We start from the raw sequence: 121,896 nt of genomic DNA on the forward strand, positions 1-121,896 counted from the left end.
TTCCACATGAAACATCTGAGTGAGGATGTTTGGGGGCCTCTAAAGTGCAAAATGTCCTCTTCTGTTATCAACACAGAACACTAGCATTTGCAGAACCTGTTTGGTGTGGTCACCCTAGCCCCTGTTGAAATCCGGGCTAAGCCCAGGAGTGTTGGAGAAGGGAGTCCAGATCCCTTGCTCCCTTCCCCGCCCAGCCAGCACTTCTCCGACGGAACGTGACTGCAAGTCACCTGGGCATCTTGGTAAAATGTAGGCTCTCATTATGTAGGTCTGGGGTGGGCCCTAAAAGCTGCAGACTAACAGCTGATGCTGTTAATCCTAGACCACACTTTGAGTAGCAAGGGGTTATGCAAATGCTTCCCCTGTACCAAGTCAGAGACCACCCCAAGCTTCCAACCCACGGTAGAACCAGGAGTGTACTCAGTACCACCAAGCAGTTTTCCCCCAGCCCATCCCACCCTCAAAGGCAGAAGCTCTGCTTCTGTCTCTCAATCCTGTCCTCAGCTGTCCCCAGGAGTCCTGTGAGGTTGTCATTGGCATGCTTGTGACCATGTCTCCTGCCCAACTGCTCCAGGGCCCCAGGGTTTGAAGACATTAAGACTCCTGAGGCCTTCAAGGCCATCCTAAAGGAGTTCCTGGGCCCTGCTACAGTGAAGCTCAGCTGGTGGGCTCTGAGGGGCATCCAGGCAGACAGACCCAAGTGACATGAGGCACATGAGGGTCTGGACCAGGAGAGCCCTGGGCGGGAGGCGCTCCATGAACAGATCCTAGCAGACGCCCTGGAGGTGGAGGACATTTGTTTCCTAGAGCTGCTATGTAAACAAACAAACAAAACACAAAATGAGTGGCTTAAAACAATAGAAATCTACTCTCTCACAATTCCAGAGGCTAGAAGTCCAGAATCAGGGCGTCAGCAGGGCATGCTGTCTCTGGAGGCTAGAGAAAGAATCTTTCCTTGCTTCTTCCAGTTCCTGGCAATCCATGGCAATTATTGGCCAATGGCAGCCTCGCTCCAGTCTCTGTCTCCATCTCCCCATAGCCTCTCCTCTCTGTGTGCCTCTGTGTCTTCACACAGCCTCTTATGGCGACACCAGACACTGCGTCTAGGGCACACCTTAACCCACTATGACCTCGTCTTAGTTTGACTACATCTGCAATGGCCGTATTTCCAAATGTGTCCACATTCACAGGTGCCTGGGGCCAGGACTTCAGCATATCTTTCAGGAGGACACCACAAAGCCACAACAATGGAGGAACCCAAAGCAAGGAGGGGCCAGGTGCCTCCCACACTGCTCAGACAGGCGGCCCACTCACAAGCACATCGCCTGCCGGCCCTCGACATCTGCGGACTAGCTAGAGGACTGCCCTCTGCGCCACCTCTCAGGGCCATCCAGTAGTGAACCCCTTGCCTGTAAATTCTGGCCCATTGGCTATAAACTGTTTGTAAGGTTTTAAATAAACACTTACAGCCCTTCTGAAGTCTGGTGACTCACCACTCACTTGGGGCTTTGGCAAACTCCACAGCCTTAGACCCTGAAAACAAACCAAAGGGCAGAGCCACCCACAGAGGCCCGCGAGGAGGGTTCCCATGGCGACAGCCCAAACCGAGGTCCCTCCCAGCACCCTGCCAGGGCCAAACCAGCCATGGGGATGTGGGGATGCAACTGAGGAAGGCAGGGAGGGGCACGTTCCTCTTCTGGCGGAGATGCTGCCTGGAGGGTGGAAACTCAGCATCCTTCCCTTGCCAGCCTCAGTTTCCCATGTTGTACAAAGAGGTCCAGTTCAGGCCTGTAATGGGATGGTTCAGTGAGAAGATTTTCATCCCCTCAGGTGGGCTGGGCCTGGAAACGAGCCGTTCTGTTTGCCATAATGGAAGTCATGGGACCTCAGTTTCCCTATCAAAAAGACAGATGGCTGATTTATCCCGTGTTGCATCTGGCCAATATCCCTTTACAGCCCAGGTCATAAGGAGGCCAACCTGTGCAAAAAATTCAGACCCCAGATGGGGTTAGCTGGGCTACCAAAGGGTGGGTTTTAAATGCTTCAAAAATAATAGCCAGTATTTTAAAATGGGGAAATTGCATATGAAAAATCTGGATCTCAAGCTTTCCAGGAAAAATCGCATCTAGCAGCATGGGGCCGACATAGCCTTCTGGGCTGGGTTTGGCACCTGCTTCTCGGTGGGCACATGCCAGGCCCCCTTCCCCAGGTTCCTTGGGCCTGAAAACCAGCCCTGCTCAACTTTGCCCCTCTGCTGCTGTTTTTTTAATCACCAAACACTGACGTGGATCTTTATCAAGTGGGAAAGCAAGAGCTCAGTTTAAAAAGCAGAGTTTCTTTTCTTTTCTGTTTTGTTTGTTTGTTTGTTTTTGAGATGGAGTTTCACTCTCGTGGCCCAGGCTGCAGTGCAATGGCGCGATCTCAGCTCATTGCAACCTCCGCCTCCTGGGTTTGAGCGATTATCCTGCCTCAGCCTCCTGAGTAGCTGGGATTACAGGCACCCGCCACCATGCCTGGCTTATTTTTTTGTATTTTTAGTAGAGATGGGGTTTTGCCATGTTGGCCAGGCTGGTCTCAAACTCCTGACCTTAGGTGATCCATCTGCCTCAGCATCCCAAAATGCTGGGATTACAGGTGTGAGCCACCACACCTGGCCAAAAAGCAGAGAGTTTCTAAAAGAGTGGTGAGACGAGAGGAATGGCTTAGATATTTTCTGGACACATAAGACTTCTCATCAGCCACCCAGCCAGCCGAGCATCAGTATGGAGACCTCCTAGGTTACAGTCCACCCACTGCTTTTCCCAGCGTCATGTTTCTGGAAGTTTCCACCAAAGTGCACCGATTGAAGTGGCCATTTGCTAGAGGTTCAAGCACAGGCTCCAGGCTCCTCTAGGAGCGGGAACCCCAGACTGCACTCTCTCACTGTGAGGCCTGGGGCAAGTTGCTTAACCTTCCTAAGCCTCAGCTTCCTCATCTATAAACAGCACCTGTGCATAGGAGAATGAGAAAGTGAAGTGAAGACAACGACTGAAAAATGATTCCCGTGCTGATCGGCAGCTATTTGTGTTGTTACGGTTGTTTTTCTATTGCTGCTGTTGCTAGATGGCTTATGTCTCAGTGGTATTCTCCCACCTGCAGACTCTGAGACCAGAATTCAGTGCAGATATTTTATGTGTGGAGGAGGCAGGATTCCAGGAAATACCAGTAGAGGAGTGGGAAAGTGAGACAAAGAAGGCAAAGCAGCCAGGAAGTCACAGCCACTGTGTTGTTATTACCTCTGTGACAACTGACATCCAATTGTGCTGGGGAGCTCCAGCCAATGAAGCACTCACAAGTCAGAGTTCTCCATGCACCCCAGCCTACAAACAAGGGAGCTGTGGTATTGATACACCCACTCCCAGCGCTCAGTAGGTGAAGGCTGCTGCCAGAAGTTGTTCATCTCCTGGCCTCCCTGGCCAGCATGGAGGTGAGAAGAGTGGGCTTCTGCAACACAGAAAGCCCTCAAACACAGAAAGGATGCTTCCAAGTTTGGAAGCTGGGTGGTGAGCCCTGAAGTGTTCAGGGTGAGGAGATCTGGACAGGGTACCAAGAACACCTGCTAGACTCATGCTTGTCTTTTACGTGGATGCAAAATTTGCATTCGATTCCATCATATCCCCATGCTGGGTGTAATATAAAAACATATTGGTCTCCCCCTCCCCACCAGCAATGGAGGAAAGCTGGTATTATAGAAATGGTTATGCTTGCCCTGCATCTCCTGTACTCCCTGGCATGCTTGCTGGACACAAACACACCTGAGAAAGCCATGACCCAGTGTGGAAAAACGGGATGTACCTTATCTCATTTGAACCCCCTGTCCATCTTGTGCACTCAGCATGCATTATCCCCATTTCACAGGTAAGAAAACTGAGGCCTAGGGTGTTCAGTAATTTGCTCACACTGGTAAGGAGGTGAAACCCAACAGACAATGGCCCTTTAGCAGCAAAGCCCCCGTGGAACCCAGGCTGTTGAGTGGATCCCCTAGAATCCTGTTCAGGGAAATAGCCCTGTGAGATCAGAGGTCTCCTGGGAGGGAGGAGTAGTGAAAGCTGACTTAGGTCTTAGAAAGACCCCTCTGGGGTCTTCCCTGCACAGGGAAGGGATCCAAACAGACTGAGCAGGCACAGGAGAGCAGCAGGACTCAGCTTCATAATCCAGGGAGACAGGCGGCTGTCTGGGTGCGAGTTCTGGCTGGGCTGAGGAGGAGGAGGGCCAGACCAAGGCCTGTGATAGAGATGGAATTGGCCAGGCCTGGGGATCCTTGGGTAAGGAGTAAGGAAATGATGAGGAAGGTGACAGGCATGACTCCCAGTTTCCAGCCTGGGCAACTGGGAAGATGGTGGGGCCCTTTACTCCAGGAAGCAGGAAGAGGAGGCATGGCTGTGGAGGGGCTGCAAGACGATCAGTTCTCAATGAATTGATGTTGGAGGACTCCATGGGGAGATGTTCAGGACAGACATAGGGGTCTGCAAATGAGAAAAATTTCTCCATCCTAGAAACTTGTATCTGAGGATCCACTGGAGTAATCAAGGCCATAGGAGTAGAAGATGTCACCCAGAGAGAAGAAGGGAGGGGAGGAGAGGAATGCCCAGGACAGAGCCTGGGGAGCCTCCTCAACCAGGGCCAGGCAGAGGATGTCTCTGTGTGGGAGCCTATGCTGGGGTCCAGAGGCCCAGGGAGAACCCAAAGGAAGGAGGATGTGGACGCCAAGAGCAGAGTGTTAGGCTCCTGGAGCCTCCCTGGGGCCAGCATACAGTGGTTGCTCTAAAAAGATTTTAGCCAGTCATGTTGGCATTTGTCTGCGGCCCCAGCTACTCGGGAGGCTGAGGTGGGAGGATCGCTTGATCCCAGGAGAGAAAGGTTGCAGTGAGCTGTGATCTCAGCACTGCACTTCAGCTTGGGCAACAGAGCCAGACCCTGTCTCAAAAATAAATAAATAAAATAAAATAAAATAAAAATGAAACTTTCTTGGTTGAAGAAATACATGGATGAATTGCATTTTCTTAGTGTTTTGCAGCTTCCAAGTTCTACCATAACCACAGGCCCGTTTGACTGTTATAAGAGGCAAGCAACATTGATTCCACGCTACAAACTGAAAACCCAAGCCAGCATCAACTGCAGCGGCTGGGTGGAGAGCTGAGTTTGTAGGTGCTTCACTAAGTAATTTCTCTGGCCTTAATCCTGCATAACTGTTGGGCCCTTCCTGGGCTCCCTGCGGCTCTGTCTGGCCCTGGGGGCCAAATAGGGCAACTAATTGGTGCTCTGGGGTTAAGCACTTTCCCAGAGTCCAGCTCTGCACCCCCTCCCACCACCTCTCACACTCCTAAACACCAGGCTAGTTGCATGAACCAAGTGGGATATTTGCGTGTGAGAACTGATTGGTTTTTGACAAATCCAGCTTGGCCTCTTTTTAGCACCTACTCATCCCCCAGGGGCTGGAAACCTGATATTTTAATGATTTGCTCCAGACCCTTTAGGAGGTGGGGAGGTGATTTTTGTGGAGCTGAATTCCCAATGGAGGTAGGCCTGGTAGATGTAATTAGCAGGTGAGGATTCCATGGGCTGGGAAATCAGGTGCTGTCAGCACAGGCATGGCCCTTGCCGTTAACCCACTTCAAACGCCTCTTCCTCTCATTTCCCGGTAATGTAGGGGTAGGCTTCCCAGCCTAGGGATAAGAGAGAGGCTTTAGGAGAGGGCTCTCTTGTCTTGGAACTGGACAAACTTTTCCCTTCTGCTCCTGTTTGGTCCCAATTTGCCTGTTTTCCCTCAACCCTTTTTCTTTCTTTTCTAAAAGATTTTTTCTACATCCTTTTGATCCTTTCTTAGAATCACAGAATCTCAGGAGAAGGAGGCTAAAGTTCTACCTCTTTGTCTTATAAATGCAGAAACCAAGGTCCATGAAGATAAAGAACTTATCCAATGTTACAGTTAGTTAATATGATCATTATCATCACCACCATCATCATTATCACTATCATTATTGTTACCATCATCATCATATCATCATTACCATCACCACCATCACACTCATTATTTTCACCATCACCACCACCACCCTATCATCACCATCACCACCATTGCCATCATTACCATCACAATCACCATTACCACCACCACCACCATAATCACCATCACCATCACCACCAGCATAATCACCATCACAATGACCATTATCACTATCACTCACATCACCACCACCACCCTATCATCACCATCACAATCACCATCACCACTACCACATCATCACCACCGTCATCACCGTCATTACCATCATCACCATCATCACCATCATCACCATCACCACTACCATCACCATCACCATCACCACCGTCATCACCATCACCGTCACAATCACCATCACCACAACCAACCACCATTATGATCACCATTATCATCATCATCACCATCATCACTATCATCAACACCATTATCACCATCACCATCATCATCATCACCATCATCACCATCACCACCATTACCACCCCATCATCATTTCATTATTACCATCATTATTATCATCATTTGTTTGTTTATATCCAACATTATTCCCCCCAAATTTAGAGTGTCTCAGCCACCACAAGATCTTGGGTCTCTAGACTCCTTCCTTAGGCTCCTCCTCCCCATCTCAGCTCCTGCACCCATTGCAGGTCCCCACCCTCACACCACCTCTTCTTCCTTCTCCCCCCTCTCCACACAGGAGCTGGCTCTACCATCTAGGGTCTTCCCTGCAATTCTCCCACCCATTTCCCATTTAGTTCTCTTGCAAAGACACTGCTTTTGAAAATCCCCTCTGTCCTTACTTCTTCCTTTTGCTTAGAGTGGGACTGAAACACAAGGATTCCAGAGGAGAAAAATGTAAAGCACAGAAGATGAGGGGAAAACAGCAGACAGGATGAAAGTGGTGTGTGGAATGAAGTATAAGACTCCCAGGCAAACTGCTCCTTCGTCTCCACTGTCAGGCAGGTGGAGCACAGGAGCTGAGCCACTTGCCCTCTCTGCTCACTTCCCTCAGTCTCCTCATTTAGAGAATGGTCTGGAGAAGGGTGGGAAGGTTGATACTGGAGGATCTGAAAGCCCTGTACAGCTCTGACATTCCACAATTCCAGCAGCATGAGGGGGAGGGTGGAGGCCCCAAGTCAGGCATCCCCTAAGGAGGGCAGAAGAAACACTCATCACAGTCCCCAGGCCCCAAATACATGCTCAGCCTGGGGCTGGGCTGCATCTCCACACCCCTCTGAGAGATTGCAGCTTCAGCTGCCAGCTCCCCTGCCAGGTCATTTCTTTTCTTGGGCACCTCTCACTGGAGCCTTGTTGGGTGGGGCCAGCCCGGCTCACGCATGGGAGGCACCTGTGCCTGACATCAGTAGGGACAGACAGGCTGACAGTGCCACCCTCCAGGCACATACCCTCCTGGGTGAGCTTCTGCCCCACTAAATCCCCAGCCTCTCCTCCTCCCACTCAATTTCCCCACTACATCCTCTCCCCACTCTCCATCCTTCCAGCCTGTGTGCAGCCTGACACTTGGAAACGCAGGATCAACTTCTGCTGCGTTTGGCTAGAAAATGTCCCTCCATCACAGCTGTGTCTTTGAAAGGAGCTTCAAGTTCGAAAACCCTCCTCCACGAGCTTCCCAGCAGCAAGGAAGGCTGACTTCCCTCCCCTCCCCTTTTCTCCCATTCCCTCCCCAGGGTAATGAGCAAAGGGACACAGATGATTTCAAGACGCCCAAGGTTCCCTGTGAGTCTAGGGCGGTGACTCAGCCGAGGTCTGAGTTATGCCCGGCAGAGCAAATCTGACAACCTGGCCAGACCGCCTTCCCCTAATGAAGCCCTTCCTGAGAACAGGCCAAAGCCAGGATGACATCCAGGGGCCTGCTCAGTCATGGAATAACTGACCTGGCTGTGCCTCGGCCAAGCAATCATCTCCCAGTCCGGCCTGGCGGTTCTGGGCAGCTCTGTTTGGTGTTCATGGCTCCCGAGGGCTAAGACATTTGGGAAAAATGAATCCAAGGAAGCCCTAAAATAAATGAGGGCACAGCCAAGAGCAGCGCTCCTTTCCCTCACTTGGGGACTGGGGGACAGCTGGCAGGGGGATAGATAATCACCTGTGAGACCCAGAATGTGAGAGAATGACATATTTGTCTATTTCACCTGCCCTGCCTGCCAGGCTCACTGCTGAGAGCTCAGGCCAGTGCTGCTGTGGCTGTGGCCACCTTGGAGGTGAGAAGTGGCACAGTGGGGACTCCAGCCAGCCCTGTCTGACTGCAAAGCTCTGCATGTCTCCGTTATGCAGAGCTCGGACCATTCACTCCAACCAGCGCACTCATCATAGCAACACAAGAGCTAAGAGTCCCTGGGTAAGTAGCTTGCCCACGTCCTACAGCAAATGGAGGTACCCAGTGCTGTGCGGTCCACATGGAATGTGGGTAGAGCCTGGGGAAGAGATGGCTGAAGGAGGAAGGATGGAGCAGGGTGACAGCTGTGGGGACCAGCTGAAAAGCTGGGCAAAGAGGCAGGCAGAGGGGTGAGGGGCACACAGGAAGGAGAGATGTCATCAAATGATGGGAGACTTGGCATGATCTGAGCCAGGTTTTGTGTGCAAAACTTCTGGCAGCTGCATGGGACAGGGTTGGGAGGAGAGGAGAGCTGAGGATGGGGTGACCTCTTGGGAGCTACGACAAGAGGTCCAGGTCATCAGAGGTGGGGCAGAACCCAGGCCATGGTGGTGGAGGGACATGGGGAGAGCCATGGCTAAGGGAGACAGGGAAGGTGGCCTGAGGTTTCTAGAGATGGAGAAAAGCAGGACTGCCAGCCAAGCAGAAAAAGCGGTAGAAACAATGGGAGCCCCTCACAGGCGCTGGGCTCAGGGAAGAGCTGGATAGGCCTTGGGAAGACCAGGCTTAAAGGCCAGGCTGGAGATGTGGCTTCAGAATCCACGCAACACGTTCCACACTCATTTGTTTATTCATTCCATAAATCATGTGTGGAAAATCTCCTGTTTCAGGCTCTGGACTAGATGCTGAGGGAGGCAGTGTCTTGAGAATGGTCCTTGCACAGCAGGAGTTCAGATTGTCCCAGCTCCATGGGGGACAGAACAGAGTCCTCGCCTTTTTCTTCCTCTCAGAAGGGACCCGGGAGCCCCCTCTCTATCCAGCCCACTCTCCCATCCCCAGCTGTTCCCCTCAGCTCTGGGGGCTGCTCTGCCTTCTCTGATATGAGCCCCATATCTCTTTTGCTTGGACCAAACCCTTCGGAAAGCCCTCACCTCTGCCCTGGGCGCAGGTTTCTCCCATTGCATCACTCTCTGTGTGCCTGGGTACACCACATCTTTGGCTGAACTGGGTCCCCTCTGTGGCAGGAACCACCAACCCCCACACAGGGCCCAGTGCACCGAAGGTGCCCCAAAGTCAAAGATCATCTTCCCTAGCATGCTCAGGCACCTTACACAAGATCCCGACAGACAGTCACGAAACGGCTCCCACTTTTAAGTTTTTACTGACATATAATAGTTGTATATATTTTGAGGGTACCTGTGATATTTTGATACCTGTATACAATGCCAAGTGGTAATTTTTTAAAAAACAAATCAAAGCAACCCAGCTTCCCAAAGTTGAAGACGAAGAGAGTTCTTTGGAACCAGCACCTCCATTTTGCTTTCTTACTCATTCTGCAGCAGACCGTGGCCATCCTGGGCAATAGAGAACCCAGAGACACAGAATCTGCCCCCAAGTAGCTTAGCATGGGGCGCCAGGGATGTAAAGAATAAGGCTGATAACATGACAGGTGCACTGAGGAATGACCAGGTCTTTGACCAATGTGAGGAATCCAGGAAGGCTTCCCAGAGGAGGCACTGTCTTGCGAGCTGGACACGGTTAGCCAGGTGAAAGAGAAGGCATTTCTGCAGACCAGAGGCAGAGAGGTTGAAGCTGTGACAATGTATGGATTAGCTCATTTGGGGACATCTGCCAACCTGTTCGTAACATATAGACTAAGCTAGGCTATTGAGTTGATCAGACCCCAGGTTTCCCACTTGCGTCATTAGTTCAAATCAGCAGTCCTTCTGGGCAACATTCCTAGCCTTAAAACCATCTGGCACTGGCACTGGCACCCAGTCGACTTCCTGAGTCTGAACTCTGCCTGGAGCACACCCTGCCCCCATCAAGGCCCCAAAGTCCTGCCCAGCCTGAGGGACCACCTTGCCTTCCAAGGTGCCCTCCTGATTCTACCCCACCACCTCCTCCAGAAACCACCACTCCCTCCTCTCAAACTTTGGGACACCTTTAGTACCTTCTATGGGGTGCAAACTGTGTTCTGGTTGGTCATTCTGGATATTCAAGTGCTTCCTCACCCCTTTGGGGCAGGCAGTACAGCTCAGTGGATGAGAGTGTGGGCTGTGGTCATAATGTCTGGGGAAGGGGGAGGGAAAAACTGGAAAGCTTCCTGGAGGAGGTGACCAAACTGTGCCTTGAGGGGCGAATAGGAGTTTGCAAGACAAAGGAGGGAGAGAGAAGGAAAATTCAGGTAGAGAAAGTAGCATGAGCAAAGATTGCAGGCATGAAAATACTTGGCATATTTGGGTAATGGTAAGAAGTTGGGTGAGGTAAAAGTGTGGGGTTGAGGTTAAAGAGGACATAGAGTCCCAGGCCTTAGATCAAGGTGGACTGCCCATATAGTGCCAAAGAGGTGGATCTAGTCCTGCCCGGCCCTAGACATACTTTGGCTCCCAAGCCTTCTGGACGGCACATACCTCAGCTGGCTCAGCCACCCCCCAAATGACAACAGCACCTCTGCAGAGTCTTCTAACCTCCCCTCACAGTGGCGGTCTTTCTCGCTGGGCCCAGCTCAGTCCTCCTTCATCTGGGGGCTCCAAGTCTGTGATTCTATCAGCCTTCATTTTTTTTTTCCTTTCATTCACTCACTGATCATTATCCTCCAACCCTTCCGATGCTTCAGACAGGCCGTCCGTTTAATTTTGTAAAACTAAACAGCACGCTTGGTTTTTTCAGGGTGTACTCTGAGCGTGATATGTTCTGCGGAATGTTTTTCAGAGCAGTGAAAAATTTAATTTCTTCCCCCAGCATCAAGATGTGTCAAACATAATTTATGCCTGGACATAATTCATCCCTAAAGATAAATATTGAAACCCAAGAGAGGAGAGACGGCTGCAGAATTTCCAGGGGTAGGGGAGCTGGAGAGGGGGTCTCCCTCCTGACGCCGCCACTGAAGGGGTAAAAAATATATATGTTATAAACTAAACGAAAGTAAAGTAGCTCGCTCAGGTCTGCTCCCAGCACTGCCGTGGAATTTTTTTTTTTTAACAGGCCTCTTTTGTGTCTGTTGAACTGTTGCTCTGTCTTGCATAAAATCTCTAGCAATAGAAGTCCTCAATTAAAGTCACCTGCTGGTCTTTGTCAGCAGAGCTTGACGCTGTCAAATAATGCGGAGCCCCTTAAGCCAATACAAGTCATTAAGGAGGAGGTGAATTAGAGATCCGACATGGGGGACAGGAGCCATCCATAATCAATTGATATCTTCCTCTGCTGGAGGTGGGGCCCCGGGGAGCCCCGCTCCCCATCCTCATCCGCAGGGGCCTCCACCCCTGGATCCAATTAGACCGCGGCTCAGCGGGTCTGGGGTTGCGCTGAAAAGCCATCAGTAGGCGAACCCATTAATAACTCGCCAGTGCCCTGCGTATTGTAATTGTCAGGCTGCAATTTACAGTAATCCTCCGATGCAAAAGCCTAAATCGCTGCAGCTGATTGGAAATTCATACACCCATTTGAAAGAGAAAAACACAAGATGCATGGGTTAAAAGGCCAGAGCGTGCAAGTGTGTGTGCTGAGTGACAGACATTTTAGTACTAGCCTGGGACCATATTTTAAAAGGTCACTGAAAACTCTTGGCTTGGGCCCTCTGACAAACAATGAACGTTCCATATATTTATTTGCCATCTCTTTGTTTTTACAGCAAGCAGAATAAATGAGTTAAATGACGTTGTGCGGGCCTGCATATTGTCAGCACAGGTTATAAGTCATTATTAAACTCCATCAAATCAAACCAAACCCGGTCAAGGCAATGAGACTAAAAGTTATTTGCATTCCTTCTGTCATAAAAAATCATATCCCCTTACTCAAGACTTTCGTTTCTTTATTAAATGCAGCCACAAGAGTATTTCAGGTCTGGCTATATAAGCTCAGGAAAACCTTCCCGGTATAACTCAGTGTAACAGCTTAGACCCGATTCCACTAAAAAGTCCCAGTTGAACGTATCTGGGCACTCAATCAAGACATACATATTACTTTTAAATAAGATTAGCCTTTATATTTTGCTGCTTAAGTTAAAACTTTTCATGTCATTCTCTACTTTTATGTAAACTCCAATATAATTCTGTTTCAGCAAAATACTTCAAACAAATTAAAAACCTCAAGTCGAACGTGTCCTTAACAAAAACTTTCTTAATGGCATCTCAACGTGTTTGCTGACACTAAAACACTTTTAAATAAGATGGATTTTCCCTCCATTTCCCTGCATTTGTAATTATGGCTGTGCTGCGTGCACCTTGGGTTACAACGGCAAAAGCAGTTATCTGTCCTCCAAATATTATTTGACCAATAACTTCCCAGCGACCCACAGCATCTGTTTAAAAAATTGTCTTTGCTTACCTGTGTCTCCAATTGGGTTCTACATTAATTGCGAAATAGAAAGTGATCCGTGGGGAATATTTGGAGGAGGCAGGTACAGGGAAGCACAGGGTAGGTAGGAAGCAGGGGAAAACATGGTTCCACTGAAGGGCACTCGTGTGGCAAGGCATGGGATTGTTGACTCCTTATGCAAGCTCCTTTCTGATATTTACAGTCTACACATCCAACATAAGCTCATTTTAAATCTGCTTCTATCCTACTAGTTTCTTATCCTAAAATATATTCTTATATATACAAAAATCTACTTCTTGATTTGGCTATGACTCTGAGTATTATCAAAGTTTTATCATCTTTCTGATCTTGAGAAATGCTTGGGAACGAAACTAAGGAGTCAATGATGGAGCAGTGCTTCCATTTCTAATCCAAAAAAGATGTCCGTTGAGAATATGGGAATTTAGAAAGGCAACTCTCATGAAGAGTGAACTAGAAGCAGGTTCAGTGCCCACTCATTCTACTCTTTGCTCACAGGAAAGATAATTGAATATTTGTCTGTGGTGCCTTCCTTTTTACATCCACCCAGTGTATACAGTGGTATCTTTGGGCTGAAGCAGAAGTGTAGTCTTAGCAACAATCCTACATCTTATTCTTTTATCCAGGTACTTCCTGCCTGCACCAGGGGCTTCTCAGCTTACTCCCAGATTTCTAATACGTCATCTCATTGCAGCTGATGACATCTCTCCAAGACAGGTAAGAACTACCATGCCCATTGGACAGCCATCAAAAATAAAGCTCAAGGAGTTTGAGATCACATTCATGGCATGGCAGGCAGAATCCAAACTGGCCCAAGATTCCTGCTCCCTAATAAGCATGCATTGCATGTCCACCCTTTGAGGGCAGGCAGGACTTGAGAATATGATGAGATGTTCCTGCTATTGTAAGGTTACCTTATAAGGCAAAGGTGGTAGAATTTTGCAGATGTAATTAAGATCCCTAATCTTTTGCAGATGTAATTAAGATCCCTAATCTTTTGCAGATGTAATTAAGATCCCTAATCAGTTGAGTTTGAGTTAATCAAAATGCAGATTCCCCTAAGTGGGCCTGACCTAATCAGGTGAGTCTTTTAAAAGAGAATCCAGGCCTTCCTTGAAAAGGGAAGTTTAAAGTGAGAGAGCAGCTCTCCTGCTGGTCTTGAAGAAGCAAGATTCCAGGAGTTCTGCATCTACAAGGAAATGATTTCTACTAAGAACCACATGAGCTTGGAAGGATCTCGAGCCCAGAGGAGACCTCAGCCCCAGCAATACCTCGGTTGCAACCTTGTGAGAGCCTGAGCAGAAGAATCCAGCTCAGCTGCGCCCAGACTCATGACCCACAGAGAGTGTGACATAATGAATGTGTTTTGAGTCTTTAAATTTGCGGTAATTTGTTACATAGCAAGAGAAAGCAAATACACCTGTGACCACCAATCAAGCAGACTCGCCTTAACATCCACACTGTGGCCATTCCAACCCCCTTTGTGAACTCCTTTTCTGATATTTACAGTCTACACATGCAATAAAGCTCACTTTAGATTTGCTTCTATCCTACTATTTTCTTATCCTAAAATATATTCTCGTATATACAAAAATCTACTTCTTGATTTGACTATGACTCTCAGTGTTATCAAAGAGCTTTCTTATAACACACACTAAAAGAAACTATGATAGTTTTTCTTTTCCAAGGGCCTTGAACAGCAGCATACTTGACACCAGTATGAAACTTTCTTGTTAAGCCCATAAACGTTAGTACCTTATGAGAAAAGCCGTACCTTTAGAAACACCTGACTAAATATTTCATTAAGTGCAACACACAGCAAATTCCTGCAGTAGATTCACTGGATTTACAACCATCAAACTGTATTAAACTTACAATATCAAGATTTATCACCTATAAAATGGAGTCTCGTTTTAGTAATATCTCACATTCGATCCCAAAGGATCTCAAATACCTTCGACCCTTCACCAGGGCACTTCACCGTAATTCATAACGAGGTAATCAAATACTTCACTGTAAGGCAGCCACTGCCACATTAGAGGATTAACTCACCTATCAAGGAAGGGTAGGCAGGGCTGGGACAGAAGGCAGCCGCTGCTTTACTGAGTGCAGAAATGGTACCAAGATCTAGATCACAGGGAACAAAAACCACACAGAACCACGGGGGTGGAGTTGGGCCATCCTGACAGGCTTCTGGTCCCAGTGGTTTCAAACATTAGTCTTTGGTGGCAGAATGCGTTCTCCCCATACAATGTTACAACAAATCTCAACCAATAGAACAGATACAATTGGAAGAAACAGCTCTGACTGAATTAGGGAGAAGAGAGGAAGACCCAGTCCCCACAGTGCCTCCCTTCTGGCCCCCTTGGCATTCTTCAGCCCATTGTTGGAGACCCTGTTTCTGCTTAGTGGTTCCCCACTTTGACTACATATTAAGATCATCTGGAAAGCATTTTTTAAAAGGCAGATGCCCAGGTTTCACCCCAGAGCCTCTGATTTCGTTGGCATTCACCAGTCTGGTTGAGCCCCATGTGATGTTTGAGAAGCCTGAGATTCCAAGAGAGAAAAAAGATTTGCTAAAGGGAGTACAGGTTTAAAACTACAACCCAGAAACATAGAGCCTGAATCATTGAGCCAGTCCTCAGAATGTTTGCAGGATGTCATTACACATGTTGAGATTGTAACTTTGGGTTGAAATCTGTGAGTAAATTTTGAAGATTTATAGTGATCACATACCTTAAATAATTCCTCAAAAGTATTCAGGTCTTCATGATATAGGCAAATTACATGATCAACATCTTAGGAGCATCTCTGCACCCATCATTTAAAGAATAATTTGGTCTATTGAAGAGACCACAAATTTCCATGGCAGCATGAACCAACAACTACTATGGTGAGACATCATAAGGAGAACTCCTACCCATCCCTCAAAACCCAGCTCAAGTATCACCCCAGCTGTGAATATTCCCTTCACCTTCTGACCTTCTTCTGTGTACCCTGATCAGTCCTTATTAGAAGGGACATTGGATTAAAATTATATGGTTATACACAATGATCCCCATCAAAATTTGAGCCCTGAATATAATGAGGTTCATGATTCATTTTCAGGGATATCTTTAACATCCTTACATGTCTTTACTCATCTGAAGATTGGGAATAATAGTAGTACCTACTCTTATACAAAACAGAGGAAAGTATTTAGAACACTGAGCACTCAATCATTGTTATTTATCATTATTATTTACACTGGCTGTGCGTGTCACTCAATCATATCATCCTATCTTATTGTCTTTAAGGCAAATATTCTCCAAAACTAGCAGGTTTCCTCAAGATCTGTCTTCCCACTCCACTCCCTGACCCCATTCCCGGGATGTAAGCTTCCATGCATGTGACAGACATGTCTATTGCACTAAATCCCATTGACTCTGCAGTGTCTGACCATCGAGGATGCTGAGTTGCCATTTGTGAAAGAACGAAGAAATATGTTCAGCAAAACAGCAAGATCATAACCCCAGCTTATAGGAACATAGTCTTGACCAGACATGATTCAAATCTCCCTTACTTTTTTTTTTCTTGAGACAGTGTCTGTCTCTGTCACCCAGGCTGGAGTGCAGTGGCGCGATCTCGGCTCATGGCAACCTCTGCCTCCTGGGCTCAAGCGATCCCCCCACCTCGGCTTCCTGAGGTAGCTGGGACTACAGGCACTCACCATCACGCTCAGCTAATTTTTGTAGAGACAGGGTTTCACCATGTTGGCCAGGAGGGTCTCAAACTCCTGAGCTCAAGTGATCCTCCCACCTCGGCCTCCCAAAGTGCTGGGATGACAGGTGTGAGCCACCGTGCCTGGCCCAAATCTCCCATACTTCTGCACTCACAAATTGAATTTTTGTGGTTTTGAATATTATACTCTGTTAGTGGATTTTAGGGGCCAACCCCATTTTATAGATAAGGAAGGAGATGGAGGCCACAAGAGGCAAATGACTTGGCTGGGGAGTGGCAGTTCCAGGGCTACCCCAGGTGCAGGGTCCCAGGCACCAGCTGATGCTCCTTTCAGTGTCCTTGGTACAGGAGGGTTAAGTCAGAGTGTCCTGGGACGCAGGAGTTCCAGATGCCTAGAAATGCTCAGACCATGAGTTGCCAGTGCCTCCCTTTTCTCAACAAAATTGGCTTTAGAGAGCTTCAGTTCTGGAAAACCTAGATTTTCTATTTATAAACATAACCTCAAGTTGGAATTCTGGCTTGTTGGGAGGACTGATTCAGCCCTTTATTCCAAAAAGGTAAATAGAAGTTTAAAAAAAAAAACCACCAAACAAAACCCAAAGTGGGCCTTATGGCTCTTAAAAAAACTTAAAGCTCAAACACACTTTCCCATAAAAGCCACTTACGTCCCACTGTCTGCCCACACTTGAGCCTGGGCTCTCAATGGGAAAAATCTAAGAGCGCAATGCTGCCTGTTGCGTGAGAGCTGGCAGGCTATCATCTTGCTTGTCTTCACAGAACAGTGTGCAAACCGGGGCTGTTCCCCTCTAACAGGTCGGCCCACTGGGATCTGGCAGCACAGGGAGGTGCAGAGCTCAAAGCTGTGATCATAGCATGCTTTCTGCCTCCTTACGAACCACCTGGCTCCCCTAGGTCCACTTCATGCCCAATACTTAGTCACTGCCTCATAAATAAACTGAACCAATGAATATCAGTGTGTTTGGTCATAGCACACCTCATTCCCAAGAAGAATGGGATGGCAACAACACAACCACCATAACATCGCTGGTGCCATAACAGGAGAGCATGGGGCAGTTAGGGGAATAGGGCAAGGGGAAAATGAGAGAGTACTACTGACAAAAACACTGGATTATATTCCCATAGGATAACTGTATGTCTGTTTTCACACTGCTATTAAGAACTACCCAAGACTGCGTATAAAGGAAAGAGGTTTAATTGACTCACAGTTCCGCATGGCTGGGGAGGCCTCAGGAAACTTACAATCATGGCAGATGTCAAAGGGGAAGCAAGGACCTTCTTCACATGACGGCAGGAGAGAGAAGTGTGAGCAAGAGCAGGGAAAACTGCCTTATAAAACCATCAGATCTCGTGAGAACTCATTCACCATCATGAGAACAGCATGGAGGAAAACACCTCCATGATCCAATCACCTCCTACCTGGTCCCTCCCTCGACATGTGGGGATTATGGGGATTACAATTCCAGATGAGATATGGGTGGGGACACAGAGCCAAATCATATTGATAATTATGGGTGGACTTGGCTGTGGCCCATCTTCCCCAGTAGGATGTAAATGTCTATAACAAGGGCAGGAACGCCGCATTATTCATTGTTCCAGAAGAATGCCTGCACGTAGAAGGTGGTTAATAAATATTTAAGTGAATAGGTGAACTGAGTTACCTAGTAGTCAAAGCATAAAGAGAAAAGGTCAGCTACGGGATTCGTAGTGTCCACTCAAACCAAATCTTTAGGAAAAGCACAGGCTTTTCTGGACATTTCTCCACCAGACCCTCTTGATTTTACATGTCCCAGTTTACTGTGTCAGACTAACCAGGAGATCCCCCTGCCCCCCTGCCACACTGCCCGGCACCAGGGACTGCCACACACCAACATTCAGAAGGGCCCCAGGTCCCACGCCCCTTGGTTCAAATATTATTAAAAGAAACCAAAAACCAAAAAAAACAGAAAATTTCCCCATCCTCTCTACTCTGCTGGTTGCCCCCTGGCCCCCACCATGTCAGCGGACCACAGATAACGCACAAGCCAGCGCTCGGAGATCCACACTGACTGAGGTTCTTCTGCAGTGGAGCAGTGTTTGGGTGCAGTGGTGACTGGCATGACCCTTGTATTCCAGTGGCTCCCAGACATGTGAAGAGATGGTGTCAACAGGGCGAGATGTGTTGTGAGAAGGGCCAGGGACTGTAGCAGGGACCAGAGGACAGGCTCAGGCTGAGGGTGGGGCTGGGTGTGGGAGGATAGGCAGGACTGGATGAGGAAAGGGTGGTGGGAGGGGGAGGGAAGGGAGTGTCTCAGGCGGAGTCCACAGCATATAGAGAGGTGCAGATGTGGGGTCATTAGGAAGACAATGTCCATTACCCTGAGAGGGTGGGGTGCAACTCCTCTCGGGAGAACTTCGTGAATTACATTGCTCTCTGCAACTGTCAGGGGTCAACACCTGGACACACAAAACTAGTACAGAACACACTTTGGACTTGAAGCCTCAGCATCACTCACTTACTGAGTGGAAGAGACCACTACCATCCTAAAGTCACTTTGTCCCCTGACGGCACGACTGGATAAACCTCCCCGCTTTTTCCATCCTGCTGCCATGATGCCCTACAGCATAACGAGTGGTTTTACCGAGGTAAAGGAGCGCTTCTTTTTCTTCAAAAAAAAGTGACTGCAAAAACAGGACGGAAAAAAGCAAAGAGGTTAAAGCCAACACTTGCTTTGGCAAGTGGGGTTTGGCAGAGCATTATTTAAAGTGACATGCCCATGGCTTATCTTACCAGGACTGGTGCACACAGCCCTGAAATGGCCATTGGGTGAGTCACTAACTGTTCAGGCTAAGGGGACATAGGGAACAGAATACGCGTAGGTCCCACCTTCAGTTCTCCTCCAATGAGGAAGAGTGTGATGAATCTTTTCCTCCTTTGAAACACAGAAATGATACTAGGGTCACATATAAAACAAAGAACGCCTGCAACTGGTGCCTATGTTGGCTAGAGGAGTCACCATCTGGTTTTCTTCTCAACATGAAAGATCTACGTGCACACATATTTTAATTCCACCACCTTTCTTTCAAAAGACCCACATAAACCGGGAAATTCTTGGATGACAGTCCAAATGCTTTTGTTTTGGATGGACGTGGGTTCAAGGCACAACCCTCTTACTGGGATTTCAGGCAAATTACTTCACTTCTCTGTACCTCGTTTTGCCCATCTCTAAAGTGAGGATTGTAGCGACAATTAGCCTTTGTTATGGACAACTGTCAGGGCACTGCACCCAGCATTTTACGTGAACTCTCATTTAATCTGAATGATTCTTGGCTCCTCATAGTAAAAGCAAGATTATGAGACTAAAATAGGTTAAGTAACTTGCCCAAATTCCACAGTGCTGGAAACCAGGCGCCCTGACTCTAGTCCTCAGTCAGAATCTCTACGAGCCACTTTCCTCCAAAAACAACCATTTTAATAATTTCTTTGAGAAGTGAATGGCATAAAACAGATAAAACGTTGAGCACAGACATGGCACTTATTACGTGTTTGACAAATCTTAGCTAGGTGGGCCGCAAGTCCCTATATAAAATCCTTGCCTTAAGACCAATGTGTTTGGCAATTCAGAGTTTTCTGAATTTTAGAAAAGTAATTCAGTGTGTAAGCCATCTATTAGGTGATGGCCCCAGCAGCATCTGCAGCAGGACCAGTAATGAGGCATGTTAATATTGCTGTTGCCAAACCTAGGATTAGCCACGCTAAATGGGATACAGACTATATATAGGCTCAACTCAGTAGAGGTCAGGTGTTGCTGCCAAGTAAGTTCTGGAAACTTGATTTTCAGTGTGTTTTGGACTTCAGAATTATGAGCCTGTATTAGTGCCCAACATACATGGTGTTCCTCCATATGCACAAGGAAATACGTGTGAGGGTACTAGCTACACCTTTGCTCCTAACAAATTAATGTGAGAACGTTACAAATATCTAACACAGAATAAGCTAAACCAGTGAGGGAACCTCCATACAATGAAATAGTATGTGAATGTTACAGAGAAACAGTTGGCTTTACAAGTGTGTGTCCACAGACACATATACACATGTAAAAAGTCATTGAGCTATATGTATTAAGATTAGTGCACTTTATGCATATTACTGTAAGTTTTAACTTCAATTATAAAAAAAAATCCTAAACAGATTTGATATGGAATATTCTCAAATACGTTAGCTAAAAAAGCAATAGGTAGAAGTGTGCTGAGTGTGCTACCATGTAAAAGCAGTAAGGACATAGCCAGTCACTCATTTGTGTAAAACGTCTGAAAAAAATACACAAAGAAACTAAGTAATATTGGTTGCCTTTGGGGAAAAGTACTACATAAAGAGAAATACTTTTCACGGTACAGCTTTTTGTACATTTTTAGGTGTTTTTATTTTAACCATGTGGTTGTAGTTCCTATAGGAAAAATATTCTTAAAAAAAGCTTACTCCTGTAATCCCAGCACTTTGGGAGGCCGAGGTGGGCGGATGGCTTGACTCCAGGAGTTCGAGACCAGCCTGGACGACATAGTAAAACCCCGTCTCTACAAATAAAACAAAAATTAGCTGTGCGTGGTGGTGCACGCCTGTAGTCCCAGCTACTTGGAGGGCTGAGCTAGATCACTTGAGCCAGGACGTTGAGGTTGCAATGAGCCGTGTTCGCACCACTGCACTCCAGCCTGGGTGACAAAGTGAGACCCTGCCTTAAAAAATAATTAAAATAAAAAAAAAATTAAAAGCTTACTACCTATACTATTGAGATTGAGCTATAAAGTTCTCCAAACCCTCTCTCCCTGATCCAGGGAAGGGCAAGGTGACTGACTACAGTGGCACTAGGGTTGTGATAATTTCCAAAGTTAGGGGAGAACGTACAGAAAAACTGGAGCTTTGAGATCTCAGGCCCAAAGATCGGGATGAGTAAGTGTGAACGCCCAATCCAAACTGTGGGGGCCTACAAGCAAGGTCAGGGAGGTATGAATCAGGCAGAGGCACAGAGCTCAGCATAGGTTTTGAGTAAATGTGTAAAGGGATAATGTGCACACATGTGTGTGTATGTTGCTCCTGGCTCCTCTCCACTCAGCACCCTGAAGGTGACTGCCGACCTCCAATGCTAACTTCTGAAAATGGTTGGCTTTAGGGTCAGAGAGGCAAAATAAAAAACAAATCATTTTTGGTCCTGTGGTGATACAATGTTCTTTAAGTTTGGTTTAGCCACATGGGTTAGATAACTGACCATATATTCATTTTGTCAAATTTAGGCTATGTGCTGGGTACTGATCTACAGCAGGAAGCAGGATGAGGTCCTACCCTCATGGAGCATCCCTTCTAGTATCGTGTGGCAGATAGCTAGAGACAAGGTGATAGAGTGCAATGTTAAATCCATGATAGTTATGGGGGGCTACCTTATATTAATACGGGATGTCCTCTGAGCAGTAGTTGAATGGGACCCTGAATGATAGGAGCCAACCATGCTAACACATTTCCATTAAAGATGCGTGTTTTCTGGATGCCAGCTCTGCACCAAACACCTTCCCTGTATCCTTTCACTTAATCCTCATGACCACCCTCTGGGTTCCAGTTATTACTATCATCATTTGTAGAGGAGTGCACAGAAACAAAGCATTTTGTCCAAGGTCACACAGTCAAGTGACAGAGAAGGCTTCACACACACGAAGTCCGACCCCAGAGCCTCCCCTGAACTCTGTACTAGGATGAGCTTAGTGCTCAGTGAAACCAGCAAGACCCTCGTGACTAAAGCACACTGAGACGACTCAGCCATGGAGGGGCCGGATCACACAGGCTTTGTAGGCCATGGGAGGAGTTTAGATCTATTTTGATTTCTATTTGAACTATTCTGGCTACAATGTGGAAAACAGATCAGAGAGGGGAAAAGGGTGGAAGCAGGAAGACCCGTTAGGAGGCTGTGACACAGTCCAGGTAAAAGCAATGGTTGTTCGATCAGGGTGCTGGCAGTGGAAAGGGGATTACACTTTATCTAGGAGGCCAAATCAACAGAATTTGCTGACGGACGACTGATAGGATGCAAGATTATGAGGGAAGGACAGGAACCAAGGATGACCCTTGGTAAGCTTTTCGTTTGGGCAGCTGAGATGGGTGGAGAGACTGTTTGCAGAGCACCATTTCAATAGAAGAGCACTAGAAAAATGTAAGGGTTCAACAAATGGTGCTGGAGAAACTGGATATTCACATGCAAAAGAATGAGGCTGGACCATTACCTTATACTACAGAGAGTCCCCAACATATGATGGCTCAACTTAATGACTTTTTGACTTTCTGATGGTGCAAAACTGATATGCATCCAGTAGAAACCATACTTTGAGGACCCAGCCGGTTCCCCCCACACCGCCCGCATTGGCTCACGCCTGTAATCCCAACACTTTGGGAGGTCGAGGCAGGCGGATCACAAGGTCAAGAGATCAATGCTCATCCTAGCCAACATGGTGAAACCCTATCTCTACCAAAAATACAAAACTTAGCTGGGCGTGGTGGCACACGCCTGTAGTCCCAGCTACTTGGGAGGCTGACGCAGGAGAATCGCTCTAACCCAGGAGGCAGAGGTTGCAGTGAGCCAAGATCGCACCACTGCACTCCAGCCTGACGACAGGGCAAGACTCCATCTCAAAAAAATTAAAAATAAATAAAAGGCTTTGTGTTAGATAATTTTGCCCAAGTGTAGGCTAATGTGTGTTCTGAGCACATTTACATTAGGCTAGGCAAAACTATGACGTTCAGTAGGTTGGGTGGATTGAATAACTTTTTTTTTTTTTTTTTTGAAACAAGGTCTCACTCTGTTGCCCAGGTTAGAGTACAGTGGCATGATCATGGCTCACCCCAGCCTTGACCTCCCCAGGCTCAGGTGATCTTTTACCTCAGCCTCCTGAGTTGCTGGGACTAAAGGCATGTGCCACCACACCCAGCTAATTGTATTTTTATAGAGATGAGCTTTTGACATGCTGCCCAGACTGGCCCAAACTCTGGAGCTCCAGCAACCCGCCCATCTTGGCCTCCCAAGTGCTGAGATTATAGGTCTGAGCCACTTTGCCGGGGCAAATGCATTTTTGACTTAAGATATTTTCAACTTACGATGGGTTTACTGGGACGTAACTCCATCATGACTAGAGAAGCTTCTGTACGAAAGCTAACTCAAAATGGATCAAAGACCCAATGGAAGAGCTAAAACTATAAAACTCTCATCCAGAATATATACAGAACTTCTAAAACTCAACAACAAAAAAACCCAATTCAAGAATGGGTAAAAAGGACTTGAACAGATAATTTTCCAAAGAGACAAATGGTCAATAAGCCATTAAAAGATGCTCAACATCTCTAATCATTAGGGAAATGTAAATCAAAACCACAATAAGATACCACTTTACATCCATTAGGATGGCTCTTATCAAAAACACATAAAACAAGTATTGGTGAGGATGTGAAGAAACTGGAACTTGGTGCATTACTGGTGGGAAAGTAAAATAGTGCAGTCACTATAGAAAACAATATGGTGACTTCCCAAAAAATTAAGCGGAATTACCATACGATCCAGCAATTCTACTTCTGGCTATATACTCTAAGGAACTGAAAGCAGTGACCCAAACAGATATGTCTACACTAATGTTTACAGCAGCATTGTTCACAACAGCCAAAAGGTGGAAGCAACCCAAATGTCCATTGGCAGATGAATAAACAAAATGTGGTCTATGCATATAATGGGATATTATTCACCTTCAAAAGCAAATTCTGACACGTGCCATGGTATGGATGAACCATGAAGACATTATGCTAAGTGAAGTCAGACACAAAAGGGCAAACACTGTCAGATTCCACTTATATGAGCTACTTAGAAAAATTAAATTCAGAGACAGAAAGTAGAATGAGGTTGCCAGGGATTTGGAGGGAAAGGGATATTAGTGTTTGTTTAATGGGTAGAGTTTTAATTTGGGATAAAGAAAATGTTCTGGAAATGGGCCAGGCGTGGTGGCTCACGCCTATAATCCCAGCACTTTGGGAGGCTGAGGCAGGCAGGCAGATGACGAGGTCAGGAGATCAAGACTATCCTGGGTAACATGGTGAAACCTCTTCTCTACTAAAAATACAAAAAATTAGCCGGGTGTGGTAGCGGGCGCCTGTAGTCCCAGCTACTCGGGAGGCTGAGGCAGGTGAATCCCTTGAACCCAGGAGGCGGAGGTTGCAGTGAGCTGAGATTGTGCCACTACATTCCAGCCTGGGTGACAGAGCGAGACTCTGTCTCAAAAAAAAAAAAACAGAAAAAGAAAACGAAAAACTTCTGGAGATGAAGGGTGGTGAGGACTGCAAAACGCTGTGAAGGTACTTTATGCCATTAAACTGTACACTTAAAAATGGTTAAGATAGTAAACTTTGTGTATTTTACCACATACACACCAAAAAACCCTCTAAGGGTTGTTCATAAACTGCCTTGCAGACCAGTTAGAAAGCACTTCTCCCGGCCTGCACATCTCTCTGCTCCTTGCGTCTTTGCAAGGGGCACAGACCTGAGCTGGCTGGGACTCAGCATTTACCATTCCATCTAAAACATACATTGTGCTCATGATCTGCACACACACAAAAATTCAATCCCATCTGAATTCTTTTCATGTACATCGCAATCTGCAAAATGATACATTCAGCCTGGCTGTGTTCTTTCTTGCTAGCCATGACAGCTGCAGACGTGAGCAGTTGCTTGTCTTGGAGGGTAGGGTCAATGGTGGCAGGAAGGACCTGTGGCCCTGAGGCTTGGCCTGAACTATCTAGAGAATTCAGGGCAGTAACACCAACACACACAAGCATGTAGCACTTACCCAAATTCCTCAGGATTAAAATATACTTTTTTCTCCTCTAGTTTAGGGCAGTCAGAGAGAGAGGAAAGGAAGGGACTAATTTAAACTTACAAAGGAAAACTAAACTTTTTTCTCATTCTAAAAAACTTCTTACCATCTTGTTTCTACAACCAAATGATTCGTATTAGTGCTTGGTTTACTGAGTTACAAAAAAAGTTGGGCCAAAAGGCTAAAATGATAGAATTATTTCTTAATCAACAATATTGGAAATGTGTCCTAAAAACCTGGAAGCCGAACGTTCTGTCCACCTGATTTTAGAAAAGCCAAGTTCACCTAAAGAATGTGTCAAACGTATCATCTAAATAATCCAAGACCTAGAATGCATCAATCAATGTGACAGAATTTCCAAAAAGCAGACTGGAATTAAGTCTTCAAAAAAGACAGTTGTTACTATATAATTCTACAGGTGGACATGAAGCAGAACTTGGTAAACAAAATTTTATATTAAAATATGCATTTTCATATGATTCACCATGGAATCGAAACATTATACAGATCATTTCTGCTACCACTATTTAAATGTTATTACCCACTTGAATTGAAAAAAGATGAAAGGACACAAAGTGAACAGACGATAACTTTATTGGAGATTTACTCGGCTACAATTATTACAAAAAAAAAACAACTAAAGGTAATTGTGATCCATAAGGTGCAGATTGCAAATTTCTGCAGCATGATTACTGTATGAATGAATGACATCATGTTCCTTAAAAAACAGCTGCAGCATGTGATGGTAAATATTTTATTGTCAATCAAATTATATGCATTCGTTTTACTTGATTTTAGTAATTTTCCTTCACTATTTACAGCAGAAAAGCCAGAAATTTACTTCCTGTTCATCTTTGCATTTTTGCTATGTAACCTGCTGCTGCAGTGAATTCTTAGTGCATCTATAAAATTTAAATTGTCTGTGGTTGATGTCCAAATAAAAATGGACTAGAAAAAAAAAAGTAATGATTAAAATATATTTACAAGTTAGTTGTGAAAAATCATTTTCACTGCTAGTGGAAAATACAATGGTCTCAATGCAAATTTCCTAGATATTGCTATTGGCGTCTCCAACAACTTTAAAAATCATTTTAATAGTCTTGGTCTTAAACACATCTTTAAAACTTTTCATGTACAATATAAAATAAAGAAATTTATCTGGAAATAATTAAATTCCTGAAAAGTAATCAGTGGTTGGAAAAATATAATTATTCAAATGTAATTAAAACAACCATATAGGTAATAAACATGACATGAGTTTCTCTTCTGCAGATAATGCAAATGGGTTAAAGACTCTTAACATAATTTCAGATGCAGTTAAAAAAAGGTATCAAGGTCTCAGTTTGGTGGCTTCAATCTTGTGTAAAGGGATTAGACACCCTAACAGAGCAAGATCCAATATTTTAAATCAACGGGGCCTTGTGCATGAACTGCGCTTGATCTGGATTCCAGTGATCCTCTGCAGTCCCTACCTGCCTCCAGGGAGCGACTGAAGGAGCCGACTGCTAGGGGAACACCTGGATTCATGAACCAAAGCAGCGTCAAGTTTCATGTTGTCAAGGCAGGGTATCAGAATCTTTCTGAGGGCAAAGTATTATTAACAAATAAAAATATCAGTATTTTAAAAGACAATTACAGGAGTGTTAGAGGTCATTCTAAATTTCATCACTTCACGTAATATAAAAGAAAAAAGAAAAGAAATATAACAAACATTTTAAAAACATAATTAAGAGTTCAGTTAACAAATCTTTTTCATACTTTCACAAACAGTAAAAATGCCACAGACAAAAATGACCTATTTAAGTTGTGCGAGTATATGACACATTGCAGGCATTATAATTATCTTTTTCAAATTCCATAAATCAAAACAGCAGCAAGGCCAAACCACATTTTTTTCCTCTCTGTTAAGCATATTTTCTTGAAATGAGGTAAAGCATGGTACCAAGTGCAATGCTTATCTGTGCTACATGAACAGAACAGAAGGGAAAAAGCTATTATAAAACGCAGCATAGTTAGGACTGCGGAAAGCATATTATAAAAGAAATTTTAAAAAATTTACAAATGAAGGTTCATGTCAACTAACTTGCACACAATCATCATAAGGAATTTCTGCAGTTGCTTTTTCAAGATACGCCTCCCCAGTCCTTTACACACGTGCTTAGGGCACAACCACACCCCACTGGTAGGTTTTCCATATTACATTCGGTCTCACATTGCAATCACAGGAACAGAAGGGTGGCACATAGGGCTCTAAAGTGGGGCAACATAGAGTGATTTTTTTTTTCCTTAATTGACAGATGCAAAACATTTCAACAAGCTAAACAGAGGAAAACTTTACAGCATTAAAAATCAGCAGCACAAAAGCGTTCATAACCATTTCATATGTCTAACTCGTACTTTTTTATTTTTTAACTTAGTAACCAGGGGATCATAGAATGCTTCAAACTGTGAGTCAAATTAAAATCCACTATTTTTCTCCAACAAAAAGTGAAATAGCTGAAGTTTGCTGTTGATAAAACATTTTGAATGGTAGAAGGAAATTTGAACCCCTGAGAATGTATGACCTAATCATGTCTAAGTCTGAACATCTTAGTATTAACAAAAAAATACTCTTCTTAAGGTTACAAATATATTGAGGCATTTTTCTCCCACTGGGAATCATAACTGTGAAAACAATCTGATTTTGGTGCCAGGAATCAAGAGAATCCCGTAACACTGGGATCAATGTATTAGACACAATGCAAAGCCCTAAGCTCCTGGCATCAGGTAGTTTATAAATATTAAGAGATTTGTGATTAAACTTGATCACAAATCACCCTCACAATAAAATTCACATCCAGCCTTGTTAACTGCACACTTTTACAGTTATATAATTCAAGAACTGCTTTGTTTTAACTGGCCATATCTTACATTAAGGTTTTTTAAAAAATCAAATAGACATCTAAGGTTGCAAATCAGAATTAAATATTTTTAAAACAAGTCACCTAATTTGCTCAAAAACTCATTTAATAATTTAGATCTCAATTTAAGTTTAAGATTGGAGACAATAAAAAACACTGGAGAAGCTTAATACCCCCCTCACTCAGGGTTCCTTAGAAAGCAGAGCTGACAGTTTTCTGTCGGTGCACTCGCACAGAGGCATTTCTCTGTGGGTGGATGATGCAGATAAAGCAGGAAGGACAGTATTCAAATGTCACTTACACATAAATGCAGCATTCCATGAAGCATCAAGTTCAGAATCATGTGCTGGGAAATATGAGACACCTCTGCTCAGCTTTCTTAAACTTCAAGCATAATTAACGGGGCAAATTGCAGCAAACCTCTACTGGTATGTTGATGGGAGTGCAAGACCCACAGCTTTTAAAAAGGTAAATTAAGAGGTATTATAGTTACAGTGCAAAAAAAAAAAATTAAAATTTCAAGCATAATACATAAACATAGCACCAAACAGGGGAAAAATGCATGCAAAAGAAAAGAAGAACTGAGGTATTTAAGTGAAGAGTGCCTACAAGTCTAATTAAAGAAACTTAGGCAAATGCCTGAAAAAGTTTTTTTTTTTTCCTTTTCCAAAGATGGAAATAATGAGCTAGTTTATCTAAATTAATGACCTAAATCACAGATGTATCAAAATTACGGCAGTTTATCGCAAACGTTAAACTTTCATGGCATTAACAGCACAGCTTTGGTAGGTGAAATATGCATGCAACATTATGAAAAGTACAGTAAGAAATTTATGTGAGGAGACTAAGGGTAAAGGTGCTCTGTTTTGCTTCTTTAAATAAGTAACCAATCAATTATAAAATCTGCAGCATATTTTAGGTGTGATATGTCTAAGGTTTATTTTGTTAGAGCAACAGCCTAGAAGGCAAAATTATTTGCCATAAACATTTCCATCAGTGGAACTACCTAGCAGGAGGACTTTAGTAAAATGGGGTGTTTAGCCAAAGATCATTTTTATGATAAAAAATATCCATAGACTACATATTCTGGTTTTTAAAATGTCTTCAGTATACATATGACAGAAATTTTAGTATGATCCTGTAATAAGTTACAACTATACTAGTGAGTTGTAAGTATCACGCTGTCTCAATGTCTAATGCATAATAAAATGAAGGGAATGTAAAACAGTTTGTTCCAAAAAGATCAGAGATTAAAGACTATCCATGAAGGTTTCACTTTTAAGGCAAGAACCCTTTTTTATGCAAGACTATGTGGCATCGGAAAACTAAAATGTGATTCACCAACATGCCAGCCAACGTTCATTAAAAATCTGTCCCTCACTATCAGGTGCAACAGCGACCAGGAACATCACCTTACACAGTATAACGTGAAAAGAAAAGACAACATTGGCGCACTTCTCCTCTCGAAAACCTTATCATTCTATTCAGCTTATCAACTATACTGCAGGACTGGCACTACTGCACACACGGAGAGATGGAGAAGAATCTACATCATCCTAGGGACTGCTGGAGGTTTAAGCTCCATGGCCTTCTAACACTAAGCAAAGCTGACATAAATTAAATTTAAAAAAAAAAAAAAAAAAAAAAAAACCTGTCAATTATTTTGAACACTTGCTAAATGTCATCATTAAAGCACTCTTGTGATTTAAACAAAGCAGAAGTGAGGAAAGAAGATAAGATTGTGTTTGCGCAAAAAACTAAAACTACAATTAGTTCCAAAATTTTATACATATGTTAAATGTTTTATTCTGTTATCTATCCTGTTATCAAACAAACTTTAAATTCTGCTTTCAATTCACTCCACTCACTATCAACTTTAAGTCATCCTTTCCGATTTAAATAATTTTCCCCTTAATTTTTTTTGTTTTGTTTTTTGTTTTGAATTTTAAAAAGCGGTTTCAGCTATTGGGAACCTGAGGTTGATTAGCTTTGAGGCTTCGGAGGGCTCTTCTTGCCGCTGCAGATTTGGCGATCCTGTAACTTCGACCAACACCTTTAAACTTCCCCTTTCCTACCACTTCCACGGTGACTCTGACCTTCCCGTCGTAAGTTCTCTCGGCCGGGCTGTAAAATTCCAAACAGCTTCAATTACAAGTCACAAGCATTTACTATCATCGTCAATCGGCATTCAGTGTGCACCCTCAGGCTGGGAGTCCCATGTATAAGCTGACACCACACAAAGGAAACACGCACTACGACTTATTGCAATTGCATACCCCCGACAGACAGGGCTGCCGTCTAGTCTTTATTACAGCATTATTTCATACAAACAGAAGAAAAAAAGAGAAGTCAATCAGATTACAAATAGAAATCTGACAACAGCACACCACAGTGTAAATATTTTTCAGAATCATTAGTTTACAATATCTTTGTGAACTTTTCCCCCTTGACGTTTTTAAGTTTATGTTTTTTCCATGTACATTTTTTGCTTACCTAAATTTGGCAGTTTCTGGTTCCATTTCAAGCAATTCTCGCACAGGCGAACGGGGTACATTTGCAGAAAACTTTTCTGCAATCAAAATGAAAGAATAATATGAATAATATCTCTGAAGTTGTTTTTAATTTTGTGGGGTTTTTTTCTTTCTAAAGGGAGCCAACAATACCTATTAGCGGCCGCATCATGGGATAGTACACCTGCCAGACTGTCTCCAGTGACATCCCACTATCCATGTAAATGGCACCAGCAAGCGACTCAAAAATATCCCCCATGGCCTTTGGAACTTCAATATCCTCTTCTTTCTCTTCATCCTCCTCAGATCTCCTAAGCTATTAGAGACGGAAAAGTGACTTGTAAGCAAAAAGTCCATTTTTACAGGCAGTCCACAGATGTAGTTTCTTTTCTTGGATATATGACTTTTGTTACTTCTTTAATAAGGGAGGAAATACCATTTATGGTATGCCTACTATATTGTAATAGTAAAACAAATGTTATCTTTTAAAAAAAGTTTTTCAAACTTCTCAAGAAAGAAAGAAAAAAAATTCCCACCCCATTTATTATTCTATATACCCAGCAAAGAAAAAAGATTACTTCTAAATTTAAACAACCTTAACAAAGAATTAGAAATAGTCGATAAAAGTATGAAAAAAATTCAAATTCACTCATAATCAAAAAACTATACTTTAAAACAGTTCTACCCCCTAGCTGCTTGGCAAGCATTCAATAGTACTAACTGGTCTGGTGCTGGCACGGGTGTATGCTGCTTTGGGGAGCAGAAATTGCTGTTGTAGGGAGACAGGGAAATTCTATTTAAAAGATTTTTTCCTCCAAGTTCCCTCTTCATTAAGCCACTAGATATGTGTTCACTATAACCGAGTATCTGACATAGCAGGTATGCAAATTAATAAAATAAAATCATACATCAAAAGCCTATGAAAAGTTCACAATTCTTTGATGCAGCAATTGCAACTCTAAGAACTTATTTTAAGGAGGTAACTAGATACATAAGCATATTTATCACATCCATGGTTATTAAACATCCTAACCAAAAACTACTTAACTACTCGGCCATAAAGAAGCGTTTAAATAAATCAGCCACGTGTTGACTAGCGTGGCTCCTGAGCATCATGATACCCATCAGTACACGGAAAGTCAGCCACAATATATCATACGTGAAAAGAACAGGTTACAGTATCCTATACATAATAGAATTCCATTTTACATTTTAGATATGTTTATATCTATACACATCTACAATTCCTCCCAAAATGTTAATATTGGTTATTTCTGAGGTAGCATAATCAGGCAAATTTAACTAATTTTCTTCTTATTTACTTGTACTAACTTTTCTAAAATCAACACAAATCATTTGGGAAAAAAATAAAGTGGGAAAATACTAATTTCTAATAGGTTGTTTAGCCACACAAAGTTATATATAATACATTTATACTGCTGATTACTTAAAAAAACAGACTTATTGTTCATATATTATGGTTTTGAGATAGAAAGGAATTTTAAAACTTACCAAGTTTAATTCTCTCTTTTTACAGCTGAGGAAACGGAGGCCCAGAGAGGTAAAGAGACTTTCTTAAGATCAAATAGTAAGTTAGAAATGCCAGACCATGACATTTCCAATCAGTTCTTGTAACTTCTATACATATGTTTATATAAACAAAGGGAAGGAAAAGAATGAACAAAAACTAACAAAACCAATATGCCCCACTGGCATCCAAAGAGAGCTTAAATCTAATTTTAACTAATTCCTCAAATTTCAAGCTTAGCTATTTCTAAAGAACGAGACTAGATAACACTTGGAAGTCTACGAGCTGGTCCCACCTTCTCGCCTCACAGCCTACCACGCTCCAGCTCAGGCTGTTCATCTTGGACAAGAGCACAGAGGCGCGTTAAAGAAAGAGCAGGGCCTACTGACTCCTCCAGTGCACATCTGGGCAGCTGGCAGGGCGTGAACTTGGCTCTGCGGCTAGACTTCAAACCTACTCTTAATTTTTCTCATAGAAAGAGAAATTCACTACTCCCCAACAAAGGTTTGGTGCAATTAAAAAGGGGAAGGTACAAATTAAAGCAATGACAACTAAAACAGCTACTAGCGTTAAGGCCGTATTTCCTGACTCCTTATAAGAAAATCTACAAAAATAAGAAAATCAAAGGAAATGAAATGGGAAGAGGAGGAAATGAGAGTCTCTCTGGGGGACACAGGTATGCAGATGAATGTAAGAGACTGGAAAGATCTAAGCAATATCCTTTCCTACAAAAATTCGAAATAGCTCACAAACACATTAGAATTAGCTCCGTCACCAGAGAGCCTTTGGCTGAACTTACAATAGAAGCCTCCCAAATTCCAATGGTCAAAAATTTAGAAGTTTGTTTTTTAAATTAGATTTTCCCACTTCAAGTAGAAGCAGAATGTATATTTACGATGCTTCCCTGAGATATTAGCAAATATTTCTGATCCATTTAAAAAAGGAAGAATAAACTACACTGGGCTTTTACTAAAGCTAAAACTGCCTTGGGGTCTGGCAGCAGAGGCCACTTCTTTGGCATGCCTCAATGCTGGAAGCCCTCATGAAGGCGTGGGAAGGGTACATAACTGAAAGGCCTGGTTCCTTCTCTTCACCCGAATGACCACACAGCCCACAGTGGGGGCAGACAAGTTTAAGAGGCCTACCTGCAAACTGCAGTTCACTCGTGCTCCCAGAGAACACAGCACACTGGGTCCCCACACCCCTGACCTCCTGCTGTCCCTTTAGACCACTATGCCATCAGAACTCTGACACTACAGAGACCCCTAGTCAGACCACTTTTTTCAACATCGTTTTGAACAGTACTAACCTCAGAATCCATTCCTTGCATTTCATTCTTCTCAAGCTGAAACTGCACAAAGTCATCAATGACATGGAAGAGCTCAGGAGAGACAGCTTTGAAGTACTTGTGGTAGTCGTACTTTACAGCCAGCGATGCAAAGATGGTGTTGTTGACCAGGGCAGACCGCAGGTCTGTCAGGACCCCCGGGGAGTGCTGCCGCGGGTCTTCATAAAGGTGCTTGGTTATGAGGTAGTCCAAAATCGCATCTCCCAGGAATTCTAAGCGCTGGTAACAATCTGAGGGGATCCAAAGTGGAACCGTAAGCTTGTGCAGAAGCATTTACACTATCCCCACATAGGCAACTGATCCCCAAATCTGAAGAAGATTTGTATTTACAATCATTTTCATACATATATTCTTCAAAAAGGATATTTGACATATCATACTAAAAAGCCTCTGGAAACTAAATTTTAATGGCAAATTAAGTACATTTCTTATATAAACGGGGGTCATAAAATCTTCAAGTGGTCAAAAGACTAATGCTTGTTAAGAAGGAAAAACAAAACCTCCCAGGTGCTATCATGATCACTGAATGTTTTTCTCTGGCACTGTGCTGTCTGGGCAGGTGCTGGGGCCTTCCTCTTCAGTCTCCTTCACACATCATCACTTAAGTGAGACCAGGGCCGCACACACCTCTCCATGTGGCTACACTGTGCTGCCATCGCTAAAGTCTCATTCACACTCTGGAATGTGTGCATAAGTGACACCATTCCTCACTATTCCTGGGCTATTTTTGTTACACAGGATGACAGGAAAAGAAGACCCTCTTCTTAACTTGAGCTATTATAGAAATGAATTTACCACAAACCAAGAGATTGAGAAAGAAGAGTTGTGAAAGGGAGCAAAGGCAGGTAAACTGGTTGTCAAAATGTGAAAATGATCAATGTTAAATCAACACCTCTATTTTCTCACAGTGATTAAAATAATATATCCAGCTGAGAAAACTGAGGCAGGGACCGATGGTGACTTGTCCCAGAATAAGCAAGGAGTTAAGAAGCAGGGACTGTGCTAGGCGAGAACCTAGGTCTCGCAATTTCCAGCAGAATGTAGTCGAAAGCCACGTATCATTTTTCCTCCATAACGAAAATTAGGCTTTAGTTTCATCAGTCTTTCTAGTCCAGAGTCAGATAGTTTTTCACTTTTTGGTTTTTACATTTTGCTGATCACCTTAAGCTACATTGTTTTTATTATATAAACTACATACTTTATACTTTGCTTTGGTATTCTGAATTCAGGCACTTATTTTTCTGATACAGAAATCGAAATGTAAACTTCAGCTGTGTTTCACAGCCTGAAGCTGATTTGGGTGTAAGGGGCTTGTTCTCCCTTCTAATCTAATGGGTTGACAGTCTATTAAAAGAGGGGAAAATACAGAGCACAGTGAGAAGTAGAAGATGACAGCCGAGTCACAGCAAGGGCCATGCAACCTTCTTGTGAAATCATTGCTTTTAATCTTTTAATCTATCCATCTTTAAAAAGACCCTAAAGGAGGGGTCTTTTTGTCCAGGAAGAACAATAAAAGGCTGTGGAAATACATCCAGAATATACAACTAAATCAAAAACCAAAAGCAGTGAATGGGCAAGAGAAAGATATTTGGGGAGGATAAAATGGGGAAAACACATCAAAATACTAAGGTTAAAATTTCTCTAATTAGGCAGATATAAAATGACACTGATGAGGGTATATGATAGCCATACTCCCAACAACCAAAGTTATAAAGCAATACGTGCTCCCCAAATAACAAGAAAAAGAATTCTTTCTATTCCTTTTGTTCCCCGCCCCATCCCTTGAATATTAAGCACGAACACTGTACATGCATAGATCACTTTTACAAGGCCAACACGATGTGATAAACACAAAGTCTCATTTTCCCAGAAATGAAGTTTGGTCGTGGGCTCCTTACCAGTGATAGTATTGTAGTGGTAGGAGGCATGTGTAAAAGCCTGGAGAAGGTAAGCCTTATTCTTGAATCTGTAGTTGATTTTCTTTTCAAAATTTTCAAACCCCGATATAAGGTGATTCAGTGTTTTATCTGCATCTGGATGATCAAACATACATCTTGGTGGAATCTTCAAACAACCATATTCCAAGTCTTTCAATACAGAAGAGCGTGAACTGGCCACAGAAGCAGCAGCACAGCTCACTGAAAGGTTCTTTTGTTGGCTGTTGAAATTCTCCCGAGTAGGGCACAGGGCCTTTTCCCGATCAGTCCTTTTAATTACCGGGAGCACCTTCAGCCCCAATGAACAGAGGAAAAGCTGAGCAGCCCTCTCCCCACAGCTGGTTAAATAGCAGCCCAGCAGGGCTTCCACACAGTCCGCTATGCTTTTGTCAGCAATACACTGCTCAGTGTGCAAGTCGTAAGAAATGGACTGCTTTCCCGTGTCAACACCACAGTTTTCTTCTGATGGATTCCAGAACCCCACCACAAAGTCATCTTCTTCAACAGCTTTGCTAGGATCCAGATAGCACATTGCATCCCAAGAGCTGTAGTCAAAATCCTCAAAATCTGATGAAAATGGCATACTACCTAAGGAGGATTTTTTGGGCATTTTCCATTCATATGCAGAATCAGTGGTTGAAAAAGGAGAAAGAGAGATTTTCTTTACAAAAGCTCCTGACCCCATTAACATATTATCTATAAATCTGATATGTTCCTGATCATACTCCAGGAAATCATCTTCATAGTCAGCCTCTTCCTTCGGAGCCCTCCACATCAGGCTCTCCTCCTCCTCATCCTCCTCCTCGTAATCCTCATCCAGTTTGCCATTCGCCAGCATGCAGTCTTTTGTCTGAAACGAGGGGGAATGGGGAAGGAGGGGAGACATAGCTGCTGTTTTTAAAAGGGTTTGAAACTCAATAAAAGCAAGGGTTATGGATAATTTCAAATGACAACCACAAATACTAAAAGGCAACTTTAAAATCATGGCCATTTGTTTTCAATTAACATAAAATAAGTTATTTAATCATATAAACAAAGTAAAACATGTTCTTTGAATGTTCGTTTTCTAAGTTATAAAATGACCTTTATCCAGTATGAAGCTTTAAGTTAAGGATTTTGAACATGGATATAAAGTTAAAATTAATGTCCACAATGCAAAACTTCAACTAAGTCATCTAACTCTGGTAGGACACACAATGAAAGCACTCATATGCTGATCACACAGATCTTCAATTTTGCTGACAAAATTTGAAAATGTGGTAATTTGATTTTCAAAAAGATTTTCAAATTAATAAAACGAAATTCCAGATGTAGAAAAGCATTACTTTTGCAATTAAGAATATAATATAAAAACAGATAAAATCATTTTTAAAAATGTACAATAGAATTTTATAATAAAGCTTTTGTCCCTATTTCCACTTCAAAGTATACTTGCCACAAAAAAACTACACTGCTTTCCTTAAAAAATAAAAGTGATCACTGCACTAAGCTATGAATTTGAGAAATTATGCTTTTCCCCTCCACTCTGAGCTACAGTAATCAGGGGAACAGATTATAGCATAACTGACAAAAATAGAAGAAAATTTAGACTAACATGAAACACAACAATCCACTTTCTGTCAAAAGATCTTTGCTAATTCCAATTTCTTTGGCAAAAGCTTATTTGTGAGTGACAACCTTAATAATGGGCTAGATTTCAGTAATGATGTAACTTTTTTGCAATCCTAGAAAGATGCCAAATCTCTGTTATGGAAGTTTTTAAAAAACCAAAAAACTTTACTTGTGAAGGGGGAAGATGAAGGGTGTGCATCAATGTTGATTGTAACAACTTTCCAGAGTGTTCTGACAAAAAAAAGTTGCAACCTTCAAGCATTTTTTAAATACTACAAATATTTCATTTTAAACTAGACTCAAGATATAAACACTATATTTGTCTGAAAAGAAACAGCAGTAAGCCAAGCCATATCTCTATTTATCTTTTCATTTTTTTAATTAAGAAAAAAATACCTTTTCAAGAATAAGGAAGAACACCAAAAGCAACTGTAGTGGCAGACCTCAAGGAACATTTCCTGCTAAAAATCTTATACTTTCCAAGGCAACATGAAGATGTTTTTGATTGGTCCTTAAGAAGAAAAGGGCCAAACTGCAATTTTTAAAAAATCAGGCAATATTTTTTTTTATTGAAAAAAACCTTCTGTATCTTTAGAAAGGTGCTAAGCCAAAAGTGGCAGAGCACAAAAATCACAAAGGGCTGACTTTTATCACAAACTGTGTGATCCCGGGCAAAGCCTTTTAGTGCCTCTGGGTTTCAGATTCTTCTACAAAAGAGTGGGGTTCTATCTCATAAAATGTTTTTCAAGAGCACTTCAAGCCTTTTAAGAAAAAACAGCCACATGAAACCCTTTTCTATATCATTCAAGTCAACTTTGATACTGTCTTCTATTAAGAGGCGTTTTAGCATGCAAAGGTTTCCACTTAAGCCCATTTGCTGAAGGGCCAGAGCAAGGCAGGGAGAACGGCAATGCAACCAGCCAAAACCACAGTGTATCTTTTCAATATAATGCAAGGGCCTATATTTCAATAAAAATAACTTACTAAATAAAAATCTGAACAGTATTTCTAATGAATTCCAATAACCAAAGTGCCATCAGAAACATTAAGAAAAATAAATTGAACTTCGTGTTGTATCTTAAAAAAAAAAAAATCAATGACATGCCAATGTCACCTTCATGCTACAAGTTTTTAAAAAGAGCCAAATACATTATGAAACGGTATTAACAAAGGAGGATGACTGTTACTGGAATGTTATTCGTAGAAATACCATACCATTTCTAAAGTTCAAAATCTATACATTTTCCTCTAAGGCTGTACATATTTCTAAATTAATAATAAATAATTGTTCAGACCTAACTTGCATTAAAATATTCCCTTAATGCTTTTCCCAAATAAGTTCTAATTCTGTAATATGACAAATACTACATGAGTTAAAAACATCCTCAATAAATAGGTAAAAATCCGAATAGTGTCACAGAACATGCTACCTGGAAATACTTAAAGGCAGATATATAGGATACATGCATCACAAAGAAGACATGGAGAAAATGGATATTTAAAAATATAACCTTTGAAAGAAAAAAAATGGTATTATCATTGTTGGCCTGAGGTAAAAATGAAGTAACAATGAGCCAATTTATCTTTAATGCAAAATAAATCTCCAGGAAATGAAACTGTCTGAAGCATTGCCTTTAACTTCGGAAGAGGCACTAGAACTCTCCCAGTCAACCACCACTGCACTGATTGCTGCAGTTCGGAGGCCCTCCCAAGTGCCCTCTGGTGGCCTTCAAGACAAGACAAAATGAAGCAGCTGTTGCTGATATTTGGAGTCTTCTTAAGTCACTGGCAAGATTTAAATTATTTCCAGAAAATAACAATCTTTATGGATGATTTTTTTTTTAAGTTCACAGGAGTCCTGACTGGGAAAACCCTGAGCTACAAAAGCAAGATTTTATTGAAGTTAATTATTTCACAGACAGACTGGAGATCACAGGTCACTGAAAAGTCATTTCACTGAACAGAGCTAAGGATCTAGGATAAATTGTAATAACAGCAAAGTGAAATTTTTTTAAAGAAGAGCAAAACTCAAAGTCAAAACATCACATACTCTTATGCCTTTGGAAAAGAAATAATAAAAATAGAAATTTGCCTCCATCAAAATTATAATACTATTTCTGAATTCAGTGAAAAGACAGTGTATTTAAAGGAATTAATTAAATATATCAAATATCTACTCTATTATAAACATACCAAGAAAATGAAACAAAAAATTAATAAAATAAAACTATTTGGCTCATCAAAAAGTAAATCCCTCCAGTTACACACACACACACACACACACACACACACACAAACTTACCATTTCATCTTTTTCCCATTTATCTGTGTTGCTTTTGTCTTGATTTACTACATAACCAGGAGGAAGCCAATTCACAGGGGGATCAAATATTGACACCACCATGCGGCTGGGTAGTCCCTTCTTTTTTCCAAGGCGATACAGATTACAGTTGCTGACCTTTAGCAGAAAATATTAGGATACTTATCCATAAATGATCACCGCTGGAATTCATTCAAGGCATATTAACATTATCCTCAGTTAAATGTAAGGGCTCTACAGTTTTTCTACCCATTCATGTTATAAAAAGAATATTAAATTCCTACATATTCTATGCTTTTTTGGTGTAAATATTTCTGAATATAAGATGCAGAGCAGAAAAAATAATGTATATAACTATGCATAGTCCTTATGAATGACTGAGAAGAAACACTTCAGACAATATCAAAGCCTTGAAAATACAACCTGATGATATAAAATGCAAACTGCTAATTGGAATTACCAAAGTAGAAAAGAACCCATATAAAAAATCAAGATGTCACAATATTTTCAATGAAATGGGGTCTACTCCGGTCTGTTTTTCCTAATGCCTCTATCTCCTTCCTAATTTGCTCACATCATTGCATTTCTGTCAAGTTATTACTTGGAAACTAGGGTCTAGAATTGTCAATCCCATTTTCATTTTCATAAAGCTGGTTTCCTTATTATTAAGTACTTCATTAGCCCTCTTCCCATGTAACTCAACTATTAAGTACTTCATTAGCCCTCTTCCCATGTAACTCAACTATTGTTTAATAGACACCTCCCATATGAGAGGCACTCGACTGGGCAACACTGAGGGAACGACGGCAGCAGGACAGAGGGGCAGTCCTCGCGACACACAGGCTAGCAGGGAAAAGGAGGGTACGTGTGACCACTATGGCCAAAAGTACTCTCCCTCTCTGCCTGAAACGTAGCAGGCTGAAATAAATGCTAGCTTCCCTTTCCAAGCTAAGAGAACAAAGCATCACAAGCGCCAAGAAGAGGATGAAGTGCAACATGGACTCATGGGAGGGAAATCACATTCCAAGTTGACAGAAACGGTGGGCAAGATGAAGAAAGAGCTACGTAAGGTCTCAAATATGGGGCAAAATTCTGGACAAGTAGAGACGGAAGCAAGCCCTCTGCAGAAGGAAGGACAGAGCAAGGGCCCCAAGGCTGGGGGTCTGAGCGTGGAGTCTGTCCAATGAGCTGCAAGGGGCTTCCACCTGCTTAGGATCCAAAATGCATCAGGGCTGAAAGGGCCTGAACAGCAGGCTGAGGGAGTGATCATTATTTCTGCAGAAATAAGGGGCAGAAGGTTTCTGAGCAGACAAATGGATGAGTTTTGTAATAGAAAGTCACCTCTGTCTTGTCTAACAGAGTATCCTATCCTACTGCCTATGCCACACTTGTCGAAGCCTCTGACTACTCTACAAAACCATACCTGAATCCTAGTCTCAATTATCTGAACATTTCCACTTCATATTCCATGACGTCTAAAACCTCAACTCTAACCTTGACTTGCCACATTTCTCCCTACCTCCCTGCTACTGCCACTGCCCCCAAGTTGCCAGTTTACATGGTTGTTATGACTGCGCCTCCAGTCCACCTCAAGATCATCCTGGGAGGCCTTGGACACACTCCTGACTCTCCTGGATGAACAGTTAGGTGACCTGACAAGAGCCCATTCGACTCTCTAAGTGTGAGTCCCCTCATCTGCAAAACACGGATGTGTTGTCTCTTTCCCAGAGGCTTAGAGAAGAGTAAATGAGTGAACACTTGGGAAATGCTTGGTGTGCTGCCTGGTGTGATGGTTCTATCCGGAGCAGCTAGTGTGATGGGGAAGGGGAAGGTCTCCAAAGCCAGGCTGTCTGGATTCGACCCAAGCTCTGCCACTTACTTGCCAAGTGACCTTGGGCAAGCTAACTTCTCCAGCCTATTCTCACCTATAAAATGGGGAAAATAAAAGTTTCTACCTTTCAGAATTGTAAAAATTAAATTAGGTTTATATGCATATATGTGTATATATGTGTGTGTGTACGTGTGTGTAAACGATTATCTTTTAGAGTAGTGCAGAGTAAGCACTTTTAAATTGTTAGCTAAAATTATTTCTTCTGAAATTCTCACTCACCTCAGCCCCTTCCTCTCTACCAGAACTCTAGTTCTATCCCATTCTCTGCTTCTGCTGTTGGTTTGGATATGCTTTTCAACTCATACTACATTCTGCTATCAGATTAATCATTTTAAACTACCACTTTATTAACATTAATAGTTCCTTGCTCTAAATTCCTTCAGCAGTGCCTACAACACTCAAAACACGTGCAAACTCCTTAGCCCAGCATTCAAGGCCTTCCATGATACAGCTTCACCCCACCTGCCTTTTCAAGCCTTTTCTCAGGTATTTCCACACTTCTGACTGCTGCCACAGCTGCTTCCCTGACGCTGACATGTTCCGCCATCTGTTCACTTTGCTTATGCCCTGTCAACTTGCCTCCTCCATTAATGCCATCCTTGATTCAACAGTGATGCTCCTTCCTTCTGAGTGCTGAAAGTGATCAGCAGCTTTCTAAGGTATTTGTCCAGAAGGCTCATGTTGCCTTGTGACACTTCTTTTTTCCATTTTTTCCCCCATGACTTGAATATCTTACCTTCATTCCTTTTCTTAAGTCTTAGTCCATGCTGAGTTTAAGAGCCCGCCCTTCCTCTGAGCTATCGAGCGTTTATTACTCAGAATTCTGGTGTTACCCTCTTCACACTGGAGAGCAGCCAAGCTCTGTGAAGCCTGTTACTCTCTCCGCTCCACTCTCCAAAACTTTGGAGATGAGCTCCTCCACAAGACTTGTGTCTTACTCATGTCTGTACGCCTTGTAAGCCAAGACGTACCCTCTCAAATAAATGTTTAACTCAACAAAGCAGAAGCTCCTTGACTGACTACAATGCACATTTCTTCATATCCCCCTCAGGATCAAGAGGTGTACACACTTGCATAGCTTCCTTTGAACTGAATTTCAATCAAAAAGTAAGGCACGTGGAGATCAGCTAAGCCCCAAAACCTGAGTGTGGGATTGGTGTAAAGCAATACTTATCAACTGCCAGGTAGTTCTGCCACAAGCTTTTGCTGGCCCTGGTAGAACAAGGGAGCCTTGTCCTCGGCCGGTGTGGCAATTTCTGAGCACGATACGTTCTCATCCTCTGAGATTATCCAACACTGCAAACCACTTTCAGGCACACTGAATAATTAACTGCTCAAAATAAAAAAATCATCTCTTACCTTTTTGCTTCTCATATACGAAAGGCGGCCCTCATGAGCATCAGGGTAAGTGCAAAATAGATACGTGGTGATGGCATGCTTTAAAAAGGAGTCGCCAAGCATTTCAAGCCGCTCCAGGTTAAATCCATCACTAGCGTTTGACAGAGTCAAAGCCTGAAGAATAAGTCCAGGATTGGGGCCAAGAGTCCTTGAGGAGTACCCAATAGAAGGGCTCTGCTCAGAATCCATCCTGCCCTTGAGCACTTGAATAGCGTCTGTCGTACCAGGCATTACGGCCATCACAGGACTTCCATCTGAGGTAGATTTGTTAGCATTTCCATCAAGGTATTTATTACTCAGGAGAGTACATTCATCGCTGGGCTGGGGCTGGTTCTCGTAACTGTATAAATTCTGAATGGAATATGAGGTAGCTGGTTGCACGGGTATTTCCTGCTTGTAGTAATTCTGCTGATTTCCTTGGCAAAAGTCTCTGTTAGCTAAATCATAACTGCCATTGGCGAGATTTTGATTGTAAGAAAGACCATTAATTGCTGTAAGATCTGCTGAAACTTCAACGTGGAGCTTACCAGGGGACTCGCTGAGCAACGTTCTGCAGTTCACAGACATTTGGTCATGATTTTCTAGAGAGGAGGTTCTATTAGCACCTTGATGTGCAGCATTTTCAGGGACAATTGTGCTGTGCTTACAGTAATTATCATTTTCAGCTGAAGAGGAGTTAGAAATTGAGATGAAAGATTTGCTGTCAATAGATTTTTTCCACCCGAAGTCTAAGTTAGGGTATCTGCAAAGACATTTTTATAACTTTACATCAGATTCTTCAAAACAGCTAGGCTGAGAGCAACAGCAATTTGAATTTAAAAACAAAAACAAAGATCCCAAAAATGTACTCCTAAACTTTAGAATAGAAGCAAGTTTCCAAATTTTTAATTTACAATGTAAATTATAAAGTGGGACATGGTTTTATCTACTGCTTTAATCCCTGGCGGCCCTAGACTCTAGGTGTGGTAGTTAAGAAGGTCACGAAGCTTGCAGGCATCCTGCAGGACCTGGGGCCTAGCTTCATGGGTTGGAATCCCAGGCACTCTGGTTAACCCGCTGAGTAACTTTGGGCAACTTACATAAACTCTCTGTGCCTCAGCTTCCGCACCTGAGAAAAGGGCTAACAATTCCTGTCTCACAGCACTGTCTTAATGATTAAATGAGCTAACTAACACAGGGTACAGCATTTAAGCTAGTGTTTGGCACTATAGCAACTACCCAATAAATATTGTGGTTATTCCTATTATATTTCAAAATTCCTTCAATCCCTAGAACAGTCTTGATATTGCCAATTGGATAACCTGAATTAATGTGAGTGTTTAAGCCAATAGTTTGTTTAGAATGCAGAGATTTTACTAATGGGAAGAAAATAACGAAGACAAAGAACATGCTAAGGCTATTGCTTTTTAACATATATTTGGATTTTTAAAAGAAAAAACAGACTGAAAATGTTGATGCAGTAACAAAAAACAATTTCATTCTGACTCTAACTGTTATGGCTTACGTAGTAATGGTTATTTCTGACCTCAGATTCTCATCTCCCTCTGAGACTTGACAAGACCATAAGATATCCATTATTTTCTTTTTACTCTTTTAAGAATTATTTTATATACAATTTTAACTTAATTCTGTTCTTTTGCAAACAGGATCTCATGATCTGTATTCTTTCTGGCCGACTGCACAGGCATACCTAAAATCCGCAGGAAGTGATCTGACTCCCACGCCAGCATCGCTGGCAGTCTGGGCTCTTAGCTCCTCTGCAGTCAAAAGGCAGTGAAGGCGATAAAGTATGCTGGGGAGACAAACAGCTTTTCTCCACAGTGATGCTGGAATCGGATGTATAGCACAGAGTTCTGGAACCAGTATCTTCAAGTAAGGGGAAAAATGGACAGATAAATACAAAGCACACACATAAAAGAAAAAAAAAAAAAGACCAATTTCACTAATGCATAAAGAAAATCACAAATGCTAGTAAAACTTAATTTTAAAAAATATTTGTAAAAATAATCCTCTAAGGCCAAATGGGATTTATCACAGGATTTATGAGAATGATTTAGTGATATATTAATAGGCCAAGTATAAAAACAAAACTCTCAATACTTACCAAAAAGAATATTCAAATAACATTCAACACATAATACTAATTAAAACAAAACAAAACAAAATTTGAGGATTAGGTAACTCCTAAAAAATTAACGAACCATGCATTTAACTTGGTAAGATAAAATTCAAACTTATCTTTAATAATCTTTAATACTCAAACAAATACTAAGTTATGCTAGTACAATTAACTCATTACCTGTTTATTCTGCAGACTTTCCCATTTGGCTTTCCTCTTCTCAGCACTGCTTAAAGGAAGAGCTTTCCCCTTCTGATTCAAATGTCGAGGTGTCAAAAGATTAAGTCTGTAAGAATTCCAAAACAATTTTATCAAACACACAAAAATGAGTACATATTCACAGTGATTCTCCAAAAACCACCTGAAGAGCTCATTTCAACTACAGCCTCCTGGGCTACCCCTTGGGCAAGTGTGTGTGCAAAGCATCTCCCGATTTCAGATAGTCCACGGGTGGGCAGGGGGACAGTGAACCTCTCCATGTCTAGTGATGTCTGGTAAGAACCCCTCAAGTGCAATCCAAGTGTCATCTCTGAAGCCCCTTACCTTGAAGATGTGTGGTCCACATCCAGCAGTGGCTGGTTGAGATTGGTTAGGTCAAGGTTGTACTTTGTTTTATAATATTCTGCAAAAGTTTCATACTCAGGGGAAGGAAATTTACTGAGTGGGGTAAGATCAGTGTACACATCAGCTACATAAAATCGATGAGGCTGATCAAAATTGCGATATCTAAAAAAGAAAAACAAAAAAAAAATCAGTTGCTTTTTGATTTAAATCAACTATTCTCAAAACACAACTGTTTGTAGTATGGAAATTATGATTAAGAATTCAAAAGATTAAAAATAAGTAACAATAAAAATTTTTACTCCAAATATATTTCAAGTATATAAGAACTGTATTTTTATCAAGTAAAAACAGACACATTATTGTACCACTTTATTATTATTATTCTTGTTCTAAATATCTACATTTTGATAACACATGAAGCTAAATGGCACCTTTACATATCTATTTCATCAATATAAACAGTATAAAAAATTTACACTATCCAAACAGAGTAAATACTTCGTATATTACTAATGCTAAACATTAAAGACACTTGTCATATAAAACGTATTACTGCATCATCTATGACAGTGATAGTCCTGATAACTAACATTTAAAATATGGTTTTGAGGTACAAAAAGAAAAAATAAAATCAAAGATTGAATTACAACTAGTATTATAATTATTTGAACACTGCCTGTATTTTATTGCCCCAAAACTCCATTCCCTAAATTTTTATAAAATAAGGAAAAAAATCATCCTGGATTTACCATTTTCACAGAGCTTAATATTCCTTATAAAAATTTTAAGAAATGAAATCATTATTTATAATTAAATTCTATAAGACTCTGGAGACTAAAAGGATGGAGATTTTAAGAAGAAATCCTATCAACATTAGATTATCTGACCCTTTACAAAGGAAAATTCCTTATCTATAATGTTTTAGGTATTATTTTTTAAGCAAGTATACTGGAGAGAACAGGTTGACCTTAAGAGTTTCTTTCTTTTCCCCGATCTGTTGCCTAGACTAGAGTGTAGTGGTGTGATCACAGCTTACTGCACAGCCTAGAAATCCTGGGCTGAAGCAATCCTCCCACCTCAGCCCTGAGTAGCTGTGATTACAGCACGCATCACCATGCCTGACTAACTAATATATTTCCTATTAGTAATTACAATGCTAAAGTCACAGCCTACTTACATTCCCATGTGAATAAGTGAATTTTTTTTGTTTGTTTTGTTTTGTTTTGTTTTTTGAGACACAGTCTTACTGTGTCTCCAGGCTGGAGTGCAGTGGAGCGATCTCAGCTCGCTGCAATCTCCGCCTCCCAGCTTGAAGTGATTGCCCTGCCTCAGCCTACCAAGTAACTGGGACTACAGGTGTGCACCACCACGCCTGGCTAATTTTTTGTATTTTTAGTAGAGACGAGGTTTCACCATGCTGGCCAGGATGGTCTCAATCTCCTAACCTCATGATCTGCCCTCCTTGGCCTCCCAAAGTGCTGGGATTGCAGGCGTCAGCCACCGCGCCCGATCTAGTGCATCTTTTAAAACAAAGTATCATCACCATTTTCCTTTCCATTTAAATACCTACCTTGGAATGATAACAGCATCTTGGTAATCTTCTAATTTAAAAACAAAGGGTGTTTCTTTTGTATACTTTGTACTGGGAATGCCTATGCGAGCTTCAGACTTCTCAATATCTTCCATGAATTTAAAGTCAATATCCAAAGTGCTGGAGTCATTAACTTAGAAGAGAAAAACGACTCTTTAGCTTGTTAAAACATGATCCAGATAAGTTTCATACCTAAGCTGTATGTTTGTGTATGTGTCTAATTCAGAGTTATCAAAGTAAGAGATTTTTTTCTTACCAACATTAAGAGGTAGAACACAGTATGCTGAATCAGCGTCTGTAGGTTTAAATTCTAGTGCAGGTTTTTCAAGCCGAAGAATATGTGAGAATATATACTGGTGAAGTCTTGTAATCAACTCAAGCATTTGTAGAGACAACATGAAACCAGACTTCTTCAACTCAATGGATATGGTAACCTCTCCAGAGCGTGTGTACACAGGAAAGTGTGGAATCTTAGCAAAAGGAAATGTAAAGCACCCCTCAAAATTAACAGGTATTTTATTCCATTACAATTAACTTCAGAAGAGAAATGATGCTTTCTAGTGGAGAAATAGAAGAGGCACCTTAATCTTTAAATATTACACATACTGAGGTAACAAAAGGTACTTACTACTAGTTTTGTTTTTTTTTTTTCCTTTTCCTAAGCAAGATGTTTTTGACATAAGTAGTCATTATGAAATACCTACCTGAGGTATGGGTTTGGCTGTCAGTATTCCAAAGCATCTTGTGGTATCTTCAGGAGGATAGAGCTTCCGCCTTCTAAAGTTGAGTTCATCAGGTAAAGGTGTAGTTAAAACCATTCCTATCACATACAGGTAACAGGGCTGATCAGGTCTGGGATAACTATCCCTCAAACACTCTGGAATCTAGAGTTGGAAAGGAAAATTAAGCGTCATGCTCAAGCATATTAGCCTCTTTTCCAGATGTCAGCAAGAAAACAAATTAATTCTGGCTTTACTAAAAGCTGATGAGAAAAAGCTAAGAAAATACCCAAGGCATGACACCTCTTAATTACTTAACCCTGCTGGGTAAGTCAGCGGATCTCAGGCCAGGGCTGCTGATAGTGGCCCAAGTTCACATACATTATAATGCAGTGCTGGCTATATAGCTAATAACCAAAATTATATATAAAACAATCCAACACTGTAGGGCCTTTTTAAAAATACTATTCATTTGATATATTTCTTTTGACAAGAAACCTCATCTATTCCTTGGGCTTTTTATGTACTAACTGTAGAGTATAAGAAAATGAAGTTAGGCAAATTTTTAAAAAATCACATGTAATCCTATCACTCAAAGACAGTTTTTATTAACATTTTGATACACTGTATAATTCCTAGACTCTTTTTCTATGTATAAATATATAGAAACATATATACATTTATATTTTTCAATACAAATAAAATCACACAACACTGGTGTATATTAGGGTATGTGTGTGTCTGTGTTTGTGAGATAGCCTGATTTTTATCCCGTTACTGTAAAGAGAATATCGTCAGAGTCAATATGAGCCAATATCATCATTTGTAATGGCTACCTCATTATGTGAGTGAACCATAATTAAATGGAGATTGCTGCTAGGCTTTCAATATTAACACAATCCTTCAGATTATGGTCTTGCAGTTCCTGAGGTTCAATGAAAAAGAACTGCATCTGTAGTTAAAAGGTACAAAGATGCTGGTAAAAGAGACAGTTATATTTAACAGAGAATCAGAAAATAAAGAATGTATCTATTAATTAAACAGGATGCCAGGCAGTACTATGCTTTTCTTTTTTTGTAGAGACAAGGTCTCACTATGTTGACCAGGCTGGTCTCGGATTCCTGGCCTCAAGTGATCCTCCTGCCTCAGCCTCCCAAAATGCTGGGATCACAGGTGTGAGCCACCACACCCAGCCAATACTATGCTTTTAGAAACACTTATCATTAACGACTTTATCACATGAAACTAGTCTCATGTGAAAATCTGGTATGAGGGAAACATGCATTTTGGGAAAATGGGTAACATTCATGATTTTTTAAAAACTAACATGATTCTGAATCTTGAAAATGCTAAGCTGGGTGCAAAATTTTATAAAGTAAAAACTTGGTAAAACTGCATAAGCAAAACCAAAGAAACACATATTCAGGCGAAGATACAGGCACAACAGTCCCCGCTTATCTGCAGCCTCCATGGTTTCAGTAACCTGAGGTCAGTCATGGTCCAATAATAGGTGTATACAGTACAGTATTTTGAGAGAGACCACATTCACATAACTTTTATTACAGTATATGGTTACAATTGTTCTATTTTGTTATTACTGTGCCTAATTTATATCTTAAACTATCATAAATATGTACAAACATATTTTAAAAAGCATAATATATGCTATAAGTCCTCACTTAATGTCTCCGGCAGGTTCTTAGAAACTGGCTAAGGGAAACAACCAATTGGTAGAAAGAAACCAATTTTCCCACAGGCTAACTGACATAAAACAGTTAAATTCCTCCAGCATATTTCTGATCACAAAAACATCACCAAATTTCTAAATTAAAAAAACACTTTTAATATTAAGCATTAAAATAAATGAGCTATAGATACACTTAAGAAAGATGAATAAAAACAAGGAAGATGATTATTCACCCACTTATTCCAGTTCAGGGCCAAGGGTGCCAGAGTCTATCCTGGCAGCTCAGGGCCCCATGCGGGAACCCATCCCGGACAGGATGTCACTCTGTGGCAGGGCACACGCACACACATCCCCATGCTCACTCACAGTGGGGCAGCGCAGACACGCCAGTTCACCTGATGTGCACAGCTTTGGGATGTAGTAGGAAACCGGAGTAAGCAGACATGAGGAGAATGTGCCAACTCCACATAGAGACAGTGGCCCTGGCTGGGAATGATTTTTTTTTTCCTTGTCAACGTTCTAATGAAACAACGTTGAGCTGCTGGAGGATCGGTACTATCTGCAGTTTCCACTGCGGATCTTGGAACATACCCTCCAAGGGTAAGCAGGACTACTACACACAGCAAAATTCTGCTTTTGCTTGGGGTTCTTATGAGGTAAAAATATTAACAAATATTTTAAAAATAAATACTTCAGCCAAGTTTGTCTATTACTAGAAGTCAGATTTAGAGATGCTTTCATGTGTGAACTCTGCTAGGATGCCCACAGATTGAGATGGAAACACTCCATGGGAATAACTTATTTCGATTCCCAATGGCCCACATTGGGAATCTGACATAACTCCTGACAGATATTTGTGCTTCTACCTTCCAGTGTACCTGTCATCTTGAGAGGGCATCTTTTCACTTGCTTATTTTATCATACAAATCCTCTTCTGTCTTAGCCCCAAATCATAAGTAACACAAGAATCACACCACTAAACTGAATGAAACAAAGAATGTCTATTTAAATGAAATAATCTCATTCTGGATAGAATATGACAGATGGGTCCAAGAATCCTTTTGAGAAGAAAAACAAAAGCAACCTCTGAAGTGGAAGAGCACATAGTCTACATTAGGAAGGAAAGAGGCTGATCTGAGAGAAGCTGTGAATCGGAGAAAGGAGCTGAGATCCAGAGTGGGCCAAACTGCAAGGGTGTGGGAAGCCAGCCAAGCAGAGGAACTGAGATTTGATATAGCGGAAAACGAAGTCAGAAATGCTGGGTTTTTACTCTGTTCTAACCAATACTAACTGCTTTTGGATAGCACTGCCTTCGTTTCGTGGAACCTGGTCTTCCCGGAACACTGGTCTCTTCTTCATCATGCAAATCAAGCTCTTCTTCATATTTAACAGTCTCTTTCCCAACTGGCATCAAATGGTCATCCAGTTCACCTAACAAATTTAAAGAGAGAATTAACACAATCCAGATTTTGCCTAATTAATTAGTAAAGAATTTAGAACAGAACTATGTTAGAAGGACCTGGAAAAGTAATGGAAACTAAAGCATCTTTGCCTTTTACAATGTAAAAGTAATCAGATTCACACTTCAGGCAAAGTCTATTTTGGCATCCATATATTCCAATATGAGCCAGACTGCAAATTCTGTTCTAAGGTTCAGAAACAAAAACATCTAAACATGACATCAGCACATATCAATGCTAAATAAAATGGCCACACAAAATGGGTCCACTTATACAGAAGGAGCAGGATTGAGAAAAAAAAAAAAAAAGAAACTGAGTTCATTTTTAAAAAAAGGATTAATTTCTATACTAGTATAGACTAATTTGAGAGACTGACATATTAAAACACAAGTGCTCATGGTGCATGATTCAACAATTATGAAAAGACCTTTATGTATTTAAAAGGAGGCATTAAAGAGAGCAAATAAATGACAGTTGTCTGCAGTCAAGCTATGGAAAACAAAGAGCTCCCACAACACTGTAGGATCTTCAAGTTACTAACACTTACGTTTATATTCACCAAAGCACATTAAGAGCAGCAAGTGAAATAGCTCTACAAAATCCTTAGAGATCTATAAAGTCCTCTATATGCTTTTTATTTTTTTTACAATGGTTGCAATTATTTTTATTCGTATATGCTTTTCAAACATCCTTACCAATTTTGTGCAGTTTCTCACAGCAAATGAGAGCTACAACTCTTTCAGCCAATCGTACACAGCTCATTGGTGGACCCTGAAAATAACAAAAACCTTTCCATTGTACATGCACATCGCTGTATTACCTCTAGCACATGAAACACCTATGAAACCACTGCCCCAACACCTTTAAAGTTCAAAAACAAAATTCTTTATTTTGAAAAATTCCAGCAAGTTTTTAAAAATTCTAATCTCCATATTTGAAATATTCATCTTTAAAAGTCCTGCCTAGTAAAAACTAAGTCATAATTAAGATTTTACAATTTTGATGAATTTAAATTTCGGTAAGATTTTAAAGTATCTTATTTTTACTAATCAATAAATATGTAACAAAAAGAAAGATTTATCAAAACATAGCTGTAACATTAATAGTATTGAGCAGCTTTTTATGTGCAATAGAAATTAGTCACCTTGGAATATTTGGAAATCAGTACTGAGACCAAGAACAGTATTTACAAAAAGCAGATTTTTGAGTCACCAACAAAATAACTGGGACAACACAACGATCTATAATAAGTTTTATATCACTCTAAGTGTCTAAGCCACAGTTGAATGATTCTGTCAAAAATGTGCATGTTAGTAACACCTTAGAAGAAACTTGTAAGTTTTGGACTAACTTCTAAGTTACTGGACTAGAGATCACCTAGTCCAGTTCTAAGTATCTGTAAATTAGACAGTCTATTACAAATATGACCATGTAGATGACTACAAAAGTGATCTATAAATCTACTTTTGAAAGTAAATTTGTTTTTTATTTTTATTTTTGGTCTGTCAACACAAGGCTCCTGCTCATAAAAGCAGATTTTAAAATCAAATTTACCTATAACTTGCAAGTCTTAGAAAAGCCGAAAAAAATCCACTAATGACATATTTTAAAAGATAACAATCATTTCTTCTTCTAAACTTACAACAATGGAGGCTCGAAGAGGTGAGTTAATTGGCAGGTAAAGAGTTGAATAAAATGTACCATCAGGCAACTCTCGGGTTCTGCATTTAGGAGCTAGATGAGTAAACGGATCACTTGGTAATCTAGCACAGTATCTGTGAAGAAAAAGAAGTTCTGAGGCTGAATCTACAACTGAGAAAATATTGATATTTACAACCTCGAGTTTGATTTGTCATGTGCCTCTTCCCCTCTACTGAGTTTGTATTTATATGTGGCATTTAAACTTCACTACTTCAAACTTTGAATAAGACAGAACAGTGTTGTCTAACAGAACTTCTGCAAAGATGTTCTATATCTTCGATGCCCAAGAGGGCAGTGGCTGATGAGCACCTGAAATGTGACAAGTACAACTACAAAACTCCATTTTTTATTTTATTTTAAATTGAATTTTGAATTTAAATAGCAACATGTGTCGAGTGTTACCATAATAGAGCACAAAGTATTGTTCAGAATCCAGTAAGAAAACATACTGCCAATGTTTTTTCCTTAATCATCTTAGGTTTCCCACCAACTACCAGCACACGTGTAAGGAAGGCATCAGAAGAGGGTGGGACAGCCCAGTGCTGACACAAAAAGGACAGTAGAACTAGCAACTCACTGAGCAACAGCACCAGGGAAGGCTGGAGCAGGGCAGAAAGCTGGCCCAGAAAGGGATGCTGGGACAGGACCCACATCAGGAGGGTGCTGGAATGGGCAGCAGCCCTGTGAGGTTGCGACCTGTGCAGCAAGGGCACCTGACCACAGTTGCAGCCCTACAGAGCAGGGAGACTGGCTACATACAGAAAGACTGAACACTAATTATTTTGAGGACAATGGGAGCCAAACTTCTGATTATTAGAGAAAGGAGGTACAAAGACAGAAAAGAGGAAATGTAGAATGAAACCTCTAGTGTCACACTGAAAATAAGAGATATCAACAGACAGACACTGAAACAAATACAGATGTAAACATGAACAAACAAACATTCTAGCTCTGTCCACTAAAAAGCCTGGCAGCAGCAACACCCTGGTAGCAATGAATAAACCTAGTATCCAGTTCTTGGTATCTAACCACAACTGTTTCTCCACCAAATCTGAGGAAATTGCCAACATCAAGGCTGGGGCAGTCTAGAATGTCTTGCGCCATAAAACAAGGAAGTGTTCAAGAAATAATAGTGAGATGTTAAAAAGACAAAAGAAACCAGCTTTAAGGGGTTCCCACTGGCCAAATATGAAACAATTTTAACATCAAAACAAACAGTAAATGATAATGATAGATTATAACCCATTAAATAAAATAGGAGTCCATAAGTTCACGCTGACATTAAAAAATGATAATATAAGAATGAATAAACGGAGAGAAGAAATGGATGGTAGAATGCCAACTAATAAATACAGAAATAATGGAGTTAGAAAATCATCATTTAGTAGCCATCATAGTAATAATCAATTTGGGCCAGAAATATCAAAGAATGCTTACACTAATGAGTCAAACTGGGAAAAGGAACAAATTTTATACAGTCTCAAAGTATCTCCCCATGAAATATTTACTAATTATAAAAGGGGTGAAAGGGAACTTTACAGTAGAGAAAACTGGCAGACTTCACTCAAGTGATCTAAGTTACCACCGGTAAGGGCACAAATCAACATGGTGTGCGACTTGGTAAGCTAGGATGAGGAGAAGACACCATCGTCTCAGTGATGTTGCTGCCCAAAAACTTGTAACCTGGGTCTCATCATAAGAAAATATCAGACAAACCCAGACTGAGAGTAAGACTACAAAATGACGGCCTATCTATCTTCCAAAGTTTCAAGGTCATTAAAGTCAAGGAGAGACTAAAGAATGGTTCCAGATTGAAGGAGACTAGGAAGATGTGACAACAGGAGTTGAGGACAACTCCTGACTCTAAGGTGGATCCTTTGGCAACAAAGAACATTATCATGAAACTGAATGAGTCTCTCTTGGTGTCTGCGTGAAAGGCATATGCGGAATTCTAGTATTCTTACAACACTTTAAAGTTTGAAATTGTTTCAAAATAAAAGGTTACAAAGAAAATCTTATACTTGCTCTTTTGTCTCTGAATAGAAATTATCCTGATATATAATCCGGCAATGCATCTGCTGTTCTTAGCTCTTAGAAATTTTATTATCAGCTCTGGACAAAATAAATTACAATGTACCCAAAAACATAAATTAGTTTATCACAATCTCACTTTATTGCTAGGGGAAAATTCAACATTACCCAATGGTTATGGCACAAAACAAAAAATTTCAGGATTTAGAAAAAAATTGGTGAGAATTATAAAATTAAATTAAACCTAATTTAAAATGCCTTCATTATGTTAGCCTTGCCAAGGAATACTGAACTTTTATTGCTGCACGATACTGTTTTTGCCTTTTGATTAAAAAAAAAAAATGAAAAAAGAAGTAACTTTTCTTTATCAAAAATATGGCAAGTCTAAGTGAAGACTGGTAACTGCAAAATGTCAACAATACAAAATGTACAGGTTTAGACTTAAACTGTGCAACATTCCCAGGTTTTCCACACAAATGATATGATGCCATACCTATTGATGTGTCCAATGGCCGTGTTGATTGTGACTCGTGGACCACCATCGTCAGGCCTCAACACATATGGTGGGAAAACGTCATCATCATCCATGACAGGATCAATGTCAGTCTCACCAGTATCAACCGACTTGGAACACTTGTTTCTCAAGATCTGAACATTTAAAAAACAGAACTTATGATGAAAATACATCTTCTTTGCCATATGCTGTCTGCCTCTGTACCTACAGAAAAAACTCTCTCGAAAATATCTCTCTGTCCTAAACATACTTCAATACTCCAAAGTCACCTGCTGCAGACACCTTCTTCCAATGAATCCCTCCCAGTTCCAATCATATGGAGACCCTTACCATATGGTACAAAGTCTATACTGTACCGTGCTTACACAGACACACACACACACACACATACACAAGTGACTGTCAGTCTTTCTGAATGTAACTACCATGTCATCATTTTCCAATCACTCAATAACTTAAGCAGTCAACAGTTACTGTCCATATTTGCAATGCAATTTTCCCAGACATTCATCCCCAATAACATATGTGATGATCATTTTCACTGTTATCTTATTGTGCCCTTTCAAACACTTTGTATAACACTGCTGGGTCTTTGTGATCATTCTCAACTTCCTTACAATGTACACAGAGTACACCTCTTTTGAGATTATTGCCTGTAGATAAAACTCATTATCTGTTTCTATGGATACAAAGAATAACGAAGAAACCATATTAATTTTTTTTCCCAATCTGCCAGCACATGTTAATCTGTTGATCTTACCTTTTCAATAGCTTTGTAGGTTTTAAGGTCTTCTTCAAAACTTTTTATTTTGTCTGTATCCGCTAACATTATATAATTAGAGATGGGTGCCCTTGCTCTTCCTTTAGATTGAACATAGGATCGATATTCTGTGGGCAAATCAAAACGAACCACCAAGTTGCATTTTGGTATATCAACACCCTCTTCTACAATACTTGTTGCAATAAGCAGGTTGGTCTCATGTGCTCGAAATTTCCTAAGTACCTGAAAAAAAAATCCACCAAGAAAAGCACTTCTAAGAAAATTTCCAAAACAAACAAACAAAAAAAAAGTAAAAGTAAATGACAACTGTCATTTCTGACACACATGCTCTTGGGCATTCTAAATCCTTAAGGCCAGGCTAAAGAAGATGACAGTATCACAGAAAACTCAGCATGCATGGAAACATGGACAAAGAAACTAATTTAATGAGACTCTCCAATTCAGGATAAATTAAATGGTAACATAAGCTAGTTTTCAGACAGTTAGATCTATCAGACTGGCTCCTGGACTCTCCAAATTTGGAAATTATCAAACAGCTACAATGTAGAAAAGGCCTTCAACAGGAATTATTCTGCTAATCTTAAGTTAAATAATAAACTTTAAATAGGTTTTTGTGTACAAGCCAGACCATGGTATTAGGTTTTAGCATCTTTACAATGCTGTTTCCTGTATTAAGACCCTACAAAGCACAAAAATATTTAAGCTAAAATCTATAAACTATAGTGCTTTTTTTTTAAAGAATTCAAACAAAATAGGCCTTTAAATGAAAAAAAGAAAACACTTTCTAGGAAAAGATTTCAGTTTGTTAATTCATAGTCATATGGAATGTACAAGAGTTAAGGTCATACATGCTTTGTCTTTCCATGAAATGCAGTTGTGTAACATCAGTCCAATCACAGAAAATAAGTTGGCTGATGGCAATTAAGACACAAAATTGGTTTGCCAGACAGCTATTCTAATTCTGAGCATACAAATCACTATACAGCTACCTCATGGGGACAGCTGGTCTAATATATGAAGAAGTAGTCTATAATACAAAAAATAATAATTCTGGGGAACTATGAAAAAAGGGAGACCCTATGGGCACTTTGTCTGTTTATGTCCTGAAAACTGTTATTGTACACTTATTTTGATTTAAGTTACCTCTTCCTGTTTTCTGAATTCTGCTTCCATCTGTTTGTTGCGAGGCTGATTCTTCCCAATGCCATGTCCAGTTATAAAATTGCTACTGATATAAGCCAGCTCTGGATCTTGTTTGCCAGCTTCCTTTATCAATCTAAGAAAATTATACACATTTGGAAGTTAAACGTTGCTGAGAGAAAATAAACTTTTGTTTTTAAAGCCTCCTTTAAAATGGAAGTACATGCATTTTTTGCCAACATACCTAACAAAACGGTCTTGGTCCTTTTTTCCCAACTTGCTTAAACAGAAATCACTGTCACTCTTCACCACATAGTTCTGTGGACCAAGTACTTATAATGCCAAATACAAGACTGGTTTGTATTGACAAATGAAATGGTCACGTTACCTCCAACAGCTGATTTGGTGACGGTGACTTAATAGAAATGTGGCCCAGGATGAGACTGAGCTAGATCGGATCCTCATAGATCTTGGCCTCGGGACAGGACGTCCAATGAAAAAAGCTTGACTCATCCCTCTACCAGTTCCACTCGTTCCTCTCTCAACTCAACACCCTTCTCTAGACCACGCACAGCTTGAGCTGCAGGCCCTACCGTGCTTATACAGAAAGGACCAGTGAGCCCAATACCAAAAGGAAACCTTCACCCCCCACAAATGTAACAAGAGTTTCAGCTGCGATTTCTTTTCCTCTTATCCTACCACCTGATATCATTAGAAGCGGAGCCCATGGGAAAGAAATGTTGTATCCTCTCAATTCCTGATGCTTTCTTGTCCCCAGGCCATTGACCAAAATTCTGCACAGCATAGTACAGGGCACAGAAATGGCAAGGCATCCCTACCCTTCCCTGTCATGAAAGAGGAGATTCCTGAGCTCTGTCTCTCTTCCTGCCTGCTCCTCTGTATTAACCCAGAGTGCCTGTAACTGAAAGCTGGCCTTCTAGCTAAGAAATGGCGAAGAGCTACAGGACGGGATCACATTACACGGGTGCAGAAGGTTAACAGTTAGTGCTGCCATTACAGCTATTTTGGAAATATCCACATTCAAAAACTCAGCACACGGGATAAATGGTTCCACACCTGATATAAGCGATTCCACATGGTTTCTCTGAAGTCATATTACATAGTATAAATTCCAAATAGAAAATTGCATTTTTAAGTCGAATCATTCTTTTTTAAAAAAAAAATACATGAAACAGACTAATAATAAAGAGCTGGAAGTGGCCATCTAGAATCTCTCTTGATCCCAATCGGCACAACACTTGCGTGTCTAGGTTAGTTTGGGAGTCTACAAACTACAGCTTGTAGTTCAAGTTCTACAGTTCAAGTACTTAAATATTCAGAATCAGAGGCTCCCTTATTATGTTCCAAGGTGTGTTTAATTATTTTAATAAACAAGATGTAACAGAAAGCAGTGTTACATGCAAACAAATAACATGTCCAAAAGTCTAAAATACAAATCACCTTAGAAATACTACATACTTCCAAATTTTATATAAATAAGCATCAATTTGAATATAATAGAGATTTAGAATGTGTTTTAAGTTACTGCTAATTAGGCAAAGAATGTATTTTACTTTGCCAAAATTATAAATTATCCATCTGACAGACTTCAATTAGCTAAGAAACAGAGGCAACAACAGTCAATTCATTTTTCCTTAATGAAACCCACATCAAAACCACAGAGAACAGAAGAGACAACAGGCACAATAAATAAAATCTCTTGTAAGCAATAATTACATGGGATATACCTATGCTAATAATGCTTAGAGAGAAAAATGTATTTCTCTATTTGGTGAATCTCGGCCATGCCTAACCAGTACCCAGGACAAAGCTACAGGCTTCAGGGAAAACAAAGCCAGGCAGTCACATCATGTGAACTCCCAGAGGACAATGGACAGTGCAAACCGCTTAAAGAGTTCGTAACACCACAGAAAAAATAAGACAAAGTATTATTTGTTTCTTTTGGTTTTTACATTGAGTTTATACAAGCTGTTCACCAGCAAGCTGTTTGATAAAGTGTACTGTTCCCTAATGCAGTGTTTCTGAAACGATCTGCAGCAAAGAACCAGCTTTTCTTTTTAAATTTTCAATCCATCAGAGGCAGTTTTGTAGAATTTCATAAAAGTGAATGACTAAGAAAATGAAATTTAAAAAGCATTAAAATTCAAGCATCAATTTTATTGTATTCAGCAGATATAAAATTACTGTCAAACTGCTCTAAGAGTTTCTAAATGCTTCTTCTCAATCTCTGTACTTAACTCATGACATAGGTAAAGTCTGGCACCAGTTCATAGCCTACATTTTGTGTGTATATGTACATCTAATTTTCCCCAATTAGAATGAAAATAACATAACCAAATAGGAAATATGTATGGTAGGTTCAGAAAACTAATAGATGTATTACAAAAAATTGTGATCTGAATAAACATGCTAACTAACGCAGACAACCATAAGAGGAAAAGAAATTCAAAGATATAAACACATTATCAACAATTCCTTTAACAGTATCCCTTACTCCTTACACTTTGTCAATGTGGAGAAAACCAAATACAATTCCTCTATGATTTCACTAAAAAAGATCACTGACTGTTACATAATAGCATACTGATACTGCACTCCCTAGATGCCTGCGTAAGCGGCTGAAGAATTAGCATCTACTGTGTGCTAAAACTGCCATTTTTAATACAAAGTCTCTTACCAACAAGTCAGTAAGAGAGGGAGGTACTATTTCCATTTTATGAATGAACATACTGAAACTTTGAAAAGTTAAATAACTTTCACAAAATATACATCCAAAAAGTGGGTAGAAAAGAAACCAAGTCTCCTTGGCAAAATGGCTGATTCTAGGGCCAGGCAGGGAGAAATACAAGAGCCCAGAGCACCCTGTGGTATCACAAAGAAAGTGCTCAAAAACAAAAGGATGAGGGTATGTCAAAGGGACACGGGAGCTAAACTCAAAGAGCTCCCAGTGGCCACCAGTGGAACAATTTAAGCAACAAATAAATAACATAGTATTGGATTATGGCCCAAAGTATAAAATAAACACAAAACCACCAATTGAAATACATGATTCAATTAATAAATATAAGTAGATAGTTACATAAAAAGGATAAACTAGACAAGTTTTCCTTACAGAAGAATTCCAAATACATATAGATATATCCCTCTCTAGCAAGTGGAGATTAATCCCTCCCTACCAGGGTGGGCTAGACTTGGAGACTTCCTTCCAAATAGAGTAAGGGAAAAAGTGTAACTTTACAGTAGAGAAAGCAGACAAACACTATCACAATCCATTGATGAAGTTGAACATGACAAGTGACGTTTCGTGGTTGATACCATGAGAGCCCCCTGATATAATGTGACTAGAAGAGCAGGTCACCTCCATGATATTCCTCCATATCCGATCACCCTAGTCCAACCCCAAGAACATAAGAAAAACCCAAATGGAGGGGCATTCACCAAATACCTGACCAGTACTCCTGAAGACTGTGAAGGTCATCAAAACAAGACGGAAACTGTGAAAACTGTGACAGACCAGAGGAAACTGGGTAGATACTGACAACTAAATGTGATATGACACCTTGGATTAAAGAAGACATTATACCTTACTGTCTAGTGGTTAGAAAAAAATAAAAATAAATTTTTTAAAAAAGAGGACATTAGTAGAAAAGCTGTCAAAATCCAAATAAAGTCTGGAGTTAATAGTAATGGGCCAATGTTAGTTTTCTTAGTTGTGACAAACACTGACATGAGATAACATCAATGGGGGAAACTAAGTGAGGGGCATATGAGAACTCTCTGTACCATTTTTCCAACTTTTCTGTAAATCTCAAATTATTCCAAAATAAAAAGTTATTAGGAAAAAAAGGGGGAGGGGTAGAGACAGGATGTGAACCCAGGTTTGTCCAATGCCAATATCACACAATACTAGTATATTACACGGCGAAAAGAACACTAGACTTGAGACTGGAAGCCATTTTCTGCCACTTGATATGTGTGTAATTTGGGGAAGGTCACACACTGATGCTTGTTTTCTTCCTCTGTAATATGGAAAGAACATCTACTTTCCTCCCCCATGGAGTGTTGTGAATATGTCTTAAATATATATAAAAGTAACTTATAAACTCCTATATAAATATAAGGTACAAAGAAACCCATAAACATAAGACTGTGTACATACCTACACTACATATAGAAGTGGCTGTGATTTATTTTTTTTAATTAGGAGAGTACAAAACTGCATGTACATTACAATAGCTTATATGCCCATGAAACTATTCACTATAGAAGGGTTTTTCCTCCCATTAAACTGATGGAAGGAAAGAATCTGGATTTCAGGAAGTTTTTCTAAGCTTATTAAAAAGCTTATTGGAACAAGACCTCTATTGTATACTTAATTAGCTGCTCATAAAGTCAACCCTCAGACCACTCTTGATTCATCATACAGCACTAAATTCCAGTCACATTTTATGAAAGTTGATCACAATTAATCTGATCCTTAAAGTCAATAAGAAGTAACTGACTGATTCTGGATAAACCTTTTCAGGCTAATATTCCTGCAATAAAAACTGGCACATCTTTACCTAAAAATACAAGCAGAAAACAGGGGGAAGGCGGAAAATACACCCCCATTTCTTCTCTCCAAGCCCCAGAAAATTTATTTAATCCTTATACAATCCTAAATGGAGACGGGGAGTATGTCCATAACTAGGCTTACAACTGCGCCTGCATTAAACTTTTTTGACTCCCAAAATGCTTCTTCCCTGCCCTAAGAAATAATCCCTCCTTAGTCACGCTCTCCCAGGTCCGTCTCCTGGCAATCTTCCTGCTGTAAAGCACTGGTTTTTAGTGTTCTGTGATGCCCAGGGGCATTACTATGATAGAAAGAACTGGAAACTAGGAGTCAGGATATTAGGATTCTAGAATTGTCTCTGCCATTGACTAGCAATTTAACTTACAGCAAATCACTCTCTCTCCTGAGGCTCTTTCTCATTTTTACAAAAATAAGTGGGTTGGATTAGATAGTCAGTAAGGTCCCCTTCCAACCTTCAACTTCTGATTTAAATGTAATTTGGTCCCTAAAGTTATTTTCCTTTGTATTCATCAGAAGGATCAGGCTCAATGACTATGAAAATTACCAGACTAAAAACTGCCAGATGACGACCCTCGAGTCCAATTTCTCGTTACTCAAAAAAGTTTTTTAAAACCCCTAAACATTCAGAAGCAGTTAAGCGCGCGCGCACACACACACACACACACAGACACACACACACACACACACACACACACACACACACACAAAGAAATAAAAAGAAAAAAAAAATCCCAAATTACCTTACGAAGCAAAGCTTAGTTTTTCCTAACAGTTCACTACTTGCAGAAAAGTTACGGATCAACTGTGGCCAATTAATGGATCTCATAGAAAAGTAAATTGATTGAAGTACAAAATAAGGACCTTTTTTGGCAGAAAAAAATAAGAGTATCTATCCACAAACCAAAAGGACCATACATTAAGTGACCATCTGACAGAAATCTGGAGTATAGCTCCCTGGCTGGTTCTAAATTAGAAAAAAATCTTTCATTGAAGAAGTGAGAAAGAGTAGGAATCCACGGCCTAAAATTTGGATTCAATATCACCTTTGCTAATAGTCTTAGAACTTTCCCCACATTCTTATTCTCTTCTGATTCACAAAATTTTAATATGCAGTCTATGAACCAACCCAAAATAAATTCAATTTTTCTAAACTTTTTGCACTGTGGCCTTGAAAACTTTATTTTTGGAGACAAGGTCTGGCTCTACTGCCCAGGCTGGAGTGCAGTGGTGCCATCTCAGCTCACTGCAACCTCTGCCTCCCAGACTCAACCCACCTTCCCACCACAGCCTCCCGAGTAGCTGGGACTACAGGCATACACCACCACCAGCTAATTTTTGTATTTTTTCTAGAGACAGGGTTTCACCGTGTTGCCCCTTGTGAACTCAAACAATCTACCTGCCTCTGGCTCCCAAAGTGCTGGAATTACAGGCACAACCCATCATGCCCAGCCTAGCCTTGAAAAGTTGAATCCATATTTTTAAGAGAAAAAAATCAACATTAAAAAATTAGTCACAATACCCAGATAAAATTTCTCCTAAGACTACCTGAGGGGAACACTTGGTGTGAAATGCTTAACACAATGTCTAACATATAGTTAAGGATTAATAAATATCTGAATTGAATCTAAAATTGAATATAAAACAATGCTTTACTTAAATGTATACTGATTTTTTTAAAGACCATACTTGTCCTCCATTTTAGGTAGATTAGAATAAATTAGCATCCTTTAAGAAAAAAAATATCAGCCATATGAAAATCAGTCTTCTGGAAAACATCCTCTCTGTCAATCCCAGGACAGCATGACGTATCAGCAATGATGGCGCCAAGTCAAGGACACTTACATAACCCTCATGCTAGCTCTTACAGCTGCTACAGCGCATCACATCACAACACAGGACGCCTCCCTGTTCTCATGTGAAAGGAGTCAACTTAAGAGATTTACCTGTTTAAGACAACTGCTGTGTATCTTCTTTCCACAAAAATAATTCCACACAAAATGTTGGTAAAAGGAGAAGGAAAATTTGTCTCTGGCTTCTCTTTTTCTTCAATTTCTTCATCCTCATCATCATCCTCAGAATCACTCCATGACACATAATCATCCTGATTTCTATTATTATACCACTCAACGCTTTCAAACTGCTGTCGCTCATATGGTTTATATTTGCGTAATATTTCGAGCAGTTTGATGACTTTAGGAGTTACAAATTTCAGGTCAAGTGAGGCAGGTGAGAAGTGCTCTTCACATAGTGCATGTATTTTCCTTAGGAAAGTGTCTGTAAACAATAAAAATTTCCTGTGCAGCTCCTCTTGCTCATGTTTGATGTATTTCTGTAGTTCTCTTACCATCATTCCAGCTACTTTATCTGCACACCAGGGTCCCAGAACTACCAATACGGCACGACAGTCTGATAGTATCTACAAAAAAAAGAAAAGAAAAAACCTAATGCCAAATAATAATAATGTAGCATTTTCATGTGGGGTTTAACTGGGATTTCAGTTGTTCTCAAATGGCTCCTTAAATGTAACCCAGCCTTAGGTTAAGTCCCTGAAGGTGGGGGGAGAGGCCATTAGTCTTTTCAAGCTCATTTCATATGTATATGCCTAGAACCATCTCCTTTCTTCAATAAAATAATCAAACAGAAATTAAAACATGCAATTGTATGAGGTTAATGAAGCTTATTTTTAGATCTGTAATTAGTTAAAACTATATCTGAGTCATTTACTTCCTGCCAAATTACATAAAATTTATGTAGCACAGTAATTTAACTTTAGGCATCAAGGAAGAGCAATAGAGTTTTCCTTGAACTTTATGTACAATATTCTCCAGCATTATATGTTTTCCACTATACTGAATAGAAACTGTGGATGAATTTTGGTCGATCTACAGTCAGCACCTCCGTATGCCACGGTGAGATTGCTGTAAAAACACTGCACAGCTGTCTCTATTATCATTTCTTTTTTCTTTCTTTCTTTCTAAACAGTAGGAAAGGCCTTTATTGGTTGGAAGTGGAAAAGGAGCTAGGACAGCTGCACTGGGGCAGCCTCCACACACTCTGTCACAGTTCTCCAAAAGCCCCTGTTATCCAATTTCAATGAAAACACCACCACAAGGTCAGGGCTCTTCAACATTAACATCTCAGCTAAATTCAGACTCTGATCCTGGACCCTCCCAGAGTGCTGCATCTTACAACTCTAATTGAGAGCCAAAAGTCAATCCATGGCCAGGGTGTAACTGAAGAATTGAGGGAGAGGGAGAGGGAGAGAGGGAGAGAGGGAGAGAGGCAGAGAGGCAGAGAGGGAGAGAGGGGGAGGGAGAGGGGGAAGGTCGTGGGAGGGAGAGGGGGAAGGTCGGGGGAGGGAGGGGGAAGGTCGGGGGAGGGAGAGGGGGAAGGTGGGAGGAGGGAGGGGGAAGGTGGGGGGAGGGGAGGAGGAGGGGAGAGGAAGAGAGGGAGAAGCGGAGAGGAAGAGAGGGAGAAGCGGAGAGGAGGAGGGGGAGAGGAAGCAGAGATGGGGGAGGAGGGAGGGGACAGGGAGGGGGAGGAGGGAGGGGAGAGGGAGGGGGAGGAGAGGAAGAGGGGAGAGGGGAGGAAGAGGGGAGGGGGGAGAGGGGAGGAAGAGGGGAGAGGGGAGGAAGGCAGGGAGGGGAGGACGGGGGAGAGGAGGAAGGGGCGGGGGAGGGGAGGTACAGAAAGGAGAGGAGAGGAGAGAAAGAGAGAGGAAAAAAAGACAGGAAAGAAAAGAAGAAAGAAAAGGAAAGAGGAAAGGAAAGGCAAGGGAAAAGGAAAGGAAGAAAGAATGCAAAGGTTGAGAAAAATGTGGGCACTGCTGCTCGAGAAGAAAAAAATCATCAGGAGAGAAACTAAGACCCACATTTAATACCGTGTTAACATTCACAAATGGTTGCAAAGTTCTAGGGCAGTGGTTCTCGAGCTTTAATGAATCAGATTACTGGAGGGCTTATCGAAATTCAAAACTGAAGACTCTGCAAACAGTAAAATTGGTCCTGAGGACTCCACGCAGATGCTGCTGATGATGACGTGGGGCCCACAATGGAAGGATCACTGTCCTAAGGGAACTCTTCTCAAAGCAGTACCACTCAGAGACAACAGGCTCATATCCAGTTACACACACTAGGAAACTGCGGAAGAATTTGTTTAGTTCAAGGGTTTAAGCAGGAACTAACTCTTCTGACCAAAAAGAAACAAAAATTGGACTCACTCCTTATACTCAAATAACCATGACATGAATCCTAGCTCAGCTCCTTAAATAGGGGAAGTCTACACTTAATATAAATGTGCACTGGGTAACAATGAACTCAACCTAATACAGTATGTTCAATGAAAAATGTCTAAAAAGATTAAGACCTTAAACTAAAACGTAAAGCAGAGCCTCATTAAGCATACTTTCATTTCAATATTAAAAATAAACAAAGCTTTCAAAATATAATCACTGTACCTACTTGGTATATGCTTACCTGTTTCGAAATTAAAGTAGAATCTCTTTCTTTTGAATGTACAGATATATTACAATCATTGATAAAATTAAGTGCTTCTTCTAATTCCATCAGCAGTCTTTCATAAAGCCCACTTCTGTCAGTAAATGGTCCACAATCCACCACAATCTCACATGGCTGAGAAGTATACCTTTAACATAAGAAACAAAAGTTATCAATACTGCAGTAGTGAGAATGCAACTTAAAAAAAGTTTTTCAAAGAGCAAAAAAAAAAGGAAATAGATACTAAAAAAAAAAAAAAAAAAAAAAGCCAGAATGTTAGCAGTGGGGTGAGATTTTAGGTGTTTAATTATTATTTTTCTATATTACCATATTTCTCAACAGTAAATAATGTATTTTATAAACCAGTAAAGTATTGTTTAAAAGATGTTTTCAAAAGGCAAGGGGAGAAGAGGGGAAAGAAAAGAATACAAATGAGCATCCACTGCATCCCCAAGCATGATGCTGGGAATTTACATACCTTCTAACTGAATCCACACACAGGGAGGATGATGAAGGAAATGAAGGTTCAAAGACATTACATGACTCTGTCTAAACAAAACTCAGGACTGCCTTCCTCTGAGGGCTTTTTCAGCCAAACTCTACTGCCTCCCTGAACACCTTTTGTTTCATTTCTAAAAAACTCACTACAGCATTATGATCCATTTATGTCTAACTCCAAAAAGAAGCTTCCTAGTTTCAGTTTGTATATGTAATCAATATAAAAGGCAGGCTCACAACATGCCTTCCTAAAGTGGTACTCACGTTTATCTGCACGGGTTGAGTGCCCTTATCTGAAAGGCTTGGGACCTGAACTGTTTTGGATTTCCAATATTTTTCAGATTTTGGAGTATTTGCATATAAATAATGAAGCATCTTGAGGATGGGACCCAAGTCTAAACATGAAATTCATTTATGTTTCATATACACCTTATAGCTTGAAGGTAATTTTACACAATATTTTTAAATAATGTTGTGAATGAAACAGGTTTTGATCGCATTTTGGCTTCAATTCATCACAAGATCAGATATGAAATGTTCCACTTGTGGCATCACACCAGCACTCAAAAGGTTTCAGATTTTGGAGCATTTTGAATTTCGCGTTTTCAGATTAGGGATGCTCAATCTGTACTACGTTTGCCTGTTAGGTCTCAAGAAATGACCACAGGGGCTGATATTCAAATAATTTTGCCAATAGATTTCATTATGATTACATTTTGTTTTCTTTTGTTTTTTAGGTTTAGACTTCCATCTTTTGCCCCCTTAGGCATTTGCCAGAATGAAGAACAAGGGTGTTCAAAATACTCATGAAACTCAATCACTTCGCAGAAGCGGAAAGAAGAATGGGAAGACTGATCACCGGGAGTTTTATCATTCAATTTATCCATTTCCATATCTGTGTGAATTTTTAATATTTGCAAATATCGCTTTTATTTTTAACGTATTTTTAAATCCTCATAAGGAAAACTCCCCCAACTTTCATTCATTTCTATTATCATTCCTTGGGTCTTTTATGCCTTTCATAAAACATGACCACCAGAATGGCACATAATATCCTCAAAGTACATATGATAATTTTAATAAGAAAAAGAAATCTAGCAAAGACATATATACTATAGTTCTTATTTTTCTTAACCCAAAACAGAATTTATACTCAACCAAAGAGTCCTTATTTGCAGAATTAGGTAATGCTTATTCAACAGATTGCTTATCAGTTTTACTTAAACGCTCTACTACTTCTACTTCTCAGAAAACCTTTAGGCAATACAAGTGAAGCACTCTAACTCAGGTCAGACAAAAGCACAAGCACAGCCTTCTAGTTCTCCACCACAGTGTTGGCTCAAGAAGTCAGACACAGCACGTTCTAGAGGTCATAAGATTTGTATTTCATATGGCATTTGAATACCTAAGTTTGACAGATCCCAAATATTACCTTTCCTTCTCACTCTCCAAAGAAAATTTTCCTCAAATTCTTACTAAATGCCAGGCACACTGCAGATTTTTCTATGTGTCAATGTAATTGATCATCAAAGAATCCCATGAAACCACTGTCAATGCCATTTTATAAGTTCAAGGAAATAAGTGACTCACTCAAGGTCACACAGCTTACAATCAGTGGAGCGAGTATTCAAACCCACGTCTGACTTAACTCCACAACTTGAGAAATCAGTCTTCGCTACTTATTGTAACTGTCCTAAGAACCACCACTAGGTAATCTTTAGCCTTATTTAAGACTACATCTAGTAAGAATGGAAGGCTATTTTGACATAAATCGAATTCATTACATTTGAAAAGCCATTTTCCTAATTTGTAAAGGCTCCCTTCCACCAACTTAAGTTATGAAGGTTTTGCGTGTGTGCACGCTTTTCAATGAAACTCAAAATAGTAACCCTCTCAAAAAGAGTCAAACCTAGAAATCACAAACAGCAACTTTCTCTGAAATCCACAACCCATTTTCAAAACAATGGGGTATTTCCAAACATTTTAAAGTATACTGCTGAATTCTCTAAATAACTTAATGTTCTTTGAAAGCATCATGTAAGACATTTAGGTCAGAACAACAAAGCACACATATTGACAGAAAAAAAATACAAATTTACTGTTAAAGTTCCCAGTCCTTGGCAACAACAGCAAATAGGAAGAGCTGACACATAATCTCTTAAGACAGAAATGCCTGTCTGCTACTCTCTGTGGAAACAAGGCTAGATTCTTGAACTCACAGGTAACGGTACTTATAGAGAATTCTTACTCTTGCCCATTCCTTTTTACTGCCATTTGTTCACTTAAATAGATACTCTCTGCAAGGTACTACAAAAAACACCAAAGACTTAATATTGTTTTCAACTAATCTCATTAAAGCCGAGTCAATCGGAAGTGCATACCTGTCTAAGACCACCAGGTCAGTTGCAGTTTCAGCATTACTCTTAAGAATTTTCTCTAGTTTCTGAATCTTTTCTTCCAATTCCTCTGGATCACATTTCCCATTTAAAATGGAAGCAGTTAGTCCCAAAATGCGAGGACATGATGGACAATTTTCACAGAGCTAACATAATAAAAGATACTGACAGTAAAGACTTCATTTTGCAAGGCCATAACAAGAGAGACATCGCCATATTAAAACATATCAAAATCACTAACAAATAGTAAAAAAGAATTTGTTTGGTGGAAATGCCACTATACCAAGGACAACATAAAATTACTCATAGAATTACTGTAGTTTGTTTAAAAGATCTGTTTTTCAAAAAGGCTCAATTAGATACACTATGAAAATTATACAGAATTTATTATGATGTTTAAAAGTTTATTATAGATTTAAATGAACATTAATTTAATATTCATTCATTCATACACTGCAGCCAAACTCCCAATATTGATAACTAATATTATTGCTTTTGAAATCTAAAAAAAAAAAAAATCTGCATTTACTAAATAGTTTAGCAAGAATTACTAAGACTTAGGTCTAAAACTTACCTTCATAATTTCTCGATAGGGGTGGTCTAGGATTGCAAGATGACACTCATCAAACACCAAAAGGTTAATGTCTGACAGTGATAAGTAACCATTTTTCAAAACATTCAAGGCGACATAGCAAGTCATAATGAGAACCTAAAATAAAATTAACATCAGTAAACAAACACGGCATTCACGGCCTGGATACACTTACATAAAATCAGATCATAGAGCCATTGTATCATAAGTGAGGATTAAGGAATTCATTAGTCAAAATTAAAACTAAAATACTAAATACATATAATTTTATACATCAGAACTAAGAAGGAAATCAGGAAAGCATGGGAAAAGAGTAGGCAAAAAATATCTTGATAATGGAAAGCATGTCTTGATGACAAATCTACATTTACTTCAGGTTCTTAGATCCCCACAGCCATATTATGACTGATGAGATCTGTCAATTTAGGCAAATCACAAAACAATTCACACTTTTTATTTTTTTCTGTTGAACTGACATGGTTTTCTGGAAGAAAACCCAGAGTAAATGTTATTTTTGTAGCCTATCATTATGTGGATATTTAAGTGCTTTATTAATGAGGACTTATCCCAGTATGTGAAGCACACTAGTAGGCTGGGCTGTTTCAGTTCAGTGAGGAAGCGCCTCTTAACCACTGTGTATCCCCCAATGACCACTGTGTATCCCCCAATGACCAACACACCAGAAGCCCCAGTACATGTTGGCTACATGGAAACATGTAAGTTAGAGAAGCCTCCAGCACATGCTGGCTACATGGAAACATTCAGTTAGAGGAAGTCTCTGTCAAAGACCTAAACAGCTCAAGCAAGAAATTTCTCCAGTTTAAGACATTTAACTCAAGAGTAAATTTTTTGAAAGCGCATTATCAGCAAGTTGGAAATAGGTCATAGGAATTTGTGTTTTTCAAGCAAGCAGATCATACTGAAAGCTATTTCTTTTCTACAAAGTTAAGAGCAATAAAAATTAGTAATTTATTCGTTTTTTGTTTTTTGGTTTTTTTTTGAGATGGAGTCTCGCTGTCACCCAGGCTGGAGTGCGGTGGCGCGATCTCAGCTCACTGCAAACTCCACCTTCTGGGTTCAAGCAATTCTCCTGTCTCAGCCTCCCAAGTACCTAGGACTACTACGCCACCACGCCCGGCTAATTTTTGTATTTTTAGTAGAGACAGGGTTTCACCATATTGGTCAGGCTGGTCTTGAACTCCTGACCTCAGGTGATCCACCCACCTCAGCCTCCCAAAGTGCTGGGATTACAGGCGTCAGCCACTGCATCCGACCTTTATTTGGTTTTAAGGTAAGACTTACAGTAAGATACAGTACATCAGGACTAGCTTTTAGGCTGATTAAGTACAGGAAATTAGTTTTCAAACCTAAATCAGACAACCAAGGCTACAGATCATCTTACAAACCAAGTCAAGAACTTGTAGGGATTTATAAAGTGAAATTTCTCTACAAGTCTTACCTGGTGCTTAGTAAACTCTTGGTTCCATCTCTCTTTTGTCCAAGATGCATTTACTTCTAGGTTTGAGTATTCCCCAACCTTGAGATCTGAATGAGTTCTGACAGCTGACACTTGTTGAGCAACCTGGTTTGCTAATTACAAATATAATACTCCATGTAAATATGAGAAATCTTGTCTAGTTGGCTCTCTGGACTACTAATGATTAACAGTCTACAGAAATCCTTATTATTATATTAGACCTAACCAACAATGTTTTTGATAGCCTCTTTAAAACCACAGTTCCAAGGTTATCCTCCAAAAAAATGGCACCTACTAGACTTGCCACCTCACTTTTTGTCACTTGCTTCAGAGAACCCTACACCACCTTTCTTCTTCATAGCTGATTTCCTCTAAGCCACCCTCCTGTTTTCTTCAATAAAATCAGATGGAAACAAGACAGTCTAACATGTATTTAAAGCATATAGTTATACTGAGACAATCTAAAAAAAGAGCAGTGACATGAATATATTAGTGCTCTACCAGCTTAGGTTCACATTTTATATTTTTTATTTTTATATATAATCCAAGCATATAAAAATCAGTATTTTAAACTCTTAACTGAATATCTAATTTCTAAGCAGCATGTAACTTTATTAATACAACTGATATAGCAAAATCATAAGTACAAAAGTTAACTATCCATAATTAAGCACCTTTTGACATACTTGGTGAAGCTAAAACATCAAGAACAAAAATAAATGTAACAACTTAGATTATGTTCTAATGTACATATGTTCCAATACTTATGTTCCAAAAGCAATCCATTCAAAAGAAATACAGAACCAGAACATTTAAGAGAAACACCAAAAAGAAATAGGACAAAACAATTTCTGCCAGAAGAGATTAAATGAGTACATTATCTGTCAAACTTTCTTCAATAATTTAACTTAAGAAACACAGAAAATCTGTTTAAACATAAAATCCCATCCAATTTCCCCTGCACAACTTGATAAAATAATTTTTTATTACCAGAGTTGACCAAGAACACCGTCCTTTTTCCATTTCTGCTGAAGTCTCCCCTGATCTGATAGGACAGCTCTTTAGTGAGTAGTACTGCAATAAATGTCTTCCCTGAGCCAGTGTTTAAACAGACGATGGTATTATGATCCAGAGCTGCTTCAAGCAGTTCAACCTAGAAACACGGTGAAAAAAAAGTTATGCACTTCTTACCTAACTACAAAATTTATAAAATTGGATTTTATTTTAAATCAGGAAATTTCACTATTCTCTAAAATCGTCCTCCAATAAATTTATTAAAAAATCCCACAGTCTATGTCTTTATATGAGAATAACTCAGAGGAATAAAACGCCTGCTATATACAGCTGTACTGTGTAAATACGTGTTGAAATGGCATTTACCCTTTCTTTAAGCATTATTTTTGTATACACAGAATACTTCTTTAGAATAACATGAATGACTAAACTTAGAGTAATCGTGGTTCTGCCAGTTCATGGCTGAACATTTTCAAACTAATCTAGGTTCCTACCCAGCTCACTAGGACAGACACATCCAAGTGAATATTAAGGAACAGTGAGGTTTTCAGAGGGGGAAAAAAGAAACTTCACAAATACAACTATCAAATCCAATTACCCAGCAGATGTTAGAAAAGAAAAGGACTATTAAAAGTATTTTAAATGAGAAAATTAATCAGAAGTGGGAGGCCTGAAAGGGTAAATGAGTTTTATATAAGTTGTGTCAACTATATGCTAATGTATTCCATTTTAGTGAAGAATGCTCCAGTATTAGTGTTCGCATTAGTACCTGATATTTTCTTGGCGTATAAATGTTATCATGAATTGCTTCTTGTTGCCATGGCAGTCCAAAGAAAGGACCCATTGGTGAGGAAGCAGGGGTCATGAGCTGCAGGCCTGCCATGCTGAGGGGTTGCAAAGCAGGGCTTTTCATTCATCCAGTGTTTCTTTCATTGCATTTTTGTTCTAGCACAGCTTACTACAAAAGGGAAAAAGAATACCATTACACAATCATGCAGGGTTAAAAACAAAGAAAGCACAGAAACAAGAGAAACATCAGAATATCATTCCTATGAGCCATTCAAACTCTTCCTACAATTGTTTTAGCTTTTTCTTGATCTAAGAGGATCATTTTAGGAGTCAAGCATTCTGTACCTTACCCAGTGATTCTACGCCTAGAAATTTGTCTTAAAGAATGAATCAAGCAACTGCACAAAGAGATGTACATGAATATTTGTTGTTGCATTATTACTTAAAAATAAGAAATAACTTTAAAATCCACTAGTAAAAAATAAGCTACATAAATTATGGTATGCCTATATAATGGAATACTTTGAATCCATTAAGATTATAACACATATCTATAGTTCCTGACACAGAACAATGTCCATATTAAACCTTTAAAAGAAAATATGTATAGCATGATGCCTTGTTAAATATATGTACATACATAAAATATGTAAATACACACATAAATTTTGAACATTCTTTGTATATTCTATGACGTTATTGATAAAATGATAATGTATGGAAAGCACCCAGCACTGTGCCTACACCACGAAAGATTTGGACACTTGCTAAAATTGTCACTTTATCAATAGCCCATGAACATAGGCCTTTTTCTCAATTGACAACCTATTATAAATGCACAACCGACCAACTATTTAAATATGTATCTTTAAAATTATACATATCCTAGATAAATTAAAACAAATGACAGCACTCTGTGAAATAAAAATTTTTTCATGGTATCTAAGCACTTTCTATATTTCATATAGTTTTTTCCACAGATAAATCTGATTATGTAAAACGATAAAAACTGAATCTTTAAAATTCCTACCCTTCAAACAGAGGGTCAGGGATTCAAATATCTGTGTGAAAGCCTACCACTGGCTTTACCGTCAGCAGGATTTCCTCGCCCCACAGAAGGGAATTTCCTCTCTTGCACTGCTTTGGAATGTTCATTGCTATTACTCTATGAAACTGGAAGAGATAATTCAACTCTCTGTTACTTAGCAACCAAAACTTTTGAATCTCCTGACATGTTAAGTACAACACATGACTTAAGTTGTTGCAACTATTTCAACAAGAAGTCTCAAGTGTAGGGTCTCTTACACAGCACAATACTGAATTCTAATTTGAGAAATTAATTCTGTTGACAAGAATTCAATATTCAGCTACCATAAAGTACTATCTCAAGTAAGCAGTGCAGGGGCACCCCACTGCCGGAGCTGAGAGCCCAGTAAGACAGCACGTCTGTAGGCCTGACAGCACAATCACGCTCATCATCTTTCCAGAAGGGAACAAGCAAAGTACCACAGAGTACTTTATGAGATAATATTAACCCATAATTTCCCTGGATCAAAGAGAACTATGTTCTTCATGAAAAATAATCTGCTAATTCTCTGCTGAATCAAAGCCCCAACAGCCATTCCTTTTACCTTAGTACCCAAGCCTAGTACCCACTTTCCCAAATTCAGCAAGCCCTCAGGACTTGCAGGCTCATCAGTTAAACTTTTTTCTTAATACAACTGCCAAGAACCCTATGTGGAAGTCTATTTTACCAAAATGTCTGAGATCAAGAGGCCACTCTGAAGGCCCAAGGCTAAGATCTGCGGGTCCCATCACTGACCTTCTCACCTGGAATCCACTCTCGTGATACCTCCACAGTTCTCCTTCATGACTACAGACTGCATACTGTCTAGGACTATTCACCCTTAAGCCTGACCCTTCACTTCCACCCAACCCAAATGCTAATCCTAGACTTACTGAAGACATGGTAGAAGGTACCAAGAAACAAGTCTAAGTTCTGATGATGGATGAAAATATAAAACAAAGGAGAAAAGAGGGCCGTGATGTAAATACCCAACACATCTTCTCCTACTTCCAGAAACCAGGTATGTCCAGGAACCAGCAGCACCCCCTCCTCCCTACAACTGTCACCATTTCTTCTCATATAGATAACGTTAGTAATAGCAATAAATAACTCTAGAAAAATAGTCTAAAAATAAATTAGGAATGTTTTATTTTTTAAAGCTGGGGAGGATATTCTTCAAAAATGTCAATGACATAAAATACAAAGAAAAACTATGAAAATGTTCCAGATTAACAAAGACTATATGGATACACATGGACATAAAGATGGAAATAACAGACAGCAGGAACTCCAAAGGGAGGAAGGTGATAAAGGGGGACACGGTTGAAAAACTACCCATCGGGTACAATGTTCACTATTTGGGTAACGTGTACACTTGAAGTCCAATTCCCACCAGTATGCAATATACCCGTGTAATAAACACACCATACGTACCCTCTGAATCTAAAAGAAAAAAAAAAAGAGACTATAAAGAAACATGACAACTACATGTAATACCTGAACTTAGACTGGATCCTATCTGAAAGAGAAAAATGCCATAAAGGACTTTTTTTTTTTTTTTTTAACTAAAATGGGCAATATTGGAGGTATACAGTGTGATGTTTCGACACACATATACACAGTGAACTACTATAGTCAAGCTAACTAACATAGCCATCTCTTCACATAGCCACAATTTTTTGGTGTGGTGAGAATTCTTCAGATCTACTCTCTCAGCAAATTCAAGTATTCCATACACTGTTACCCACCACAGACCCCGTGCTGTATGCTGGATCTCATTCCATGTAACCGCAACTCTGTACCCTTTCACCAAGATCTCCCCATTCTCCCCACATTCTACGCCTTCTCTTTTACTCTGCTTGTAAGAATTCTACTTTTTTCGATCCCCATGTGACATCATGCAGTATTTGGCTTTCTGTGCGTGGCTTATTATCCTTAGTATTACATCCTCCAGGTTCATCTGAATTTTTGCAAATGGCAGGATTTCCTTCTTTTTAGCGCTGAATAATATTCCTCCATGTGTGTTTGTGTATCACAATTTCTTTACCCATTCATCTGTTGATGGACACTTAGATTGTTTCAATATTTTGGCTATTATGAATAATGTTGCAAAGAACATAAATAGTGATCTCATTCATAAAGGACATTATTGAATTCATTTTTAAAACGAGATAACAGCAATGTTAAAATTCCCTGAAGTTGATATAACTGACTGTGGCTATGTAAGACAATACCCTTATTGTTAGGAAATATACACTGAAGTATTTAGGGGTAAAGAGCTATGACACATGTAACTTATTCTCAAATGGTACAGAAAAAGAATCTACATGTAGATATATATATATACACACACACACACAGCTGATAAAGCAAGTGGGACAAAATGGGTACAGCACATATTTTTGTCCTATTATTCTTGCAACATAAATCTTTTTCTTCATTTTCTGCTCAAATATAAATAAATACTTCATTCCTTTATGTATTTAAAACCATAAGGACAGGTGAATCTGGCTAGCTCTCAAATACTCCATTTCCTCCACAGGTAATAGCCATGCTCAACTCTGCATGGTCTCAGTCAAACAGTGGCTCACTGAAGTCTTCAAGAATCCAGTTTCTTTTTTTCTTTTTTTTCACCAAGACTTAGAATCACTCGATCACTCAGGCTGAGTGCGGTGGCACAATGATGGCTCACTGCAGCCTCAACCTCACAAGTAGCTGGGACCACAGGTGTGCATCACCACGACTGGCTAATTTTTTAACTTTTTGTAGAGACAGGGTCTCGCTATGCTGCCTAGGCTCTAGTTTCTTATTTTCTGCCATCTGCCAGTCACCCAAACCTAAGCTGATGGGCATACAACTTACCCTTGGCCAGAGGAATTGGTTCATGCTCTTCCAACAGCAAAAAATTTAGGACTTTCATTTGATGGTTGAAGAGAAGCAGTTGTCTGTCTTTCCCTCTGAAGATGACTCATGAAATTATTAGCCCCATTTGCTGCTGCAATTACACTACACAGACCCATGAAAAGACCCAGCCTTAGGAGGAAACCAGCACCGCAGATGGCAAAAATAAAGAACCTGGGTCATTGATGACATCAATAAACTGCTGGATCAACCAAACTCAAAGCCCAGCCTAACAATGGACTTTCCAATTAACTGAGCCAACAAATTCCTTAACTATCCAAGCTAGCTTGAGTTGAATATTCTGGGATAAAAGCAAACCAAATGACACTCTCTAAATCACTATTATCACTTCCTGTAAAAGGTATAAGTAGAAAAGAGGAAAGCAAAGAACAGATATGAACAGAAAGAAAAGGAAAAAAAGGAAAGAAGGGAAAGAAGGAGGAAAGAAGGAAAAAGGGAAAGGAAGGGGAAAAGGAAAGAAAAGGGAAAGAGGAAGAGGAAGGGGAAGGAAAAGGGGAAGGAGAAGGAAAAGGGGAAGGGGAAAGGAAAGCGGAAGAGGAAGAGAAAGGGGAAATAAAAAGGAAAATGGAAAGGGGAAGGGGAAGGGAAAGGGAAAAGAAAAAGGAAAAGGGAAAGGGGAAGAGGAAAGGGGAAGGGGAAGGGAAAGAGGAAGGAAAAGGGAAAGGGGAAAGGGAAAGAAAAAGGGGAAGGGAATAAGGAAGGGGAAGGGGAAAGGGAAAGAAAAAGGGGATGGGAATGGGGATAGGGAAGGGAAAGGGGAAGGGGAAGGAAAAGGGAAAGGGGAAAGGGAAAGAAAAAGGGGAAGGGAACGGAGAAGGGGAAAGGAAAGGGGAAGGGGAAAGGAAAAAAGTCAAGGACCAAAGCAGAAGGCCATCAGGCCACAAATATTGAGATAATGAACAAGTACTGCAGCCAGACCCCAAGCAAGGTGAAAAGCTTTGTTTGTAAGGGAAACGTCAAGGGTCTTTAGACTCCAAGAAACCAGGGATGAGCTCTACCAAGAAGCTTCTAAGACTTTGAAAATTTTCTCCTTATTTGTCCTTAGGAATATTTTTTTCGCTTTCTGCTATCAGTAAATTCTTTTTGAAACTGCAAAGCCGCTTGTTTCGGAAACAAATTGAGGAAATATCTGGACAGTTCTCCCTCGGCTCAAGAGAGGGAGAGAGAGAGCATTTCCCTGGCCTGCCTGTTTCCTCCTTTGCTCTCATAAAATCACAAAGGAGAAAACAGGCAGGGCAGGGAAGCTGGCCCAAGACCAACAAAGACTCAATTCTATCTGGAAAATAAGCCCTAGACCTCCAATGTTTCTCAGGCCCGGTTTCACCTCAAGACACCAACTTCACTCAAGTGTGTGGATCCTATTCCTACAAACCAGCAGGTAAAGAGCTTGGAAAAGGAGGAGCTGCAAATTCACTCAGTGTCCAGGTTCTGTTCCTGGCATTTCAAAAGACAGAGATTTTTTTTTTTTCTTAGCAAACACAACATTTCTCATAAATGCCCTACCCCACCCTAAAACTTTCACAGGGTTTAGAAAAAATGATAGGTAGCTGGTTTCTAAGAATCAATCTGAGAATAAAAGTGAAAAAAAAATCAGAGAAATGAAAGGTATACATTTATCAACATTTAGGCTCTAAATAAAGAGAAAACAGATACATTATATAGTAAAAATAAATATCAAACAATAAAGAAATACAGAAATAACATCTGTAACCAAAAATACCTGAAAAGATTAAGGTTTCTATCAGCTCTCACAAAAAAACATGTGTAAGAAAATAATACAAACTATTGGAAGGGAATTCATTAAAAAGTTGATATTTAAAAAGGAAATTAAGCAAAGCACTATCCTCTGTGATATCTAGTCCCAAATGTACTCTGAGAAGTACTGCCGCCTACTCATGACTGCCTGACCTCTGCCGACCTGTAACCTTACATTCAGATTATTCACCTGGCTTAGAATGCTATCCTATTGCTGCCTCATCACCATTCACCAGCAATTTCCACAACAGAAGAGTAATCCCTGTAGGCTGAAAGCCTATAGCACATTATGCATCCTCCCTGACTGACCAACTTAAAGTGTTTAATCCTGTATTTCAATCCTGTGTGCTCAATCCAAGTGATCCTAGTAGTTACACTACAGAGGCTTGGGGTATAGTCTTAATCCATAAAATGTACTTCTGTAATTTTATATGAATTCTTATTTAGATAATTTCTCTTAAAACTCTGCTCTCACTAAAATATGACCAGTTAGACTAGAATTTCCTTGGATATAGGAGCTGCATATCTTACCCTTACCTGTATTACCCACTGTACAGAACCACATCCAGGACATGGTAAACAAAAACCGCAGGTTGTTAGAATGAAAACAATGTCCACCTGAGTGACATTAAAACCTCAAACAGCTTCTATTTGCCTTTCATAATTTCTATTACAGATTTTTACATCTATTCATAGACACACATACACAACATACACATTATTCTTTTACTGGAGCACAGCTCCATAAGAACAAGACATGAGTCTCATTCTTTGCACTTTTTAAATTTCCTGCTACAAGGTTCTGTATATACATTTAAGTAAATATTTGACAAACTCAATTACAGACTCATGAATGTCCACACAATAATATACAGAACAGAATCATGGATGGATCAAGATATATTTCTATTCGGTTTGGAAACACACATCTATCCCACTCCTATCAGCCCTGAGAGATGAGTGCAGGAGAGAAGATGTACAAGGACATAAAGAACAACAATTTAACCCTTCCAATTATATTTTCCATAAGGTTACCATGTTTAAATTAATTTTCATTCATTTAGTGGACAATAACGGGCCCCAGTAATGCACTTTCTATTTAGGGAAAACAAATCCAAGACTTAAAATTCCAACAGGTAATCTGTAATATAAAAACAGGAAAACCTATAATTTTGCCAATTTTTACTTTCTTGGCATGTTTAAACAGATTTTTTAAACTTGGCCTTAATGAAAAGATCTGAATCCCTGCTGGCAGGTAAAGGTTCTAGTTTCACAGATAAACTGGCTACCATTAACTGCTTTTGCAAAGCCAAAATAACTCCACATGACTGTTTTTCAACTACAGATTTTAAATTTCTGGTCAAACAACTTACCCTCATGAAACTAGTGAGGTTGTTTCATAGTTTCCACATATTATGCACTTAGAAATACAGTCATGCACCCAATAACGATGTTTTAGAGACTGACCCCGTATAAGACTATGGTCTCACAAGATTATGATACTGTATTTTTACTGTACCTTTTCTATGCTTAGGTATATTTAGATATACAAATACCACTGTGTTACAACGGCCTACAGTATTCAATATAGTAACATGGTGTACAGATGAGTAGCCTAGGAACAAAAGCTCATACCATATAGCCTAGGTGTATAATAGGCTATACCACGTAGGTTTATGTTAATTAAGTACACTCTATGATGTTCACACAATGACAAAATCGCCTAACAGTGCATTTCTCAGAAGATATCCAGTCATTAAGCAATGCATGACTGTAATTTAGCAAAAGACAAGAAAGACAAGAATAAACTCTCTTCCTCTTTCCACATGATGAATCACAGATTTACCGTTTTAATGTTTGAGATCTCTGTGTTGCTGTTGTCTGAACTGCATTTTGACATTGTGATAGCAGTTTATTGGAAAATCACAGCATGCCCAAGCTTCTGCTCTAAAAATAAATGCAAAAATAGCCAAGTTTAAGATTCCTGTAAACTGAACAGAAACACATCTACAAGAGAGCCCTATTGATATGAAGAGTTGAATAAAAGGCCATTATTTTGAATTAAATTTTAAACAAAAGGCATTTAGATTATTTTAGGATACCAAGGCTTACCCTAAAACAAAGAACAAGAGAATAAGCTACAATAGCATGCCTAATTCCCAGAGATCTGGGAGAAATAAAAAGCTAGAGCAAAGTTCAAAAAAAGATTTCAAAGCTAATATAAGGAAATCAAAGTAAATAAAGTCTAAAGATGGTACTTTATAGAAAAATGAAAAAAATAGCTGTTATTTCCTAAATTCACATATACGAAAGAAATAAAGAAGGTCACCAGAAGAGGTACTTGGCTGAGAAATCCAAATAACCCAGTAGTAACTCTTTAACACAGGTATGAAATCCATCAGCAATTCCAATTTCCCAAAATGAAATTAAAAACACAAAAGAACAGTTACATCTACACTATACATTTTTACAGAATTAATTTATAAATAAAATAATTCAAGAACACTGTTAACAATGTTAATGTCGGGCATAAATTTAAATTTGGGGTGGCTCTCTAAAAGAGATTATAAATCAAAAACTAAGAAAGCATAAAATGCAGATATAAAAAGTTTAATTTGATCAACAAATACTGATTTTGTTAGATCTGACATCAGACTTGGTTTGCGCTCAGGTCTGAGCCTTCTGCAATGCCTCCACTACCATAAGCTCAGGAAAAACAAATTGGCAGTGGCCTCTTTTTACTACTTCCAGTCCTTTAAAAGACATTCTCATGGAGGTTAAAGTTCTCATTTCATACACAAATTTGTTTTGCTAAGAAGTCAACAAAGCAGACTGGGGCAACCTTATCACTACTTTGGCATATACATATTTACCTCAAAATGCTGATTCTAAGTTCTTTCAGAGTTTCCAAGTCTGTATTAATTCATACCCTAGGTAAAAGCAATCAGAGAGAAATTTTAGAAGAGACAACTCATTTTTTAAAACGAACTTTAAGAAATGTTCTACTTTTTAAGATCCCTCATAAAATTCTTTATCTATTGGGCAACAAGACAATGCATGTCTAAAAGAACTGCCCTTTAAAATTGGGATGTTATGTTCTAATACAGCCAGGAAAAACAACTTGTTAGTACAATCCAATTAGATAGAAGGGAGAACTCTTGGCATTAAATTACCTTTTCCTTCAGTAAAACTTGGCTTTAAAAATACTTAAACACTATGATAAATCAGTATCATGCTGTATATGAGCATATCTTACTATCTCCCAATATGTCAGTGCTTGTGTTTTCATTTTTCTTTTTGTTTTTTATTTTTATTTTTCTATTTTGTAGAGCTGGGGCCACCCCATGTTTCCCAGGCTGGTCTCGAACTCCTGGGCTCAAGTGATCCTCCCACCTTGGCCTCCCAAAGTGCTGTAGTCCCAAAAGATTACCCAAATACCACTGTGTTACAACTGCCTACAGTACTCAGTACAGTAACATGCTGTATTGAATACTGCAGATTACAGGCGTGAGCCACTGCAACCAGCCAAGTTTGTGTTTTCTAAGGCTACCTCAGACTTCATTTAATGTTTAATTTCATTCTATACCGCCACCTAGTAGGATGCAAAGACCACGCACACCAACATGTCCTGCTGTGTCACCCTCTAGAGATGATTTCCAATTCAGACTCACCTCATTCCTAGAAATGCCATAATCAAATTACTAAGTTGATAATCCTTTAAAATTCAATGTAACTCAACTATTACAAAATTATTGCTAAGTTATCCACGTTATTTCCATTGATAATTCCATACATACATCAGAAAGGGAATATGTCAAGTATAATAGCAATTTATTTTATACTGGTAATTCAAAGCTAATAGGTCATTTTCTCATTTTAATTGATCACTGTGAAGTAAAGTACAAACCTGCAAAATCCTGTTTCATAGGCCCCTTTAAGATAACTCTGAAACAGGCATGCCACATATCAGACAGTCAAGTTTTAGTACAAACTAGCAAACTTAATCCACGTTAGCAACTAAATGCAGTAATAAGGCTGTATCCTTTCACAGGCTAGTAACAAGAAAGAGCTAACCATTCAGATCTGAAGCCTAAAGGCACCTAGAACTTTCTGCTGTGAATTTTCAAAATTGGTGACAGAATAATTTCAACTCATCCATGTTATTATGCATCACAGATTCTGACATTATTAACTTTGCAAATATTACCGTCCAGATTTCATTCCTACTCTCACAAAGCCCAAAATGCATGACTTCTATAAAGTTCCAGGATAAACAAAAGGAAAAAAAACACAATATGACATTAAAACACTATAAGCAATACTCATGGTAAGCTAACAGAAAACTAAAAAATGTATGAAGCACTTTAAGTTCCTAGTAACAAAAGTGCTATGTGAGATACAAGGCATTATTTTAACTGCAACCACGCCTACATCACTTAGGACAGCCATGGTATAGATACAAAATACTGACTGCTGACATAAGGACAAATACAAATTAAAAATAAGAGGCATAGTTCTCCCTGCTGAAAATAAAAGGGAAGAGGTCCCTTTCCCCTTTTCTTTTCCAGAATTTATTTCTCCCTCCCTTTCAATGTATATAAATTTAAGTCTCTAGTCTTATAACTTGGCTATGTTTCCTAAGGACCTGAAAGCCATCTCTGAAATGGGAAATAACACTCAATCTCCTGGTTTCCTAGGAGGAGATGGGCCTAATTTGTCACCTGACTCCAAAGTGTAAAACCTACCTCTAGTCATAAAAATGTGAAAAAAATTAGCAATTTTATCTTGAAAATATGGATGTAATGGATTGTAACCATTTAGTTACATAAAACAGTAAGATTTCTTTCAGTCTTTGCCATCCCTTTAGTGACTGCCTGTGATGGGTACAGCAGTCTGATTTAATGTTCATTCAATAATAACATTGTTTTCTTTCTTTTCTACCTTTGTGGAGCAATTTTCTGGGTTGGGAGATTTTGGTTTTAATTGTATTTCCCTAACATTAGCTTTTTTATTTTTTAATATAGCCCAAATCTCAAACAGTATTCATACCAAATAATAAAATTCCATTTCTTAGAACTTAAATACTGCAGAAGCCCTAAAATATGCTGCCCAACTACACGGAGGAATTTTTAAAAATGAAAATGAAAGTGGGCAAACAGCCACACTGAAAATGAATCCACACATAGAATCCAAGTTGTTTGAAAACAACTCCTACCTACTTCCCTTTTCTAAGTTGTAGAGCAGAAAGAGACTCAGATGTTTTTAGCTAACTTAATAAGCAAATTGATGCTCTTGCCTCTTAATACTAATATACACATTTATATTTATACATATATATACATATAAACATGTATTTAATGGACATATTCGCCTCAAAACACTGATTCTGAGTTTTCAATGACATCTGTACACTGTCACTCCCTTCTCATGTATACCCGCCTATGCAGAAGGCACTGAGTAAGGTAACTGGGGATACAGGAAGCAGCCTCTTTTTTTTTTTCCTTTGTACCTATCTTTCTTTTAAAAAATTATCTTAATGCCAGCAAGCAGTTCAGTGTCAGAATACCAAGGTTTAAATCCAGACTCCACTACCTCGCTAACATTGTTTCCTTGCCTGTAAAACAGAAACACCTAACTATTATGAGGATTACACAAGATCTTAAACTTAGTAGAGAGAAAACAAAATGCTTGGAACATACAAAATCCATACCATACAAAATACCTCTACCTAAAACCATTTTTTTAAGCATAATTCTTAAACTCTTAAAATTTTATGAAACCCTTAAAGAAAACCTAAAATGTTTCATTAACCCTAAGATTCGGCATAGAAAATGCATTCTCATATAATGCATAGAAGATTTTATACAGAATTTATAGCCAGATTAACCTGAAAAACCACAAACTCCTGAATGGGGATCAGGAGATGCTACCCCCAACCATGCCACTTTAGTATATTGATTATTTTGAGCTGAAAGCAATTAAGAATCAACAGATTCAGGAAAAGTTCTATGCCTTCCCTTTTTCTACTTAAGAGTAAAGCATAAACTCCCCCTTCTTCTACACCAGGAAGAAAACAAGAACAATCCTTATTACAGCACAGAGAGATGGCACCAAGATGAATCTGCATAAACAAACCTTAATAAATAACCCTTTTCCAATGGTTTCCTCCGTACACCGTCTAATCACCTTCCCACAGTTTATCAACCCTAGAAATCCAAACTTCCCCTCCTTTGTCCTTTCACAATTTATCACTCTTTGTTAAGATGGTATATGAGTCTCTAAATCTAAGTGTTTCTTTGGGATTTTACATCTTTTCTTTGATGCCCCTGTGCGTGCAAAAATATTAACATCAATACGAGCTGTAGACCTCTTCTCCTGTTAATGTCTTTTGTTAGTTTAATTCACAGATCCCAGCAATAGAGCCTAAGTGGGTGGAGGAAAAGTTTTCCTCCCCTACATTCCAAACAAGCTAGCCATTATGCATTTACATTAAGATGAAAATCAACGCAATTAAATCACAAAATATGGTACCTAACGTAAAGTAAACAGTTTTGTATTCGCTAGTTCTCTTGAAAAACAAACAAAAAATACTGTGTACTGCTTACTGGCTGGACAGACATCACTGAAAACATTATTTCACTGAACTGTTTCTTAGGCAATAAAATGTTTCACAGAGAAACAAGAAATAGTAACAATCATGGATATTTTGAAAATATAAAAAAGAAATCAAAAGAAAATATCCAACATATCCACAGTATATAAAACAAGTATTTCAAGGATTTATCAACTATTATTTAGTGAATATCGACTATGAAAAGATTAAGGTCAAACCAAGGATTAAGAGACTAAAGAGAAAAAAAAATAGTAATTTCAAGAATTTAAACACTGGTATCTTTATATATTTAAATACAAAACACAGAGAACTATTTATATTTTTACTTTCAATTGTCATTTGTCTTTTTAAAAAGTTTTTTTTTTTTTTAGTTTACCCTAACACTATGGGTATGAACTTTACATTTCTGTCATTCTTAATTAAAATTCGCTGCACATTAACCTAGTCATTACCACACACACACAAAAAAACCTCATATAGAAATGCTCCCTTCGTCATTACCATTTATAAGAGCAAAGAAACACTCCCTGCCACCAATTTACATGTCTAACAATGATTGAGGAAATGGTTTGGTAAACCCTGGTTCATTTTACATGGTGAAGTTCAATTCAGCCATTTAAAATGGTAAGTTTATAATGAACAAAAATGCTTATGTTGAGAGCAGCAGCAGGCAGACAAATGCCTAGACAGACAGGGGTAGGTCCCCGGTGAACCTCCACCTTCAAATCAAAGACAGTTTAAAGCCTGAAGGTCGAGATACCCACTAATTTTTGTTTGTTTTTCAAGAGAACTACAAGTCCCAGATAAATCCAGGGACCGGATTGAGAACCTGTCTTCCCATTTGGCACACTTTCCTCTGACTGATCCTTACCCTTCACCTATCTTACATATACCTACGCTTCCCTAATTGGTTTCTTACACTGTCATGCCCACCTTTGAGTGGTGCATTTAACTTTTTTTGCATACTCACAAACCAATCAGCACACATTCCCCTATTCTGAGCCTGTAAAAGCCCAGGACCCAGCCACACTGGGGGAAAAACCACACAACTTCGGGTGGGGAACCACCCCCGCATCCCCTTTCTGCTGAGAACTGTTTCATTGCTCAATAAAATTTACGTCTGCCTTCCTCACCCTTCAGTTGTCAGCACATCCTCATTCTTCTTGGATGCAGAACAAGAACTCGGGAACCGCCGAACGCGGGTACGAGCTGTAACACAGGTAGGCTGGGGCATGACTGGCCCAGCCCCTAGCTGAGCCAGAGCACAAGCCAGGTGTGGCCCAGGCAGGCCAAGTGGGAGGGTAGCGTAGCCAAGCAAGGCCTGGACGGGGGGGTCACCAGCCAAAGGTCCCCGGCTGGTAAAGTGACTGAGAAAAAACCTGTGTCAATGGCTTTAAATGAAAAAGCAGAACACTTTTATTTACAGTAAGACTATAATTATGTCTTAGTTAAAAACTAAAGGAAAGGAAAAAGGGAGGGAGTGAGGAAGGCTAAGAAAGAAAAGTGAGGAAGCATAAGAAGGAAAAGGAAGAGAGGAAGGAGGTGAAAGCAAGTTAGTTTACCCAAAAATTAATGATTAATTACTTGGATGAGAAATTTATTTTTCCTTTAAACTTTTCAGCATTTTAAATTTCCTACAATTTGAACACACGGAATTGGGAATTGGAAAACAAACTTTCAAACTGTGGATGATTTGTGTGACCATAAGCTAGAGACATACCATTCTGTTTTAGGTATTGAAAACATCCTCCCAGCCATGTGCAGTGGTTCACACCCATAATCCCAGCACTTTGGGAGGCCAAGGTGGGCAGATCACGTTGAGCCCAGGAATTCTGAGACCAGCCTGGGAAACATGGCAAAACCCCATCTCTACTAAAAATATAAAAATTAGCCAGGTGTGGTGGTGTGTGCCTGTAGTCCCAACTCCTCAGGAGGCTGAGGCGGAAGAATCACCTGAGCCCAGGGGGCTGCAGTGAACCATGATCACACCACTGCACTCCAGAGTAAGACCCTGTCTCTAGAATGAATGAATGAATGAGTAAAAACCTCCCCCGTTAAGGCACAAAATGTGGTAACATTTACCTGAATATCTGAGTGGGAAAAAACACAAACTGTTTTTCCTTTGTTCTCACACAACACATAAAAGTCCTGTGACCAAATGTGTGGGGTTTCTCCCCAACAACAAGCAAGCCATCAATTCTGCAGCAGACACCAGCTCGGTGTCTTCTGTTAATGACTGAATTCCAACATTATCTACCTGGAGATAGCATCAGATCCCACAGGTTGAGGGCTCCAGTCCTCAAGACTTCCCCCACCCTTCCGTGTCAATTGCAAACCTCAGGTTATTTTTTGCCAGTGCTCCTGACCAATCAGTTAACTGGGGTTCCCACAACACCCTCCTAGGATTTAACTTGCTAGACCAGCTCACAGTCCTTGGGGAAAAACTTACTTATGTTTACCAGTTTATTATAAAGGATATTACAGGCTGGGTGCAGTGGCACACGCCTGTAATCCTAGCACTTTGGAAAGCCAAGATGGGAGGATCGCTTGAGGCCAGGAGTTCGAGACCGGCCTGGTCAATACAGCAAGAATCCATCTCAATAAAAATAAGTAAATTAATTAGGTAAAGGATATTACAAAGATCCAGATGAAGACATGCACAGGGTTAGGTATGGGGAAGGGGTATAGAGCTTCCAAGCCCTCCCAGAGCAAACTGCCCTCCAGGAACCTCCATGTGTTCAACTATCCAGAAGCTCTCCAAACTCTGTCCTTCAGGGTTTTTATGAAGACTCATTACCTGGGCGTGATTAACCTTCAGCCCCTCTTCCCTCCCCAGAGGTTGGAGGGTGGGTCTGAGTCCAAACCTCTAATCATGCCTTAGTCTTCCCAGTAACCAGCCCCCATTTTGAAGCTACCAGTCAATCATTAACATACAAAAACACATCATTTTGGAGATTGTAAGGATTTCAAGCCTTGTATGCCTAAGAATAAGGTAGAGGACAGATCAAATATATATTTTACAGTATCATAATATCTACAATTTAAACCACAAATTCATCAGTCTTCTTTTCATGCATTACTCTATCTGAACCAAATAAATTTCTGGGTTTCTCTAAATCTCTAACATAAATATATTATGTTTAGATTTCAACAGAATCATGCCTAAAATTAGATTGGTCCAAAATTGAAGTGGAACACAGGTCAAATACCATCTTAACAAATTCCACCCATCAAAGATCTCCATATAAGAAGTGTCTCCAGGCTGCAAGCCAAAGGTCCGCTTACTTCTTGGAGTACTTCTCGGAAAGATGACATTTCAACACATCAAAACAGCACAGATACCCACCCCTCCCCTTCAAGTTACCTATAATGACATGGCTATTTACAGACACCATCACAGCACATTACAGCCTTGAACTCCTGGGCTCAAGTGATCCTGCCATCTCAGCCTCCTGAGTAGCTGAGACTACAGGCACGTACTTTACTCTTAACGCTGTACAACGAGTGCTAGAATTTTATTCAATTCATGACTATCCTCTACCTTTACACCAAGAAAGGGCATCCATTGGGAAAAAGGAGCCACAATTTTCTCTATGTCAAGCTGTTTTAAGATATATAACGTGAATACTTAAATACTAAATGGAGGTCAATCCAGAGACAAAATGAACATAAGAGACTACTGAGTTAAGAGGGATGCTTATTGAGAGAGGAAAGCAAACATATTAAAAGGTCCAGGCAAGAGTGTGACGCACTACATCATCATAGCTTCTGTGCAACATCTCATGTTATCTGCCTTTCCTGTAATACCAAAACAAGTGTGTACCAACAGAGTTAGCCACCTCTCACGAACCCCACCCCACAACTTTCCCTAAAAAACCTCTATCACTTTAGTCCCCTTCCCTCTCATTTAGCATACGTGGGCTATCTTACAACACCCAAATCATCACGGGCTTCATTATATTACTGCCCCATATATTAGCTGTTATTGCCATCTCCCTCAAGAGTATTAAGATCTTTGAAAGATAATCTCATACTATACTCACATTCATATTACATAGTTTATGATTTGTTTTTCATCTTATTGTAATTTTGTAATGACTAGGTAGTTTGGAATGTAGGAAAGTAAATATCCATGAATAATTTTTTATTAATTAATTCGAAGTTGAGAATAAGCTATATTGATCTAACCTTAACAACTATTGAATTAAAGCAGCTTTTTATAGGTCAAATATAAAACTCAAATTAGACACTTTCTATATTTAAAAGACTTTAAACAACCCAAATTATTTTAACAAGCTTAATATCCTCGATCTTGGCACCCAAGCCCAAAAGAATAATTCGAGGCTAACTAGAAACTGTCAAAGCTAGAGAGGTATCAGTTAGCGCAATGATAATTTTGGTAAAATCTAACTATACCCATCCTAGTTTTCTCAGGTAACTTCCAACCACTACAAAATTCTCTTCCATATTAATGCAAACTAATCTGACTCTAACCTTGAAGATGTTTCAGAAACAATTTTAAAGTTCTTAAAGTTACAGGTGCAACTGGAAAAACCCAAAAACTCAAGACATTATTTCTCAACTTTAGTTTCTCATTTTACAAACTGTATTTTGTAGGCCAGGCACGGTGGCTCATGCCTGCAATCCCAGAACTTTGGGAGGCCAAGACAGGTGAATCACTTGAGGTCAGGAGTTCGAGACCAGCCTGGCCAACATGGTGAAACCCCATCTCTACTTAAAAAATACAAAAATTAGCTCAGTGTAGTGGCTTGCACCTGTAGTCCCAGCTACTCAGGAGGCTGACACAGGAGAATCACTCGAACCCAGGAGCCAGAGGTTGCAGTAAGCTAAGATCACGCCACTGCACTCTAGCCTGAGAGACAGAGCAAGACTCAGCATTAACAACAACAAAAAAGAAATCGTATTTTGTTAGGTTTAAAATTCAGGTGAAACCCTACTGAATGTCAACTAATAAACGTAGAAGGAATGACAGAAAAGTCACCATTTTTAACCATCACATTAGTAATTGAAGCAAGGATCATTAATGGATGCTAAAACCATTGGGTGAAGGTTACTAAAGAATATTTACATAGCCTGAAAGCTTTTCTGCAGATTACCTACTAATTACAAATGAAAACTGGTATTTTTATTCAGTGGAAAAACCTGATAGATACCCCTTTAATCCAAGTGACAAAGCTAAGATCACCAATATTGGGACAAACTGACAACACCTACCTCATGTAGTTTTCCTACTTAAAGTACAAAACTTGAATCTATTTTTGCCGGGGGAAAGAGGGGAACAGAGTCTCGCTCTGTTGCCCAGACTGGAGTGCAGTGGCACAATCATAGCTCACTGCTACCTCAAACTCTTAGGTTCTAGAGACCCTCCTGCCTTGGCCTCCTAAAGTGCTGAGATTACAGCAGTGAGCCACTGTGCCCAGCCGAAACCTGAATCTAATCATAAGGAAACATAAAACCTAACCTGAGGTTTATTTTACAAAACACTTGGCTTTATACACGGAATTGAAGTATGGTTTCAAGGATGATGTGTTAATTCATGCATAGCAGATGAAGAATGTGTTATTTAGGGAAAGTTAAGAGACATTTAAGGCACTGCTACATTTGGTATCACTACTACAGAGACCAACTAAGATAGCTGAACCAGTATAGATAATCCTCCTCGAAAACTTGTCTGTAAAATATTGTTCTCAAGCCCTCTTTTCCTTCATCCTCCATTATATTACTAGACCATACATTTCAATATTGATAATTTTGGGGCTCACAATATAATCACATTAAGACTACTGCATGTTAAAATTTTCTCTAATACACATATTTAAAAGAAAAATATTACATAAATTTTATCAAATGCTAGTTATGTATTATGAGAGCTTAAGAAACTCCTTTTTATTCTCAAAACCTCAAGGCAAACACCACTGACAGTTTATAGACAAGGAAGCTGAGACTCAAGAGATGTTGCCATATGCCCAGTGCTCATCGGCTATAAAGTCGAAGAATCGGGATTTGAACCCTAGTCTCTCTGACACCAAACACTTGCTCTTACGCATCCCTACAAAGCCATGATAAAACATTAATATTTAACTCTGCAAAGTGGGAAGAGCTTAAAATACCACGAATCAGAGCAACTGACAGTGATGGCTGGGCAGCAGGATGCATAAGAGGCGGACAGGCTGTGAGTTCATCATGTTAATCTCACCTCCCAGGATGTTACCAAAAGAGGAAAGGCAGAAATCCTGCAATCTCGAAATATCTCAGAGGACTAAATACAACTAAATACGACTACTACCTTTCTTTTTCCCTTCAAACAGGGTCATTTATCTAACTTCTTAATCAAAGAACCTTCCTACATCATGTCAAAGATCAGTTTTTAAACTAAGAGTCTTCTCTCATTATTCAAGTTATCTAAGTACAACTGGATTGTTTTCTTAAAATTCTGAACTGGTTAACAGACCTCATTTTCTAATCCTCAAGAATCGTTCAAATGTGTTGTTAAAACCCCTGCTTTATGGCATACATTGATCTGTCAAAGAAAGAACAAGCACAACAGAGTTAGTCTGTGCCAACAAGGAGAAAGTCCGCAATACAGTTAAACTCCAATTTTGACGGAGATTTTCTCCCATGATTCTTAACGCTTCCCTCAGTCTGCAATGTTTCTGTGCACATAATCATACGTACCTCACAAAGCAAAAAGGACCAAGTAGCATGATTTGTCCAAAAGCAGAATAGTAATAATCTTTTTAAAAGCCTTAATATGCAAGCAATATTCTTCCCCACAAAACTGTGTTAGCTTCTAAATACTTCAAAAAGTATTATAAGTTAACTTATTCACTCAACAAATCTGAGCGTCTCCTATATGCCAAGCACCATGTCTGGTAATGAACATGCATGAAGAATCTAATCCTTACTATTCTATAAACCTTAACACAGCCAAGAACATGTAATGCTGTTATAAGCCTAAAAAAAAAAAAAGAAAAACTCTAAGGCCAAACTTAAGCCTGTCATGTCTTACTTCTAGTAACAGTCTTACTGACATCCTCAGACAATGTTTTGTGGCATCTTCTTAGCCACTTATTTAAAATGCATACTGAGGTAACTGCATGTTAAAGGAGTACCAACAATTCACTGACAATTTTAGATGAGAAAGCCATTTTGTACTCAGAATTATTTTAACCAAGGCTTTATTACATAACTGAAACTGTCAATTTCACCAGCTACATCTCAAAAATAATGTTTTTCTTTCTGTATTAATTCATCAAGTATACACCACGATACAACCAGTCTTACTTTTTAGACCAACACACCTTCCTAAAGACTGGGTGAGAGGGCTGGGCACAGTGGCTCACACCTGTAATCCCAGCACTCTGGGAGGCCGAGATGGGAGGATCACGAGGTCAGGAGATCGAGACCATCCTGGCTAAACACGGTGAAACCTCATCTCTACTAAAAATACAAAAAATTAGCAGGGTGTGGTGGCAGGCACCGGTAGTCCCAGCTACTCAGGAGGCTGAGGCAGGAGAATGGCATGAACCCAGGAGGCGGAGCTTACAGTGAGCTGAGATCGCACCACTGCACTCCAGCCTGGGCGACGTAGTGAGACTCCGTCTCAAAAAAAAAAAAAAAAAAAAAAAAGAAAAAGACTGGCTGAGAATTCCTATTTGGAAAATCCTCACTGTCTATGTTGTCCAGAGAGCTTATTCCTGAATGGATTGTAATTCAGCATCTGTCAACAGCCTGAACGAGACAACTGATATTCGAGGGACACCACCCAAAAGAAATTAATGAATCAAACCACTGGAACAGTGAACACCTGTATTACTAAAGCTTTTCTATTATGCCTGAGGCTTTTATCCAGTTTCTATAAAATGGCATGTGAAAAAATGTTTCTCTATCGTTTGTAAAATGTAAAACATTTTCTCCATATATTGCTAATGTTATTTAATGTAATAATCCAAAAGACTGATTATTCTTCATACAAGAGAAAAATCTGCTTCTAATTGGTATGCTTCCTTTCATTAATCAACGTGAGTTACATGCAGCACTCACCTTTCCTTGCCCCAATCATTCATCTAATTCTCTGCCTCCACATTCTATACTACCAACCTTTACCATTTTCATAGTACTCTAATACTTACCTATTATAAGACCATTTCAAATCCTTTCTCAAAATAGACATCATAAACTATTAAATAAATGTACTAATACTAGAGTCTCAGCAGAAATTTGGAAGAACTGAAAACTAGCCATCAAAAAATCAAAAGTTCCAAGCCCCACAGGCTAAGGAGGTGGAATACCAAGAAAATAATGCTGCCTCAGAAGACTACAGTCATTTGGCAAGTCGTAAATTGCAAAGAAACCTGTGAATAAGAGCGAGTATAATACATACATTGGGCTTTCAGGATGAACTAAGCTCTTGAATGTCCAAAAAGCACAGCAAAAGGTAAACAAAATAAGTCACTTGGCTCCAACTTTCTCTTTATACAAATTAAACAAACACCTCACCAATATCTTCCTCTGGCATTCAATAAAGCACATCACTCCATGTTTGATCAGTTTTTTGAATACCTGCCAGACACCACGGTAGGAACCAAGATCGTAAAAAGGAGTCAATCCTGGGCTTCAGAGAGATTACAGATTTTACTGACAGAGAGGAGTTGTTTATAGGAAATTATCACTGCTTGGAGGAACCCTGAGAAAACTCATACTGCAATAAATTCTGAGTCTAGTCTAGTGTTTTGATGATCAAGAAACAATGTGACCACTTTGAGGTATATGTCTAAAAGAAGGGAAAGCATGGACTCCAATGAATTATTTGTATACCTATGTTCACAGCACCATTATTCACAGTAGCCAAAAGATGGAAGCTACCCAAGTGGCCATGGACAGATGAATGGATAAACAAAATGCAGTATATTCATACAATGAAATACCATTCAGCTTTTCCAAGGAAGGGAATTCTGACATCTAAATCATCAGAGATGAGCCGTGGAGACACTATGCTGGGTAAAATAAGCCAGACACAAAAGAACAAATACTGTATGACTCCACTTACTTGAGGTTTCTCCAGTAGTCAGTGATAGGAAGTAGAATGGTGGTTCCCTGGCATTGAAGGTAGGATGGAATGAGGAGTTAGTGTTAATGAGGACAGTTTGAGTTGGGAAAGACGAAAAAGTATAGAGATGGATGCTGGTAATGACTAAAAACAACGTGAACGTACTGTATGCGAGCTAGTTGTACACTTAAAATGGTTCAACGTTGTGTTATGTATATTTTACCATGCCAAAAAAAAAAAAACCAACTATCTGAAATATTCAAATAACCATTCATTCACCTGAACATTTAAGGTCAGACACAGCATCATTCACTCCACAAGTCTTAACTGAGGAGTCACTACACGTGATGCAGCCCTGAAATCCATTTGGAACAGTAATGCAATACAAAAAGCATGCCTCCGAAGATTCTGAAACCAAACCACAATTCGATCTCGGCTCTGCCACTTCGAGATTCCTAACTTGGGGTACTAATCACTGACTCTTAGTTTCCTTGCCTGTAAAACAAGGACAATATTGAGTTGATCGCAGGGTCACAGTGAGGATTAGAAGAGAATGTACGTAGAACCTGAAACATCTTGGCGCATAACAAGGAGGCCCTCAATAACACGTTTCCCTTATCTCCTTTGCCATTAGCAAATGGAAACGCGACCATGACATGGTAGGGTCGCAAGTGAGAGAATGTCTACCAAATATCTACCTTCTCAAATGAAACAAGCACCTCACATGTCAGATAGTGGTAGAGAATAAAACATCCCAACGCCATAAGTCACCCTCTCTAGAAGATAGCACTACAAGCACTGTACAACCCACTATATGACAAAATCACTGCCAAATAAGAATCATGAGCCACATCAAAAGACAATGTCTTCTAAAACCAAGACAATAAAGCTCAATAATAGCAAAACAACCCAGTTACCCAACTCACACACTGAGCCACGGGCAAAATACAACAGTCAGGGCTTACCCTTCAAACATGAGATGGAAGCATAAAAAGTAAAGCAGGCCCTTACTAAAAAGGATTGTAGGAAAATGTCTTTTCTCCCCAAATTAAAATGGACTAACTGTTCTTTTCTTAAAACAGCATTTTGGTGCCGTGAGTAAATCTATAAACCTAAGTTACCATGATCAATGTTTATAGTGACCATGTTAAAAGCAATCTTTAGTTTTTTGGTTTTTTTATCTATTGAGTTTTATGGAATATGCCCTTAAATGAAGTTTTGAAATAATTATATATGTATGTATGTCCATGCATATAGCACACATTACATATAATACACACGTGCCACAGGTAGCTTTAAAGTAGACTTTGCAAAATAAACTGGCTATTCCAGAACCTAATTTCCAAAGATATCAATAATATTGAAAATTACTATTCTCTAGGACCTGGCTTATCCCGAACCCATCTTTTAATAAACTGAGTTTTTTGGTGAGGATGTATATTTTTATTTAGAAAACTTAACGTTTACACCAATACATTTTCAATATAGCTAACCTGTTTTAAAAGCACATTTTTAACAATATTTTCCGAGTTACTTAAATCCTAACCTGAGTCCTTTTCCACTGTTTGAAAACAAGCACCACGAAGACACCTGGCAATCAAGATTGTAAAGATTCAGAATATTCGAAGACAGAAGCACAGGCGTCCAAGTGATCCTCTTTCATCAGATGAATGTTTTTAAAACCTGAAAGTCCTAAGAACACTTACTTATGGTGTAGACCAGTAACGTGTCCCTTTAACCACAACTCTCTCCACAAAAGCACGAAGTGAACACTACATACCAAGGACCCTCCACTCATCGCCACGTTTCCGCGGATCCTCAGGTTCCTAAGGACACACTCAGTGGTTTGCTGGCTCTGACCTCCAGGCAGAGCCAACAGGGCAACTCAGCTTTTCTGGACAACCTACATAAATCTGATGTGCTAACTTAAAACATACACTGATTTCCCCAAAATCAAAAACCCTGAAGAAAGGGTCCTCCGCAGGGTCTAGGCATTTTGGCACAAAAACATCTGAGGGGAGAGGCAAAAGAATGATCTCGGCCCCTGCCCGCCCCCCGGGGCCCCAATCTCGTTCCCTGACAGTAATCACACAGGACCCTCCCGGGAGGGACCGAGAGCCCAGCTTCGTCCCCTCCGGGCTCGGCGCAGCGGCCCCATCAGAGGAGGGCCCCAGGGTGCTCCGGCCGGTCAGGCGCGCGTCTCCACCTCCGCTGCTCCCGCGCCACTTTTGCGCGCGTGACGGGACCTGTCAAGAGCCCCAGGCCTCGCCAGGCCGGGGAGTGGGCAGGCGCCGGCATCCCCCACCACGCCACGGCGGCCCGGAAAGTCTCCCAGGGCTGCCTCGCGGGGAGGCGCCGGGGTCCGGGCCCAGGAGCAGAGCCGAGGCGGGCAAACGCCGGGTCCACAGGCCGCGCTGTGCGGGACGACGAGGCAGGCGAGGCCGCGCCCTTCGTCAGCGCCCGCCAGGCCCAGACGCGCGGCTCGGGCCTATGGCCGGCACGCGGGCCTCGGTGCGGAGGCGGGAGCGCGGCCAGGCGACCCGCTCCCCGCCCCGGACACAAAGCTGCTCCGCGGGAGCCCGCCTCACCTGCAGCACGGGGCGCCGCAGGCCTTCAAGAACCATCGGACCCCGCTCCGGCGCGCGCGTCACAGCCCAGGCCTCCCGGAGCCGCCCGGCGCCGCCGCCCCCGCCGCCATTTCCTCGCGCTCGCCGTCGCCTCGTCCCCGCTGTCAGGTTACTCCATTCACCTGGGCCTGCAGCAGCCTGCGCCGCGCCTCCGCCTCGACCCCTCCTGCCGGCGCCTGCGGAGACTGCGCAGCGCCCGGCTGGCCCGCAGCCCGCGCACGGCCCGCGGCAACGGCGCACAGCCGCTTGGAGAATCCCACTGGCTCCCGCACCGCCCCTCCGCGCCCCCACGCTCCGCTAGCCCCGTGGCGGCATGAGAGCGAGCCTGTGATTGGACAGGGCCTGGCGGTGAAAGGTTAATCCTGGCCCCCCAGCCACTCAGGAGCAGGGAGACAGCGGGCGCGCGCGCGGAGGCTGAGGCGGTGTTTGCGGCCCAGCGCCGGGACTGGACCTTGGCGTTCGGCCGCAGTTGCCCGGCGTCTTTGGGGCCCTCGGGTATCCGCGCGCCGAGGCCAGCTAAGTTTGGCAGACTCTCTGAGCTCTCGGAATTCGACTGCCTCCATTGTTGCTCCTTCTGGCACCCACAGACCGTAACGTGGCCGTAATTGTTTCCTGGAGAGCTTAGCTTCCTTCTGAGCACCTCCCTCCCTTTTTTAAAGTACCTTCCCACTCGCCTGCGTTTCCTCGCGTTGGTGGTGCAGGGGCCTCCGCATTTGGGGAAATAACAAACACCCACTTTCCGCCCCCTACCCCAACCGGGATCCCCAGATAATGAGAAATAGACGGTGGCCCTCTGTATGTACGCTGTTCATTTGCATAGGTCGGAACCGCCCACCACAGCTTCTAGCTAGGAATTAAAATATCAGTGGGAATTAAATAAGTGGCTGGCTTAAAGAACATCGTGTTAATTTATCCCCAAATGTAGACATCTCTTCAGTGGACTCCCTGATAGGCCGGTTTGCTCCAGGTGAGGTGTGCTCACAGCAACTGCAACCGTGTGTCTTTCAGCCCATGGGCGTGAGCAGAACCTACTATGCGCCCCTGCTGCCTGGGCTGTGCTGTTCAGTTTGGGGCCACCAGCCCCACATGGCTCCTGAGGACTTAAAGTATGGCTAGTCGGAATCGAGATATATGCATTCTTTACCAAATAATGTTCCAAAAATTGTTACATGTTGAAGTGATCAACTTTTTTCATATATTGGGATAAAAGTTTTGTTTATTTTTTAGTGTGGGTTCTACAAAATTTTAAATGTCATCTGTGGCCTGCATTATATTGCCATTGGGCAGGCTGATCTAGGGCTTGCATGCCTGTGATCCTTAGGTGCACCCTGTGAGGTAGGTGCTTTAACTGTGTGCACATTGTGAGGTAGGTGCTGAAACTGCTTCCTATTTTTTTTTCTTTCTTTTGAGACGGAGTCTCGCTCTGTCGCCAGGCTGGAGTGCAGTGGCGCGACCTGGGCTTACTGCAATCTCCGCCTCCCAGGTTCAAGTGATTCTCCTGCCTCAGCCTCCCGAGTAGCTGGGATTACAGGGGCGTGCCACCACACCCAGCTAATTTTTGTATTTTTAGAAGAGACGGGGTTTCACCATGTTGGCCATGATGGTCTGGATCTCTTGACCTTGTCATCCGTCCGCCTTGGCCTCCCAAAGTGCTGGGATTACGAGCATGAGCCACCGTACCCAGCCTGCTTCCTGTTTTAACAAATGAAGAAATGGAGTAACTTCCAGCAAGTAAGTAGCCAGTAAGTGAACAACTGAGATTTGAACCCAGGTAGGCTGGCTTTGAGGCTGGTGTGCTCAGTCATTGCTGTGCTAAAATTTTGATAATATATTTACTATGAATTGGCTTAAAGTTTCACTTGAAGATAGCATATTCATAGGCAAAATTAGGAAGTAGGATGCTCCTGGCACACCTATGTATTTAAAAAAGTAGTTTCTTATATGTCAAGCACGGTGAGCATGTCATACCTTTAAGTCCCCAGTCATACATATAAGGCTTTCTTTGTAGCTAGGAATTAAAATATCGGTGGGAGTTAAATAAGTGGCCGGCTTAAAGAACATCGTCTTAATTTATCCCCAAATGTAGACATCTCTTCGGTGGACTCCCTGATAAGCCTTTATGAGAAGGACAGCATCTCAGTATGGGGGTAGGCACTGGGCTCTGTTGGCAGTGGGAATTTGTGGGCTCGTACAACTTCAGCCCCTCTGGTTGTCCTCTTGCAATCTGTCAAGACTAGCCAGGCTGCTTGTTCCATCAGCAGGTTTACCTGATTTATTTATTTTTTTATTTTTATTTTTTTTAATTTTATTTATTTTTTTTTTCTTTTTTGAGGCAGAGTTTCACTCTTGTCGCCCAGGCTGGAGTGCAATGGCGCAATCTCGGCTCACTGCAACCTCTGCCTTCTGGGTTCAAGCGATTCTTCTGCCTCAGCCTCCCGAGTAGCTGGGTTACAGGCATGTGCCACCACGCCTGGCTAATTTTTGTATTTTCAGTAGAGACGGGGTTTCACCATGTTGGCCAGGCTGGTCTCGAACTCCTGACCTGCCTTGGCCTCCCAAAGTGCTGGGATTACAGGCATGAGCCACCGCGCCTGGCCGGTTTATCTGATTTTTATCAATTTCAGTTTTTATTTTTAAAATAAATAGTATATCTATATTATTTATCAGAAAGCCTATAAAAGATACACAGTGGAAAAGGATCTCCCTCACACCTGTCCTAGTGTCACAAATAGGTGACCACTGTTTCCTGCTCATTCTTCAAAATGTTTATGTATATATGAGCCAAGACATACCCTTTGTGTTCCTTGTTTAGAAAAATGCCAGCATGCCATACATATTTACTCCACCTTGTGTTTTTTACTTAATGTGTCCAGAGGGCCTGTTTATAGTAATACACAGAGAGCTCCTTGCTGTTTTTTTCAACCCCCTTAACATATTATTGCAGGTATATCCATACCATAATTTACCAGTTCTCTATTGATGGACATTTAGACTTTAAGTCTTTTGGAATTAAATGTTGATCCATTTGGAATCGATTTAATATATAGGGTGAGGTATAGATCCAAATTAATTTGTCCAGGTGGCTACACAGTCATTTATTGAGCAGTTCACTTCTGGACACTCTATCCATTCTAATGGTGTATCTATTCATGCTCCACTTGCTGGTTTGTTTTAAATCCAGAGACGTAAAATCTTGTAAGGGATATTGTTTCACACTTTGTTTGAATCACTAGAAATCTTAAAGCCTATATTTCAGCCCATGTTAAGCAACAGTATAGTACCATGTGGTATGCATTTTCTATGGGCTAATTTTTATTTTCCCTTAGCCCCGATTATTTCCACAATTTGGTTTATTTTTTGTAGAACAAGCCAGGATTTAAATATACCTTTAAGACTCTCTGTTTGCAAGTAACAGAAACCAACGTGAACTAGCGCAACCAAAAAGGGAGAATTTGTCATAATGATATAGGTGCTTCTCACAAAAGCCCAGAACGGGAATACAGCCACATCTTAGCAAAAACTAGAACCAGTCATTGAAAAGCTTCCAGGAACCCAGAAGGTACTCTCTGTGCCCGTCCTCTGTGATTGTTTTCTATGTATCTCTGCTAACTTGTTCTGTCTGCTTTTCCATCTGCATGGGAGAATATAGTCGCTCCCATATTGGACTGGGCTGTCAGCTCAGTGGGGAGTCTGAGCCCAAACAAGGAAGCTGGGGCAGCAGCCCTGCAAGGCCAGACAGCTGATTACATACAGGAGAACTACACAAAGAAAAACTATATTGAGGGTAATGGGAGCCAGATTTCTCCCTGTTGGAGAAGGGAGTTACAAGTACAGAAAGAAGAAAAGCAAGAAGTTTGTGTGATTGGTTTGGAATTGGAGATATTCATGTAAAGTCATGGTTCTTAATACATGTAGATATAAAAATAAATATAAATGTAAAAGTGTGTGTATATATATATATTTTGTGAGATTTTGAAATATATATTTGGTCTTTGACCTCATTTTCTGGTGTACAACTCCTAAATTTCTTACAAACACCGAAGTGATGTCTTTTGTATGCTAATGAGTTAGCTGGTGGCTGGGAGCCCCTAGGTAGCTTCAGGATGGGGTTGGTCATCAGAAAGACCAAGGCAGGATCAAAGGGTTGGACCTTCAGCCTATCCCCAACTTCTTGGAGAAGAGAAGGGTTGAAGGTCAGGTTATCACCAGTGGCCAATAGTTTAATCAGTCATGCCTTATGTAATGAAGCCTGCATAAAAACCCATGAGGACAGGGTTGGAGAGCTTCTAGATAGCTGAACACCAGGAGGTTCCTGGGAGGGTGGTGCATCCAGGGAAGGCATGAAAGGTCTGAGCCCCTTCTCCCATACCTCGTCCTATTTATCTTTTCATCTGTATTGTTTGTAATATCTTTTGTAAACATAAGTGTTTGCCTGAGTTCAGTGAGCTGCTCTAGCAAATTAATCTAACCCAAGAGGGGGTCATGGGAACCACAATTTGAAGCCTGTCAGAAGTTCTGGAGGCCCAGACTTGGGACTGGTCAGTGGCCAGGGACAGAGTGGGACAGTTGTTGGGGATGTCTTGGGGAGTGAGCCTCAACCTGTGGGATCTGATGCTATCTCCGGGTTAGAAGGGAATTGGAGGACACCCAGTAGGTGTCTGCTGCAGAATTGATTGCTTGCTTGGTGTGCGGGGAAACGCCCCCCAACATTTGGTCACTGAAGTCTTCTTTGTTAATTGTTGAGGGTGAGGGAATAGGGTGTGTAATTTTTCCACAGTCAGTTATATATACACACACACACATATGTCTATAAATGTATTTACTTATATTTCCTAGGCCTAACCAGTGAGAAGGTCTTGGTGCAGCAACACCACATTAGCCAAGAGAACACCTAACACCTATCTCTAAACACCATTCTCCATGAAAACCAGGGCTCTTTAGAGAAATGGCTGATTTTAGGGTTGGGCCAGAGAAAGTATAGTATGAGACTGGAACATCTTGTGCTAGAAAGTGTGGAAATGCTCAAGAAATGGTGGAGACAGTTCAAAAGGACAAAGCAATCAGCTTGAAAGGGCTCCTGTTGGCCAAATCTGGGACAATTTGAACATCAAAATAAATCACAGTAGCAGGAGATTATATCCCATGGGTTAAAATGGGATCTGTAAGTCCACACGTCCAAAAAAAAAAAATAAATGGCAATAAAGAGCTCTTTAGAATAGAATCCAATAATACATTTAGAAAAAAGAATGGAATTGTAACCCAGTCATAGGTTCAGCAGCCCACTGCTTGCAGAGCACAATTAACAAGAGTGAGGTCTGCTATAAAGAAAGTAACTTTTTATTCCAAAGCTTAACGTAGGGGGAAAAGTGCAGGTTCGTGCCTTAAGGGTACTGATTTGCTTTTGGGGCAGAAAGCAGAGGCTGTTAAAGTGGGACTTGGCATGAATGGCATGCAGGGGAGGGAGCGGGCAGGTAAGGATCTACATGACTCTCCTTGGCGCTTTATCTACCGGGTGTTTGAGCTGGCACCATCGCAGGCAGAACTAGATTGTAAAGTGGCCATTGTCTGAGATGCTCTCCAAGTGGGACAGAGTTTCCTAGCAAGCATACTTTCGGTTGTAAATTGACTGTTGTCTCTCCAGGCAGTCTCCTGGTGGGAGAGATTTCTGGCTCAGAACCTTCTAAGTAAACACATGGTTAGATAAGCTTGCCCTGTAAGGAGTGTCTGGTGAAGGGAAGGTAAAGATTATAATTGCATTTCTAAGGAACTAAGTAGGAAGTGGGAAAAAGGGGAAAAGGAGAAAAGAAAAAAAATGTTTTAAAACACAATTATCTTTCTCTTAGAAAAATGGGGGTACTTAGTTACAGAATTAGAAAATCACCATTTGGCAGTCATCAGACAAGAAATATCAATGTTTGCTAAATCTAGTGGGGAAAAGTTGAATAAGGAATGAGATACTTACATAGGTTCAAAGCATCTCCCCATGAAATTCTTATTTAAAAAAACAAGAACTTTACAAAAGAGGAATCTAGTAGATATCATCTTACTCGTGACAAAAAAAAAATTAGCATTAATCAGGCTGCACTTTGACCCATTTATCAGTTGCTGAAAGTCATACAGCACTCTAGATACTGACCAGTTGCATCCCCAGTTGTTCTTATCGATAGGATATCCAACTTTAGGATCATGACTATTTAACAGTTGATTTTCATCTCCATTGTTCCTATAGATAGAATCTCTGACATTAAAATCATAAGGTTTTTGCTTAAGGATCAGTTAAGATGTTTTTCAGACCCTGAATTCCACAAGCAGTTTAAAGCACAGGATCAGCATGAGAAGACAGCTTCCTCATCTCCTGCCCTATGACTTCAACCTGCACTGTTCAACCAATGAATGATCTCTGCCCTTCAGCCCACTCCAAAACCCTAAAAAACCCTACCCCAAACTCCTTAAGGAGATGGATTTGAGGTTCCCTCCTGTCTCCCTGTTCTGTGACACTACGATTAAACCTCTCTGCTGCAGCCTGGTGTCTCCACATGTTGACTTGCCAAATGCATTGGGCACTGGACCAATTATGGTTACAACCTTATCAAGTGCTGACAAGGGTATAGTACAACTGGAACTCACATACGTTGCTGATGGGAATGCAGATGCTGTAACCACTTTGGAAAACAGTTTGGCAGTTTCTTATCAAGTTAAGATATACTTTCCATATAACCTAGTATATTGTCTCTCTGGAGAACCCTGATACACACATATATACATATATGTATATGTAGATACACACATACACGTGTGTGGATGTACACATAGACATGTGTGTGGATATACATATATACACGTGTATATGTGGATATGCACATGCATGTGTGTGTGGATTACATATATACATGTCTACATATACAATGTTTGTGTATATACATGTATATGTATATGTGTATGTAGATATATGTGTGTTTGTGTGTATGTGTATGAAAGTGAATTTATTAGGGAGAATTGGTTCCCATGTTCACAAAGGTGAAGTCCCACAATTAGGCAAGCTGGAAAATGAGAGAAGCCAATAGTGTAACTCAGTCCAAGTGTGAAAGCCTCAAAACCAGGGAAGCCAACACTACAGCCCCCATTCTGAGGCTGAAGGTCTGAGAGTCCCTGGGAGGCTGCTAGTGTAAGTCCCAGAGCCCAAAGGTTGAAGAACCTGAAGTCTGATGTCCAAGGGTGAGAGGAAGAAAAGTCTTGCTCCAGAAGCGTGAGAGAGCAAAAAAGGAAAGCCAAGCAAGCTGAATGTCCCTTTTCTTCCACCTGCTTTATTCTAGCCACATCCCAATGTGATTGGATGGTGCCCACCCACATTGAGGGCTGGTCTTTCTCTTTCAGTCCACTGACTCACATGCCAGTCTCCTCTGGAAACAACTCATGGACACACCATGAGTTGTGGACACACTCAGAAACAGTGTGTCACCAGTCACCTAGGCATTCCCAATCCAGTCAAGTTGACGACTAATATTAACCATCACACCTAGCATTCCTACTCCTAGACATTTACCTAAAAGAAATGAAGCCAAAAACTAGAAACAACGCCAGTATCTATCAGTTGGCAAATGGAAAACAACTTGTGTCACATCCATATAATGGGACACTGTGCAGCAATAAAAAAGGGATGAACTACTGGTATATGGAACAACACAGTTGAGTCTTATAAGCAAAGTGAAAGAAGCCAGACACAAAGGATTATATAATGTAGGATTCCATTTCTATGAGTTTCTGAAAACAAGCAGAGCTATAGGGAAAGAAATCAGATGTGTAGCTTTAGGGGTTATAATGGGGAAAATCTTTTTGGGGTGATAAAAATGTCCTATTTCCTGATTGTGCCTGGTTGTTACACACTGCAAACATTTGTCAAAACTCATTGAACTATACACTACATTTTACAGAATTCAAATCAGACTTCACTAATCCTGATTTCAAACCAAAATCTATGACTCTCCAGTGGAGCTCACTTACATTTTCAGGGTCACCCTAGGCTCTGGGCAAGTAATGCACCAATCACCTTTGCCTCACGTCTCATTGACTTGGACATGAAACCCATCTTCCCTCCATTCTCCAGTATGCTCATTCATGCTAAGATAACACTTACTAAAAATGCAAGAGGATATTAGGAAGGCAGGATAGGAAGAAGAAGGAGAGTTTGCCTTGTATCAACGAACACAACTTAAGTAAAATAGAAGGTATTGTTCTCAAAGTGTCTTCTGGACCCCATCATGGTAGAGTTCCTCTGTGACTTCACCTTGCTTCTCTTTCTTCCACTCTCCTCTTTGGTAATTACTTGTTTATTCATTTATTGTTTTTTCATCTCCTGGAGGCTGAGAATAAAAGTTTGTACCTCTGCCCTCCCAGAACAATGGGTATTCGTTTTGTTCTGCTGCTGTAACAAAAAAAAAACCCCAGAAACAGTCCGGATTGATCAACTCTAACTATTACACAGGCTTTTGAAAACTGGCCAGTCATTGACAACCCCAACTTTCTGAGACAGCCAATTAGCAAGTCTCAGCCCAATAACCATGCTTCCATAGCTAATGATCAGTCAATCTGTAGATATTCCTGTTTCTGAAAATCCAGCAATCCCTGAACTCTAAACTTCCTAAATACCTATTTAGGATGTGCAATGTGCTTTAATTAGAAAGACTGTATGATATAGTTTGGATGTTTGTCCCCTCCAAATCTCATGCTGAAATGTGATTCCCAGTGTTGGAGGTGGGGCGTGGTGGGAGGTGATTGGATCATGGTGGGTGGGGGGGTTCCTCGTGAATGGTTTACCCATTCCCTAGGTGATGAGTGAGTTCTCACTTGGTTCATGTGAGATCTGGTTGTTTAAAAGAGTTTGGGACCTTCACCTTCTCCCTCTCTTGTTCCCATTCTCACCATGCGACACACTGGCTTCCCTTCACCTTCCACACTGATTGAAAGCTGCCTGAGGCCTCACCAGAAGCCCAGTAGATGCTGGCACCATGCTTGTACAGCCTGCAGAACTGTGATCCAGTTAAACCTTTTTCTTTATAAATTACCCAACCTCAAGTATTTCTTTATAGCAATGCAAAAATGGACTAATACAGAAGATCAGTAGTAAGGAGTGGGGCATTACTATAAAGACAGTTGAAAATGTAGAAGTACCTTTGGAGCTGGGTAACAGGCAGAGGTTGGAAGAGTTTGGAAGGCTGAGAAGAAGAGAGAAAGATGAGGGAAAGTCTGGAACTTCGTAGAGACTTGTAAAGTGGTTATGACCAAAATGCTGATAGAGATATGGACAGTGAAGGCCAGGCTGAGGAGGTCTCAGATGGAAATGAGGAAATTATTGAGAACTGGAATGAAGGTGACCTATGTTACATCCTAGCAAAGAGCTTGGCTGCATTGTGTCCACATCCTAGGAATCTGTGGAAGGTTGAAATTAAGAGTGATGACTTAGGTTATTTGGCAGAAGAAATTTCTAAGCAGCAAAGCATTCAAGAAGTGGTGTGGCTGCTTCTAACAACCGACTATCAGATATGGGAGCAAAGAAATGACTTAAGTTGGAACTTATATTTAAAAGGAAACCAGAGTGTAAAAGTTTGGAAAATGTGCAGCCTGGCCATGTGGCAAAGAAAGAAAAAGTGTTTTCAGCAGATGAATCTAACCACTTGCTAGACTGATTTGCATAAATAAAAGGGAGCTAAGTGCTAATATCCAAGACAATGGGGAAAAGGCCTTGGAGGCCTTTCAAAAATCTTCCAGGCAGCCCTTTCAAATGCCCAGAGGCCTAGGAGGAAAGAATGGTTTCAGGGGCCAGGCCCAAGACACTTCTGCCCAGCACAGCCTCAGGATGCTACTCCTGGCATCCTGGCCACTCCAGCTACAGCTGTAGCTCAAGGGACTCCAGGTACAGCTTGGGCTATTGCTTTGGAGAGCGGAAGCCACCATAAGCCTTGATGGCTTCCACGTGGTGTTAAGCCAGCAGGTGGACAGAGTGCAAGAGTGAAGGAGGCTTGGCAACTTCCACCTAGATGCCAGAGGATGTATGAGAAAGCCTAGGTGTGCCCAGGCAGAAGCCTGCTGCAGGGCCAGGGTCCTCATGGAGAGCCTCTAATAAGGAAACACCAAAGGGAAACGTGGGGTTGGAGTCCCTCCCAGGGCACTGCCTAGTGGTACTGTGGGAAAGAGGCTGTTGCCCTCCAGACCCCAGAATGGTAGAGCCACCAGCAGCTTGCAAACTCAGTGTGGAAAAGTTGCAGGCACTCAACTCCGATCCATGAGAGCAGTCATGGGTGCTGTACCCTGCAAAGCCACAGGGTAGAACTGCCCAAAGCCTTGGGAGCCCACTCCTTGTGCTAGTGTGCCCTGAATGTGGGACACAAGGTCAAAGGAGATTATTTTGGAGCTTTAAAATATAATGACTTCCCTGCTTTTAGACTTGCATGGGGCCTGTAGCCCCTTTATTTTAGCTGATTTCTCTTTTTTGGAATGGGAATATTACCCAGCATCTGGGTACCACCACTGTATCTTGGAAGTAAAAAACTTGGTTTTTATTTCACAGACTCATAGGTGGAAAGAATGGCTCTCCACATGAGACTTGGGCCTAGGGACTTTTGAGTTAGTGCTGGAAAAGTAAGACTTTGGGGAGCTATTGCAAATGCATTATTATATTTTTAAATGTAAGAAAGACATAAGACTGTGGGGTCCAGGGGTGGAATTATATAGTTTGGATGTGTGTCCTCTCCAAATCTCATGCTGAAATGTAATCCACATGTTGGAGGTGGGGCCTGGTAGGAGGTGATTGGATCATGGAGGTGGATCCTTCACAAACGGTTTAACACCATCTCTTTGATGATGACTGAGTTCTTAGTTCACATGAGATCTGGTTGTATAAGAGTTTAAGGCCCCCTTCTCCCTCTCTTTATTCTGCTCTCACCATGTGATACACTGGCTCCCTCTTCATCTTCCACCATGACTGAAAGCTCCCTGAGGTCTCACCAGAGCCAAGCAGATGCTGATGCCATGCATGTATAGCCTCCAGATCTGTGAGCCAGTTAAACCTCTTTTTTTTATAAATTGCCCAGCCTCGGGTATTTCTTTATAATGATGCAAAATGGGCTAACATACTGTGCCTTGTAAGTACAGATCTTCTTCTTAAGCAAACAATAAATTCAGCCTTTTTATTCAAATACTAAGGGGTGCCCTCTTCCTTGGACAGTTCTCAGTGCCTGCTAACATCCCAAACTAGCAAGGACACACCCACCTTGATCAGATTTAAGGGAATATTTCCCCCAAGAGAGTTCCTTTCCTGGGGGAATTCTGAGTTTCACCTGTTAAAATATTTTTTCTCATTTGATCAATAAGTATTCATTGAGCACTTCCTTTGTATGAGAAATTATCTCAGGGGCTAAAGCTACAAAGTTGAAAAAATAAGATGTCCCTATGTTCATAGAATTTACAGTACAGCAGGAGCAAAATGACAAATAATATCAGTAAAGTTTGATGATTGCTATGATAGCAAATGCACATGGATGGATATGGGGCCACATAACTAGGGGACTCTAACGTAGTCCATGGGGTCAAACAAGGTCTTCCTAAGTAAAGAATCTACCTGTAACACTGAGACCTAAAGTACTAGCAGCCAGGTAAAGGGCACAGAGTGTTCCAGGTAGAAGGAACAGCATGCCCAAAGTCCAAAAGCAAGGAGGTCTGACTTATTCAAAGAAGTCCAGTATTTACCCAATGTAGTGCAAGAGGTAAGAGAGACAGGAAAACAGCACCAAAACACAAAGGAACTCATGTATCATGTTAAGGATTTGCTGTTTCATCTAAAAGAGAAAAGCCATTGAAAGGTATTTAAGTGGAAGGTGTTCAAGCAAAAGGTGATATGATCAGATTTACATTTTTACAAGTTAATTCCAGCCACTGTAGAAAATGGAGGAGAACAAAATTGAGGTGTGTGTTTGCAATAGTGTAAAACAGCGATCCCCAACGTTTTTGGCACCAAGGACCAGTTTTGTGGAAGACAGTTTTTTCACAGAGTAGGGGAGTGTGGTTTCGAGATGAAACTGTTCCACCTCAGATCATCAAGTATTAGAGTCTCATAAGGGATGTGCAACCTAGATCCCTTGCATGGCGCCGTTCACAATAGGGTTCGCGCTCTTATGAGAATCTAATGCTGCTGCTGATCTGACAGGAGGTGGAGCTCAGGTAGTGTGATGGTTAATACTGAATGTCAACTTGATTGGATCAAAGGATGCAAAGTGTTCATCGTGGGTGTGTCTGTGAGGATGTTGCCAAATGAGATTAACATTTAAGTCAGTGGGCTGGGAAAGGCAGACCCACCCTTAATCTGGGTGGGCACCATCTATTCAGCTGCCAGCATGGCCAGAATATAAAAGCAGGCAGAGAAACATGAAAAGGCTAGACTGGCTTAGCCTCCCGGCTTATATCTTTCTCCCATGGTGGATGCTTCCTGCCCCCAAACATCGGACTCCAAGTTCTTGAGCTTTGGGATTCAGACTGGCTTCCTTGCTCCTCAGCTTGCAGACAGCCTATTGTGGGACCTTGTGATCGTGTGTTAATACTTCTTAAACTCATATATATATATATATATATCCTATTAGTTCTGTCCCTCTAGAGAACCCTGATTAATACAAGTAGTAATGTTTGCTCATCTGCCACTCAGCCCTGCTGTACTCAGTTTTGAGCAGGCCATGGACTGGTACCAGTCCATGGCCTAGAAGTTGGGGACTCATGGTGCAAAAGATGTAGTAGTGGCTTTGAGGATAGTTTTAATGGGAGAGAGAAATATCTGAGTCAGAGACATTTGAGCAGTAAACGTGTGAATGTTTTACTCTCTTTTTTTTTTTCGAGATGGAGTCTCACTGTGTTGCCCCGGCTGGAGTGCAGTGGCGCAATCTCGGCTCACTGCAAGCTCCACCTCCCAGGTTCACACCATTCTCCTTCCTCAGCCTCCCAAGTAGCTGGGACTACAGGCGCCCGCCACCACACCTGGCTCATTTTTTGTATTTTTAGTAGAGACGGGGTTTCACCGTGTTATCCAGGATGGTCTCAATGTCCTGACCTCGTGATCCACCCGCCTCGGCCTCCCACAGTGCTGGGATTACAGGCATGAGCCATGACACCCGACCTACTGTCCTTTTTTATAGTTGTGGTTTCAAGGCCCCCAAGACTCTTTATCTTCTAGAAAGTAGAAGATGCAATTAGGGTACAACATTGCCAGGCATTAGAGCTTGGAAATCTGACCAAGGACCTTCTTCATCATAATTAAGATTAACAGTCTTGCCCAGGCGCCGTGGCTCATGCCTGCAATCCCAGCAGTTTGGGAGGCCAAAATGGGCAGATCACTTGAGGTCAGGAGTTCGAGACCAGCCTGGCCAACATGATGAAACCCTGTCTCTACTAAAAATACAAAAATTAGCCAGGTGTGGTGGCGGGCACCTATAATCCCAGCTACTTGGGAGGCTGAGGCAGGAGAATCCCTTGAGCCCAGGAGGCAGAGGTTGCAGTGAGCTGAGATCACGCCACTGCACTCCAGCCTGGGTGACAGAGTAAGACTCTGTCTCCAAAAAAAAAAAGATTAACAGTCTTTGCCAAAGGGGTAAACTTCTTTTGTTGTTGTTATTTGGTTTTGTTTTTAATAAAATAATAAAAACAGCAAAACATAAACCTTAAACTATTCAAATAGCATTTTCAGTTAGAAATAAAATGGAGAAAAATGACAAATGTTATCAATAAAGTTTGATGATTGCCATAATAGCAAATGCACATGGATGGATTTCCTTGGGGAATTCTGAGTGTCACCTGTCACCAGCCAGACATATTCAATGCCTTTTTCACTGTTCCAGATCACAGTTTATCGTGCCACTTTTTAAATGCGTAAAATTAATATTTTTTGGCATCTCCTTTTTTGGGCTGACTCAGACCTATGCTTAGATCCATGGCCTCTGCCCTCACATCAGTACTAACTGACTCACTGTTCTGCAGGTTGTATAGGAGGCATGATGCTGGCATCTGCTTGGCTTCAGGGGAGACCTCAGGAAACTCGGTTATGGTGGAAGGCAAAGGTGGAGTGAGCATCTCACCTGGCTGGAGTGGGGGGGTGGCGGGGCGGGGGGGCAGTGCTCACACTTTCAAGTGACCAGAGGGCTCACTCAATATAGCTACACAGTACCAAGGGGAAATCCTTCCCCATGATCCAATCACCTCCCACCAGGCCTCACCTTCAACAATGGGGATCACAATTCAACACGAGATTTGAGCAGGGACACAGATCCAAACTATATCAAGGACTAAGCCCTCAACCTGTGGGATCTGATTCTATCTTCAGGTGTCAGAATAGAGCTGAACTGGAAGACACCCAGCTTGTGTCGGCTGCAGAATTGATAGCTCGCTTGGTGTGTGGGAAACTATCTCCACAATGGAATAGTATTATTTAGCCATGAAAAGGAGTGAAATTCTGACACGTGCTACAATATGGGTAAACCCTGAAAACATTGTGCTAAGTGAAACAAGCCAGAAAGAGACAAAAGGACAAGTATTTTATGATTCTACTTAACAAGAGGTACCTAGAATGGGCAAATTCATAGATACAGAAGGAGAATGGTAGTGTCAGGGGCTGGACTGAGAAGGAAATGGGGGGTTAGTGTTTAATGGGTACAGAGTTTCAATCTGGGATGATGATGAACTTCTGGAAATGGATAGTGGCCGTGGTTGCACGATGTTTTGAAGGTACTTAATGCCACTAAATTATACACTTAAAAATCATTCAAAGGGTAATTTTTATGTATATTTTCCCATAATAAAAAAAAAAAAATTAGGAGCTGGAAAGCACCAGGGTTTGGCCTTAGCAGAAGTTTCGTGATGAGCTGGATCCCAACGCTTTTGTGAAGAGCTACTTGGGAGGCTGAGAAAAATCACCTGATAGAGTTTAAATCTGTGTTCCCGCCCAAATCTCCTTTTGAATTTTAATCCCCAGTATTGGAGGCAGGGCCTAGTGGGAGGTGATTGGATCGTGGGGGTGGATTTCTCATGAATGGTTTAGCACCATTCCCTCGGTGCTGTCCTCATGTTAGTGAGTGAGTTCTCGCCAGATCCCGCTGTTCAAACTTGCGTGGCCCTTCTCCGCTCTCGTTCTGCTCTTGCTTTCTGCATGTGACGTGCCTGCTCCCCCTTCATCTTCCACCACGATTGTGAGCTTTCTGAGGCCTCTCCAGAAGCCAAGCAGATGCCAGTGTCATGCTTCCTGTACAGCCAGCAGTACTGTGAGCCAATTAAACCTATTTTCTTTATAAATTATTGAGTCTCAGGTCTTTCTTCATAGCAATGAGAGAATGGCCTACCACAACAGCTAACGAAGAACTTGAAAGGATAACAGTGATTCCTAGTGGTTATGGGAGAAGGACACTTTTTCAACTAGACATCCCAGAAAGTAGACTGAATGTGCATCAGAAACAGCCACCTTAATGACTTCTGCATACAAATCCTGGTGTGGCAAGTGTGGGAGATAACAATGAGACCTGGCTGTTGAGGAAATTAACTGGTAATTCAAAAAGCTCTTCTGAAAGAGATGGTTGTGTCTCCTCACCTGCCTCATCATTGTCTAAGCTGCTGAGTGCTTTCTTATGCTTTATGCTTTCGTTGCCTTTTTCCACTGTGTCAGCACGAACCCTGGGTGGTAAGAACTATTTTACTATCTGCATTTTACAGATGAGCTATTTGAAATCTAGGAGGATTTTTAATTTGCTCAAGTTTACACAATCAGTAAGTGTAGGAAAACTGAGTTTCAAAAAAAGATGTTTTGATTCCAGAATATGTTAAAAAGCCAGATTCTTAGGACAAGTCCCAGACAGTCTCACTGAGTAGGTCTGGGGTAAGGCCTGGGACTCTGCAGGTATAAGAAGATCCCTCCAGTAATGCTGATTCAGGTGGCCTCCCATAGACCCCAGTAGTGGAAGCCCTTCTCTGTCCTGCTCCTAGAGCACTTCTGAACCCCCAAGGACTCAGGATGGACAAATATCACTGTGAACCACATCTGAGGTCCCACAGCCATTGCTGCCTTGGGCCATATTTCATCCAAGCAGACACCCTGAATCCCTACTATTTGTGGGCACTGTGTTTATTAGGTACTGGGGCCACTGTGGCAAGTCCTGCTCACAATCCTGGCCCTCCCGGATCTGTGTTCACCCTTTTCTCCCCCTACTGTTTGCTCCTTGAAGACCAGAATCAGATCTTTCATAGTAAACTTTGTTTTCTGAGATTCTGGCCATGGTGACTGGCATGTAATTAAAGCCTTGCAAATCTTAAATACAGTTTGTAGAGGGTGCTTGTTTTTTGTGCTACCTTACCTGCAACTTAACCTTCCTGCCCTTCTCTGCCTTACACATCTTTTACTAGAGGATTGTTCACAAAAGTTTGAAACTTGAATGTATGCAATAAAGAACACATTTTATCATCAGTTTGGTTGCTCTTTGATTATCTACAGGTACAAAATGACCCGAAACATTAGGAGATACCCTGTTATTTCTATTAACCATAAGGAAAAAGAGTTCATTATAAGATATATTTTATCTTTGTAAATTATCATTAATCTTTCAAGATTGGCCAAGGCAAGCAGGTAATTACCAAGCTTCCACCTTACCTGGTCAAGGGCTAACCTGGACTTTGCATTGTCCCATACCCTTTCTGAAAGGCTGCCTACCTTCTTGGTTTGCAAAATATGAAACTCAACCCACAGTCCCTATATAACCTTTTCCCGCTCACCTTTCACAATGAACATTGAACCTATGTTTACCATTTTAAGGTCAACTTCAATTTTGATACTTCCTATAGCATCTACTCAGCCAAGCTGTCCTTCAACCAAAATCTCTTTGATGAGTCTAGAGTTGAGAAAACTGCTCAGGAGAGGGAGAGTGCGGTGGCTTCACTTCAGCTGCCTCTGGGTAGGATGCTGACTCACCCTTGTTCATTGTAGATTCTAGTATCTAAGTGTCTGTCAAAGTCGTTCTGTCATCCCATGGCTGGATCATTTGGCCACTTTCTGAGTCTGAGACACATTATGTTTAATTCAAAAGAAAGATTCTTTTCAAATATTTAATTCATCTTCTTATTCCATTCATTCATTCCTTCATTCTTCAACAAACATCTTTGGAGCACTGGTCATGCTCTAAGACTGCCCTGGAGACTGGCACATAATGGAGCATAAGCCCTAATGTGTCCAGTGGGAGGGTAGGATGTTACGACCCCTAGTTTACCTCTGTCCCCTGCCCTCCCACTGGACTGTGAGCTTCCCTGAGTCACACGGACTTATTCTCCATTGTGACTCCAGTCTCTCAGAGAGTCATAGGCACAAGTTACAAAGGCTTTTTTCTAAGGGTTAATGATCTTAAAATCAGTAAACCAGTTTTTTTAGTGATCTCTGGTAGTTTGCTTAATGTAAAGAAATCTAATTATATAACTTTCCTAAAGGTTATCTATTTAAAAATTCAGCAAAAGATGACTTAGTTTTTGAGATAAATAATAATAGTAGTGATACAGTAATGATAAATAACATGGATAGAGCATTTTTTCCCTTAGAGATGGGGTCTCCCCGTGTGGCCTGGGCTAGAGCGCAGTGCTTATTCACAGGCATGATGATCGTGTACTACAGCCTCGAACTCCTGGGCTCAAACAATCCTCCTGCTTCAGCCTCCTGAGTAGCTGGGACTATAGGCGCATGCCACCACACCCAGCAGACAGAGCACTTTTTATGTGCCATATCTTGTATCAACAGATGGATCATAATCACCTGATCATTTCTTCTCCCGAATCTTATCTTGGTTAAAAGTGGTGCCCAAGTCCAGTTCATGGCCCAGTACGGTCGTGCATCCCACCGGTAAATTTGAACTCTCTCTTGTGAGAGAGAAAATTCTGTTTCCTCCTCTTTGTACTGTTATTGCCTTGTTCTGGTCCTCTATTTCTCTATTTTCCGTCTCTCTAACCTGCAGTCCTAACCTGCTACCATCCACCCTCTCCTTTGTTGCAAGCAAAGGCTATTGCCTGCTGTCCTGTCCCTGCCCTGCATCAAAACTCTCAATGGCTCCCCAGTGTCTGCAGACTTTTTAATCTAGAGTTCAAAGTCTTCAGATGCTGGTTCCTGCTTATGTAACTTCTTGCATTGCTAAGAAGTTAGCCTTCTAACACCTTACTAAGTTTTAGCCACATCAGGCTGCACTGTTTCCTACACACATGATGAAACTTTGCACCTCCATGCAATTGTTCATGCTTTTCCTCTTGCCCACAATGCCCTTCCTCTTTCTGTGCCCTAGAAATCCTGCCATTCTTCAGTGCTTATCTCAACTGGTCTCCTCCTTTGGGAGGTTGTCCCATTCTGTGACCTGATACCGTACTTGCTCCAGACCCTACTCCCTGCAGCAGAAAGAATTTCTTCCTTCTCTCTACTTCCAAGGCACACTACATATACTTTTATTCTAACACTTATCACAGGGTATGGTTTTTCTTGAGTATCCATTTCATCTACCAGACAATAGTTCCTTGAAAGTTCTCTTAGTTCAGAAAATGAAATCTGGCCTGTGCTAGGCACAACTGCTGTAAACAAATGACCTAGTCCTCCAAGGAAAGGGAAGACCCTTTCCTTGCCCTCCAATGGTGGTCAGCCTGGGATAAATGGGAGCACCACTGGCTTCTCCTTACCCTTTCCCCTGCGTTTCCTTTTTCCTGCCCATCTCTCTAACACTTTCCAAACGTCCTTCCCCCACTCATCACTTAATTTTATCCCACTCCAGTGATTATGGTTTTAGGTAAAGCAGAGTAACTCTTTTACACTCTAAAACCTTGGCTTTTCTGAGTCAGCATAAAGTCAGCAGATCACCAAATGTCAGCCTGGACTAGGGGCTGCCCTCATACTGCTCACCTCGGAGCTCCTTGAGGGCAGCATCCTCATGTTAATTATATTTCTATCTCTCAGAGTCTAACAAAAGGCTCTGAGCATGACATCACTTACAAAACTCCTAAATTCATTATGAAAGTAAGTCTGTAAAGGCAAAAGCTGGAGATATCCAATTCAAAGTATTTACAGTAGATGGAGCTATCTATTTCACTGTGGTCCACTCTGTATTTCATGTGTCATGTGAAATTATTAACATTCTGGCAATTAATCAGTTCATACTTTTTGAAGAAGCATATTAAAAACCATGAGACTTGCCCTGTTTATTCTTGTAAGCTATAAGTTGCTAGAAAATATTAAAGAGTTTCCCTAAATATTGTATTGTTATTAAAAGCAATTGATATAAGTAATTGAAGACATTAGAAGCCAGAGATACAATGAAATCTTCAAGACCTCAATAGATGATATGTGCAAAGGACATTTACATCTCCTGTAAGGGCAGCCAACTTACACATGGAGAGGTCAACCCTCCCACTTGTCATCTTTAAAAAGGCAAGAAAATTATTCTTTTACAAATATATTTCTAAGCTATGTTTTCTAAGTTAACCAAAAGTGTAAGTGCCCAAATCTGATAAAGTTCTGTTGGAACTGTTACATTCGTAGTGATGATAATTGGTTTTTGGAATTCAACTTGGTAGGAAAAATAAAAATAATCCTTCTTTTGAACTGCTGTGCTTTTGTTAAGAAATAATCTAAAAGGAAAAACTCAAATTCATGAGGTCATTTGTTACAGCATTTTTTATTGTAAAATATTCAAACAACCGAAATAATAAATATTAAGTGACTAAGTAAAATATTATATTAGAATTATTTGTCATCCTGTAGCCATTAGAATATGTATGCAATCAATTTAGAGATAGGGAAAAATGCTTATGAGTGAGGGGGGGTTGGACCAAACTCAGAATATAATCTTGTATGTATTCTCTGTTAGGCTTTCTAAAAATTATACATAGATAAAACAAGGATTGAATTAAATGGAAAAATTAAAATTGTATATATATATGTTAAGTGATTACTAGTGAAATTTTTTTCTTTTTTCATTATACTTTAAGTTCTAGGGTACATGTGCACAACGTGCAGGTTTGTTACATATGTATACATGTGCCATGTTGGTGTGCTGCACCCATTAACTCGTCATTTACATTAGGTATATCTCCTAATGCTATCCCTCCCCGCTCCCCCAACCCCACAACAGGCCCTGGTGTGTGATGTTCCCCACCCTGTGTCCAAGTGTTCTCATTGTTCAATTCCCACCTATGAGTGAAAACATGCGGTGTTTGGTTTTCTGTCCTTGCGATAGTTTGCTGAGAATGATGGTTTCTAGCTTCATCCATGTCCCTACAAAGGACGTGAACTCATCCCTTTTTATGGCTGCATAGTATTCCATGGTGTATATGTGCCACATTTTCTTAATCCAGTCTATCATTGTTGGACATTTGGGTTGGTTCCAAGTCTTTGCTATTGTGAATAGTGCTGCAATAAACATACGTGTGCATGTGTCTTTATAGCAGTATGATTTATAATCCTTTGGGTATATACCCAGTAATGGGATGGCTGGGTCAAATGGTATTTCTTGTTCTATATCCTTGAGGAATCGCCACAAGGAATCGCCACAAGGTTGTCTTCCACAATGGTTGAACTAGTTTACAGTCCCACCAACAGTGTAAAAGTGTTCTTATTTCTCCACATCCTCTCCAGCACCTGTTGTTTCCTGACTTTTTAATGATCGCCATTCTAACTGGTGTGAGATGGTATCTCATTGTGGTTTTGATTTGCATTTCTCTGATGGCCAGTGATGATGAGCATTTTTTCACGTGTCCATTGGCTGCATAAATATCTTCTTTTGAGAAGTTGTCTGTTCATATCCTTTGCCCACTTTTTGATGGGGTTATTTGTTTTTTTCTTGTAAATTTGTTTGATTTCTTTGTAGATTCTGGATATTAGCCCTTTGTCAGATAAATAGATTGCAAAAATTTTCTCCCATTCTGTAGGTTGCCTATTCACTTTGATGGTAGTTTCTTTTGCTGTGCAGAAGCTCTTTAGTTTAATTAGATCCCATTTGTCAATTTTGGCTTTTGTTGCCATTGCTTTTGGTGTTTTAGACATGAAGTCCTTGCCCGTGCCCATGTCCTGAATGGTACTGCCCAGGTTTTCTTCTAGGGTTTTTGTGGTTTTAGGTCTAAGATTTAAGTCTTTAATCCATCTTGAATTAATGTTTGTATAAGGTGTAAGGAAGGGATCCAGTTTCAGGTTTCTACATATGGCTAGCCAGTTTTCCCAGCACCATTTATTAAATAGGGAATCCTTTCCCCATTGCTTTTCTCAGGTTTGTCAAAGATCAGATAGTTGTAGATATGTGGCATTATTTCTGAGGGCTCTGTTCTGTTCCATTGGTCTATATCTCTGTTTTGGTACCAGTACCATGCTGTTTTGGTTACTGTAGCCTTGTAGTACAGTTTGAAGTCAGGTAGTGTGATGCCTCCAGCTTTGTTCTTTTGGCTCAGGATTGTCTTGGCAATGCGGGCTCTTTTTTGGTTCCATATGAACTTTAAAGTAGTTTTTTCCAATTCTGTGAAGAAAGTCATTGGTAGCTTAATAGGGATGGCATTGAACCTATAAATTACCTTGGGCAGTATGGCCATTTTCATGATATTGATTCTACCTATCCATGGGCATGGAATGTTCTTCCATTTGTTTGTGTCCTCTTTTATTTCCCTGAGCAGTGGTTTGTAGAAAGAAAGGATGATGCTGCTCTAATTCCATGAACATTAGTGCTTGCTTTATTTATTGGGTATTTTTACAGACAGTAGCTCATTTCAGTCCTCGCAGGGGGACTATTTCTTTTAAGCTTTAATCTCTAGAGGTTTAATTTGGTTACTTAAATTTTTTAAATTTTTATGGGTACTAGTAGGTGTATATATTTATGGGGTACATGAGATATTTTGATGGTGGCATACAATGTATAATAATCACATCAGGGTAAATGGGGTATTCATCCCCTCGAGCATTTTTTTTTTATGTTATGAACTTTCCAATTATACTTTGTTATTTTTAAATATACAATAAATTATTGTAGTCATCCTGTTGTGCTATCAAATACTAGATCCTATTCATTCTATCTAACTATATGTTTGTAACCATTAACCATCCCCCACCCCTCCACTACTACCCTTCCCAGCCTTTGGTAGCCATCCTTCTACTCTCTATCTCCATGAGTTCAATTGTTTTGATTTTTAGCCCCCACAAATAAGTGAGAACATGAGAAGTTTGTTTTTCTGTGCCTGGATTATTTCACATAATGTCCTTCAGTTCCATCCACGTTGTTGCAAATGATAGGATCTCATTCTTTTTTATGGCAGAATAGTTTTTCATTGTGTGTATGTACCACATTTCCTTTATCCATTCATCTGTTGATGGACACTTAGGTTGCCTCCAAATCTTGGCTGTTGTGAACAGTGCTGTAATAAACATGGGAGTGCAGAGATGTCTTCAATATACTGATTTCCATTCTTTTAGGTATATACTTGGTAGTAGGATTGCTGGCTCATATGGTAGCTCTATTGTTAGGTTTATTTTTTATTTAAAAAAATTTTTTTTGAGACAGAGTGTCACTCTGTTGCCTAGGCTGGAGTGCAATGGCGCAATCTTGGCTCACTGTAACCTCTACCTCCCAGGTTCAAGTGATTCTCCTACCTCAGCCTCCTGAGTGGCTGGGATTACAGGTGTGTGCCACCACACTCAGCTAACTTTTGTATTTTTAGTAGAGACAGGGTTTCACCATGTTGGCCAGGCTGGTCTCAAACTCCTGATCTCAAGTGATCCACCCGCCTCGGCTTCCAAAGTGCTGGGATTACAGGCATGAGCCACCATGCCTGGTCCTATTGTTAGTTTTCTGAGGAACCTCCAAACCATTCTCCATAGTGGTTGTACTAATTTACATTCCCACCAACAGCATACAAGGGTTCCCTTTTCTCCACATCCTCACCCGCATTCCTTATTGCCTGTCTTTTGGATAGAAGCCATTTTAACTGGGGTGAGATGATATCTCATTGTGGTTTTAATTTGCATTTCTCTGATGATCACTGATGTTGAGCACCTTTTCATATGCCTGTTTGCTATTTTTTTTTTTTTCAGAAATGTCTATTGAGTTCTTTTTCCTATGGGGACTGTTATGATTTGCATTCACAGTTGAGGGAACTGAGGCCTGGGAATGTTGAGACTTTTCAGAGGTCCTAAAAGAATGGACCCCTGAGTCAGGGTGGCAAACGAAGCTCCCCTGTCCAGCTTTCTTCCACATGGCAGGACGTAGGCCTCAGACTGGAACCCTGGCAGTCATTTTTGCCCTGTGGGTCTGTCTGAGCCCTGCCCACCAGAAGCAGCTGCAGATCCCATGGCCCAGGTCACATTCTCTTGGGGGCCACTTCTGGGGACACAGAAGGAAGAATGGTGTGCCACAAACATTCCAGTGGCCCCGGGTTCCTATTCCAACTCTGCCTGCACTATCTTCATTCAATCATTCCTTCCAGCCTCAACCTTCTCATGGGAAGGACGCAACCACCCACCACAAAACTCACTGTGAGAGTCTTGTGATAGTGTAGTATGTTCATAGCCTAGCGCCTGGGAGAGTGCTCAAGAATGGGTAGCTGTGAGCCTGGCAGGTAGTGCACACCTGTAGTCCCAGCTACTCAGGAGGCTGAGGCAGGAGGCTCCCTTGAGCTAAGGAGTTCAAAGCTGCAGTGAGCTATGATCGTGCCATTACACTCCAGCGTGAGCAACAGGGTAAGACACTGTCTCAAAGAAAAAAAAAAAGAAAAGAAATGGTAGTTGCTCTGGGCGAACTCCTTCAGAGGATGGATTTGATCTCATTACCATCTCTAAGCCCCAGACACCCTGCAGGCCTTCCATACAGGTATGTATAAGGAACAAGCTGCCCACATCTGGCCCAACCCCTGACAACCAGGACTTAGACAAATGTCACCAAGGCTGCTAGATGCCTGCTCCCAACCAACAGCCCTTCTCACTTGTAATTCATTTAGCAAAGGTTGGAGCTGAAGGAGTGCCCAGGCTGGGAATGGAGGAAGGACGTGCTCGGGAGAAGGTGAAGATGGGAGAGAAGCAAGATCTTCTGTGTTTGGACCAGGGACACATTTCCATACTCCATAGCAGCTGTGGTCAGTGGCTTAGCTCAGACAAGGAGATGAGAGCCCATGTGTTGTGAGGGTTCTTCTGGAAACTCTGAGAAGGCAGGGGCCACCCTTCACTGCCTCTCTTCCATTCTGCAGCATGGAATATGGATGTGTGGTCTGGATGTACAGACACCATTTTGGACCATAAAGACAAGGACGATTGTCTAAGGATGACACAGCCAGAGCACTGAGAGTGGCGAGAAGGACAGGGGAGCTGCTGTGCCAAGCAGGACTGTCTCTCTTAAGAGAAAAATAAAATTTATTGGTGTTTAAACCATTGCTCTTTTGGGCTGTCACATGTCACTGAAATTAATCTGAAACGTTGCAGCAATTAATGGAAAAAAATAGCACCCCATCTTCACGCTTTGAGCTTTTTATGGCATAACCACTCTGACCAAAGTAATATACCACCAAGTTGAAACATGATTATGCTCAGCTGTTTACAGGCTTTGGAAATTTCAGTACAGGATTTATCTTCCTGTCATACAGCCTGCCATTCCCGTTTTAATGTGGCCAGATCGTTTGATATGTTTTCTCTTTTTTGTCCATTCAAGCAGGGAGAAGGCTCTGTACATCCAGGAAGGTTTGTGAAGGGCCTCCTGGTATCTGTATTCAAAAGAAAGATTTAAAATTCAAATACAGCAGGGAGAATGGTCAGAAGACCCACTTCGGGGTGGCGTGTCAGAGTGGGATTGGTGGGGGAGAGATCAGTCTGGGGGCTCCGCAGATGCCATGGGAATGGCCTCATGATACACTGGG

The 121,896-nt window shown here is 40.8% G+C and overlaps 2 protein-coding genes across 9 annotated transcripts; one reads left to right on the top strand and one right to left on the bottom strand.

Moving 5' to 3' along the window:
* Positions 1-25,898: 25,898 nt before the first annotated feature.
* Positions 25,899-97,665, bottom strand: DICER1 (dicer 1, ribonuclease III). Of its 8 annotated transcripts, XM_054530473.2 has the most exons (30): positions 96,943-97,079; positions 81,545-81,601; positions 80,518-80,618; positions 73,959-74,101; positions 72,909-73,097; positions 72,116-72,278; positions 71,108-71,238; positions 69,631-69,765; positions 69,042-69,202; positions 66,142-66,310; positions 63,610-64,082; positions 57,076-57,208; positions 55,912-56,154; positions 55,131-55,285; positions 52,548-52,680; positions 51,601-51,676; positions 50,737-50,876; positions 47,744-47,923; positions 47,296-47,509; positions 47,019-47,172; positions 45,428-45,610; positions 45,065-45,170; positions 44,456-44,631; positions 42,727-43,507; positions 39,459-39,614; positions 35,507-36,395; positions 33,570-33,838; positions 30,886-31,048; positions 30,716-30,791; positions 25,899-30,346 (listed from the first exon to the last, which is right to left on the bottom strand). In XM_054530473.2, exons 5-30 carry the CDS (start codon positions 73,050-73,052, stop codon positions 30,181-30,183), a joined length of 5,769 nt encoding a protein of 1,922 aa, XP_054386448.1. In that variant the 5' UTR covers positions 73,053-73,097; positions 73,959-74,101; positions 80,518-80,618; positions 81,545-81,601; positions 96,943-97,079; the 3' UTR covers positions 25,899-30,180. The 8 variants fall into 8 exon arrangements, with proteins under 8 accessions (XP_054386448.1, XP_024087399.1, XP_024087398.1 ...); XM_024231631.3 differs by lacking the exons at positions 73,959-74,101; positions 96,943-97,079 and adding an exon at positions 97,644-97,665; XM_024231630.3 differs by lacking the exons at positions 73,959-74,101; positions 96,943-97,079 and adding an exon at positions 97,104-97,220.
* On the top strand, positions 95,006-121,416 carry LOC100938066 (translation initiation factor IF-2). Its single transcript, XM_054530477.2, has 3 exons — positions 95,006-95,013; positions 96,449-98,712; positions 120,988-121,416. Exons 1-2 carry the CDS (start codon positions 95,006-95,008, stop codon positions 97,296-97,298), a joined length of 858 nt encoding a protein of 285 aa, XP_054386452.2. The 3' UTR covers positions 97,299-98,712; positions 120,988-121,416.
* Positions 121,417-121,896: the final 480 nt, after the last annotated feature.

Source organism: Pongo abelii, chromosome 15 (genome assembly GCF_028885655.2).
Source record: "Pongo abelii isolate AG06213 chromosome 15, NHGRI_mPonAbe1-v2.0_pri, whole genome shotgun sequence".
Classification (NCBI taxonomy): Eukaryota; Metazoa; Chordata; class Mammalia; order Primates; family Hominidae; genus Pongo; species Pongo abelii.

Excerpts from the sequence above, each read along its gene's own strand:
- DICER1 (XM_024231631.3), bottom strand. The coding sequence starts at position 73,052 with ATGAAAAGCCCTGCTTTGCAACCCCTCAGCATGGCAGGCCTGCAGCTC. Across the intron at positions 66,311-69,041 it reads GACCTGGTGGTCTTAGACAG|GTATACTTCTCAGCCATGTG; the intron begins GTATGCACTTCC and ends CTTATGTTAAAG. Across the intron at positions 43,508-44,455 it reads TCACTTCCTGCGGATTTTAG|ATACCCTAACTTAGACTTCG; the intron begins GTATGCCTGTGC and ends ATGTCTTTGCAG.